Raw genomic sequence first — 144,179 nt, 5'->3', positions numbered from 1 at the left:
CTGGATGGAGGCCATTCTGAATAGTGATACCTATTCTGCCAAGTAATGCAGTGTGTATATATATAATATATATATATATACATGTCTGTGAACATGTGGGTTGCATGCCACATTGCCAGCTTCTGGTTTGCCATGGTGACACAAGAGCAGATGGCACAGCGAACCGCTACAGAATGGAGACATCACGATGCTGGCAGTACACTAGCATTGGCATTAAGGCCGAGCACCAGCTGTACTCGAAGGAGTGCAATCCCTTTTCATTTGCAATACATGTCAAAGTAAAGTTGATGGCATCCTGCACCTGCAATCCTCACAAAGTGATGGGCCACTCCAAATGCTTCTCTTTTTGAGAGAATGAAATGTATTCAACTCTCTGTAGAATACTGTGACCTTCCTTATGCAACCGTAGTCAACAAACTTGATGCTGCTGCAAATAAGGACACTTGACCTAGAGAGAGCCAAATGCATGTTGATATATTCCAGAAAGCCTGGCAGGGAAGGATAGAACCAAAGCCTAATCTTTGTGCACTTTAGATTTCAGTGAAGACATCCTTTCTGAAAGTCAGATATCTGACATACTGAGTGGAATTTTCTCATTATTTGTCAAGAGTGGTGCAGTGAACAGGCCAGAGAGAGTGGAAGCCAATGGCCCCCAAGTGTGGCTTCCTCCACTGTATTGTGAGTCTCTTGCTGAAAAAGAAAGTAAGGGGGAGGCTCTGAGCCCACGTCTCCAGCTGTTCAAATGATCAGGGACACCCCCTACCCCCGACAAGCAACCTAACCCCTCTCCTTCCCAACCCCCACCCCCACCCCGATAGAACTCTCTGCCCCCCATGGACACAGAATTCCCCCTCCCCCTCCATGTAACCCTACCCCCACACAACACCCCACCATGGAACTTCTCCAAATCTCTTCCACCTCCCTCCCCACCCCAAGGGGACAGTGCTGAGGACAGTGCCAGGCTATTGCCGTGGCACAATCCTCCCCCGTGGGGCCTGTACTCGCCTGTGTGCCTCTAGTGGGTTCTGCTCAGCAGCTACATGTTTTATTCATTCGTGGGACATGGGCATTGCTGGCTGGCTGGTATTTATTGCCCACCCCTGGTTGCCCGAGGGCATTTGAGAGTCAACCACATTGCTGCGGATCTGGAGTCACATGTAGGCCAGACCAGGTAAGGATGGCAGATTTCCTTCCATAAACGACACTAACAAATCAGATGGGCTTTTCTGGAAATTGACAATGGTTTCATGATCATCAGTAGATTCTTAATTCCAGATATGTGTTATTTCATTCAAATTCCACCACTCGCCGTGACGGGTTTCGAACCCGGATACCCAGAATATTAGCTGAGTTTCTGGATTAATCGTCTAGCGACAATACCACTAGGCCAGCATCTCCCCTACATGTCATGGAGTACCTGTTGTGATTCATATGTGGAGGGCCTGAAAGCATGTTTACCCAATTTCTTATGAGAAATTGTGTTTTGAACAGTAAATTAGCCCAGGTAATTATATCATTAAAATAATATGACAGTTCTGCTGTGCATGGCTAAAAGATGACTTCAGTTGGAGTGTTGAATTAGTTTATTTATTCGTGTCACAAGTAGGCTTACATTAACACTGCAAAGAAGTTACTGTGAAAATCTCCTTGTCAGCACACTCCGGCGCTTGTTCGGGTACACTGAGGGAAAATTTAGCATGGCCAAAGCACCGAACCAGCACGTCTTTCAGAATGTGGGAGTAAACTGGAGCACCTGGAGGAAACCCACACAGACATGGGGAGAACGTGCAGACTCCACACAGACAGTGACCCAAGCCGGGAATCGAACCCGGGTCCCTGGCGCTGTGGAATTCCAAAATCAGCGTTTCGCGTTGGTTAGCCTCCCAATTTGCCTCCTGTACACCTGTGGTGTTCCCTGTGCACCCTCAACAAAATGGCACTGAGTGCAGCTCATAAAAAAAGTGTGCATGTGGGTCATGGATGCACTTTGGTACACACTGTGCTAAGAAACTGGGCACCATGCAGCCAAGTTTTGTGGCTTCTGTTTTTTTTTTCTGTCCCTGAACCCTGATTTTATTATCCATGTTGTTACTGCTTATTTTATCCCATTGACTTGAATCTGCTAATGACCCTAATAAGCGTAACATTTTCAAATTCCTTTCGGAATTCCAGTTGCACAACACCAACTGTACTGTCCTCATCCATGAAAAAACACTCAATCAGGTTTGGTAAAACTAATTTGCCCTCAACAAATGCTGGCTCTCCTTTAGTCTGTGGAAAGCTGTAGCACAGGGCTAATGTCACTGGGTTAGTAATCCAGAGGCCAATGCTAATATTCTGCACACTGGGCCAAACCAAGGCAGCTGTTGGAAATGGAAATTCAATTGATTGAGTACTGAGATTAGCTTTCAATTCCTGATTTTTAATATTGTTGTCATTGATTGCCATCAAACCAATCTCATTCACTAAGGCTTTTTGGGTATGTGTAGGAGGTCTTCTGAAACTGTGAAGAACCTCAAATGGCTTTATTCAACAAGTATAAGGGAGAGCAGAACTTGTGGCTGTAATTACAGCTTGCTTCCGAGCTACTCTACTGAACATTGGCTCTTACAGATTCTTCTACCCATTTCTTTACGTTACAAAACATTGCTTTTACATCAGATTATGTCATATTGTTACTTTGAATTGGTTACAGTTCTGTTTTTGATTACATTATACGGTTCCATTGTCTTGTGTGCTTCAATTTTAATCATTTTCTGGACATCTCCTGTCTACCTGTTTACAATATCAAGTGTTGTGTTCGTCAAACTGATTTCGATGGGGTGTTAATTGTCCCATCTCCTGGATATTTGATTAAGTTTTCAGAGGCACAATGGTTCCTCTAAACCTTCTGGAGCCTTGATACGTGACATCAATTCTCAGATTGTTGTTGTAATCTTGGAACGATCCCACCTGGTGTGTGACTGTTTTAATGTCGTCTGAGGTGTAGTTATTTATATTTTGTCTTGTCTCCCTGCAATGAGTGTGGATGTTACAGTGCTGTCTGTTTAATCCTTTCCATACATTGCTGTCCTGCTATGGCCCACACCCCCTGGGTTTTGCCCTGCTACAGTATGGAAAACTATATTTGCCCTTACCTGGTCTGGCCCACATGTGACTCGAGGCCCACACTAATGTGGTTGACTTTTAACTGCCCTCGGTATTGGCCTAGTAATGATGTGGAGATGCCGGCGTTGGACTGGGGTGAACACAGTAAGAAGTCTCACAACACCAGGTTAAAGTCCAGCAGGTTTATTTGGTAGCAAATTCCATAAGCTTTCGGAGCGCTTCTCCTTTGTCAGATGGAGTGGAAATGTGCTCTCAAACAGTGTACAGAGACACAAAATCAAGTTACAGAATACTAATTAGAATGCGAATCCCTACAGCCAGCCAGGGCACAGACCAGCTGCGAAACTCTGCCAAGCAGACGAGACAAAGGAACTACACCATCTACATGCACACCAAGAACAGGAAACTTGAGAAACTCGGCATCACCACCAGCAGCAACCAAGCCTCCCCCGGTACCACAGTAGAAAACAGTACCACTGCAGGAAAGTCCATTGTCAACTTATCGGACTACACACTTCAGCCAGATGAAATCGAAGTTCTCAGCCGAGGGCTCAACTTTTGCCCCACTACCAAAATAGACCCCATCAGTCTTGCAGCGGACACAGAGGAATTCATCAGGCGAATGAGACTGCGGGAGTTCTTCCACAAACCCCAAGAGGCCAACAGCGAACACAATGAGACAGCCAATGAACTGGAACAGCAGACAGAGAGATCCACAGTGCAACCAAAGAGGAAAGAGTCGAATTGGACTCCTCCGGAAGGCCGCTGCCCTCGACTTGACATGTATGCCCAAGCCATCAGGAGGTGCGTCAACACCAAATTCATCAGCCGCACTCACAAGACAGCCCCGAACATCACCCAAGCACAACGCAACACCATCCACGCTCTCAAGACCAACCGCAACATTGTCATCAAACCAGCAGACAAAGGAGGAGCCATCATCATGCTGAACAGAACGGATTACTGCAAAGATGTGTACCGACAACTGAACAACGAGGAACACTACAGACAGTTACCCACAGATCCGACCAAAGAACACACCCGTCAACTCAACACTCTGATCAAAACCTTTGATCCGGACCTTCAAGACACCCTTTGTGCTCTCATCCCACGTACTCCACACGTTGGAGATCTCTACTGCCTCCCAAAGATACACAAGGCAAACACACCCGGCCGTCCCATCGTTTCAGGCAATGGAACCCTGTGCGAGAACCTCTCCGGCTATGTCGAGGGTATCTTGAAACCCATTGTACAAAGAACCCCCAGCTTTTGTCGCGACACTACGGACTTCCTACAGAAACTCAGCACACATGGAGCAGTTGAACCAGGAGCACTCCTCGTCACAATGGATGTCTCGGCACTCTACACTAGCATCCCCCATGATGATGGCATTGCTGCAACGGCGTCAGTACTCAATGCCGTCAACTGCCAGTTTCCAGATGCAATTTTACAACTCATCCGCTTCATCCTGGACCACAATATCTTCACCTTCAACAACCAGTTCTTCATCCAGACACACGGAACAGCCATGGGGACCAAATTCGCACCTCAATATGCCAACATCTTCATGCACAGGTTCGAACAAGACTCCTTCACCGCACAGGACCTTCAACCGATGCTATACACTAGATACATCGGTAATATTTTCTTCCTTTGGACTCATGGTGAGCAATCACTGAAACAACTATATGATGACATCAACAAGTTCCATCCCTCCATCAGACTCACCATGGACTACTCTCCAGAATCGGTTGCATTCTTGGACACACGCATCTCCATTAAGGACGGTCACCTCAGCATCTCACTGTACCGCAAGCCCACGGATAACCTCATGATGCTCCACTTCTCCAGCTTCCACCCTAAACACGTTAAAAAAGCCATCCCCTACGGACAAGCCCTCCGAATACACAGTATCTACTCCGATTAGGTGGATTGCAACAGACACCTCCAGATGCTGAAAGATGCCCTCATAAGGACAGGATATGGCGCTCGACTCATCGATCAACAGTTCCGACGCGCCACAGCGAAAAACCGCACCGACCTCTTTAGAAGACAAACACGGGACACGGTGGACAGAGTACCCTTCGTCGTCCAGTACTTCCCCGGAGCGGAGAAGCTACAGCATCTCCTCCGGAGCCTTCAACATGTCATTGATGAAGACGAACATCTCGCCAAGGCCATCCCCACACCCCCACTTCTTGCCTTCAAACAACCGCACAACCTCAAACAGATCATTGTCCGCAGCAAACTACCCAGCTTTCAGGAGAACAGTGACCACGACACCACACAACCCTGCCGCAGCAACCTCTGCAAGACGTGCCGGATCATCGACACGGATGCCATCATCTCACGTGAGAACACCATCTACCAGGTACACGGTACCTACTCTTGCAACTCGGCCAACGTTGTCTACCTGATACGCTGCAGGAAAGGATGTCCCGAGGCATGGTACATTGGGGAAACCATGCAGACGCTACGACAACGGATGAATGAACACCGCTCGACAATCACCAGGCAAGACTGTTCTCTTCCTGTGGGGGGCACTTCAGCAGTCACGGGCATTTAGCCTTGGATCTTCAGGTAAGTGTTCTCCAAGGCAGCCATCACGACACACGACAGCGCAGAGTCGCTGAGCAGAAACTGATAGCCAAGTTCCGCACACATGAGGACGGCCTAAACCGGGATGTTGGATTTATGACACATTATCAGTAACCCCCACAGCTTGCCCCCTGGACTTGCAGAATCTCACTAGCTGTTCTGTCTGGAGACAATACACATCTCTTTAACCTGTGTTTAATGCTCCCTCCACCCACATTGTCTGTACCTTTAAGACCTGGCTGGCTGTAGGGATTTGCATTCTAATTAGTATTCTGTAACTTGATTTTGTTTCTCTGTGCACTGTTTGAGAGGACATTTCCACTCCATCTGACGAAGGAGCAGCGCTCCGAAAGCTTATGGTATTTGCTACCAAATAAACCTGTTGGACTTTAACCTGGTGTTGTGAGACTTCTTACTGTGTTGGCCTAGTAAGCCATTCAGTTAGACTGCAGCCATTCAAGAAAGTTACTCACCCCTTCTCAAGTGCAGTTAGGGATGGGAAATGGGCATGGCCTTGATGTTCACAACCCACAAAATAATTTTTTTAAATGTTCAGGTTTCTCCCAGATTATTTGTAAAAATGATTTTCCCAAAACCAGCACAAAATTAACTAACCTGTAATTGCCAGGTTTAACCTTCTACCCTTATTTCTCAACAACGATGCATCATGATTTATTTATTGTTTTTATTTATTTTATCTCGCATTCATTTCTAGAGCGCTAGAATACAAGAGCAGGGACGTACTGCCGAGACTGTATAAGGCTCTGGTCAGTCCCCATTTGAAATATTGTGAGCAGTTTTGGGCCCCATACCTAAGGAAGGATGCGCTGGCCTTGGAGGGGTTCTGGATGAGGTTCACAAAAATGATCCCAGGAATGAAGGGTTTGTCATCTGAGGAGCCATTGAGGAGTCTGGAGCTAAGAAGGATGGGGGGGAATCGAATTGAAACTTGCAGAATACTGAAAGGCCTAGATAGAGTGGACATGGAGCAGATGTTTCCACTAGTGGGAGAGACTAGAACTCAAAGGCACAACCTCAGAGTGAAGAGACACTCCTTTAAAACTGAGATGAGGAGGAATTTCTTCAGCCAGAGTGTGGTGAATCTGTGGAACTCATTGCCACAGAGGGCTGTGGAGGCCAGGTCACTGAGTGTCGTTAAAACAGAGGTGGATAGGTTCTTGATCAATAAGGGGATCAAAGGTTATGGGGAGAAACAGGAGAATGGGGATGAGAATCGTATCAGCCATGATTGAATGGCGCAGCTGACTCGAGGGGCCAAATGGCCTAATTCTGCTCCTATATCTTATGGTCTTATGTGAAATTCTTCAGTATTGTATCTAAAGAGTTATCCACTTTAAGGAAAATTAGCTGATTAAAGTGCTGCCAGCCTCTCCTCTTTATCTATTTCTATTGCATGCATCATCCGAACAATCTTCTCACTTAGTGTAGCTTCGACAAGTCCTCTTCCTTACTAACTGCCATAGTTAAAACTTCAGTCATGCCTTCTGGTTCCACGAGTATACCTCCACATGTGTTCCTAATTGGCCCCACTGCTCCTCTGACAACCTTTTTAATGTTGATATGCCTATCGATGACCTTTGGCAGCTGACATGAAAGGAAATCTAATCTACTATTTTATTGACCTGTTACCTCAGCTTGCATTATCAAGTTGATCTGGGCTTTTTGTGCACTCAGTTTATAACATTAACGACAGAAACTATACTCGATTCCTTGAGTTTGGTATCTTCACTGACTGGGGTTTATCTGTTCTTTTTAAGCTAAATATATTTCTCTGAATCCATTCTGCTGTTTTAAAAAAATCTTAATATGATTTCCCTCCCACCATCCACCCTTAAGCCCTTCCAACATTCCCTTGTCGACCAGCAAGATGAGTTAAGGATCGCAATATGGGAAGGAAATCCAGTTATATGAGATGAGATTTTGACAAGGGCACAACTGAGATGCCAGATTTGATTTATATATCTAACAAATTGTATCCTGTTCTCCTCTGTACTGCACACCTTCCTATTTCAATAATGGAAGCATAGGGATTGTTCTAATTTATGGTGTACTTGACCTGTACCAATGCAAACAGTCAGATATTAACCAGAAATCTAGGTAGTTTCCTTCGGAAGGAATTTATCTCCTTCAGCTTCAAATATGATGTTTGTGGTGATAACAGAGACCTGGCTTAAAGAAGGGGAATCATAGAGTCCCTACAGTGCAAAAGGAGGCCACTCAGCTCATCGAGCCTGCACTGATAACAATGCCACCCTATCCCCAAAACACCACGTCTTTACCCTGCTAAACCCCGCTGACAATAAGGGTCAATTTAGCATAGCCAATCAACCTAACCTGCACATCATTGGAATGTGGGAGGAACCCAGAGGAAACCCACGCAGACACGGGGAGTAAGTGCAAACTCCACACAAATAGTCTCTGAAGGTTGGAATCGAACCCAGGTCCCTGGTGCGATGAGGCAGCAGTGCTAACCACTGCGCCACTGCGGTCTGGACATGAAATATTCCTGGACATAAGGTGTTTAGGAAAGAGGGAGAGCTGGAAGGAGTATGTTACAGTGCTGGAGAGAGAGGAAATTTCCAAGGGATCAAGGACAGAATCTATCTGGATGGAGCTCAGGAGCAAAAAGTATGCAATGACATTGCCTGTAGGCCACCAGCTCACTGGAAAGATGTAGAGGAAGGAAATTGCAGAGTTCAAAGTTAGGACAGTACTGAGCTGCAGGGGAAAGATACTCTGTGAATTGCTCCTTCAAAGGACCAGCAGAGGCCCAAATGACATCCTTCTCTGCAGTAACCACTTTATGGTTCTGCAAATATATCCACAATAAATAGAAGCACATAAAAGAAAAATACAGTGGATGCTGGAAATCTGAAATAAATCTTGTTGTTACTTTGAATCCACTTGTGGAAGAGTCAGTTACTAGGGGGCATAGGTTTAAGGTGCAAAGTTTAAAGGAGATGTACGAGGCAAGTTTTTTACACAGAGGGTGGTGGGTGCCTGGAACTCGCTGCCGGGGGAGGTAGTGGAAGCAGATACGATAGTGACTTTTAAGGGGGCCTGGACAAATAACTGAATAGGATGGGAATAGAGGGATATGATCCCCGGAAGGGTAGGGGGTTTAAGTTCAGACGGGCAGCATGGTCGGTGCAGGCTTGGAGGGCCGAAGGGCCTGTTCCCGTGCTGTAATTTTCTTTCTTCTTTGTTCTTTGTGTACAAACCATGTTCCTTCCTGTCTGTTAAAACCCACACCCCTAACAAAGTTCGGATATTACAGAGAGAAAATTGGCAGTGAGTCGGGATTTTGTTTCATCGAGAACACTGAGAAAAGGTCCCAGTGGGTCCTCGCACAGAAATTCTGGATAAACATAGCAAGCAGGTCTGGTAGAATCCGTGGAGAGAGAAACAGAGTTAATGTTTCGAGTCTGGAGGATACTTTTCTACAGAACTGAAGAGGGATGGAAATGTGATGGATTGGATAGCTAGAGCAGGGCGGTGCAGGAAGTAGAGTTTAATGGAGAAGGTCAGGGATAGGTGAGTGCTGAGGAGAGATTGGCAAAGATGCCATGGACACAAGACAAAGGGAGTGTTAATGGTAGCATTAAGGACTAAAGATGTTGCTAATAGTGGCAAACAGATAAGTTGATTGACCATGCTAAAATTGCCCTTCGTGTCCTGGGATGCGTAGGTTAGAGGGATTAATGGGTAAATATGTAGGGATATGGGGATAGGGCCTGGGTGGGATTGTGGTCGGTGCAGACTCGATGGGCCAAATGGCCTCTCTCTGTGCTGTAAGGTTTCTAAGATTTCTAAGATTTCTAAGATACAAAGCAGAATGTCTTCATGAGAGAACTAAGGTCAATGCTCAGTGAAAGAGAAACTAAAGAATAAGTGACAGATGGCCCTGTAAGGAAAGGGAGGTGGGGAGGGGGGGGGGGGGGGTGGTGTTTGCACTGTGACAAACAAAAAACGGGGTCAAAATGGAGGAGAAAGTTCACAGTCTAAAGTTGTTGAACCACGTTGAGTCCAGAAGGCTAATCAGAAATTGAGTTGCTGTTCCTCCAGTTTGCGTTGGGCTTCACTGAAACATTGCAGCAGGTCAAAGATGGTCATTTGGGCATGAGAAGAAGATGGTGAGTTGAAATGGCGAGCGACAGGGAGGTCGGGGTCATGAGCGAAGGTGTTCCGCAAAGCAGTCGCCCAGTCTGCATTTAGTCTCCCCAGTGTAGAGGAGAATAAAAAGCCCTGACAAGCTAGACTCTGTAAGCCGATTTTGCAACATACTCAGTCAAAGCTAGTAACCTCTGAAGTTTATTGGACAATCTTCAATCGCTGGCAGATGGGTTAAGCTGCACATTAAAGCTGTGATGTTACAAATGTCCACTAGGAATACTGTCCTGCCAGAGGCTCAGTCTGTTAGTTTTATGCTTTGTCAATATGTGGCACGAATAGTGAAAATACTACAGTCATCCAACCAGTAAGTTATGTGCCTGGGGTTTTGCTAATTTGTTAGCTGTTCCACTTTAGATTAGAAGCAATTCAGGGATTGTGTATGCAACTGTTTTGCTTGTTTCCTCGTCGCTTACCTATCCATCTGTTTTGTAACTGATAACTAAAGTGCAAAATCAATGTAGCGAAATCACCTCAGCGGTGAGAGAAACAAATGAAAGATTACTTAAAATTTAGGCAGGGTTGCTTTTCATAGATGGTATTAATATTTCTGCAGCGGCACCAGAACCCAGATGACAGCTATTTAATTAGATGCTTCATTTTCTTAATGGGTTGCCAGAATAATATTGTCCCAGTGGCTCTTGCAGAACTTGGTATCGTCAATTCTGTGAATAACATCAGAGAACTGCCGTTGCAGTTGTTATCTGCTGGTAATTGACATTTTGCAAATTAAGGTAGCCTTATCACTTTTTGGCAAATAGATTCTTGTATCTGTTCTGAAAACTAAAGGGAAATTATTCCCAAATTTAGAAGGGCTTCTCCTCACTCTGTCAGGGATTAAGCGTGACTGCGCAGAAAACTGAACTGTTCCCAAATATTTCATAGAATCACTACAGTGCAGAAGGACCCCCCATGGCTGACCCATTTAATCTACTCATTTTGGGACACTAAGTGGCAATTTAGCATGACCAGTCCACCTACGCTGCACAGCTTTGGACTGTGGGAAGAAACCTGATTGCCCGGAGGAAACCCACACAGACACTGGGAGAATTGGGCAAACTCCACACAGACAGTTACTCAAGGCTGGAATTGAACCCGGGTCCCTAGCATTGTGAGGCAGCAGTGCTAACCACTGTGCCATCATGCCACCCTCGTTCACAAAAACGCACAAATCGACGAAAGCCAGTACACATTCCCTGAAGGTAACATAAAAGGTTAAGGAAACGCTGAACTGGAAAGCAAAGGTGCCGAAATTATGCTTCCATTACACCGAGCCTTGCTCAGACCCCATCTGGAGTATTTCAATCAATTCTGGACAAATTAGGATATATTGACCTTGCAGTCCATAAAAGACAGATTTACCAGAATGAGACAGGGTCTTAATGAGCTAAATTATGAAGACTGGTTGCATAAACTTTGTTTGTATTTATTGATTTTTGTAAAGTTTGAGGAGTGAATTAACTGAGGTGTTTGAAATGTGCGAGTTTATCATAGGGTAGGCTAATGCAGGAAAACAATTTCCTCTGATGTCCCGAATTCAGATCATGGGGCCACAATCTTAAAACTGCAGCTTGGCTTTTCAGAAATGGAATCAGGGAGTACTTTTCCCACGCACAGGGTAGTGGAATTGTGGAATTCTGTTCTTACAAAACGATGAATGCTCTCAATTAATACTTTAAGGACCCTCCCACATTGATTGCTAAATGCAACAAGTGATTTGGGTCAAAGGTGTTATTGGGTGTTGGATACTATTTAGTCGGTCTTAATGAATTTCTTGTAATCATAATTAAGTCAACCATATGCATCTGTTAACCACAAGAACTATGCGTATATGTACAATAAAGGGTTTAGGTTAGGAGCTGTCTCCATGCTTGCTTGTACACACACCTCGGTCCAACACTAGATGGACCCCATGTGTGTCATGAACTCTCTTACATCACTGTGTAGGCAGTACAGTATTGAATCCCACATTAAACCTATATGTGCCTGACCCTTCTACTACAAAAGGTAGGTCAATGGTGTTGAGGTATAGATAAGTCACCATTTGATTGGCAGAACTAGCTTGGGGAGCTGAATTTTTTAAAACAGGAAGTGGGCCCAGAAGGAGTCTGGGAAGGTTTTTGGAGGGTTTAAAAGTGCTTAACTTGCAGTTTTCAGCCTCATTGTTCCACAGGACCAGGCTGAGGAGAAGGCAGTTGGTTTGTTCACTACATTTATTTATTTTAAGTTAAATTTGTGTAAAAAATCGGAGGTTTTTTTTAAAACAGGAATTGGGCCCAGCAGGAGTCTGGGAAGGTTTTTGGAGGGTTTAAAAGTAGGCCGCACTTTTGAGTGGGCAGCGTCGTTAGCGGGCAGCAGAGTGAGCAGGAGGCAGAGTGAAAGCTGTAGGGCTTTGGCTCACAGGGCTTGGGCGAGCAGGGGTGAGTTAATTCATTTTTTGCTGTTTCTACCTGGTACTGGCAAGGTATCTAGAGGGGATGGGTGTGAAGGCAGTGCAATGTTCCTCTTGCACTATGTTCGAGGTGAGGGACGACGTCAGTGTCCCTGCTGATTATACCTGTGAGAAGTGCATCCATCTGCAGCTCCTCCAAAACCGTGTAAGGGAACTGGAGCTGGAGTTGGAGGAACTTAGGATCATTAGGGATGCAGAGATGGCCATAGACAGAAGCTTCAGGGATACAGTTACTCCGCGGAATGAAAATAGATGGGTGACGGTGAGAGGGGCTGGGAAGAAGCAGTCGGTGCAGGGATCCCCTGTGGTTGTTCCCCTTAGCAATAAGTATTCCGCTTTGGATACGGTTGAGGGGGACGACATACCAGTGGTGAGCCGCAGTGAGAGGATCTCCGGCACTGAGTCCGTCCCTGTGGCTCAGGAGGGTAAGGAGGAGAGCGGGAGGGCAATAGTTATTGGGGACTCGTTAGTTAGAGGGATAGATAGGAGGTTCTGTGGCAGCAAAAGAGACTCGAGGATGGTTTGTTGCCTACCGGATGCCAGGGTCCGTGACGTCTCGGACCGTGTTTTCCGGATTCTTAAGGGGGAGGGGAAACAGTCACAAGTCGTGGTACACATTGGTACCAACGACATAGGTAAGAGAAGGGACGGGGATTTAAAACAGGAATTTCGGGAGCTCGGCTGGAAGCTGAGAGCAAAGACAAAACATGTGGTCATCTCTGGTACGCTACCGGTGCCACGTGATAGCGAGTTGAGGAACAGGGAGAGAGTGCACTTAAACAGGTGGTTGCAGGGATGGTGCAGGAGGGAGGGTTTCAGATACGTGGATAATTGGAACACGTTCTGGGGAAGGTGGGACCTCTACAAACAGGACGGGGTGCACCTGAACCAGAGGGGCACCAATATCCTGGGAGGGAAATTTGCTACGGCTCTTCAGGGGGATTTAAACTAATTTGTCAGGGGAGTGGGAAAAGGAGTTGTAGTCCAGAAGTCAGTGTTGAGGGTGGTGAGGTATTGGGGAAGGTATCAAGGTCAAGGGTGGGTACCGGTAGACAGGAAGATGGGTTGAAGTGTGTCTACTTCAATGCAAGGAGCATCCGGAACAAGGTGGATGAACTTGGGGCGTGGATTGCTACTTGGGACTACGATGTTGTGGCCATTACGGAGACGTGGGTAGAACAAGGACAGGAATGGTTGTTGGACGTTCCGGGGTATAGATGTTTCAGTAAGTGTAGGGAAGCTGGTAAAAGAGGTGGAGGAGTAGCATTGTTAATCAAGGATAGTTTAACGGCTGCGGAAAAGCACTTTGAGGGGGATATGCACACTGAGGTAATATGGGCTGCAGTTAGAAACAGGAAAGGAGCGGTCACGTTGCTAGGAGTTTACTATAGGCCCCCAAATAGTAATAGAGATGTGGAGGAAGAAATTGCTAAGCAGATTATGGATACGTGTGGGGGTCACAGGGTAGTTGTCATGGGGGACTTTAACTTTCCAAATATTGATTGGAACCTTTGTAGGTCAAATAGTTTGGATGGGGCACTTTTTGTGCAGTGTGTGCAGGAGGGTTTCCTGACACAATATGTGGATAGGCCGACAAGGGGTGAGGCCACATTGGATTTGGTACTGGGAAATGAACCGGGCCAAGTGTTAGATTTGGTTGTGGGAGAGAACTTTGGAGATAGTGACCACAATTCGGTGTCTTTTGTTATTGCAATGGAGAGGGATAGGGCCGGACGGCAGGGCAAGGCTTACAATTGGGGGAGAGGTAATTATGATGCGATTAGGCAAGAATTAGGGGGCATAAGATGGGAACAGAAACTGTCAGGGAAAGGCACTGATGAAAAGTGGAACTTTTTCAAGGAACAAATACTGGGTGTCCTTGATAGGTATGTCCCTGTCAGGCAGGGAGGAAATGGCCGAGTGAGGGAACCGTGGTTCACAAAAGAGGTGGAATGTCTTGTGAAAAGGAAGAGGGAAGCTTATGTAGGGATGAGGAAACAAGGTTCAGATGGCTCGACTGAGGGTTACAAGTTAGCAAGGAACGAGCTGAAAAAGGGGCTGAGGAGAGCTAGGAGGGGACATGAGAAGTCCTTGGCGGGTCGGATCAAGGAAAACCCCAAGGCTTTTTACTCTTATGTGAGGAATAAAAGAATGACCAGGGTGAGGTTAGGGCCGGTCAAGGACAGTGGTGGGAACTTGTGTATGGAATCAGTAGAGATAGGCGAGGTGATGAATGAATACTTTTCTTCAGTGTTCACCAAGGAGAGGGGCCATGTTTTTCAGGAAGAGAAGTGTTACAGGCTAATAGGCTGGAGGAAATAGATGTTCGGAGGGAGGATGGATTGGCAGTTTTGAATAAACTGAAGGTCGATAAGTCCCCTGGGCCTGATGAAATGTATCCTAGGATTCTTTGGGAGGCGAGGGATGAGATTGCAGAGCCTTTGGCTTTGATCTTTGGGTCCTCGCTGTCCACGGGGATGGTGCCAGAGGACTGGAGAATGGCAAATGTTGTTCCTCTGTTTAAGAAAGGGAATAGAAATGACCCTGGTAATTATAGACCGGTTAGTCTGACTTCGGTGGTTGGTAAATTGATGGAAAAGGTCCTTAGGGATGGGATTTACGACCATTTAGAAAGATGCGGATTAATCCGGGATAGTCAGCACGGATTTGTGAAGGGCAAATCGTGCCTCACAAATTTGATAGAATTTTTTGAGGAGGTAACTAGGTGTGTTGATGAAGGTAGGGCGGTTGATGTCATATACATGGATTTTAGTAAGGCGTTTGATCAGGTCCCCCATGGTCGGCTTATGATGAAAGTAAGGAGGTGTGGGATAGAGGGAAAGTTGGCCGATTGGATAGGTAACTGGCTGTCTGATCGAAGACAGAGGGTGGTGGTGGATGGAAAATTTTCGGACTGGAGGCAGGTTGCTAGCGGAGTGCCGCAGGGATCGGTGCTTGGTCCTCTGCTCTTTGTGATTTTTATTAATGACTTAGAGGAGGGGGCTGAAGGGTGGATCAGTAAATTTGCTGATGACACCAAGATTGGTGGAGTAGTGGATGAGGTGGAGGGCTGTTGTAGGCTGCAAAGAGACATAGATAGGATGCAAAGCTGGGCTGAAAAATGGCAAATGGAGTTTAACCCTGATAAATGTGAGGTGATTCATTTTGGTAGGACTAATTTAAATGTGGATTACAGGGTCAAAGGTAGGGTTCTGAAGACGGTGGAGGAACAGAGAGATCTTGGGGTCCATATCCACAGATCTCTAAAGGTTGCCACTCAAGTGGATAGAGCTGTGAAGAAGGCATATAGTGTGTTAGCTTTTATTAACAGGGGGTTGGAGTTTAAGAGCCGTGGGGTTATGCTGCAACTGTACAGGACCTTGGTGAGACCGCATTTGGAATATTGCATGCAGTTCTGGTCACCTCACTATAAGAAGGATGTGGAAGCGCTGGAAAGAGTGCAGAGGAGATTTACCAGGATGCTGCCTGGTTTGGAGTGTCGGTCTTATGAGGAAAGGTTGAGGGAGCTGGGGCTGTTCTCTCTGGAGCAGAGGAGATTGAGGGGAGACTTAATAGAGGTTTATAAAATGATGAAGGGGATAGATCGAGTGAACGTTCAAAGACTATTTCCTCGGGTGGATGGAGCTATTACGAGGGGGCATAACTATAGGGTTCATGGTGGGAGATATAGGAAGGATATCAGAGGTAGGTTCTTCACGCAGAGAGTGGTTGGGGTGTGGAATGGACTGCCTGCAGTGATAGTGGAGTCAGACACTTTAGGAACATTTAAACGGTTATTGGATAGGCACATGGAGCACACCAGGATGGTAGGGAGTGGGATAGCTTGATCTTGGTTTCAGATGAAGGTCGGCACAACATCGTGGGCCGAAGGGCCTGTTCTGTGCTGTACTGTTCTATGTTCTATGTTCTATGTTCTAATGACAACTGAATGGCCTTGTTTTTGTTATTGTATTTTCCGTGTTTTGTAATTTTATACATTTGTGGTGCTGGTCTCAACTTTAATCAGAGTATTTACAGGCAACAGATGGTGACGCAGGGTGGGATTTTCCGACCACGTTCACCCCAAAACCGGAAAATCCCACCCGAGGTCAACGGACCTTTCCATGGTCCGTTCCTCGCCTGCTATGATTCCCGTGGCGGGCGGAATGAGAAAATTCACGCAAAATCTCCATGGCAGATTCCAATGGCAACACTGAGGGTAAGTCAGGTGACTTGCTGTTTCATAAGGTCAGGAAAACCTGCAGACCATGAGGTGAAGTGATAAATGAATTTTAACACCGATAAATGTGGTGCACTTTGATAGGAAACATCACTTGTACCTAAAGAAATGAGAAACTGAATGGGCAGAAGAACCCAGGGATGTGGAGTATGAATCAGGAACACATGCAGGCCACTCGGCCCCTCGAGCCTGCTCTACCATTCAATATGATCATGGCTGATCTGATTGTAGCCTTGATTCCACATTTCCACTTGCCCTCGATAACCTTTCACCCCCTTGCTTATCACAAATCTATCCAGCTCTGCCTCAAAAGTATTCATAGAATCCTACCGTGTAGAAGGAGGCCATTTGGCCCATTGAATCTGCACCACCCACAATCCCACCCAGGCCCTATCCCCATAACCCTATGCATTTAAACTAGCTAACCACCCTGACACTAAGCGGCAATTTAGCATGGCCAATCAACCTAACCCGTACATCTTTGGACTATGGGAGGAAACCGGAACACCCAGAAGAAACCCATGCAGACACAGGGAGAATGTGCAAACTCCACACAGACAGTGACTCAAGGCGGGAATCGAACCTGGATTGCTGGTGCAGTGAGGCAGCAGCGCTAACCACTGCACCACCACCATGCCGCCCATTCCCTTCGGGAAGGAAAAAAAAAGTTCTCTTCATCTCTGTTAAATGAGTGACCCCCTTTTTTTACAAAGTGATCTCAATTCTAATTTCTCCCACGAGAGGAGGCAACCTTTCCACCTGCAACCTGACCAGACCCCTCAGATCTTGCAGGTATACAAGTAAATAAAATCATTAAAAGCAGCATGGTTGATCAGCAAAGCAATTGAAAGAAGTGGGATTGAAAGACTGGGGTATTATTGTTAGACTATTAATCCAAAAAATGGTGCTGTTATTTTGGCTCAGAATTGGTTGAATATAAAATCACTTGATCTGTATTTACACCATGTCCTTCATGGTGAAAACTGGATTGTAATAGCCCATCTACTCCCACGTAAAACTTTCAGATGCTTAAAATCTGCTGAATCACTTAGAGAGCTACAAACAGATGGCCCAGTTGTATAATCACTAGACTATTAATCTAGAAACAGAGCTAATGTTCTGGGAACCCGGGTTCAAATCCCGTCATGGCAGATGTAGAATTCGAATTCAACAAAAAAAAATCTGGAATTAAGCATCTACTGATGACCGTGAAACCATTGTCAATTGTTGGAAAAATCCATTTGGTTCACTAATGTCTTTTTGGGAAGGAAATCTGCTGTCCTTACCTGGTCTGGCCTACATGTGACTCCAGAGCCACAGCAATGTGATTGACTCTCAACTGCCCTCAAGCACCTAGGGATGGACAATAAATGCTGGCCAGCCAGTGACGCCCATGTCCCACGAATGAATTTTAAAAAATAATTTTTAAGGGAAAATTTTATTTTTAAATTTTTTAATAGAATTTAAAAGCTGCATTAAACATCTATCGCACATCACTGTTATCCTTGATTGCTTGTACATACTGTGCATAATTCTATTCTCCATACAATACAAAGCCTAGCAACATCAGAAAGTTGCAAGAATGATGCCAGAATTAAAATTACAAATTCTTGAAAAGATTGAACAGATTGGAATATTTTTCTTTTGAAGCTGAAGACTGAGATGACCTCTTGTAGAAGAATGGATTGTACAGGATAAATGTGATTCTACTTGAGAGAATCCAAAACTAAGGGCCATAGGTACAAGATAGCTGCTGAAAAATCCAATAAGGAGACTAATTTTTTTCTACTCTGTGATTATAATGTGACCTACCACAAACTGGATTAGCCATATAAATCCTGTGGCTGTAACAGTAGGTCAGAGGCTAGGAATCTTGCAGCTAGTAACTCACCAGCCTGCCAACCATCTACAAGGCACAAGTCAGGAGTGTGATGGAATAACCCCCACTTGCCTGGATGGGTGCAGCTCCAACAACACTCAGGAAGTTCGACACTTAGCAGCAAAGCAGCCCACTTGATTGATACCATTTCCACAAAAGTTCAATCCCTCCATCACTGATGAACAGTGGCAGTCATGTGTACCAGCTGCAAGGTGCACTTCAGAACTCACCATCCAAACCCAGCATCACTATCATTTAGAAGGATCAGGGTAGCGGACACGTGAACACCATCATCTGGAATTTCCCCTCCAAGCTACCCACCATTCTGAGTTTCCTTTACCTACATTAGGAATCCTGCAACTCTCTCTCTAACAGCACTGTGGGTACCTACACTTCATAGAATGCAACGACTCAAGAAGGCACCTCACCACCACCTTCTCAAGTGCAATTAGGGGTGGGCAATGAATGCTAGCCTAGCCAGTGACACCCACATCCTCCGAATGTATAAGAAGAAATGTTTTGGTAAAAATGTTTATGCTTTCACAGGGAAATTAGACTAATACAACAGAGAGAAGAGGGATTGAAAGATGTTGGCCGGAATATTACCAACCTGCCTGCCAAGGGAATCAGAGTGGTCGTGGGGTGGACCATGGAAAGGTCCGTTGACCTCGGGTGGGATTTTTCGGTTTCGGATGAGCGAGGCGATAAAATCCCCTCCAGTATGCAAGGTTGAGATGAGGGACATGACAAGGGAAGAAACTCGTGGAGTCTAAATATCAGCACAGTTTGTTGGGCTGATTGGTCCATTCCTGGCTGTATATCGATTATGTACAGTGTTGTTTCTCTGTTCATCTAACCTGTTTTCCTAAGGTCATAAAGTCTTCTTGCTTTAAGTAAACTCAGTTTGCCCACAATGCAATTAATTGCCTTTTGGTGGGGAAAATGTAAGGGAAGGGCAGGATTAGGAAAGATTGTGAGTTATCTCACTGAATTCAAAGATGATTATCATTTCACCTTCATCACCTTTTAACAAATTCTGTCTTGACTTTTTTGACACCATCTTCTTTGCTGGGCAGTCTCTATACAATATAAATAAATATAAACTGTCCCCACGGTAGCACAATGGTTAGCAGTGCTGCCTCACACCGCCAGGGACATGGCTTCTATTCCTGCCTTGGGTGACTCTCAATGTGGAGTCTGCACGTTCTCCCTGTGTCTCCGTGGGTTTCCTCTGGGTATTCTTCGTTTCCTCCTGCAGTCCAATCCTAAATTAGTTGGATTGGCCATGATGAATTGCCCTTAGTGCCCAAAGATGTGTAGGCGAGGTGGATTAGCAATGGTAAATATGTGGGATTACAGGGAAAGGCCAGGGTGGTGGGATGGGTAGGATGCTCTTTGGAGAGTCGGTACAGACTTGATGGGCTGAATGGCTTCCTTCTGCACTGTAGGGATAATGTTTCCTTGCTCTTGAATTCATGTAAACTTTGAACATATTCCTGATCTAATTATTTCCTTTCTTAGTTCGAGTAACTTGAACAAAAACTGCTCCTTTTTTTAAGTTACCAGAAGTATCCTTTTTCAAATGGATTGGTAACCTCAGACATCTCGCAATCAATCATAAGTGCGATATAATACTCATGAAAGTGCTGCATGTGTGAAGTGTTGCAATAATGCTTTAAGAAAACAGCTAGCGACTAACGGATTATCAGGAAGATGGGTGTGCTGTTTTTCACTGCATAGTCTGTCTCTCCTGTGTGACATGAGACAATGACCCTTGTAAACCATTCAATATAAAAGTCAACAATTTCCTGTTTTTTTCAGGGAAAAGTGGATAGAATTGCCAAAAACTCTGTAAAAATCCCAAGCAATTTAAAATTGGATGAGATTTACTCAGGCTGGTAATGCAGCGACCCTGCAGAACAGTGGGAGGCCGATTTGAAGGATGGTTCGATAGCTTCGTGCATCTCCCTGAGTGACAGTGCAACAATGAAAGAGGCTGCAGACTCTATTAACATTATCCATGCCATTCCATGCGGGGCTTTGAACCAAGAAAAGCTCAGCACCTTTAGCGGTGGCAGATGATCCGAGGAGGCCTGTGTGGTGTCGGGATGAGATCCCAGCCCAAGCAGCAGTCAGTCACTCACCTAAAAAACCAGTCCTTGCCCAGTAAACACTTCTGTATTAGTTTGCAGCCTGACCCCCCCTGAAAAGCATCTACAAACCTGCAGACACTGCAGAATCTGCAGACAGAAGCTTGACAACCGTTCTGCTGCATCATAGAATCTCTACAGTACAGAAGGAGGCCATTCAGCCCATCAAGTCTGCACCGACTCTCTGACAGAGTATCTTACCCAGGCCTTCTCCCCTGCCCTATCCCCATAACCATGGCTAATCCATCTAAACTACACATCTTGGGACATTAAGGGGCAATTTAGCATAGGAAATCTACCTAACCCACACATCTTTGGACTGTGGGAGGAAACTGGAGCACCCAAGGGAAACACTTGCAGACAGGGGGAGAACATGCAATCTCCACACAGACAGTGACCCGAGGCCAGAATCGAACTCGGGTCCCTGGCGCTGTGAGGCAGCAATGCTAATCACTGGGCCACCATGCTGCCCCAATATTTTTATGCTGTCAGAGATTTTAACTTTGTGATCTGTTTCATTTATTCACATAAAGTTGTGATTTATTCTGATAGTTCTACAAAGGTAATTACAACAGTTGGGTTAGAGTGAATTTGTCTTCAGTGCCAAGTAAATGGTTGTTCTATATTTTCACCTTGAGTGCCATACTGCAAGCACAAGTTTGAGATAGAGGAGTAGCTAGTCTCTGTTTGAAGGTTTAAAAAAACATGAACTATGTTTAGAGAATCATTTAATCCTACAGTGCAGTAGGAGGACATTCAGCCCATCGTGTCTGCATGGCCGCAATCCTACCCAGGCCCTATCCCCATAACCCCATGCATTTACCCTAGCTAGTCCCCCTGATACTAGGGTCAATTTAGCATGGCCAATCCATCTAACCCACATATCTTTGGAGTGTGGGAAGAAATCGGAGCACCCAGAGGAAACCCACGCAGACAAGGGGAGAATGTGCAAACTCCACACAGACAATGGCCCAAGCCGGGAATCGAATCCAGGTCTCTGGCGCTGTGAAGCAGCAGTGCTAACCACTGTGCCACCGTGCTGCCCGTTTCTTATTGTCTTTATTTTTTCAATTGTTTCTTCTGGCAGCATGGTAGCACAGTGGTTAGCACTGCTGCTTCACAGCTCCTGGGACCTGGGTTCGATTCCCGGGTTGGGTCACTGTCTGTGTGGAGTTTGCACATCCTCCTCGTGTCTGCATGGGTTTCCTCTGGGTGCTCCGGTTTCCTCCCCCAGTCCAAAGATGTGCGGGTTAGGTTGATTGACCATGCTAAAGATTGCGCCTTAAAGTCCTGAGATGCGTAGGTTAGAGGGATTAGCGGGTAAATATATGGGAGTAAGGCTGGGTGGGATTGTGGTCGGTGCAGACTCGATGGGCCAAATGGCCTCTTTCTGCACTGTAGGGTTTCTATGATTTCTATGAAAAAAAACTGGATCTTCTAATTATTATATTTATCTAAATCATGGCAATAGGACAAAGGGATGCAGGTTTGGATTTCTGGAAGGCAAAGTTAGGATTGACACCAAGCAATTCTTCAGGCAGAGTGATTAGATTTACAAGTAGTTTAATGGATGTAGAAATGATGCACTTATACAGGACACAGTTGGACTCTATTGAGTGAATTCTGAGCTTCTTCTGGATTGATGAGCAGAGATCGGCCTATTATTTCTTACCTCTTATGTATCTCATTTTATCCATTGTATAATGAGAAATGGCCTTCCGGTGGAAGGGTTCCAATTTAATGTAGTATTAACGTTTGTGTGATATTGGTTCCTGGCAGTTTCAGGCTGTGCATGTGTATAATTGTCATCACTGTGGGAGTGGACGGGACATTATTGCATTTTCTGGAAATCCATTGCATTCTCTGGATGTCTATTTGATCTATGCATTATTCTCCCATGGCGGGTTCAATGGTGCGCTAGGGGGAGAGTTTGACTGGAGCGCAATAAATCGGATTCACTCCGGTGTGAATTTCTCATGATATCTTCCGCTGGTGCCCGCCATGGCAAATTGGGAAATCTGCTAGCGACTGGCGTGAAATCGATTATCTTCCGCCCTTGCCCAATTCTCCGCGATGCCAGCGGGAAAACAATCGCGACTAGAGCAACATGGCATGCAAATGTCGGGGCTAACCTAAGCAATGTCTGGGGCTGCTTCTGGAGTTTGAAATGGAGGCCATCAGCAACCCTGGACCCTGGAACGCCACAGCAGTGGGTGGGAGAGCATCTAAAGTTGGATCTTCCAGATTCAGTGTCATGGCGGAGCTCCATCTTCCAGCCTCAGCAGGTTCCTGGAGATCCATCTTCTTTCTCTGGAAGTCCACCTTCTTTCTTCAATCATGGGTCAGTGGTGCTTGGGCGCCTTTTCAATGTAGCACACATACGACGGCAGATTATGTGCCATCAGGCCTGCCTGGTCACAGAATATGGCTCAAAAGAAACCTGGTTGCGTAATTACTGATGTCAGTGTCGGAAGATATTGCTTGATTTCCTGCCAACTTCCCAAGCGGAAAGCACTCCACATCCCCATCCCTGCCATGGGACTTAGTCCCAGATGCGGGGGGTGTTCCACCTGTAGTGTATTGAAAATTGCATTGTGCATTTTGTCCACTGAAGGCTACCATACACATATACCAACAGAGCTTGTCGAGAAGAATGAAGGAATCCCATGTTTTGACAGCATGTGCAGTTCTAATTTTAAATGCAGCTTTGTAACCTTGCTGTCTCTTCCCAGAACTTCACTTATGTGGAGAAATATTTTGTAAAGTAAATGTCAGTTAAACTGGTCAGAAAAAATGCTATTATGGAGCATCAAAGCATTTTTATCCCAGTTCTTGCTCCAATGCGAAAATGTGTCTATGATACACATAGATTGCAAAATTCAAAATGGTGGCTGAGCACCTAACTTAAGTCTACCTTTTCACACTATTCCTATATCCCTTGATTCCCTTAGCAACCGGTATTCAACTGATCTCTGACTTGTATATATATATTGTCATGAACTGAGCATCCAAGGCCCTTTGAGGTAAAGAGTTTCAAAAATTCACTTGCCTCCATGTAAAGGGATTTCTCCTCATCTCAGTCCTAAATAACCAATCACTTATCCTGAAGTGATGGCCCCTAGTTCTAGACTTTTCAGTCACAGAGATACAGTCTCTTAGCAACTCCCTTGTCAAGATTTAGAAGGTTTTTGTTTAAACACAGGTGGGATCTACAGGTTCCAGAAGCTATGGTACTCCGTGCGTGCTGGGTGGAGCAGGAGTGCTCCCCCACTGGCCCTCCTTCTGTGCAGTACCCGCATAACATGCTACATAGTGGCTAAGCATTGCTGGAGAGTCCTTGTGTCTATCATGAGGGATTTAATATCTAACCAAATATATCCTTATTCTGGGTTAATTTCATAGCCAACTCTAAATTGGAAAGAATACTTTGCTAATAATCTCTCACAGGCTCCACACTCTCATAACGTTTGTGGTTTCAAGTTTTCCTTTTAGATGCCCCGAACACAGTAAAATAAGGAAACATAGAGATTTATGAGTGTGGTATTGCTAGCTTCTGTGAAAAGGCTGCTCTAAATTGGTGCAATAACTCCCATACAATCATAGATTCCCTACAGTACAGAAGGAGGCCATTTGGCCCATTAAATCTGCTCTGACAACAATCCCACTCAGGCCCTATCCCTGTAGTCCCATGTATTTACCCTGCTAATCCCCCTGACACTAAGGGACAATTTACTATGGCCAATCAACCTAACCCGCACATCTTTAGACTGTGGGGGGAAACTGACCAGCCAGAGGAAGCCAACACAGATCCTGGGAGAATATGTAAACTCCACACTGACAGTCACCTGAGGCTGGAATTGAATCTGGGTCCCTGGTGCTGTGAGGCACAGTGCTAACCACTGTGCCACCGTGGCGCTAGGAGATCAGGGATTCCTCGAAGAATGAGCTTATGGCATCCAACCACCGTAGTCTACCATTATTAAGGAAGTCAAGTATCAGTGTAAAATATATATGGGAATGAGGGATAGTGGATGGAAGTCTTAATCACTCTGAAATCAGCAAGGTCTCTTCAAATCTTCACAAAAACAATACCTGTTGACATGGAAATTTTATATATTATATAAAATGGATGGATATGAGAGAGTTTGCTTCACATCGCAAGGATCCCCACACTTCAGTAAAGCATTCAATCTTCCCATTAGTCATTCATGGAGATTGCCTATAGTTTGCCCGAGTTCACCTGAAAATCAACCAAACCAGCACAAATTCAGAGTGCAGGTCTTGTTGAGTTTTAGAGGTGGTTCTATGATTATTAGTGCTGATTTGTAAAACCCATTGTGTTAGAAGCTGACACTCCACATAAAACTGGACATGCCTCGCATCAAAATAAAACTAGGCCCAGTTTCCACTCATTGGTATCTGTTGGCTACTGTTTGAGGAGACTTGTCAAATTCAGCTTGTGTTTTTAGGCACAAGGGCACTTTTATAAGTTTTTAAATGCTTAAAAAATTAATTTACTCAGAAACCAATCAGTGTACACCAATGAAACTAATAAATGCTACTGCATATTTTGAAAGTCATTTTTGGTGAAATACAATCCTATTCATAGGTTGAGAACTAAGAACTTCATAGAATTATCCAATCCCTACAGTGCAGAAGGAAGCCATTCAGCCTATCGAGCCTGCACTGGCAACAATCCCACACAGGCCCTATTGCCATAACCCCAGTATTTACTCTGCTAATCCCTGCCCATCTTGGGACACTAAGGGTCAATTTAGCATGGCCAATCAATCTAACCTGCACATCTTTGGACTGTGGGAGGAAACTGGAACAGCCGAAGAAACCCACATAAACACGGGGAGAATATGCAAACTCCACACAGAAAGTTACCCAAGGCCAGAATTGAACCCTGGTGCCTGGAGCAGTGAGGCAGCAACGCTAACCACTATGCTACCATACCGGCATTTATATGAATGTTGGCATGTCACTGTACAGTCCCTCATTGAAATACTTACATTTTATAAAAACTTTTTATCTCCATTAATAAACTGTGGTGTTTTTACTAATTGTGAATAACAAATTTTAAAATTATCTTTATGGGATATGGGTGTTGCTGGCTGGGCCAGCATTTGTTGCCCATTGCTAATTGCTGTTAAACTGAGTGGCTTGCCATTTCAGGAAGTATTTAAAAGTCAACCACATTGCCATGTGTCTGGAGTCACATGTAGGTCTTTTTTGGGAAGGACAGAAGATTTCCATCCCTAAAGGGCATTAGTGAACCAGATGGGTTTTTGTGACAATTGACAATGGCTTCATGGTCATCAATAGACTTTTAATTCCAGATTTCTTTTTGTGGAATTCAAATTTCACCATCTGCCATGGTGGGATTCAATCTCGGGTCCCCAGAGCATTACCCTGGACCTCTGGATCACAAGTTCAGTGACAATACCACTACATCACTGCCTCCTAGCAATGCTATTGACAATTGATTATGTAAGTTAGTTTGGAGGGAAACAAACTTGAACCGTAACTTCACTTGGTAAAGCCTGTGCCACCTAATTGTCGATTATGCCCAAAGCAGAAACTTTATCAAGTCATGTATCCATCAGCGATAATTTTGGATAGACAAACACATACTATTTTGTACTCGAGTTTCAGGAATGAGAAATGGAAAATGAACATTGTTAAAGGTGACCAGAAGTTCATGTTGAGTCAATGAATCAGAATTAGGTAAAAAAAAACTACCTTGTATTCAATCAAAGCTTTACTTGAACTGGTGAATGGTTGGGTCTGATACTTAAGAGCAACAAATCAATTCTGTTCCAGCACTAATATTTGTCACTATGGTGGATACAAATTTATTTTCTCTCAACAGGAAAAGTATAAATCGAAACCACTATCCTTTTTTTGTCACTATTGCCTGGATTATGATGTAAGGCTATTAAGATAGTGATGACTTGCACTTTCATAGAATCATAGAATCCCTACAATGCAGAAGGAGGCCATTCAGCCCATCAAGTCTGCACTAACAACAATCCCAACCAGGCCCTATCCCCATAACCCCATGTATTTACCCTGCTAATCCCCCTGACCACTAAGGGGCAATTTAGAATGGCCAATCAACCTAATCCGCACATCTTTAAATGTGGGAGGCACCCGGACGATACCCATACAGGCACGGGGAGAATGTGTAAACTTCACACAGTCACCCAAGGCCGGAATTGAACCTGGGTCCCTGGCGCTGTGAGGCAGCAGTGCTAACCACTGTGCCGGGATTTATATGAATGGTGGTATGCCACAGTACAGTCACTTTCCCAAGGTAACCAATGGATGGGCAATAAATGCTGCCCTTAGGATTGATGCTCACATTCTATGGATGAGTGAATAAATTAAATTTAAATAAATGAAACATTATTCTTTGGCCAGTAACGCCAATTGCAGCATGCTGAGACAGACATTTGACAAATATGTTTTCTGAAAGTGTTTACCTGTAACATCCAAAATCTTCAGTTCACTAACCGTGGACATTGCTAGCACCTGATGAAGGAAACATCAATGTTGGCAACAGGAATAGTAGGAAGTTGATACTGTCAGTAGGCGGAGGAAGGGGTTAATGAGGCTTTACGCTGTTCTTCAGATTTTTAATAGCAGTTGACTTTCAGCTCCCGGTTTTCTGGAGAAGCCTCCGGGGTTTCATAATGAAGTCTTCCCACCCAATGTCATCCGATCTATACAGTTTCAGATCATTTTTCATTTATTAGTGGATCTTTCCAACTCAAGAAACAGAATGCTTCAAGATCGATAAACAGTTCAAACATTTTGCTCTCAGAATCCTGGCTTGATTCCTGAAAATGTTGACGTTTCGTGATCAATGCATGGAATTGAAATGCGAGAGTACGAAAGGTCATAGCAAAAGTGCGCCATTGCCAACGAATTGATGATGTATCCGCCACTGGCTGAGCAGCAGTCGTCGGGCTGGCTTGTACTTTTGACCTGTATTTAGTTATTGGATGGTAACTAATTTCAGGCTTGACTTGAAGGCGAGCTATGTTTTTGAAGCATGACTGTATTAGATTTGGAAAGCAGTGCTTGTAAAACACGGTTCGCCCTCCAAACGTGAAGAAAACCCAACAGGTTGAAAAGGGAGCAGAATCAATCTTCTCCTGAAATGTCCGGCAAAACACAGTAAGCTGTTTTGTAATTAAATGTATTGATCTCGGCAAGACAAAATTAATGGGTTGAACAAATGTTCACGCTGTAATCGCTTTCAGTGAGCGAAAGGGAAGACGGACATTAATGTGCAATATGACTGTAAATTAAAAGATGTTGGAGATATCTGCAGGGATGTTGGTGCAATTTACGATAATGGGAGTTAAAGTAACAATGTACTTATTTCAAAGTTAATGAGTAGTGGCTTTTAAGCTGCACGGATGTATTGGACAGCAACGATTTCCCTCTGGGTAAGCTTCCTTTGCCAATGGTGAAGCAGATTGACTGAAGCAAGTTCAAACTCCAAATTTAGAAAATCATTGATTACTCTTTGTTCAGTAATGGGGGCAAACTTACAAAAATGATACATTCAGCCTCAATTACTTTTGATCTTGGCTGAGTCATGGCTCTAAACTAAGTGCACACGTGTTCCGATACAGTCCAAATTTGAAGGTCAGTGGCAAAGTGAGATATAGAAGTGGAAAGGTCTAGACTGCAGTCTGTATATTAAGCAGATATCCTTTTGGGATGCATAAGCTGTGATAGGAGTTTCTGTCAGTTGGATAGCAATAGACACTCATGAACCATTCAAAGATATTGCTTCAGAAATTGGCTACCCACTCAAAATTTCTCTTGTCCTCTTTTGGAGGTTGTAACTCAAGCATATTGCACCACGGGTGCCTCAACTATCTGATCCCTTAATTAAGTCGTCATTCTTAAAATCTCAGCCATGAGTTTCAGCTTCCGTGGTTCAATAGGTTCATATGCATTAAGACCTGGACAACTTGCAGGCTTGGGCTTTTATGTGGCAAGCAAAATTCATGGCATACAAGTACCAAGTAATGATCATCTGCAAAAAGAGAGAATCTAACCATTTCCCCTTACATTCAATGTAATTCCCATCATTGTATCACCCACTATTAACACCTTGGCAATTACAATTGATCAGAAACTGAGTGAACCAGCCATAAGGCTACAAAGGCAGGTGAGACTGGAATTATGTAGCAAGTAACTCACCTCCTGACTCCCAAAGCCTTTCTACCATTTGCAAGGCACAATTCAGGAATGTGCTGGAATACTCTTCACTTGCCGGATGAGCTGTAGCTCCAACAGTTTGCAAGAAGTTGAACAGCATCCGGAAAAAACAATCTGTTTGATTGGTACCTCAATGGAACTGCTTAGGCATTCAATCCGTCCACTGCTGATGCACAGTGGCAGCATGTATACCATCTCCAGGTGTGTTAGAGCAACTCACCAAGGCTTTGTTGTCTGCATCTATCAGCTAAAAGGACAGGGGCAGCAGAAGCATTGGAAAGCCACTGGCTCCAAACTCTCCCTCCAAGCCACATGCCAACCCAACTTGGAGCTTGTTGTTCCTTCACTGTTACTGGGTCAAAATCCATAACTTTCTTTCCAACAGCACTGTGGCTGTACCTACATGGACTACAATGATTCAAGAGGAGGCTGACAATCATCTTCTCAAGAGCAATTAGAGATGGACCATAAACACTGCCTAGCCTTTGACTTCCATATCTCAGGAATGAATAAAACTTTTTAAAAATGTTATATTAGGAACTATAATGGAAGTGGCTGATACAGCCCTTGTCTACTAGCTACATACACGCACCTAAAACTGTTGTTTCATTTCAAAATATTGCTACTCTATTGTTCCTTCCTGCATCCTTTTAAATGGTGTGGAGATGCCGGCGTTGGACTGGGGTAAACACAGTAAGAAGTTTAACAACACCAGGTTAAAGTCAAACAGGTTTATTTGGTAGCAAAAGCCACACAAGCTTTCAAAGCTCTAAGCCCCTTCTTCAGGTGAGTGGGAATTCTGTTCACAAACAGAGTTTATAAAGACACAGACTCAATTTACATGAATAATGGTTGGAATGCGAATACTAGTATTCGCATTCTAACCATTATTCATGTAAATTGAGTCTGTGTCTTTATAAACTCTGTTTGTGAACAGAATTCCCACTCACCTGAAGAAGGGGCTTAGAGCTTCGAAAGCTTGTGTGGCTTTTGCTACCAAATAAACCTGTTGGACTTTAACCTGGTGTTGTTAAACTTCTTACTCCTTTTAAATGGCACAGTGGTTAGCACTGCTGCCTCACAGCACCAGGGACCCGGGTTCAGTTCCCGGCTTGGGTTTGAGTGGAGTCTGCACGTTCTCCCCGTGTCTGCGTGGGTTTCCTTCAATTTCCTCCCACAGTCCGAAAGATGTGCTGGTTAGGTACATTGGCCATTTTAAATTCTTCCTCCGTGTACCCAACCAGGCACCAGAGTGTGGCGACTGGGGGATTTTCACAGTAATTGCATTGCAGCATTAATATAAGCCTGCTTGTGACACTAATAAATAAACTTAAAAAAAAGAACGGTTTTTATTGTATTTAATGCGCAATCTAAATTTTAAAAAAACATGCTCCAATTCTCACGTGTATTCAAGAGTTCAAGATTAATTCACAAAGTGGGAGGGTAGATTAAGTAGTTTATTAAATTCAAATAAAAGTTGGTGATATACAAATCTTGTAGAATGATTACTTAGATGGTTTCAGACTGGGCTCAATGTTCCTTCTGGATTCTGCATCAAGCCAATTTAAAAAGTTTGTAGGAGGGAATAAACGAGGAGTCTTTGAGTACGTGTCAGGCTTCAGTTAAACGGTTTTATTTCCACATGCATGAGGGAGAATCAGCCCGGACCCAGTGAAGTCCAGTCTGTATCTAGGCTGATTCCGAAGATACAAAGGCTGTACACATTACTTATACTATTCTCTGGGGTCCAGAGTATTGTGATACAGGATATCATTGATACGAATAGCTTGAATTGATTATAGTTGATCACATTAGGCGGGTCTATTGTCCTGGGTATTTCACATTAATCGGTTGTGTCCGGCTATCCTTGTCTATCTGCTTCGTGATACAAAAATGAAGTGTGGGAAAAGAAGGTTTTGATGGTGTGATAAATGTCTCATCTCCCCAGTTTCTAGGAAAAATGGCTTCTCTAGACTCAGTGAAACCTTGCTAATTAGTATCGACCCTGCATTATTCGCCAAGGCCTTGAAATGCTCTCACCTGTAAAGTAACTGTGTTGGCAGTCTGAGATGTTAATTGGGTGTGTCTGCCTGCAGCTACGGTGGACCCTGTGTTTTAACCCTTTCTTTGACATTCCTTTTCCTGCTGTTACATGCACACCCTGGATTTGCCCTAATACTAGATTCTGCCCTACTACAAAGTTGATGGAGGATTTATATATTTTCTGAAGCCAGTGTCTGCTGGGTTTCATCTTAAATGTCTGGAATGTTGCATGTGGATAGTCAAACAACGAGCGCAGGCTTGCAGGATGGATGGAGAGAGAAAAAGAAAGAGAGAGGTTGTGGGAGAGGAGAACTGAGCTCAGCAGGGGGTCGGCCAGGGGGCCAGGAAAATTAGCAGCACCCACACTGTAGACCGGGTGACTCCGCATATACATGAAATAGTCAGCGCAGACAAAGGGGGTGTTTCATTATATCTATCAACAAGACATAATTGAATGTCCTTGCTAACAACACTTAAACTGTAATAAAAGACATGATTAAATGACCATTGTCTGAATGGACATTTCATCCATCCACCACTAAAAATTATGACATTACCGATGGGACGCAATTAAACAGCTATTGTCTTGGGCCTACCTCTTTGTATCATACGTAAATAATTTACCAGTATGTGTGACTAGAAACAATTATCTTTATTAGAAGTTGTAAGACATGCCCTATAAAAAAGTTCACTGTACATAATTGTGCAGAGCAGACTGAAGAAGCCTGAGGAATTCTTCAATTTTCCTCTCTTTATCAATAAGAAGGCAAAAAAGGATCCATCACTTGCGAACATTGTATCCGAATATCTTTTTAGCTCTGACAAGTTAGTACCCACTCGGAGACCTACTGCTTGTTTTCTGGTTGGCCTGTAGAAACAGTTTTTTTGTAAACACATGAATGTGATTGGCTCATCACATAATCCCTTTTCACCAACTGATCAGTTACCTAAACATGGTCAAAGCAAGTTGATTCCAAGTCAGTGGCTTAGAGATGATTAGGTTGATGGCTGGATGGATTCCTTTCTCAGCCAGGGCCCACTGACCAAAGTTATTGCAGCTAATGTCTTGTTCCCACCCAGATGAATACACAAATGATCGTCTGGGTGCCTTGTGAATGGGGCAGGGGTTATTATCATTCAAATTCCTCTAAGGCAATTGTCTTTGTTGTGTTCTTCACAAGCAGCCTGACTTCATTTTTAATGGTTTTGGAATTGGTAAGGTGCAGTTCTGCAAATTTCCAGCCATCTTAGAAGCTGCCATTTTAAGTCACTGAAATGCAGTTGTTCAGTCTTTTTAAACTCAAGCAGGGGTTTCTGCCCAATAAATAAATAGTTATTTTTCATTTAAAGCATGGCTTTAAAACAGTGAAATGATCAAATTGTGTAACTGGGTGGGATTTAACAATCCACTTGATGACATAGCAGTGAACATGGATTGTAGTAGACAATTAAGTCATAACTAAAGACATTCTGTCCAGCCCCCTCCTGGAGAAATAAACAATCACATTCATATAGCACATGTCACAATCACAGGACACCACAAAGCACTTCACAGCCAATAAAGAATTTTGAAATATGTGCCGGAATCTACCGCCTTACCCGCCCAAGGCTTATAAGATCCCACCCAAGGTCAATGGAGGATGCCAATCTGTGAGACTCACCCGCCCTGATTCTGGAGAGGGCAAGGCGGAAAAATTGTGGTAGTAGACACTGTTACAATGTAGCTGTGTGAAATCATTGTTCTACCATTGTTGAATTCTTTACATGTTCCAAAACTCCAGGAGTGCAGTGAATCTATGGATGATAAAGTTAAAAGTTGGGAATTAACAGACCTATGTACAATCAATGCAGTCACCCAAAAAGATGTGTGTAACAGATGTGTGTACATGTTCTTTAGTCTGCAAGGAACAGGGCCCTGTGTATTACTATATGTAGCTTGTAGTACATGCAAATTTACCACATTGAGAGCCTGACTGATCTTAAATTAGTTGTTAGTGTAACTCTTAGCACACGGAGGATTATTGCGTAAATGTTGTCCAATTGTAGAACCACGTCAAGTGTGGGTGGGATTATCTGCACCACCCAATCCCTCCGCAGTGTGTTTTGTGGCAGCGGAAGCAAGGTGGCCTGCCATTGACTGGCATCGGGATCTCATGATCTTGCCACTGTCAATGGGTGAGATGGTGGCACCGTGGTTAGCACTGCTGCCTTACAGCACCAGGGACTCAGGTTCAATTCCCGGCTTGGGTCACTGTGTGGAGTCTGCACGTTCTCCCCATGCCTGCGCGAGCTTCCTCCGGGTGCTCCGGTTTCATACCACAGTCCGAAAGACGTGCTGGTTGAGTGCATTGGCCATGCTAAATTCTCCCACAGTGTACCTGAAAAGGTGCCGGAGTGTGGCGACTAGGGGATTTTCACAGTAACTTCATTGCAGTGTTAATGTAAGCCTACTTGTGATACTAATAAAATAAATCTTAAACTTGAGTTTTGCAGCCACGAACTAGTTAGGTACGGTCTGTATCTTTTCCATAGTAGATGGGACATGCTGTTTGATATGATCTGCCAGTCTTTGCAATGTACGGCCTTCATACCTGGCATGAATCTACCACATTACTCATTTGTGTGATAGGAAGAACGGGCAGGATTTTACGACCTCGCTCGGGCGAGACCGGAAATTCCCGCCCGAAGTCAACGGAGATTTCCGTTGTCGGATCCTCGCCCGCTCCGATCCCATGGCGAGTGAAGTGGTAGATTTCCGGCGAACATCTTTTGAGCTTGATGACAGCATCCTGCTCGTGGTGATTGCCACTGCTTTGTAGCGGCATAAAACAGCTGGCTTCGCATGTTACTCGATTGTTTGAAATATCTTACCCTTCCAGAGTAATCTGAGGTGGACTGGCCACTTCTCTGGGCCAAATGTGACGGCCTTAGGCAGTAAGCAATGCATTTAGTATTCATCACTAACAACTGTAATGCTAATCTTAATCTTAATTCGCACAACAGGATTCTAACGTTGAAGCCAGTGGCTGCATTTCAAACGTACTTGAATGGTTGTAAAGCACTTTGGAAATACTCTGAACTGGTTAAAGGAGTCATTATAATGTAATTTCATACAATGGGATAGGGAAACTCAAATTTTACATTATTAGATAGATATGATGAATCTTGTTAAACACCAGAATGGGAGAGGGAGTGCAGCAGTTGTGGACCTGCACAGGATTCAATGAATGTTGCAGTATATCATTGCCTGAATCAGCCTGCAAGGACATGGATAGAAGTCAGACAGAGGATTTATTTAACTTTATTTAACAAAGAATCATTTGTAATGAGTTTAGCTGAATACTGGCGAGTAATTTTAAACAACCACAAGTGACATGAAAGCTTGAGAAGGGACTCAAGCAGGGGTGTATCTGTCACTCATGCCATTTAGAACAATAGAATCCCCACAGTTCAGGTCTGCCCCGACTCTCCAAAAGAGCATCCCACCTCGGCCTTCCCCTCTGCCCTATCCGCATAGCCCTGCACATTTATCATGGCCAGGCCATCTAACCTGCACATCTTTGGACTGTGGGAGGAAATCAGAGCACCCAGAGGAAACCTACACAGATGCGGGGAGAACGTGCAAACTCCACACAGCCACCCAAGGCCGGAATTGAACCTTGGCACTGTGAGGCAGCAGTGTTCACCACTGTGCCACCATTCTGCCCAGAATATTGCTGTGGGAGAGAAGGTGATGAGGATGTTGCAGGAAGCATTATCAGCGAGATATGGCTGCATAGGGAACAGTAGCAAATGGAATCTCAGGGTTACAGCCAGAATAAAGGAAGAGCAAGAGACTATGGCAACCCTGGTCAAAAAACATGGTGAAATCCTCATTGTCACACCACCTTCTACAAAATTTATGCTATAAACAGAACATCCCACTTTTCTTTTGAACAGAATCACAGAGCATATTGTGATGTTTTGAATAGAATTACAGAACACCTCATGGTGTTTTGAAAAGGACAACAGAACATCACATGTTTTGTTTAAACAGGCTACCCGGCGACCCATTTTCAACATCCCCACGATGCATGCGCAGCTCGCGATCCTCACTTTGAAAAACATTGATCTATATTATAGTTTAGCATAATCTATTTGTTAACCCTTCATGCTACACTCTACATCTTGAGAAATGTCTGAATATGGTTTTGCCCTTTGAAGATCTACAAAATTTCACTCCATTAGATTGAGAGCCACTCAAGTTCAAACACCTTGGGACAAAATAAATGGAACTGTTTAACATACTGTGGATGCTGGAAGTTAGATTTTGTTAGTGGTCTGTACAATCAGAAATCTGACTCTTGATTTCCCCAGCATTTACAGTTCTAAAGAACAAAGAACAAAGAAAATTACAGCACAGGAACAGGCCCTTCGGCCCTCCAAGCCTGCACTGACCATGCTGCCCGACTGAACTAAAACCCTTCCGGGGTCCATATCCCTCTATTCCCACCCTATTCATGTACTTGTCAAGACGCCCCTTAAACGTGTCTACCGTAAACGCTTCCACTACCTCCCCGGGGAATGAGTTCCAGGCACCCACCACCCTCTGTGTAAAAAATATGCCTCGTACATCTCCTTTAAACCTTGCTCCTCGCACCTTAAACCTGTGCCCCCTAGTAATTGACTCTTCCACCCTGGGAAAAAGCTTCTGACTATCCACTCTGTCCATGCCTCTTATAATCTTGTAGACTTCTATCAGGTCACCCCTCAATCTCCGTCACTCCAGTGAGAACAAACCAAGTTTCTCCAACCTCTCCTCATAGCTAATGCCCTCCATACCAGGCAACATCCTGATAAATCTTCTCTGTACCCTCTTCAAAGTCTCCACATTTTTCTGGTAGTGTGGTGACCAGAATTGAGCACTATATTCCAAGTGCGGCCTAACTAAGGTTCTATAAAGCTGCAACATGACTTGCCAATTTTTAAACTCAATGCCCCGGCCGATGAAGGCAAGCATGCCATATGCCTTCTTGACTACCTTCTCCACTTGCATTGCCACTTTCAGTGACCTGTGTACCTGTACACCCAGATCCCTTTGCCTATCAATACTCTTAAGGGTTCTGCCATTTACTGTATATTTCCTATCTGTATTAGACCTTCCAAAATGCATTACCTCACATCTGTATTGCGATTTATTTCTGCTATGAAGGGGCGTCAATACAATCGTCCAAGACAGTTGGAAAAACCAGCAGCATTGTGCGCACAACATTCAGATCAAAAGGAAATGAGGTCTAATGAGCACAAAGGAAAATATGAAGCTATTCAGATTTTGGACAAAAAAGAAACTATAGAATCCCTGCAGTGCAGAAGGAGGCCATTTGGCCCATTGAGTTTACACTGACCACAATCCCACTCAGGCCCTATTCCCGTAACCCTGCTAATCCCCTAACACTCAGGTCAATTTAATGAGGTCAATCAACCTAACCAGCACATGTTTGGACTGTGGGAGGAAACCGGAACACCCAGAGGAAACCCACGCTGACACGGGGAGAACGTGCAAACTCCACACAGTGACCCGAGGCCGGAATTGAACCCGGGTTCCTGGCGCTGTGAAGGCACCAGTGCTAATCACTGTGCCACCGTGCCGTCCCTATGACAGGATAAAAATAATTGGTCTTTTAGTTGAGGTAAAATACGTCTTGACTTATCACTGAAGTTCGTGGGTGGGATTCTCCGGTTGTTCATGCCAGCGGGATTCACTGATCCTGCTGCAGTGAATGGAGATTTGGCTGAGCATCAAATTCTCTGTCCTTGCTGGTAGCGGAAGCAGCCTGTGTCTCTTAGTTATAGAGGCCCTGAACTTAGGCTGTGCAGCACAGGTTTTCTTGGGTGCTTTTTGGCCCATTAAGCAGGCAGGGAGCGCACAAATATTTCTGGCCCAATAAATATTAGGATGCCAGGCCTGTCAGCCTGTCAATTAGCCTAAAAGTCCTCCAGTGCCTCATACAATTCAATAGAAGGTACAAGTGAAAATAGAAGATAAGTAGTCCGTACAATTCTGATCCTCAAGAGGCAGCTTTGTGTCAGGAGTGTCAGAAAGTGAGCTTACTGTGATGATGTGCCTTTTAAGGAAAAAAAGTTTGGAGCGTCGTGTGACTCTTTTTACCTAATTGGGCTGGAGTGTGCAAATTCTAGGGGGGAGCATGGATTTTCCTTGCCAGTTAGGAGTCAGGAGTCATGGAGTACTCTGACTCTCTGTACATAGTTACTTACCTTAATAAACCGTTGATTTGTTAATCTACATGCTGCTTGCCCATCTTTGAAAGATGCCACATTACCCTGGAAACTTACACCCAACCCACTCATTCAACAGTGTCTTAAGAGCATATCTGGAGTTTTCCAGGTCCATTGGGAATTCTATCCCTTGCCCTTGCCCCTCCCGTATGTCTTGAAGTTAGACTACAAAATGTCAAAAGGTGAAATTCGCTAAACTAAATTTGATCAAAAAGTTTGCCAAAGTATCCTGCGAGGGTGTGAGATTTCTTTGTCAATCTTGATGTTCAACCCATTAAGCGACCTATGGCTAATTCCCTTTGATGGTGGCACAGTGGTTTGCACTACTGTCTCATAGTGCCAGGGACCTGGTTTCGATTCCTGGCTTGGGTCACTGTCTGTGCGGAGTCTACACATTCTCCCCGTGTCTGCATGTGTTTCCGCTGGGTGCTCCGGTTTCCTCCGGTTTCCTCCCACAGTCCGAAAGACTTGCTGGTTAGGTGCATTGCCCATGCTAAATTCTCCCTCAGTGCACCGGAACAGGTGCCGGAGTGTGGCGACTAGGGGATTTTCACAGTAACTTCATTGCAGTGCTAATGTCAGCCTACTTGTGATACTAACAAATAAACTTTAAAAACTGACTAATCAGGAGCCATTTTGTGCCTCCATCAACACAGCGCAATGGGCACCATGATAAAGGCAAAATACTGCGGATGCTGGAATCTGAAACAAGAACAGAAAAATGCAGGAAAATCTCAGCAGGTCTGATAGCATCTGTGGAAAGAGAATAGAGACAACGTCTTGAGTCTAAATGACCCTTGATTGCAGTGGACATTTGCACCATGATTTCCAATGACCCTGCCCTGCTCATTTTGGTATAGCCTCTCACAAATTACACCTAATTTGATGGGAGGGGATGACGCACTTGCGCATCTTATACAGTACAATGAAAGGTCCAGTTACAACAGCGACTGTACTGGATATGTCACTGGACACCAACCCAGAATTGAGAGCCAAGGGTCCAGTCTGCCTTGATGGGAATGACTAGAGTGGGCTTAGAAACCTCGGCCTTCCATTTCAGTCAGCAGCACCACCACTCAACTCCAGGCTTGCAAGTCTATTTCCAGTAAAGCTATGTTTAATGAAACCTACAAAAGGAACATTTCACAAGATGCAGGAATTTAATATTCTAAAATTAATTTGACTGGAAAAGGAAAATAATCTCATCCAAATCCTAACCCGTAGGGCAAGGAGGTGAGAGCGCAGGAATTCACACAGTGGCACAGTGGTTTGCACTTTTACCTCACAGCTCCAGGGATCTGGGTTCAATTCCCGGCTTAGGTCACTGTCTGTGTGGAGTTTGCACATTCTCCCCTTGACTGCGTGAGTTTCCTCTGGGTGCTCCAGTTTCCTCCCACAGCCCGAAAGATGCGTTGGTTAAGTTGATTGGCCATGCTAAATTGCTCCTTAGTGTCAGGGGGATTAACAGGGTAAATACATGGGGTTACAGGGATCAGGCCTGGGTGGGATTGTTGTCTGTGCAGTTTCGATGGGCTGGATGCCCTCCTTCTGCACTCGAGGGATTCTATTAGTCTATTCTTCTATGATCCTACTTGTGACGCTAATAAATAAACTTAAAACCTCAGCAAAAAAGCCTCATATACATAGACACAGCAAGTGTTCCTTTTTACTTTACCATATGCAAGACTTAAAGTTCTTCTGCAAAGTTAAAATTCAACCCATCTTGAATTCAAAACCTGTTTTGCAAGTTCCAATGCCAATATAATCACTGAAATCTCATACATAACAGATAAAAAAATGTTATTAAGAAAGATGATTCTATAATCTAACCAGAATGCTGGAATTCTCTTCGAAATGTTCTGCCAAGGGCCATTTGGCCAATCAGCTTAATGTTTCATTATTTGGATGACCTTCAATTGAACTGGCAGATAATCTCTGAGAAATGATGATAATCACTGGCCGTAACTGAAGTTTGGCCATTTGGAAGATAAGCTGGAAAAAGACCCACATTTTTCTGTTTTCTTCCTTCAGGATGAATACTAATGTAAGTCTCAATATGTTGGAGGTAAGCTGGTGTACAGAGTGATTAAATTGATATGCATCCTTGTTGCACAAAGTTCCTTTCTTCCGAAATGTGTGCAGAATAGTAAACACTGTGCTAAACTGCCTGCAAGGCTTTGTGTGGGAAGCCTGACTGTGAGTGTATATCTTCACTGATCATAATACTGATTTAGGCTGAGGTTATATTGCAGTATTAGATGAGACTTGTAGCTATGAATTAAGAAAAGCTGGTTGTAAACTGCACTCTGCCATCGGTTTATAAAGTCTTCACATACTTGCTCATAATGGGAAAGGATCTTCAATTCCAGAAACTCAGTTTCAATGTTAGTAGAGTAAGGGCGTTAGCATCCTTCTTTTTCATCACTTAATAAAGCACAAAGACTTAATAAAGCACAAATCTATATAGTGCCTGTCATAGAATCATAGAATCCCAATGGTGCAGAACGAGGCCATTTGGCTCATCGAGTATGCACCGACTCTTAACTAGCCTTATCCCCGTAATCCCACATATTTAGCCCGCTAATCCCCCTAACCTATATAATTTAGGACAATAAGGGAAAATCTAGCATGGCCAATCGACCTAACCTGCGCATCTTTCGGCTGTGGGTGGAAAAGGCCCATCCGGCCTAGTCGCCACTACCGAGTTCTCCTCATTGACATCTCAGGATCTGTACAGAGTTAGGAGAGCTGTTCCATAGACTAATCAAGTAACTAACTTGCATAGTCACGCACTCAGAATCATACATTATAGCCAAAATCCAAGACAGCTCCCTGGATATGTCGTCTCCCACCAATAAGGCAAACACAGAGGTGGCAGCACAGTGATATTCAGTTGGAAGGGAGAAACTGGCTCTTGAAAATTGCATTGTGCATGCTGCCCACTTAAAGCCATCATATACACATGTACCAGCAGAGGGCTTGTTGAAGGAGAATCAAGGGATCCTTTTTTATCAGTATGTGCAGCAGCTCTGCTGTCTCTTTTCAAGGATTTTACAATATCATTGAATCTCTACAGTGCAGAAGGAGGCCACTCAGCCCATCGAGCCTGCATCAACAGCAATCCCACCCAGGCCCTATCCCTGCAACCTCGTGCATTTATCCTACTAATCCCCCCTGACACTAAGGGTTAATTTAGCATGGCCAATCAACGTAATAACTAAACCACATATTGTTAGGGCATGAGAGGAAGCTGGAGCACCCGGAGGAAACCCACGCAGACACAGGGAGAACATGCAGACTCCATATAGACAGTCACCTGAGGACGGAATTGAACCTGGGTCCCTGGCACTGTTAGGCAATAATGCTAACCACTGTGCCACCGTGCCGCCTTTTATATCCTCAACATTCACTCTAGATCGTATGAAGTCTAATGGTTTCCAGTCAAATACAGGCAAAGAAATGCCTATGAATTAACACCTATCATTCTCCTTCAGCTGGTGATTAGTACTTCACATTGAATACCACACTGAAGAAACACTGAGGGGAGCACTGGTGCAGAATGCACTTTGGGTAGAGTACTTCTATACCAAGGAGATCTGGAAAATTCCTCTCCAATACTTGGCAGATGGAATATAATGTAGGTAAATGTAAAGTTATGGTAGGAAGAATAAAGAGCTGCATATTATTTAAATAGAGAAAGACTGCAGAAAGCTGTAGCACAGAGGGATTTGGGAGTGCATAAATCACAAATGCTAGCTTGAAAGTTCAGCAGGAATAGGGAAAGAAAAAAAAATATTGTCCTTTATTTCAAAGGAAGTGGAGTATAAAAATAGGGAAGGCTTTCTAAAACTATACAAGGCTCTGGTTAGACAATGCTTGGAATACTGCACACAGTTTTAGTTCCCTTATCTAAGGAAAGATACACTGGCATTGGAGGCTATCCAGAAAATGTTCACTGGGTTGATCCCGGGTATGGAGGGATTTTCTTTTGAGTAGGTTTGGTCTGTACACATTGGAGTTTAGAAGAATGAGAGGCAATCTTACTCAGGCATATAGGATTCTCAACTGGCTGGTGGGGTAGATGCTGAGAGATTGTTTCCACTTCTCGGGATGTCTCGGACCAGAGGGCATAAACCTCAGAGTAAAGCGTCATCCATTTAAGACAGAGATGAGGAGGAATTTCTTCTCTCAAAGGGTAGTGAATCTGTGGAATTCTTTACCGTAGAGGGCTGCAGATGCTGGTCCTTAAATAAGTTCAAGGCTGAGATAGACAGATTTTTAATCAGTGAGGAAATCAAGGGTTATGGGGATAAGGTGGGAAAGTGGAGTTGAGGATTGATCAGAGATGTTCTCGAAGAATGAAGAAAATTACAGCACAGGAATGGGCCCTTCGGCCCTCCAAGCCTGCACCGACCATGCTGTCCATCTGAACTAAAACCCCTTACCCTTCTGGGGACCATATCCCTCTATTCCCATCCTATTCGTATGTTTGTCCAGACATCCCTTAAAAATCACTATCATATCTGCTTCCATTACCTCCCCCGGCAGCGAGTTCAAGGCACCCACCACCCTCTGTGTAAAAAACCTGCCTCATACACCTCCTTTAAACCTTGCCCCTCTCACCTTAAAGCTATGCCCTCTAGTAATTGACTCTTCCACCCTGGGAAAAAGCTTCTGACTATCCACTTTGTCCATGCTCCTCACAATCTTGTAGACTTCTATCAGGTTGCCCCTCAACTTCCATCGTTCCAGTGAGAACAGACCAAGTTTCTCCAACCTCTCCTCATAGCTAATGCCCTCCATACCAGGCAGCACCTTGGTAAGTCTTTTCAGTACCCTCTCCAAAGCCTCCACATCCTTCTGGTAGTGTAGCAACCAGAATTGAACACTATATTCCACGTGCGGCCTCATTAAGGTTCTATATAGCTGCAACATGACTTGCGAGTTTTTAAACTCAATGACCCGGCCGATGAAGGCAAGCATGCCGTATGCCTTCTTGACTACCTTCTCCACCTGTGTTGCCACTTCCAGTGACCAGTGTACCTGTACACCCAGATCCCTTTGCCTATCAATACTCTTAAGGGTTCTGCCATTTACTGTATATTTCCCATCTGTATTAGACTTGCCAAAATGCATCACCTCACGTTTGTCCGGAATTGAGTTGCAGAGCAGACTCGATGGGCCAAATGATCTACTTCTGCTCCTATGCCTTATGGTCATCATGCAATAAAAACCAATCCAACAGATTACTTAGAACAAGTGTTATCTGTAAGACAAGGGCGTTGAAACAACAAGTGACAACGACACTATTGAACAATTAACTGTGCAGTTCTAAAGTCTAATTTCTAAGGTGTGCAGGAGATTCAAGTGACTGAGTGAGGACATTTTAAACATGCCTTCACTGCAGTTTCGAGTTGTACTCTCTGCAATACTAAGCTAAACTCATCACAACTAACCTCTTCAAGAGGCCTCATATCATTGACGTTTCCAGTGCAGGAGGCCATTCAGACCATTTTGTATGTGCCATCTCTCCACAAAAGTAATCCATGATAAGAAGACTGATTCCATGGCTTCTCATCAGTTGTCCCAGCTCCAAATTAGCATTTTGCCATCATTAAGATCATTTTAACTGTTCGTTTGCCTATTCTTACATCTCAGACATGGAATCAGCTGTAGCCGAATTGAAGCAAATACTTGACTTTTCACAGAAATGTATTTTATTCATTTCTCAGTCACACCTTTCCACAAACAGACCAGGCAGGAAATTCCGGTCTCTGGACAGAAATAAATGAGTAGCAGGACAGAACATATGACTACAGCGTTGTCCTGCCGCACTTTAATGCCTGTCCATAGACTGAGGAATTTCTTGACTTCTGTGTTTCTTTTTGAGGTATTCCTGAGAAATGAATAATCAGACAACTTTGCAATTTGCCATTGATCTCAATGTAGGCAACCATTGTTTTTAATGTGCCTGAAATGCCTGGGAGAATATATTTCTAGCATGATAGGAGAGCAAGGAACTTCCACGGTGTGATGTATCAACTAACCAGTTCTACAGTGAAAGATGCATTCTTTAGAAGCCATTAAGAAATTAGTCATTGTATTATACCTCCATGTATATTAAAACTGGTGAGGTTAAAGTTTATTCATCGAACCTTTATCCTCTGTTTATTTTATCCTGATGTGGAGATGATGGCGTTGGACTGGGGTAAACACAGTAAGAGGTTTAACAACACCAGGTTAAAGTCCAACAGGTTTATTTGGTAGCAAAAGCCACACAAGCTTTCGGAGCTGCAAGCCCCTTCTTCAGGTGAGTGGGAATTCTGTCCACAAACAGGGCATATAAAGACACAAACTCAATTTACAGAATAATGGTTGGAATGCGAATACTTACAGCGAATCAAGTCTTTAAGATACAAACAGTGTGAGTGGAGAGAGCATCAAGACAGGCTAAAGAGATGTGTATTGTCTCCAGACAGGACAGCCAGTGAGACTCTGCAGGTCCACGCAAGCTGTGGGGATTACAGATAGTGTGACATGAACTCAATATCCCGGTTGAGGCCGTCCTCATGTGTGCGGGACTTGGCTATCAGTTTCTGCTCAGCGACTCTGCGCCGTCGTGTGTCGTGAAGGCCGCCTTGGAGAACGCTTACCCGAATATCAGAGGCCGAATGCCCGTGACCGCTGAAGCGCTCCCCAACAGGAAGAGAACAGTCTTGCCTAGTGATTGTCGAGCGGTGTTCATTCATCCGTTGTCACAGCGTCTGCATGGTTTCCCCAATGTACCATGCCTCGGGACATCCTTTCCTGCAGCGTATCAGGTAGACAACATTGGCCGAGTTGCAAGAGTATGTACCGTGTACCTGGTGGATGGTGTTCTCACGTGAGATGATGGCATCTGTGTCGATGATCCGGCACGTCTTGCAGAGGTTGCTGTGGCAGGGTTGTGTGATGTCGTGGTCACTGTTCTCCTGAAGGCTGGGTAGTTTGCTGTGGACAATGGTTTGTTTGAGGTTGTACGGTTGTTTGAAGGCAAGAAGTGGGGGTGTGGGGATGGCCTTGGCGAGATGTTCGTTGTCATCAATGACATGTTGAAGGCTCCGGAGGAGATGCCGTAGCTTCTCCGCTCCGGGGAAGTACTGGACGACGAAGGGTACTCTGTCCACCGTGTCCCGTGTTTGTCTTCTGAGGAGGTCGGTGCGGTTTTTCGCTGTGGCGCATCAGAACTGTCGATCGATGAGTCGAGCGCCATATCCTGTTCTTATGAGGGCATCTTTCAGTGTCTGGAGGTGTCTGTTGCGATCCTCCTCATCCGAGCAGATCCTGTGTATATGGAGGGCTTGTCCATAGGGGATGGCTTCTTTAACGTGTTTAGTGTGGAAGCTGGAGAAGTGGAGCATTGTGAGATTATCTGTGGGCTTGCGGTATAGCGAGGTGCTGAGGTGACTGTCCTTAATGGAGATGCGTGTGTCCAAGAAGGCATCCGATTCCGGAGAGTAGTCCATGGTGAGTCTGATGGTGGGATGGAACTTGTTGATGTCATCATATAGTTGTTTCAGTGATTGTTCACCATGAGTCCAAAGGAAGAAAATGTCATTGATGTATCTAGTGTATAGCATCGGTTGAAGGTCCTGTGCGGTGAAGAAATCTTGTTCGAACCTGTGCATGAAGATGTTGGCATATTGAGGTGCGAATTTGGTCCCCATGGCTGTTCTGTGTGTCTGGATGAAGAACTGGTTGTTGAAGGTGAAGATATTGTGGTCCAGGATGAAGCGGATGAGTTGTAAAATTGCATCTGGAAACTGGCAGTTGTCGGCGCTGAGCACTGAGGCAGTTACAGCAATGCCATCGTCGTGGGGGATGCTGGTGTAGAGTGCTGAGACATCCATTGTGACGAGGAGTGCTCCTGGTTCAACTGCTCCATGTGTGCTGAGTTTCTGTAGGAAGTTCGTAGTGTCACGACAAAAGCTGGGGGTTCTTTGTATAATGGGTTTCAGGATGCCCTCGACATCGCCGGAGAGGTTCTCGCACAGGGTCCCATTGCCCGATACGATGGGACGGCCGGGTGTGTTTGCCTTGTGTATCTTTGGGAGGCAGTAGAGATCTCCAACGCGGGGAGTATGTGGGATGAGAGCATGGAGGGTGCTCTGAAGGTCCGGATCAAAAGTCTTGATCAGAGTGTTGAGTTGATGGGTGTGTTCTTTGGTCGGATCTGCGGGTAACTGTCTGTAGTGTTCCTCGTTGTTTAGTTGTCAGTACACGTCTTTGCAGTAATCCGTGCTGTTCAGTATGACGATGGCCCGCCCTTTGTCTGCTGGTTTGATGACAATGTTGCGGTTGGTCTTGATTTACCAGGATGTTGCCTGGTATGGAGGGCATTAGCTATGAAGAGAGGTTGGAGAAACTTGGTTTGTTCTCACTGGAGGGATGGAGGATGAGGGGTGACCTGATAGAAGTCTACAAGATTATGAGAGGCATGGACAGAGTGGATAGTCAGAAGCTCTTTCCCAGGGTGGAAGAGTCAATTACTAGGGGACATAGGTTTAAGGTGCGAGGGGCAAGGTTTAAAGGAGATGTACGAGGCAGATTTTTTACACAGAGAGTGGTGGGTGCCTGGAACTCGCTGCCGGGGGTGGTAGTGGAAGCGGATATGGTAGTGGCTTTTAAGGGGCATCTTGACAAATACATGAATAGGATGGGAATAGAGGGATATGGTCCCCGGAAGGGTAGGGAGTTTTAGTTGGGCAGCATGGTCGGTGCAGACTTGGAGGGCCAAAGGGCCTGTTCCTGTCCTGTAATTTTCATTGTTCTTTGTTCTCAGTGAGTGTTAGATCAGCCATGGTCCTTATTAAATGGTGGTCGAGCATCTCGAAGGGCTGAATGGCCTTTGCCTGTTCCTAGGTTTTATGGTCGAGACAGTATTTAACATAGAGCAGTCCAGCACAGGAACAGGCCCTTCAGCTCACGATGTTGTGCCGAACATGATACCAAATTGAATTAATCCCTTCTGCCTGCCTTTGGCCCTCTATTCCTTGCATATTCATGTACTTATCTAAAAGTCCCTTAAACTCCCCTATCATATCTGTCTCCACCACCACCCATGGCAGCGCGTTCCAGTTACCTACCACTCTGTGTAAAAAAACCTGTCCCTCACACCTCCTTTGAACTTTCCCCCTCTCTCCTTAAGGTGCATGCCCCCTACTATTAGACATTTTAACTCTGGGAAAATATTTCAGGTACAAGGGACGGAATAATGAAATTGGGATTCATACCAATTGCATTCTTCATCAGAATGTGATGAAGACTGTTTGTAAATGGTAGAAATTATATATATTATATATGTCTTATATTGGTTCCAAAATGCTGCTGCATTTTTTCGCAAAACAACTTTTCATAACCTCCCTTTTAGCTAATTCACTGGCAGCTTACAACCTGAGCTTTTGGCTATATCTGCTGTATTGTGCAAATATTTGTAAGCTAAAAGATGGTACTGTGTCAGGAAAACATTACGACAATAGACAAACATTGACTATTCATCACACTTCCTTACCTCAGAAGGCTGCAAATATTCCTGCAGGCTATTAATTCTGTACAACATCCTAATATCTCTCATTTAAGTAGAAGTGAATGAACAGAGAGAGAATAATGGTTGCTTTTCAATTTCTCTGAAATAATTAATGGGGAAAGGATCCAACAACAGAAGGCTACTTTGTTGCATAAATTGACCCTGATTGAATCAATTTCTAAGGAGGCTCAAAGCTATTAGAATTTTAAACTAATAAGGGCGTCCTTTTTTTTTCAATTATGCAAACAGTATTTTCCTCTTTGTATTTTTTGTTATTTTCTCCTTTGCCCGCGACTCATTAATTCTTCCTTGTTCTCTTCCACTTTCATCTATTTCTGGCCTGTCAACCAAGATGCAATAAACTACAAATGCTGTTCCTGAACACACTGAACACTAATTTTGAAGATGTGCATACTTTAATTCAGCTGTTCTCCTCTCTGGACAATGCATTTCTACAGCGCTGCTCTTTTCCTCATGAGACCCCAAGTCCCAAATGCAGGTCTTCAAGTGTGAGGTGGGTAAGCGGCAATAGGCTGTGCTGTCATGTCACAGTAAGAGGTCTCACAACACCAGGTTAAAGTCCAACAGGTTTATTTGGTAGCACAAGCCACAAGCTTTCGGAGCGCTGCCCCTTCATCAGGTGAGTGGGAGTTCTGTTCACAAACAGGGCATATAAGGACACAAACTCAATTTACAAAATAATGGTTGGAATGCGAGTCTTTACAGGTAATCAAGTCTTAAAGGTACAGACAATGTGAGTGGAGAGAGGGTTAAGCACAGGTTAAAGAGATGTGTATTGTCTCCAGCCAGGACAGTTAGTGAGATTTTGCAAGCCCAGGCAAGTCATGGGGGTTACAGATAGTGTGACATGAACGTAAGATCCCGGTTGAGGCCGTCCTCGTGTGCGGAACTTGGCTATCAGTCTCTGCTCAGCGACTCTGCGTTGTCGTGAAGGCCGCCTTGGAGAACGCTTACCCGAAGATCAGATGCCGAATGCCCATGACCACTGAAGTGTTCCCCAACAGGAAGAGAACACTCTTGCCTGGTGTTTGTCAAGCGGTGTTCATTCATCCGTTGTCGTAGCGTCTGCATGGTCTGCCCAATGTACCATGCCTCATCATGGCTGTCATGTCACACAGCAAGCACACACCTACACCTCCTAGTGGCACTGGATATCAATTAGGAATCATAGAATAGAATCAGAGAATCCCTTCAGTGCAGAAGGAGGCCACTTGGCCCACCGAGCCTGCACTGACAACAATCCCACCCTGGCCCTATCCCTGTTACTCCACATATTTGCCCCACTAACCCCCCTGATACCAAGGGGCAATTTAGCATGCCCAATCAACCTAACCCGCACATTTTGGACTGGGAGGAAATCAGAGCACCCGGAGGAAACCCACGCAGACAGGGGGAGAACATGCAAACTCCACACACACAGTCACCTGAGGCCAGAATTAAACCCATGTCCCTGGTGCTGTGAGAGAGCAGTGCTAACCACTGTCTAGATGCTAAGCTCTGGAATTCCCTCCTGATCTCTCTACTTCATTTTGCTGCTTTGACAATGTCAGCCCCTGGTCATCTGACTAAGTATCTCCTCATGCTGCTTGGTGTCATCTTTTGTTTTATAACATTGTCCTTGAAGCAGCTTGGGATGTTTTATTTTGTCGAAGGCTCTGCCTAACTATGCGTAGAATGCAAAGTGGCAACCAATTCGCCATTGCCCATTTTGATGCTGCCACCCTAGACAAATGTCACCCCCAATGAGGTTGAGGCTGGATTATAAGGTGAGACAGTGATAACTGCGAGCAATGTAGTGAAAGGCTCAGTGTCAGCCTCAGCTTGGGTAACAAAAAAACTGGCTTCAGGATAGAAACACAGGGCACAGTGTATTGATGTTGGAGGATAGGAGACAGTGATATTGCTCAGGGGTCGGCGCTAGGTCCACTGCTTTTTTTGATACATATCAGCTTGAATATCGCTGTAAAATTTCAAAATGTGCCAATGGTACCAAATGGAGCTGTGGCATACCGTGAGGATGATACCAGTCGACTGCAGAGGGACATAACTTGCAGGCAAATGAGGACATAGGCATAGATCTTTGAAATGGGTAGTGGAAGTAGAGATTACTGGTTACAAAAGGAAATTGGACAGGCACTTGAGAGAAATGAACTTGCAGGGCTACAAATTAGAGTGGGGAATGGAAATGACTGGATTGCTCCACAGTTAATCATAGAATCCTACAGTACAGAAGGAGGCCATTCAGCCCATCGAGTCTGCACCGACCACAACCCACCCAGGTCCTATCCCCATAACCCCATGCACTTGGCCTAGCTAGTCCCCCTGATGCTGAGGGGCAATTTAGCATGACCAATCCGCCTAACCCGCACATCTTTGGACTGTGGGCAGAAACCGGAGCGCCCGGAGGAAACCCACGCAGACACAGGGAGAATGTGCAAACTCCATGCAGCCAATGACCCAAGCCAGGAATCGAACCCACGTCCCTGGTGCTCTGAGGCAGCAGTGCTAACCACTGTGCCACCATGCCACCTGCAAGGATTCAACGGGCCTCCTGTGCTGTTATAATTCCATGAGGGAGATCGATCCACTGGTTCTAATTGTAAATATAAATGAACAGAAACGAGGCTTTGGGTTGAGATCTGGTAGGGTTGCTGCAGAGATAGCCACACAGCGATCCCAGGAGAACAAGGCACAAGGGTTATTTGTCTTTGAGACAGCAATGCAGTGCAGGGATTTGATTTTTGATTTAGATTTATTCTTGTCACATCTATTGGGCTAAAGCTAAAAGGATTGTTTCTTACGTGCTACTCAGACAAAACATACCATTCATATGGTATGTAGAGGAAGGGAAAAGAAGAGGGTGCAGGATATAGTATTACAGTCATAGCTAGAGTGTAGGGAAAGATCAGCTTAATATATGGTAGGTCCATTCAAAAGTCTGAAAGCAGCAGGGAAGAAGCTGTTGTTGAGCGTGTTGGTATGTAAAATCGGTCTTTTGTATCTTATTTTCGATAGAAGAAGGTGGAAGAGAGTATGTCCGGGGTGCATGGGTCCTTGATTATAATGGCTGCTTTGCCAAGGCAGCGGGAAGTGTAGACAGAGTCAATGGATGGGAGGCTGGTTTGTGTGATGGACTGGGCTATGTTTACAACCCTTTGTAATTTCTTGTGGTCTTAGTCAAAGCAGGAGCCATACCAAACTGTGATGCATCTGGAAAGGATGTTTTACATAGTGCATCTGCAAAAGTTGCTGAGAGTCGTAGTGGACATGCCGAATTTCCTTAGCCTCCTGAGAAAGTAGAGGCATTGGTGGATAAAGGCTAGAGAGAGACCATGCAGGGAAGTCACGGTGAAACAGAAAATTCATTTTACAACCAGCCAGGACTTTGAGGAATGTTATGTTGCCCATTATCTAACAGGAATATGCTTTGTGAAAAGTGGGCTGCAATGAGGCAGCAGATGTTATCGGGAGAGCTAATTGGTCTTTTGAGTTCTGACAGTCTGATAACTGAGTGTCGGTAGTCCCTAGTTCTGAAATGTTACTGTTATGTTCCTTTTAAACAATCAAGCATTCCTAAATTAAGGCATGTGTGGCCAGAACTTTACATTGCTTGGGTGGGTGTGCGCTCGACCTGGAAGCACATCAAATCATGGGAGAAGATGTCCTGGGCATGTGTCCTGACATCATTGTGCACTCGCACTATATTTCAATCAGTAGGTGCACACAAGAGTTGGAAGAGCCCTTGCCGATCATCAAGCAGGCAACTTAGCCTATTAATGGGGCAATTCATAGAATCATAGAATCCCTACAGTGCAGAAGGAGGCCATTCGGCCCATCGAGTCTGCACTGACCACAATCCCACCCATGCCCTTTCCCCATAACCCCATAAACCCATGCATTTACCCTGCTAACCCCACTGACACTGAGGGGCAATTTATCACGGCCAATCCACCTAACCCGCATATCTTTGGAGTGTGGGAGGAAACCGGAGCATCCGGAGGAAACCCATGTGGACACGGGGCGAATGTACAAATTCCACACAGACAGTGACCCAAGCCGGGAATCGAGGCTGGGAATTGAACCCGGGTGACTGGCGCTGTGAGGTAGCAGTGCTAACCACTGTGCCACCGTGCCGCCCGAATACCAACACATGTGACAGTAATAAATCAAATCAATATGTGAGTCGGTGCATTACAAGTAACCTTAGTGTCTCCAGTTTGGGCACGTATGCAAGATTTGATAATCTACTCAATCAGAGGTCACACATAGAGAATGTCCATTTCGGTGAGGTATCTGAAGGATGACTGGCACCCATTGAACTGGATCCCACCAAGCAATCATTACCTCCAGGAGAAGAGTTAATGGAGAAAATTGGCAAAAAAAGGAAAGTATGTGTGTGTTATGTGTTGCATGTGTGTGTTGGTTGTGTGTGTGTGTGTGTTGTATCTGTGTGTTGTATGTGTGTGTTGTGTGCACATGTGTGTGCATGTGTGTGTTGTGTGTATGTTGTTTGTGTGTGTGTATGTTATGTGTTGTGTGTATGTTGTGTGCGTGTTGATTGTGTGTTGTGTGTGAGTGGATATTGTGTGTGTTGTGTGTTGTGTGTGATGTGTGTGTTGTATGTGTTTGTGTGTGTTGTATGTGCGTACATGGGTGTGTGTTTGTTGTGTTTGTATTTTGTGTGTTGTGTGTGTGCGTGTTGTGTCTGTTGTTTTTGTGTGTTGTGTGTTGGTAGTGTGTGTGTGTTGTGTTGTGTGTGTGTGTGTTGTGTGTTGGTTGTATGTGTGTGTATGTGTGTGTATGTGTCTGTGTCTGTTGCCTCGACACTTGTGGCATAGTTTTAACATTGATATTTTTCATGGGTTTGCATCTCCCTGAAACAGCTCCACAAGGTTGTCCCCTGAGGAAGCACATGAGAAATGCCAGCCTGTACCCCCCCGCCTCCCTCCCAACTGTTCCTGGCCTCCTCCCCCCGCCGCCCCCCCGCCCGCCCCCCCTCCTCCCCGCCGCCTTGACAGTGCTCAGCCTTTCACAGAGCATGTTTCACACTGGATGGTCATTAATTGGCCAGCCAGTGTAAAATTGTGTTCCGGGGCTGACCATGGCTGGGAACGCTTTTCACATCTGCTTCCGGGTCCCGTGAGTGCCAAAACACTGGCTCCAAGAGCCATAGCGTCATACAGCACAGAAAAGGCTCTTCGGTCCATCGAGTCTGCACCAACAATAACTACCACTAAAGTTACACTAATCGCATTTTCCTGCACTTGTCTCATGTTATGATGTTTCAAGTGTTCATTAAAATACTTTTCGGCCTCCACTACCTTCCCAGGCAGTGCATTCCAGACTCTCACCACACTCTGAGTGAAAAGAAATGATTTCCCAAATCCCCTCTGAATCTCCTTAACCTAAAACTATTGCCACTTGTGATTAACCCCTCAACCAAGGGGAACATTTGCTCCCTGCTCACCCTGTCCATACCCTTCATAATCTTATACACCACAATCATGCTCCCCCTCAGCCTTCTCTGCTCTATAGAGAACAATCCAAGCCTATTCCAGTCTCTCCTTATAGCTCAAATGCTCCTTCTCAGGCAACATCCTGGTGAATCTCCACTGTACCCCTCTAATGCAATCACATCCTTCCGATCGTGAGGTGACCAGAACTGCACACAGCACTCCAGCTGCGGCCTGTTATAATCCAGGTCAGAAACTACAAGGCGTTTTATGAAGTTAGCCTCGATTATTAGTTTTGTACTTTGAATTTTGGCATGGGTGAGCATAAGGATGGGACAATTTCCCGTCCCGCTGTGCTGATTTTTCAGCACAGCAGGCCGGGAGATTTGAGAGGTGGCCGATTTGCGGGATTCGCACTGGGCGTCCGGGCCTCTGTGTATCTCCCAATCTAAGTTTTTTGGTGTCAACGGATCCACGCTAAAAATCAACATAACGGACATCGGCATGCATTTATATAACTTACCATCTAATTAGCGGGTGCATGACTAGAATCTCTGTCCCCGCTAGCATCTCCCCCCACTTTGGCGTGACGTCACGCTGGTGGGGGTTACAACTGCTGCATAAAAGTCGGGACTTGGCGTGGCAGCATTGAACAGGAGTAAGGAGGTAAGTTTTATGGAGTTGCAGCTCCTGGAGTGCAGGGGAGGTTGGAGGCAGGGCCTGGAAAATTCCTGCTTGCTGTGGGGAAGTCCCTGGAGAGCTGGAAATGCTGTCCCCAAGCCCAGGGATGTTCCTTGTAGTCTCTGTGGGGTGGGCTCCTTTACTGAGTGCTGATCAGGCTGCTTTCTGCAGTCACTGGGCTGTTCCATTGTTCTGGCTGTGGTGAGGGACTGGACTGAGTGCTGGGGTTTTAGTGGGGAGGGAGTGCACCATGTGCTGCTTTGGGGCTCATCAGTTCAGGCAGCTGGTGCTCCAAGCAGGGGTGCTCTGGCTAACATAGACATTCATACTGCATGTACGCTGCAGTGAATGGGAACCCATCTTGTGATAATTAGGAATCTGTCCCATGTGGCTGACCTGCAGCACATGCCTGGAAGGGAATGCTGTAGTTGCACTCATGGCACTGGTTCAAGGGAGCACGATGGTCATGCCCGCACACCAACCTGCATGCTCTCCCTGCCTGCTGTGTTAACAACGCCAATGGCAGGTAACCTAATCAGGTGACACATGGCACCACAGATTGTGTTGTGCTGCCAGAATCCACAAGTGGGGGTACTGGACCTAATGAGGGATGGATTTTGGGGGTGGGGGGGAGGGGTGGCTGCTAGGATAGTTGAAAACAATGAATCTCTCTCTCTCTAACCCCCGTTGTTCAGAATGGATCTGGGACTGATTGATTTTGAGCTGGCCATCGTGGTGGTGGCTGAGGAGGAGGAGGTGGCTCAGGAGGTGGAGAGCGTAGAGAGGCCACTCCAGGAGCAGCCAGTGGCAGGCCCTCAGGAAGGAGGGCCGGGGGTTGCCACTGATGGCCATGAGGTGGGAGAGCAGTCTCCCGAGAGGGTGGTCAGGAGAAGGAGGATGTGGAGGCCTAGGCGATACTGCACCGCAACATCATTTGAGGGGCTGTCGGAGGTCATGGGCCATCACCAGCTCCGACTTTCCAAGGACACGGTCTGGCACCTGTGTGAGGTGCTGGCACACCTGGCACCTGAGGGCAGGGGCCGCCACCCACTGCCAATAGAAGTTAAGGTGACGGCGACACAGAATTTCTATGCAACAGGATCGTTTCAGGCGCCCAGTGGCGACCTCTGTGGAATCTCTCTGGCCTCAGTGCGCAGATGTGTTCGCCAGGTGACAGATGCCCTGTTTGCCGGGCAGGCCAATACATCCATTTTGATGTTGGACAGGGTTAGCAGGAGCCCCGAGCTGCAGGCTTCGCCGCCATTGCCGGGATGCCCCATATGCAAGGGACAGTGGATGGGACGCACATTGCCCTGCGGTCCCCGCAAGATGAGGGGCAACCATTTATCAACAGAATCAGAGAATCCCAACGGTGCAGAAGTAGGCCATTCAGCCCATCGAGTCTGCACCGACAACAATCTCACCCAGGCCCAATGTATTTACCCTGCTAATCCCACTGACACTAATGGTCAATTTAGCACAGCCAATCCACCTAACCTGTACATCTTTGGACTGTGGGAGGAAACCGGAGCACCCGGAGGAAACCCACACAGACACGGAGAGAATGTGCAAACTCCGCACAGACAGTGACCCGAGGCTGGAATTGAACCTGGGTTTCTGTGAGACAGCAGTGCTAACCACTATGCCACCCATCAAAAGGGGTCCCAAAAGTAACCATCTGTGACTGCCCATCAAAAGGGGTCCCATTCCCTCGATGTACAAATAGTATGTGATCATCGGATGAACATCATGCAGGTCTGTGCACGCCTCCCAGGGAGTGTCCATGACAGCTATGTGCTGAGGCAGTCAGACATCCCTGGGCTCTTTGAAGACTGGCCCAGGCTGCCTAGGAGACAAGGGCTGCCCGCTGAGGTCATGGCTGATGCCGCCAGTGTGGAGGTCCGAGAACGAGGCAGAGGACTGTTATAATAAGGCCCACTCTGGACCGCTCTGCGGGTGCCCTCCAGTATAAGCCTTACACATTATTGTTGGCTGCATTCTGCACAACATCATGCAGCAGCGGGGAGACCTGCTGGAGGAGGAGGAGCAGGAGAATTGGTCCCAGGCAGAAGTGGACGACTTGCCATATGGCAAGCTGGAGGGTGGAGGGCAGGCAGCGATGGCAGGTGCCCGGCAGGGTAGGGCTGCAAGGGAGGCCCTGAAAGCAGCCCGTTTTGTGTAGCTGGTGATATCCAGTGTGGGGGCTGCCAGGGGGTGGAGTTAGACTAAAGGTCTGGTGGGTGGTGGGGAAAGTAGGGCAAGCAGCCTATAACTTTTGGCCGAGGGGCACAGCAGTCTGAGCCCTGATGCATGGGATTGGGGTACACTCAGCTCTGTGGGGGGAGAATCAGAGACTGATTAGTCATAGCTGTGAGGTGCAAAAACCAGCGTGATTTATTCCAGATTTCATGCGAATTCGAGACTTAGAATTTTTGGGGGTGAATTGCCCCCAAGATATTTCACTCCAGGTATGAAATGACCCACTTGGGAGCTTTTATCAAACAAAATTTATTTAAGAATACAGTTAACATGTATAAAGAAACTTAGCAAGAATGCTTACCAATTACAAACAAGAAAAAAAGCAACCATGATATTGTATACACCTTAATGGCTCAATATACCGTTCCAACACAACATTCTTACCAACCCATACCCCCGGTTTCAGTTTAGCACAGAAAATATGGATGCTCACGTGATTTTACAGCTCTGCAACACCTGCTGTGCATTAGTCCTTTGGATGGAGAGTTGAAACTCTGACTTCCACGTCCTGTAGCTCACAGTACACCTTGAGGTAGAGATAGAGCCACTGCTTGCCTCTAGCCAGGAAACCACCAAAGTTTTCACTCCAGAAATGCAAGAAAAACTGCTTCCAATTAGCCAGCAGAATTTCTAATACCCCCGGGAAAAACACAGAAATACTGCTTTTCAGTCTGGAGCCCAATAGCTTCGAGCGAACCAGCAGCAAAACTGAAGTAAAGAACTCTTCCTACCTGACCTGCCAACCATTCATCCCCCCAACAATTCAAAAAGGATGTAAAACTCCAGGACATTCCATTAGGCCCAGATTAAAAATAAACAAAAAGCTTATTATATGACTCTAACAACAATAAAGGATGCAGACCTCACGGTGCCAATAACAAAAAAAAGGGTTGCTTACAAACTGCAGAGGACATGATTAAAAATATACTTCTTAAAGGCACAGTAGCGTCACAGACCTAACCAATGTTCTGTACAGCTCCAATATTACCTCCTTGCTCAGCCCACATTCATACATTATTACAATTTAAAAATGTTTACAACACAGATTGTAGCAGTGAAAAAGATGTGCTGGAATCTATTTTAGAATTAGACAACAGATTGAGAGTATTAAACTTGCTGAGTAATTGTTGAGACACCACACTTAGCTCGCATTTGTACATCAACACCTTCAGGCTGAATTAAGAATTCTGCATAATTAGTGTGGTTGTGAACTGTGTAACACAGGAATTCCAGGCTCAAATCTGAACTATACTTCAGTGTGTTTTTTTTAAACACCAATTATAAAACCATTTCGGGCATGCAAGTGGAGGAAGTGCAAGCTACATAGTGCCATCTGGTTCTGTTTAAGGAGGCCTTCTGTATTAAATTATGTTTCACAAACGGTCATGTTGTTTAGTTTTTGCGTGTTATAAACAGCCACACTGCCAATTCTGATTTTATTCTTGGGAAACAGATGGCTAGGAGTCTGTCCGGAGCTTGAAGAAATACCTGGAGAAATAACTAATGGAAAGTTTGCTAACACCTTCCCAGTGAGATTCTCTGACACTGACAGATTGCTGGGCTAGTTGACTATTTAGCTTCAGTGGTCTCAGGGGTAGCTGCTTCTGGCCATTGGCACAGAGTCTATCTTGCAGGGCTGATTATCTACCGGATTTGAACTAATTAACCACCAAACTGATTTGTCTCCACATTATGTAAATTTGACTCCATCATGTGGAGATCAATGTTAATGTTTCTACTTCTTTATATATACAAAATGGTCAAATTAATTGTTCCATGTCCAGCCCTAAATGTCTAGTTTTCTATCTGTTTTGTCCAATATTCTGTAATGGTGAAATATTTTTTCCCCTTTATCAACATATGCTTCATTGTCATACAAATGCATCTCAAAATGAGAATATTTTTCAGTGAGTCCACAGGGACTTACTGGTGGCACAGTGGTTAGCACTGCTGCCTCACAGCGCCAGGGACTTGGGTCTGATTCCCAGCTTGGGTCACTGTGTGGAGTCTGCATGTTCTCCCAGTGTCTGCGTGGGTATTCTTCGGGTGCTCCGGTTTCCTCCCACGGTCCAAAGACGTGCGGGTTAGGTACATTGACCCGAACAGGCACTGGAATGTGGCGACTAGAGGAATTTAACAGTAACTTCATTGCAATGTTAATGTAAACCTTACTTGTGACTAATAAATAAACTTTACTTAAGGAATCCTGAGAAAATGATTCCATCAGCTCCCATCATTGCTTTGTATCTACATCTGTGTAAGTCCATCATCCATCCCCAACTTCATCCACCTTCAACCCAGAGGCTCATTGACTCATATCTCTAGGATTTGATGGGTTGCAGGTAAAAATAAAATGTTGTAACTGTGTTGTGTTCAGGAAGATGCTGGCAACGAATTCCAACATTCTCTGGTGGGTCTCACCATACACTGTGCCAATGGTGAACACTTCTGGCATATGCCTCCACTTAGCGAGAGCTTGACGCCAACACTTAACCAGTTGTCTGATTGTCAGACAGTTAATTTGAGGGTTGAATCAAGCCTGATGAGGCATTACTATATTATTTTGAAAAGGCAGCACAAAGTGCTGCACATGCTCAGCTCCAACTGATGAATTCGCTGGGACAGTGAGTAAATTTAAGGAGGAGTTAGACAGATTTTTAATTGATAATGGGTTGAAGGATTATGGGGAGAAGGCAGGAAAATGGGGATGAGGAGCATATCAGCCATGATCAAATGGCGGAGTGGACTCAATGGGCTGAATGGCCTAATTCTGCTCCTATATCACATGAACTTATGAACTTATGACATTCTGTGTGATTGTTTGACCGCACTTCAATCGGTGTTATTTGATGATGGCATTTAAAATGCTTAAGGGATGGTGCAGTGTAGATGGGAACAGACTTTCTAGTGCTTTGAGAGTTTGAGGTGAAGGGGTGTAATGCAAAATTAAATTTAAAGGACTTAGCACCTGGAGCATAGAGTTAAATATTAGATACTCCACTTACGGCATAAAGTTGAATATCTGTACACTGTACTGTGTACAGTTCTGGTCACCCTATTATAGAAAGGATATTATTAAATGAGAAAGAGTGCAGAAAAGATTTACTAGGATGCTACTGGGACTTGATGATTTGAGTTATAAGGAGAGGCTGGATAGACTGGGACTTTTTTCTCTGGAGCATAGGAGGCTGAGGGGTGATCTTATGGAGGTCTATAAAATAATGAGGGGCACAGATCAGCTAGATAGTCAATATTTTTTCCCAAATGTAGGGGAGTCTAAAACTAGGGGGCATAGGTTTAAGGTGAGAGGGGAGAGATACAAAAGTGTCCAGAGGGGCAATTTCTTCATACAGCGGGTGGTGAGTATCTGGATCAAGCTGCCAGAGGTAGTAGTAGAGGCGGGTACAATTTTGTCTTTTAAAAAAACATTTAGACAGTTACATGGGTAAGATGAGTATAGAGGGATATGGGCCAAATGTGGGCAATTGGGATTAGCTTAGGGGTTGAAAAAAAAGGGCGGCATGGACAAGTTGAGCCGAAGGGCCTTTTTCCATGCTGTAAACCCCTATGACTCTGTGGCTCTATCTCTGGTTAATGAATTTAGGGCAAGCTTTTCATAAGTCCACATTAACGAAACGTTGAAGACTCACTTTTCCATAAGGACTATGCAAGTACATTGCTTGGATCTGGAGTCATGGGCAATTATATAGCTTGGCATTTGTTTCCTTCACCTATGTGTGGGGCGTCTCAGTATATAGAGAAAATCTATACAATTTTATTGAGTTTTTAGAGAAATTAAGATGCAATGTAATGTAATGTGACGTAATGAGAAGTCAGTGATATCTATCTGCTTAGAAGAGGCCATTTACATTACTAATGCATACATTAACAATTCTAATCATGATTGCTTCAGAGTATCCCTAGTTGGCCATAGTGTTGTTCCCATTGTTCAAATTGTCCAAAAAGGCATATTGCATTCATAAACTAGTATTGAATTACACTGGGAGCTTTTGTTGGTCCAATCTGTATATGGTGTATATGGTGATTAATTTTTCAGTTATTTTTAAGTTGGCATCTATAGTCCAAGTATAGCTTTAGAATTTCTTATGCATTTGAAAATTCTGCTGTTTGCTGCTTCTCACTACAAATATATTTTCTGTATCTACAACACAAATTTATCACAATATTTTGCAGTGGTTAGCATTGCTGCCTCACAGCCCCAGGGACCCGGGTTCAATTCTGGCCTCGGGTGACTGTGCAGAGTTTGCACATTCTCCCCGTGTCTCCATCAGTTTCCTCCGGGTGCTTCGGTTTCCTCCCACAGTCCAAAGATGTGCGAGTTAGTTGGATTGGCCATGCTAAATTGCCTCATAGTGTTGGTGGACTAGTAGGGTAAATATATGGGGTTATGGGGATTGGGCCTGGGTGGGATTATGTTGGCGCAAACTCGATGAGCCAAATGGCTTCCTTCTGCACTGCAGGGATTCTATGATTCTATTCTATGATTCTACCTCAATGAACTCCCAAAAACACCAGGATAGAGTGGGATAATAGGTAAATAGACAGAAGGAGAAGATTGAAGTCAATGAAAAATAAATTAGAGAGTCATATAAATGTAAAACAGGTTCCCAATTTATTATGTGCCCATTATGTTCTCCTCTGAAAATCTCAGCCCACAGAGCCCACTCACACAACACTTTCATTAGCAACTGAATAAACAGAACTCCAGCCACGATTCCACCCTCTGTTTGCAAGATAATTATGGATGATAAAGGCCATCGAAGCCAGCTCATCTCATCATTCCCAGACTGACATACAAACATTCGTATTAGGAGCCATTCGGCCTCCGGAGTCTGCTCGGCCACTTGCTAACATTGCCGACATTATACCAGTGACTACAACCCAGAGGCACTTAATTAGCAGTGAGGCGATTTGGGACATTGTGAAAGGTGCTGCATAAATGTAGGTTTCATCTTTCTTCCAGGACGCTAGGCAGAGTGACAGTGGTAAGCAATGGTGAAATCGGAAGCCCAATGCTCATTCTCGAAGGTTAATTAATCACAGAGCAATCAACTGATGTTTGGAAAGTGGTCAAGAAATCATTACATTTACAAAAGACAATTCAAATGTGCAGCTAATCTATTGGAAGCAATAGTAGTGGAGTAGTGAATTTTGACATGACACTGACAGACTGCCTTAAAAAGGATCGGAGCTCTCAGCCTGATGGATCCATTGTCTTTAAGATGATCTTTCAGGTCTGTTCCTTTGGCTATTCAGTGTGCATGACAAGAAACTGTCTGAAGCACTGAGCCCGCACCACCACCGCCCCCCCCCCCCCCCCCCCCCCCCCACCACCCCCCACCCCCACTCTCCAACTAGGAGTACCATGAAGCATCTATGCCATGCATCTGGTTAGCATTGTTAATGTGTGTATTAGTCAGTATGTAGATGTCACTGCATTCTCATTACATTGCATGTTGCTCTCTCTACAAGCCCCACTAATCCTTGCTGTCAGTAAGTACAAGCAAAATGAGTCTCATAATCTTCTCCACTAGTGTGTGAGCACACATTTTTCCTGGGATTCTCAAACATCATAGCATTTCATTTCTAATTTCAAAAATGGGGATGTTCGCCGATGATTGCACAATTTTTTGTACCACTTGAAACTCCTCAGATGCTGAAGCAGTCCATGCAGCCAGACCAGGACAACTTTCAGGCTTGGGCTGATGGGCACAGTGGTTAACACTGCTACCTCACAGCGCCAGGGGCCCGGGCTCAATTCCGGCCTCGGGTGACTGTGTGGAGTTTGCACATTCTCCCTGTGATTGCGTGGGTTTCCTCCAGGTGCTCCAGTTTCTTCCCACAGTCCAAAGATGTGCAGGTTAGGTTGATTGGCCGTGTTCAATTGCCCCTTAGTGTCTCAAGATTTGTAGGTTAGGGGGATTAGTGTGGTAAATACCTGGCGTTATGGGGACAGGGTCTGGGTGGGATTGTTTTCGATGCAGGCTCGATGGGCCGAATGGCCTCCTTCTGCACTGTAGGGATTCAATGATTCTATTCTATGATAAGTGGCAAGTAACAGTTGCACCACATGAGTGCCAGACAACAACCATCTCCAACAAGAAAGAATCCAATGTCTCCCCTTGACATTCAATGGCATGACCATTGCTAAATTCCCCATTATCAACGTCCTAGTGGCTTAGCATGAATAGAAATGGAACTGAACCAACCATATAAATACTATGGCTACAAGAGCAGGTGAAGGTGGAAATTCTGCAGTGTGCAATTGACCTCCTGACTCCCCAAAGCCTGTACACTATCTATACAGTGCAAGTCAGGAGTGTGATGGAATACTGTCCACTAGCCTGGATGGGTGCAGTTCCAGCAAACACCCAAGAAGCTCAACACTATCCAGGACAAAGTAGCCCACTTAAATAGCCTTCCATCCACCACCTTCAATATTCACTCCCTTCACACTGTGTCAGCCGTGTGTACCATCGACAAGATGCATTAAAGCAACTCTCCTTAAGCAGCACCTTGCAAACCCACAACATTGACTACCTAGGGTAGCAGATCCTTCAGAATATCACCACCTGCAAGTTCCCCTCCAAGCCACAGACTATCCTGACTTGGATTTAATCACCATTCCTTCACTGTCGCTGGGTCAAAATCTTGGAACTCCCTCCCTAACAGCAATGCCAGTGTAACTACACCACATGGACTGCAGCGGTTCAGCAAGATGGCTCATCAGCACCTTCTCAAGGGCAAGTAGGGATGAAGAATAAATGCTAGCCTCATCAGCAGCAACCATATCTCATGAAGTAACAAAGATATTCTGTATTGCAGTTTGATTTATCAACAGATTTTTTAATGAACCTTAAGGAGCATAAATGACAGCTGGGAAAGGTGATTAGAAAACTATCGTTGACCTGGTGCATACTGCCAATAGAAATCTTATCATTTAAAAGCTGACATTCATGGCTGACACCTTTTCTCCACCACCCCCGCCATCCCCCCACGTAATAATAAACTGTAATGAAGGGCTAAAGCTGACCTTGAAAGATAGAATGAATGTTGAAAAGTGGAGGAGGAGAGATGATGCAGCAATTAAGTGAAGCTGAGCTTTGGTTTTAAATATGAGCTGGATTTTAGCCATGAAACTTTATGCTGTTTCATCCACTGTGCCTTATGTGCTTCATGTGTGCTTTACGAGAGGAAACTAGCTCAGAATATAAAAACAGATAGCAAAAGTTTCTACAAAAATATAAAATGAAAAAGAGTAGCGAAAGTAAACATTGGTCCTTTAGAGGACGAGAAGGGGGATGTAATAACTGGAAATGAGAAAATGGCTGAGGCATTGATTAGGTATTTTGTGTCGGTCTTCACAGTGGAAGACACCAATAACATGCCAAAAATTGATGACAGAAAGGCTATGGCAGGTGAGAACCTAGAAACTATGATTATCACGAAAGAGGTAGTGTTGGGCAAATTAATGGAGCTAAAGATAGACAAGTCTCCTGGTCCTGATGGAATGCATCCCAGGGTACTAAAAGAGATGGCGGGAGAAATAGCAAATGCACTACTGGTAATTTACCAAAATTCACTGGACTCTGGGGTGGTTCCCGCAGATTGGAAAACAGCAAATGTGACACCACTGTTTAAAAAAGGAGGTAGACAAAAGGCAGGTAACTATAGGCCGGTTAGCTTAACTTCTGTAGTAGGGAAAATGCTTGAATCTATCATCAAGGAAGAAATAGCGAGACATCTGGATATAAATTGTCCCATTGGTAAGACGCAGCATGGGTTCATGAAGGGCAGGTCATGCTTGACTAATTTGGTCCAATTCTTTGAGAACATTACATGTGCAGTGGACAATGGGTAACCTGTGGATGTGGTGTATCTGGATTTCCAGAAGGCATTTGACAAGGTGCCACACCAAAGACTGCTACACAAGATAAAGGTGCACAGTGTTACGGGTAATGTATTAGCATGGATAGAGGATTGGTTAACTAAAGAAAGCAAAGAGTGGGGGTAAATGGGTGTTTTTTTGTTTGCCGATCACTGACTAGTGGTGTGCCTCAGGGATCAGTGTTGGGACTGCAATTGTTTACGATTTACATAGATGATTTGGAGTTGTGACCAAGTGTAGTGTGTCAAAATTCGCAGATGACACTAAGATGGATGGCAGAGCAAAGTGTGCAGAAGACGCTGAAAGTCTGCAAAGGAATATAGATAATCTAAGTGAATGGGTGAGGATCTGGCAGATGGACTACAGTGTTGGTAAATGTGAGGTTATCCATTTTGGTAGGAATAACAACAAAATGGACTATCATTTAAATGGTAAAAAATTGCAGCATGCTGCTGTGCAGAGGGACAAAGAACAGTACAGCACAGGAAACAGGCCCTTCGGCCCTCCAAGCTTGTGCCGCTCATTGGTCCAACTAGACCATTCGTTTGTATCCCTCCATTCCCAGACTGCTCATGTGACTATCCAGGGAAGTCTTAAACGATGCCAGTGTGTCTGCCTCCACCACCCTACTTGGCAGCGCATTCCAGGCCCCCACCATTCTCTGTGTAAAAAACGTCCCTCTGATATCTGAGTTATACCTCGCCCCTCTCACCTTGAGCCCGTGACCCCTCGGGATCGTCACCTCCGACCTGGGAAAAAGTTTCCCACTGTTCACTCTATCTATACCCTTCAGAATTTTGTAAACGTCTATTAGGTCTCCCCTCATTCTCCGTCTTTCCAGGGAGAACAAGCCCAGTTTACCCAATCTCTCCTCATAGCTAAGACCCTCCATACCAGGCAACATCCTGGTAAACCTTCTCTGCATTCTCTCTAAAGCCTCCACGTCCTTCTGGTAGTGCGGCGACCAGAACTGGATGCAGTACTCCAAATGTGGCCTAACCAGCGTTCTATACAGCTGCAACATCAGACTTCAGCTTTTATACTCCATACCCCATCCTATAAAGGTAAGCATACCATATGCCTTCTTCACCACCTTCTCCACCTGTGCTGCCACCTTCAAGGATTTGTGGACTTGCACACCTCTGTGTTTCTATACTCTTGATGCCTCTGCCATTTATTGTATAACTCCCCCTTACATTAGTTCTTCCAAAATGCATCACTTCGCATTTATCTGGATTAAATTCCATCTGCCATTTCTCCGCACACTTTTCCAGCCTATCTATATCCTGCTGTATTGTCCGACAATGTTCATCACCATCTGCAAGTCCAGTTATCTTCGTGTCATCCGCAAACTTGCTGATAACACCAGTTACACCTTCCAAATCATTTATATATATCACAAATAGCAGAGGTCCCAGTACAGAGCCCTACGGAACACCACTGGTCACAGACCTCCTGCCGGAAAAAGACCCTTCGACTGCTACCCCCTGTCTCCTGTGGCCAAGCCAGTTCTCCACCCATCTAGCCACCTCTCCTTGTATCCCATGAGCCTTAACCTTCTTAACCAACCTGCTATGAGGGACTTTGTCAAATGCCTTACTGAAATCCATATCGACGACATCCACGGCCCTTCCTTTGTCAACCGTTTTTGTCACTTCCTCAAAAAACTCCACCAAATTTGTAAGGCACGACCTCCCTCTTACAAAACCATGCTGTCTGTCACTAATGAGATTGTTCCGTTCTAAATGCACATACATCCTGTCTCTAAGAATCCTCTCCAACAACTTCCCTACCACGGACGTCAAGCTCACTGACCTATAATTACCCGGGTTATCCCTGCTACCCATCTTAAATAACGGTAGCACATTCTCTATCCTCCAATCCTCAGGGACCTCACCTGTGTCCAATGAAGAGACAAAGATTTCCGTCAGAGGCCCAGCAATTACATCTCTTGTCTCCCTGAGCAGTCTAGGATAGATGCCATCAGGCCCTGGGGATTTGTCAGTTTTCATGTTACCTAAAAAACCTAACACTTCCTCCCTTGTAATGTAGATTCTCTCTAACGGGTCAACACCTCCCTCTGAGAAACTCCCAGTCAACAAGTCCCTCACCTTTATGAATACCGATGCAAATAATTCATTTAGGATCTCCCCTATTCCCTTGGGTTCTAAGTATAATTCCCCTCCTTTGTCCCTGAGAGGTCGGACTTTTTCCCTGACAACTCTTTTGTTCCTAACATATGAATAAAATGCCTTAGGATTCTCCTTAATCCTGTCTGCCAAGAACATTTTGTGACCTCTTTTTGCCCTTCTAACTCCCCGTTTGTGTTCTTTCCTACTCTCTCTGTATTCCTCCAGAGCTGCAACTGTTTTCAGTTGCCTGGACCTAACGTGCGCCTCTCTTTTCTTTTTGATCAGATCCTCAATTTCCCTAGTTATCCACAACTCTCGAATCCTACCTTTCCTATCCTTCCTTTTTACAGGCTCATGCCTGTCCTGCAGCCTTATCAACTGTTCCTTAAAAGACTCCCACATGCCAGACGTGGGACCTGGGTGTCCTTGTGCAGGAATCTCAAGGAGTTGGTTTGCAGGTGCAGCAGGTAATTAAGAAGGCAAATGGAATTTTGTCCTTCATTGCTGGAGAGATGGAGTTTAAAAACAGCGAGGTTATGTTGCAGCTGTATAAGGTGCTGGTGAGGCCACTCCTGGAGTACTGTGTACAGTTTTGGTCTCCTTACTTGAGAATGGATATACTGGCACTGGAGGGGGTGCAGAGGAGATTCACTGGGTTGATTCCGGAGTTGAGAGGGTTGGCTTATGAGGAGAGATTGAGTAGACTGGGGCTATGTTCTTTGGAATTCAGAAGAATGAAGGAGATCATATAGAAACATATAAGATTATGAAGGGAATAGATAAGATAGAAGCAGGGAAGTTGTTTCCAATGGCGGGTGAAACTAGAACTAGGAGGCATAGCCTCAAAATAAGGGGAAGCAGATTTAGGATTGAGTTGAGGAGGAACTTCTTCACACAAAGGGTTGTGAATCTGTGGAATTCCCTGCCCAGTGAAGCAGTTGAGGCTACCTCATTGAATGTTTTTAAGGCAAGGATAGATAAATTTTTGAACAGTAAAGGAATTAAGGGTTATGGTGAGCGGGCGGGTAAGTGGAGCTGAGTCCACAAAAAGATCAGCCATGATCTTATTGAATGGCGGAGCAGGCTCGAGGGGCCAGATGGCCTACTCCTGCTCCTAGTTCTTATGTTCTTAGGTGCCAGTTTTCCAACACCAATCCTCTGCCCAGCCAATTTCCTGGAGGCAGGATGGGAATGGGTGGGGGCGATGGTGGGGGAGGGCGAAAGGCACATCAGGGCTGCACACCCACAAGTTGCAGGTAGCCAATTAAGCCTATTTAGGCCTATTTGGAAGGCTGACTGGGATTTTCCTGGAGGTGCTCTCGTGGCAACAGGCCAGGTGCCGGTGCGCCTAGCAGACCGTAGCTGGCTGGTGTTTTTTTTTAAGTCCAGAAGTTTGGGGAAAGGGATCCTCAGGATGGAGGTCATATCGCCAACTATAACTGAAAAGACAGCCTTCTCCTGCTGCCCCAGTGTTAGAGGGCTTTCGCTTGACCCTCCAGCTCTGAGAGCCCGCCCACTGCCCAGTGTATTTAGTTAGACAGCAAGCTAGTCATCTGGTCACTGATCGTCCAATTCAGGGGAAATCACTGCCAGCTGATTGCTTTTCTCCACAGTTCAGCTTCCTGATCCCCATGTGACCCGACCATCGGCATCGCTGAAGCCCACAGGTGGTCAACTGATTACAATCACGGCCCATCCCTGGGAAAACATCAGGAACCAACCTAATACACTTTGATCTAAATGTCAATGTGCTTCTACCCTCCACCCATCCCTTCTGCCTCCAATAGCTTCCGCAGGGCTGTGAAAATCCTGGCCAGTATGTTGTGGTGAATTTATTTATTTATTAGTGTCACAAGTAGGCTTACATTAGCATTGCAATGAAGTTACTGTGAAAATCCCCGAGTCGTCACACTCCGGCACCTGTTCGGATATTTAGCATGGCCAATGCACCTAACCAGTATCTCTTTTGGACTGTGGGAGGAAACCAGAGCACCTGGAGGAAACGCACGCAGATACGGGGAGAATGTGCAAACTTCACACAGACAGTGACTGGGAATCAAACCCAGGTCCCTGGTGCTCTGAGGCAGAGTGCTAACCACTGTGCAGCAAAGTTCCATTGAACGCAGAGGGAATTTTCCAGTCTTGGGGCAAGCGCCAAGAGGTCAACAGACCTTTGCATGGTTCATGTCCCGCCCGCTACGATTCCCGTGGCGGGTGGATGGGATGGGAAAACTCCACCCAGTGTGTATCTAGCAAAGGGCTAACTTGAGGCTGAAAACATTAGAAAAATCCCATTTAACTTAGCCCAAACTGATATAAATGCAAGCTAGCAAGGACCCATGTATCTCAGTAATTATTATTGATTTCAAATTGCAACAAAGGTGTGCAAACAGCTTTACAGATGACTAATTCTTTTTTCAAGAATGATCACTTTTATTCTTAACTACAGACATGTACTTTGTTAAACAGCATAATAAGAGTAATTTAAAATCTGAAGTCATTGAAACAGATAACACAAGTAAATTTCACTTTGCTTCAATACCACTCCTGAAAGCAAAATGATCATAATGGTACATTCAAGGCGATAATAAATTATGGATATTTGCATATAGATGAAATTTAACAATTTGTACAATGTAGAATGGCTATGTTTGGAACAACATAACCAATTATTCTTATGACAATTAACAATGAGTTTCTTGGAACCAATTGATGAGTTTCTATAAACATGTAAATTCGCTTCCTTTTAAATTGAAGTCTACTTTATGTTCTTTTTTTCAATTCTTGCCAATTTTCTCCATTAACTCCATTCGGTGGCACAGTGGTTGGCACTGTTGCCTCACAGCGCTCAGGTCCCAGCATCAATTCCTGCCTCGGGTCACTGTCTGTGTGGAGTCTGCACATTCTCCCCATATCTGTGTGGGTTTCCTCCGGGTGCTCCGGTTTCCTCCCATGGTCCAAAGATGTGCGGTTTAGGTTGATTGGCCATGCTAAATTGACCCTACTGTCAGGGGATTAGCAGGGTAAATATGTGGGGTTATGGGAATAGGACCTGGGTGGGATTGTAGTCAGTACAGACTCGATGGGCCGAATGACCTTCTTCTGCACTGTACGCATTCTATGAACTCAACTCTGGGAGGCAATGATCACTTAGTGGGATCTAGTTCAATGGGTGCCAGTCATCCTTCAGATACCTCACTAAATGGACATTCTCTATGTGTGACCCCTGATTGAGCAGATTATCAAATCTTGCATGCGTGCCCAAACTGGAGACACTAAGATCAAAGTGGAATCTAGGTATTTGGAATATGAATTTCCCTCAGCCAGCCCAAAATCCAATATCTGAACTTACTGAGCCATGGAAAGAGTGAATTCATAATGCTTTCAAATGGTCTTTCTCTTATCAAAGGAATTCCGTTATTGTGCAAACGTGGATGTGCTGGCCTTGGAGAGAGTCCAGAGGAGGTTCACGAGAATGATCCTGGGAATTAAAAGTTTGATGTAAGATGATTGTTTGAGGACTCTGGGTCTGTACTCATTGGAATTTAGAAGGATGAGGGAGGGATCTCATTGAAACTTACAAAATGCTGAAAGGCCTGGATAGAGTGGACATGGGGAAGATGTTTCCATCAGTTGGAGAGACTAGGATCCGAGGGCACAGCCTCAGAATAAAGGGACAACCCTTTAATCATAGAAACCCTACAGTGCAGAAGGAGGCCATTCGGCCCATCGAGTCTGCTCCGACCACAATCCCACCCAGGCCCTATCCCCACATAAACTGAGATGAGGAACGATTTCTTCAGCCAGGGGGTGATGAATCAGGAATTCATAGCCACAGAGGGCTATGGAGGCCAAGTCATTGTATGTATTTAAAACAGAGATACATACGTTCTTAATTGGTCAGGGGATAAAAGGTTATGGGGAAAAGGTGGGAAAATGGAGTTGAGAAATTTATCAGCCATGATTGAATGGCGGAGCAGACTCAATGGGCTGAATTGCCTAATTTTGCTCCTATTATCTTATGGTCTTGTGCAGACAAGTTAGTTTCTGTGGTATCTGGAGTTACTCAATTTCAATCAAAGTGTCTCACTGCATTTTACAAGAAAAGAAACAGTTTACAGTTGTGTACAAATTGTGTGTACGCATCATCAAATTGATCCAGAGCACTCCAGAGTCAGAAAGGTATTTTTGAAGGGTGGTCATGATAGTAGCATCGAGAATCCCAATAACCAACTGCGAGCGACAAGGTCCTACAAATAGGGATGAGATAAATCACCAGATTATCTGCTTCTGATGGTGTTGGTTGAGGAATAAAAATTGGGCAAGATAGGGAGAGAACAAACCCACTTTTCTTCGAATATTGCAATTGAACCTTTTCCGACAATCCAAGGGGGTGGATAGTATAACCTCTCATCCAAAAGGTGGCACCTCCAAGAGTGCTACATACCTTCAGCACCACACTGATGCTTCAGCATAGGTTCCTGCTCAAGTCATGATTGCTTCTCCAATGATCCTGCAATACACTGTGCAGTACTGAGAGATTGCTCTGGTGATGATGCATGCTGCTATGCCATTTGTTAGGGAATCATGATAAAATGAACACTAAGAAATCCAACAATTGGGTAAATGTTCTGATGATTGCATGCGTAAAGAAGAACAAACTATTTTGAAATGGAAATTGTAAACAGGCAGTTTGACTGAGTTGATGAAACTAAGATTTTTGTAATGCTGGTTAGCCTAGCAACGCTATAAACAAATGTTCCCCTAGTTATTAACAATGTAGAATAGAGTCTAAAGAGTTAAAGTAAAGATGGTAAACATTCAGAAGAGAAGATGTGGGCAAATTTCACACTTACATTGTAAAAAGTGAATTCATGCAATGAAGAATGATTTCTGGGAAGGTTAGTTTGGATAAGGGAAGATCAAAAGGAAAAACAATACATCAGGGGGTAAGTTCACCCGATGCAAGAGAACTGTTTGAGACCACAGCCCACAACAGCAAGCTCTGTCCCCTCACAACAAGCTGAGCCTGGAGAAAGCCTGTTTGAGAAGCCAGTTGTCTCTATTCTAAGCCGGGAGCAACCCGAAAAGATATTGGTCCTGGGTATGGTAACTATTGCTGGGTTTTTCTTATAGTTTTAAAACTTATGGGATGTTTTTGTGGATGTTGAGCTCTGAGGTTAGTGTGATGGTACTGTGCCTTTAAGAAATGTATTTTTAAAATCATGTTCTCTGCTGTTTGTAAGCAGCTTTGTGTTTAACCGGCTGTCTGAATGGATGTCCTTTTACTGCTGCTTAAATGGTTTAAATGGGGGTTTGTTTATTCTTAATCTGGGACTAATGCACTCACTGGGACTTTACGACCCTATTTAAATAGTTATAGAAGATTGATTGACAGGTCAGGTGGGGCAGTTTTTTTCTCTCCCAAGACTTCTTTACTTTCAGTTTTGGCTGCTGGTTAGTTAGAAGTTGTTTGGACATCAGACTGAAAAGCAGTGTTTCTGTGCCTCTCTCCCTGGTGTTTTGGGAAGCTGTTCTGATTTCAAGTTTGACTTTGTGTGTGCCAAGAAAGCTGCAGATTCCAACAACAAAATGTGAGCATTCTTATTTCCTGTGCTAAACCTAGGACAGGTGTGTGTTTATGAGAAGGTTTCTTGTATTGGAACAGTGCATTTAGTTGTTAATGTTTATATAATATCATGGATGTTTTGTTTTCCCTTGTTTGTAATTGGTAAAAGTTATTGCTAATTTTCTTTCAATATGTTAACGGTATTCTTAAATGAACTTCGCTTCATTAAAGCTCCCTAGTGGATCATTTGAATCATATCTGGAGTGATGCCTATGCTAGCCAAATTCAAGTGCAAAACTTATGGTCTAAACTGCCTTCATAACATACCTTGGAGTTTCTGACCTGGATTATAATATTAGGAAAATAGAAGGATTTGGAACTGGGTAGATATGGCCATTAATGTAGGTAAGTGGTTTTTTTTTTTACTTTTTTGTGTGTTTTACTGTTTAATAAACCTTTATTTTTGTCTCAAGTCATCACAAAAATGTCTTGGAAAATCCTTCACTGGTCTTCACCTCTTTCCTCACGTTATTCTACGTGGCAAAATCCAGTTGAGAGTAAGCATTCCAATTTTCCCTTCTTGATATTTGGAATGCCCAAGCATTTAACACCAGTTCTGCTCTTAATATATTCAAAGCAGGAAATCTTATCTTCAAAGGGTGGAATTTTCCCGTCCCGCCCGCCATAGGAATCGTAGAGGATGGGGCAGAGAATTCAGTGGATTATGCAAAAAGCTGTTGACCTCGGGTGAGAATTTCTGGTTTTGGGGTGTGCATGGTCAGAAAATCCCACTCAAGGTCTTGTCTATGTAGCAAAGGAAGTGTCAAGGATGCTGCTGTTGGGATCAGCATGACAGGATGGGGAAAGTTTTCTGGAGTTTCTGCCTTTGATCAGCAGTTGAAAGCTCTTGAAGAATGAAGAAGGAATGGCACAGTGGTTAGCACTGTTGCCTCACAGTGCCAGGGACCCGGGTTCAATTCCCGGCTTGGGTCACTGTCTGTGTGGAGTTCGCATGTTCTCCCCGTGTCTGCATGGGTTTCCTCTGGATGCTCCGGTTTTCTCCCACAGTCCAAAGATGTGTGGGTTAGATGGATTGGTCATGCTAAATTGCCTCTTAGTGTCAGGGGGACTAGCTAGGGTAAATGCATGGGGTTATGGGATAGGGCCGGGTGGAATTGTGGTTGGTGCAGATTCAATGGACCGAATGGCCTCCTTCTGCACTGTAGGATTCTATGATTCTGTGATATTTCCATGAAGATACCTAACAGGATAGGATCTGGTTCAGCTGTCATTCACTCTCTCTAGTTCAATAGCCTGTTAATAATCATTGTGCAAAGTCAATTATGAGCTATAATATTTTCTGATTCTTTATCTGAATCACTCTTTGCAACATTGCTTGTGCAAATTGTGAGCTGATAATGACCCGGTAAAGGCAATGGGGAAGATGGCACCTTAATAAATGGTGGCACAACAGCTTTTCTCCACATATTAACTTTTAATGCCTGAATTCTCAGGTCCCACGAGTCGGCGAGGAACACATCCCTGCCAACTCCAGCCGCCCCAATGTCAGATTTTACTCTAACAAGCATTGATTAGCATAAGGCTACTCTTACACCCCGGGAAGAAACCCTGGCTTGGAGAGCTGCTGGCCAATCTGATTGGCTGGCCACTCTTCAGCCCTTCCAGGTACAGTGTTACAGTGGCCAGAAGGGGCATTTCAGGGAGCTTCCTCTCACTAAGTCCTGGGAAGCGGAGGACAAGTTAAGGGGCAGGGGTCCCAGTGCAAGAAAGTTGGGGAACATCTGGGGGCATCGAGAGAGGGACAATTGGGGTCTGGTGTAATGACTTCAATGAGGCACATGAAGTTGGCCTTTAAGAGTATAAACTCCCCGACTTAAGTCATAATTGCTTGCCCAGTCAAGGAGCCTCATCTGTATATAAAACTGGGAGTGTCAGGGCTAGTGGCACTCCAGATTCTGACTGTGTACCAGAAGCATACTGAGTGGAATTGAGTCTGAAAATGAAGGGAACCTGGTGAGGGGACACTGGCCTCTGAGGAGTTATTTCATGGTACCAGGTTGGGGTGGCCAGGAACCATGCCGCTTCCCTCTTGCACTGCCCAGGCACTATTCAGATACCATGGTGAAGTGCCTGGACAGTGCCAGTGGGCACTGCTAAGAGGTGTGTTCCATTTGGAGGTGTAGTGGGGGTGGTGTTGTTTAGGTGGGTGTTCCTTGGGGATGTTCTGTGGGGTGGGGTTTGGCTGAGAAGTTGCTATTTTTTATTTTATTATATTGGGTGCCCTTTGTAAAGAGCGACCTGATCTTTCACAAGCTAAGTTGCTGTCAGGGCCAGCCTGTCCTGTTAACATGATGTCATGGGATCCACCCTTTAGCTTTTCTTTCAATGACCCTAAAAATATGGTGGAGAAAGTGGCCCTTAGAGTCAGCAGCTCCCTCACTGTTTCTCCCGCCCACTGAACCACTCTGCCTAAAAATGAAGAAATTTCGCCTTCAGTTCCAGAGAAAGAAAAGCTGAAAAACTGAGGAAGAAAACCACATTTTTAAAATCACTCAAAGTAATTTACTACATGCAGGAATGTGATTGAAGAATATAAACAGTGCCCTCTCTGGCAGAGGTTGGTATTCGATGAATATGGCCTTACCAGCCCTAACTTTTCATGGTGTGTTTAATGCAATTAAGATGCAAATCCAGAAACGGTGGTATAGTGGCTAGGATTGCTGCCTCACAGCGCCAGGGACCTGGGTTTGATTCCCAGCTTAGGTCACTGTCTGTGCGGAGTCTGCATGTTCTCCCCGTGTCTGCATAAGTTTCCTTCGGGTACTCCGGCTTCCTCCCAAAGTCCAAAAGATGTGCTGGTTAGGTTCATTGGCCATGCTAAATTCTCCCTCAGTGTACCCGAACAGATGCCAGAGTGTGGTGAGTTTAGCTTTAGCCAAGAAGGGAGTTAGCGTCCAGATTTAATGGGCGAATGAGGTACTATTATGTTAGGAGGTACAATGCAGTTGGCTGAGGTACTGACAGAGATTTATACTGATGTGTATATACTAAATGAAATTAATTTTAAACTAATGAAGGGCGGGGAATCTGATAAAACTTGTTCTGTTTTTTTACTGATAACCTCAGAACTTGTCCGAGAGGTCCGGGAATTCCATATCTGTGACCATCGAGATAATTTCTCCCATTGATCACTGGTCTTTAATAAATTTTTACCTTTTGTACTGTGACATTGGTTTCCTGAGTCTAATTGCCACCTCATCGAAAACCCTGCTAACAGGTAGGAAAATGGATGTGACTGTTAGTGGGAAGAAAATGGCACGGTGTCAGAGTGGTTAGCACTGCTGCCTCACAGCACCAGGCACCCGGGTTCGATTCCCTGCTTGGGTCACTGTCTGTGCGGAGTCTCGACATTCTCCCCGTGTCTGTATGGATTTCCTCTGGGTGCTCCGGTTTCCTCCCACAGTCCGAAAGACGTTAGGTGCATTGGCCATGCTAAATTCTCCCTCAGCGTACCCGAACAGGCGCCAGACTAGGGGATTTTCACAGTAACTTCATTGCAGTGTTAATGTACAACTACTTGTGACTAATAAATAAACTGTAAATGGCAGAGTATTATAAATGGATAATCAAGTTATAGAGATTTGTTACTTTAATAAGTCCTTGGAGGTTGACGTCCCTTCACCAGAATTCCTTTATTTACAAGATCCAACAACACTATACAGAGTGCTTTCAGTATGCAGTCTACATCCGGAGTGCCAGAGGAACTGACACTCCTTTTTAAGTACAGAGCATGGGCTTCCCTGATTGGACCATCAATTTGACCCTTATTCAGGGAGTTCATATTCAAGCAGGCCAATCTCAATTGCCTGATTAATATCGTTACAGTTACTCATATCATCGCTCTTAATTCATTGAATTTGCTGGCCTTTTTATCCATGAATAACAGCGTCTGTCATTAATGCACCATTCATCTTCCAGTAAAATTTGACCAAATATTTCTTTGCTTATAAACAAGTGGTCACTTTAATTTAATATTTGCTGCAGGGAAGGAGAGGCGTGGAAGAGTAAATTAGCCTCTTTTTGGCTCCGGGACCTGAATTTGAATCTTGCCCAAACTAATGATACTTTTACAACTTTATTTTGCCAGTATTATCATTCCATGAGAGAGGAGCTTGGACAGTCTCAAGGAACTTCCCAGTGGGCCCGTTCACAGTACAGAAATGCGATAACTTATGCTCAAATTGGAACTAAATTGCCGATCGCATTCAGAGACCATTAGGATGGTTTACGTAGCATGTAATAGTGCAGTAAAGCTGCTCTTCGGAGATTTTTGGATCTGGTCATGCTCTCAAAGTCTGGTGGAAGAAGCGTCACTCTACATCTTAACGATCCAACCATCGACCCAGGAAGGCTTGACGCTGACATTCAACACAAGACAGGGGAAAAAAGAGCTTCAGGGTGGGATTCTCCAGCCATGCTCGCCCCAAAACTAGAGAATCCCGCCTGAGGTGGACTTTTGCATGGTCAGACCCCCCCCCCCCTCTCTGCCTGTTACAATTTATGTCGGGCGGAGCGGGAGAATTCCTCCGTCAATTTCTGGCAACCTTTTTTGTTGAGATAAATCACGACAAATGCCGAGCGTTGAAGATCGTAAAGAACAGCCATTTAGAGCGGAAATAAATATTAATGACAATTGAAATAAAATTCCACGATTTGGGAAGTGAAAAGTAAACCAATGAATTTAATGAACCCCTTAGTAATATTGCGCAGTGCAAATTGAAGGCATTGATTTCTTTTGCTTTATGCTGATCAGTGAGATAGTTATTGGGAGACTATACTGCAGTGAAGCAGTTGTCTCTTTTTCAGCTTAGCAACACTCCAGCAGTATGTGTGAGTTTCTGAGTCTGTATAGGATCTGAGCATGTCATTGCATTAGAATTATGTGACAAGACTTTTGCTTTGGGGTTGGGACCCCAGTGTTGGAATCATTTCTGCATCCTGACCCCAGCATGTAAGCCCAACATAATTTTTGTTGAGTCAGGCAAGTTATTGCCACTGCACATGCTTGCCGTCCAATTAAGCATAGCAGCTGAGTTGCTAATTGGAGGGTCTCAGCAGTGAGAAGGCTGCAGACTGTCGATGCAGGTAGGGGTGAGAGAACAATTCAAGATGGAGGTTTCCTCACAGTATTTTTTAAATCCTTAGAATCATAGAATCCCTACAGTGCAGTAGGAAGACATTTGACCCAACGAGTCTGCACCGACTCTCCGACAGAGCATCTTACCCAGGCCCTATCCCTGTAGCCCACATATTTACCCCGCTAATTCCTCTAACCTGTACATCTTGGGACACTAAGGGGCAATTTTGCATGGCCAATCAACCTAACTTGCATATATTTGGACGATGGGAGGAAATCGGAACACCTGAAGGAAACCCACACAGACACGGGGAGAACGAGCAAACTCCACACAGACAGTCATCCGTGGCCGGAATTGAACCCGGGTCCCTGGCGCTGTGAGGCAGCAGTGCTAACCACTGTGCCACCGTGCCGCCCCAAGAACTAAAAGAAGCGTCTAAATACACCACAGATTAAATTCCAATTTGGCATTTAAAAAAAATTCCTGCATGGGATCTGGGTGTCACTGGCTGGGCCTGGGTTTATTGAACTTAAGGGGACATGGCATTTAAGAGTCAGTGTAGGCCAGACCAGGTAGGGACAGCGGATTTCCTTCCATATTGATGTTCATAAGGAGGAGGTGTTAGCAATTCTGGAAAGGGTAAAAATAGATAAGTCTCCTGGGCCGGATGGGATTTATCCTAGGATTCTCTGGGAGGCTAGAGAGGAGATTGCAGAGCCTTTGGCTTTGATCTTTGTGTCATCATTGTCTACAGGAACAGTGCCAGAAGACTGGAGGATAGCAAATGTTGTCCCCTTGTTCAAGAAGGGGAGTAGGGACAACCCTGGTAATTATAGACCGGTGAGCCTTACTTCTGTTGTGGGCAAAGTATTGGAAAGGATTATAAGAGATAGAATTTATAATCACCTGGAAAGGAATAATTTGATTAGGGATAGTCAGCACGGTTTTGTGAAGGGTAGGTCGTGCCTCACAAATCTTATTGAGTTCTTTGAGAAGGTGATCAAAGAGGTGGATGAGGGTAAAGCGGTTGATGTGGTGTATATGGATTTCGGCAGAGCGTTTGATAAGGTTCCCCATGGTAAGCTTTTGCAGAAAATACGGACACATGGGATTGAGCATGATTTAGTGGTTTGGATCAGGAATTGGCTAGCTGGAAGAAAACAGAGGGTGGTGGTTGATGGGAAATAATCATTCTGGAGTTCAGTTACTAGTGGTGTACCGCAAAGATCTGTTTTGTGGCCACTGCTGTTTGTCATTTTTATTAATGACCTGGATGAGGGCGTGGAAGGATGGATTAGTAAATTTGCGGATGACACTAAAGTCGGTGGAGTTGTAGACAGTGCGGAGGGAAGTGGCAGGCTACAGAGGGACATAGATAAGCTGCAGAGCTGGGCTGAGAGGTGGCAAATGGAGTTTAATGTGGAAAAGTGTGAGGTGATTCACTTTGGAAGGAGTAAGAGGAATACAGAGTACTGGGCTAATGGTAAGATACTTGGTAGTGTGGATGAACAGAGGGATCTGGGTGTCCATGTGCATAGATTCCTGAAAGTTGGCACCCAGGTTGATAGGGTTGTTAAGAAGGCGTACGGTGTGTCAGCTTTTATTGGTAGAGGGATTGAGTTTCGGAGCCAGGAGGTCATGTTGCAACTGTACTAAACTCTGGTGTGGCCGCATTTGGAGCATTGCGTACGGTTCTGGTTGCCGTATTATGGGAAAGATGTGGAAGTGTTGGAAAGGGTGCAGAGGAGATTTACCAGGATGTTGCCTGGTATGGTGGGAAAATCATATGAGGAAAGGCTGAGGGGCTTGTGGTTGTTTTCGTTGGCGAGAAGAAGGTTAAGAGGTGACTTAATAGAGGCATACAAGATGATCAGAGGATTAGATAGGGTGGATAGTGAGAGCCTTTTTCCTCAGATGGTGATGGCTAGCACGAGGGGACGTAGCTTTAAATTGAGGGATGAGAGATATAGGACAGATGTTAGAGGTAGGTTCTTTACTCAGAGAGTAGTAAGGGCATAGAATGCCCTGCCTGCAGCAGTAGTGGACTCGTCAACGTTAAAAGCATTCAAATGGTTATTGGATAAACATATGGATGATATTGGAATCGTGTAGATTAGAGGGGCTTTAGATTGGTTCCACTGGTCGGCGCAACATCGAGGGCCGAAGGGCCTGTACCGCGCTGTAATGTTCTATGTTCTATAAAGGGCATTAGGATTTTACAATGGCCACAACTGAAGATCACCTGTATGGAGGGGAACCACGCCTCCCTCCACAGAATGTTATGTTGCAGGTATTACCAGTTACCTGCATTGGCAATGAGGGAGGGGTGCATCGGGAGCACTGGCCCCCAGTCTGTCACTGAGAGACCACCCCCATTTGTTCGCTGTATTTTTGCCACTGCAGGGGGCTCATGTTGCCGACTGCAACATTCCGGTGAACACGGGAGAGTTTTCATAGATCTCTTAATGGCCTCAATTGGCTACTCGTTGCTTGGGGATGAGTAGCCACCTCACGCCTCACCTGGCCTCCTTACAAATGGCCTGGAGGCTGGATCATGCTGGCTAACTGGCACACTAGCTGGTGGCAGGAATTCCCAGATACATGTCTCACCTCTGTTCCACCTTCCAGCGGTTTCCAAAATTCATCCTCTGAATTTAAACATGTACAAGAACCTCACAGTGCCATTGTGCTTTCATCGTCTCTTGCTTTTAACCTGGTGATGGCAGTTTTATGCAGTATTAAAGTGAATCCCTTTAATTGTGCAAAGTGCATCAACTATTTAAAGTGGATTACAGTTTTCCTCAGTACTGTTTTTGAAAAGAACAAGTTTTCATGAGAAGACAAGCTACACTGTCATTATTCCAGCATCAGGAACAGTGTTCATGAAAGCTAACACATTCTGATCCATTAAGGGTGGCATGCTGGTCCAGTGGTTAGCACCGCTGCCTCACAGCTCCAGGGACCCAGGTTCGATTCTGGCCATGGGTGACTGTGTGGAGTTTGCATGTTCTCCCTGCGTCTGCGTGGGTTTCCTCCGGGTGCTCCCACAGTCCAAAGATATGCAGGTTGGGTGGATTGGCCATGCTAAATTGCCCCTTAGTGTCCCAAGATATGTAGGTTAAATGGATTAGCCATGGTGAATATGTGGGGTTTCGGGGATAGGGTGGGAGAGAGGGCCTGGGTAAGATACTCTGTCAGAGAGTCAGTGCAGTCTCGATGGGCCGAATGGCCTGCAGGGATTCTATGATTCTATGTGTGCTGTTCTATGTATTAAATTGTTGTCTATATCACATGTGTGGTAATTTCCTTTCATCTCTCTCCTCCGCCCAGAATATGCTGCAAGCCAAGGTCACATGGATATTTGTTGCCAATGTCTCCAGTAATTATGGCGTGAGTCAGTCATGAAGAGACGTGTAAGAATGAGGAGAATCTCTAGGAGTTGCCCCTTCTTTGTAGAGAAGTTCCTCACCCGATTCCTAACTCTGTAGATTATGTAAGTAGTCTCACAACATCAGGTTAAAGTCCAACAGGTTTATTTGGTAGCATGAGCTTTCGGAACGCTGCTCCTTCATCAGGTGAGTGCAGGATTTGTTTCACAAACAGGGCACATATATAGACACAAACTCAATACAAGATAATGGTTGGAATGTCAGTCTTAACAGGAAATGTTAACATCATGACCTGGTGTTGTGAGACTACTTACTGTGCCTACCCCAGTCCAATGCTGGCAACTCCACATCATCAATAGATTATCACAGCTCAGATCAGGATTTCAAATTAATGGAGCATATAATTGGATAGGCCTTAAAACCAGGCCAGCAACCTGAGCCAGATCAAGACCAGAGAAAGAGGGGTGGGGTTCCTTAAAATGAGAGAGGGGCAGTTCAGTGATATGTGAGGAAGCATTTTCCCCCAAATGTTGGCAGGAGAGGGCACTTAGGAAACTGTTTCCCCAAAATAGCTGTTAATGTTGGATTAGGGCTAAAGATTTTTTGAAACAGTGTCCTTTTTTCTCAAGGATATTATGGGTGGGCAGGCAGGCTTACATGCACAGGAAGACCATCTCAGAGCATCTATTTCATTACAAGCATTATGTTATATTATCTGTAGATATCTTTAAAGAGCTAGGAACGATTTATCTAGAAACTAATTGTTATGTGTAAGTGTTCCAGGGGGTCACATTTCATGGCTGCATTCGAGTCTGATATGATTAGTAACAGACCTTTTGCGTGAGGCAGCTGAAGAGCTCTGATCTTTCCAAGCTAAAAGTGTGGTTATTATCACATCTGGGAGTCAAAAGACAACAAGAACACATAGCACATTAATCACTGAATAATCCAAGTTCCAAACATCTTTAACGTGCTTCACACAAAGCAACAATATATATTTCTTCAGGTCTGGCCCCACCTGTAAGGAGAGAAAAGAGCTGACGTTTCGAGTCCAGATGACTCTTTGTCAAAGCTTTGACAAAGGGTCATCCGGACTCGAAACGTCAGCTCCTTTCCCTCCTTACAGATGCTGCCAGACCTGCTGAGGTTTTCCAGCATTTTCTCTTTTGCTTTCTGATTCCAGCATCCGCATTAATTTGCCTTTAACATATATTTCTTACAACCTTTGACAAAACAAGAGATACCAGTGCTTGCCTTCAGTGGTAGAGCCTGATCTGAGGGTTTAGATGTAGGTTAACAACTACCAGAACGTCAGTGCTTTGGATTGTGATACTTTTGGACTCTTTGAGTGGGTTGTGGTCTTGTAATTATTCCCCGCTGTTTCCTCACCTGTAAGTAATTAAAAATGTTAAATTACAGAGAGAAATCAAATTGTGCAATTCATCAATTAGCTATTCAGGTACAACATGTGTGGTGATAGATTGAATTATAAGGTACGTGAATGAACAATTCATGTCTTAAAACAACTATAATATATATTCATCTGGACTCGAAACGTCAGCTCTTTTCTCTCCTTACAGATGCGGCCAAACCTGAAGAAATATATATTGTTGCTTTGTGTGAAGCACGTTAAAAATGTTTGGAACTTGGATTATTCAGTGATTAATGTGCTATGTGTTCTTGTTGTCTTTTGATTCCCAGATGTGATAATAACATGTATATGAAAAACAAAGGTATGTTTTTATGATAAATCTTCTTCAATCACTGGTTACTCTTATAGAGTACTGTGTGCAATGTGGACACCACACAGATATCAAGGGGGAACAGTGATGCAAAGAAAATTTACCAGAATGTGAGCAGGGATGATGGACTTCAGTTACTCGGAGACACTAGAGGAATCTGGATTTCTCTCCTTGGCGCAACAAAGGCTATGGAGAAATTTAGCAGAAGTTTTCACGTATGCGGGATTTCAATATAGTAGATAGGGAGTAATTGTTTCCACTGATGGGAGGGACAATAACTGGAGGGCACAGAGGCAAAATAATTGGCAAACGATCTGGGTGAAATGAAGAATCGAAATAATACAGCGAGTTGTGATTTGGAATGAACTACCTGAAGGGTGGGAGAAGTAGGTTCTGTAGGAAAGGAATTGAATGGGAGAAACATACAGGACTCGAAAAGAGGAGAGGTAGAATCATTGTAGAACTCTTTCAAAGTGGCATGATTGGCTGCATGGCCTCCCATTATGCTGAATGTTTCAATGACATTTGTTTCATTCGCTGGAGATAATGGGATCTGTGAACTGGCGTCTAAATTCTACACAACAAAATCGTACTCTCAGTGATGGACAGTTAGGCTGTGGGTCTGTAATTCCAACAAAGAACAAAGAAAAGTACAGCATAGGAACAGGCCCTTCAGGCTGTACTCCAAGCCTGCGCCGATCATGATGCCTGTCTAATCTAAAACACGTTGCACTTACAGAGCCCGTATCCTTCCATTCCCATCCTATTCATGTTTTCCTCTAGTTGCCCCTTAAATGCCACTATCGTACCTGCTCCCCGGGAGGCGCGTTCCAGACATTCACCACCCTCTGTGTAAAAAAACTTGCCTCGCACATCTCCTCTAAACTTTTCCCCACGCACCTTAAACCTATGTCCCCTAGTACTTGACTTTTCTATCCGAGGAAAGAATATCTGACCATCCACTCTGTCCATGCCACTCATAATCTTGTAAACCTTCATCAGGTCACCCCTCAACCTCTGTCATTCCAGTGAGAACAAACCGAGTTTAGCCAACCTCTCTTCATAGCTAATACCTTCCAGACCAGGCAACATCCTGGTACACCTCTCCTGTACCTTCTCCAATGTGACAAACTAGCCTTTTACAAAATGTGGGAGCTAGATAACTGCTGTTCAGTCTCCCAGAATTCAAGCAAAACTCATGTCAGTGTTTAAAGCAGCTTCCAATCCAGATGTATCAATATAGAATTTAGGCCCTCTGCACTGCAGTGGATAATTTCTGCTCCCAATTTGCCCTGAGTATTGTTTCTGCTGAAGAGTTGATGTTTAATTTCTTTCTCTACCTTTCTGCACCCTGACAGTTCATAGGTCAGGCCTTTGTCTGTTTCTGTAGTTAATTATTCCTGGAATAGGTCACTAGTCTGTGGCCAGGGACTTGTTGCTTGAGGGTCATTACACCAGATCAAGCACAGCCACACGCGCATACGATTTTGCACGGCCAATGCACCTCACCCATACATCTTTGGACTGTGGGAGAGAACTGGAGCACCCGGAGGAAACCCGCGCAGACACGGGGATAATGTGCAAATTCCACACAAACAGTCACCCTCGGCCGGAATCGAACCCGGGCCCCTGGTGTTGTGAAGCAGCAGTGCTAACCACTGTGCCACCGTGACGCCCATACTCTTTCATTTCAGTCAGTTCATCAGCTGATGTGGTTTACTCACAGAGTGGTTAAACTGCACAGTTTTGAGTTTGGATTTGTGTAAACTTTATAGGGTAACTCAAGTACAGCATCACCCATTGGTGCAGTCAAAAATCAGAGTGAGAGTGGAGGGCCGGTCCTCTGGGGTGGTTGGATAGGGTTTTTTCTGCACATGCAATGCTGGAAGTCCACAGCCAGCAGCTGGCCCCGCTCTGAGCCACTGCTTGCTGAGATATTGGGTCGATTTTTTTTGCCCTCATGTGGGGCCATGTGCAGAGGTGGGTGAGCAGTACTGTTCATGCCTTGGTCATCGTACCTGTTTGCCATCCCCATTCTGACCAGCGATTGCGCTCAGGAGGGCGGAAGGCAGGACTCGGCAACTGACCTGATTAAGATAATTGGCCAGTTGACCTGGTTAACGAGCTTGCCAGTTTTTCAAGGACCAGTTTGGAAATCTTTGTGTGACGCATGTTTTATGGAATGAATCAGGAGTATTCTGAGTGAAAGGAGTCGGCAACGTGGACTGGAGTCAGTCATGACGACGGCATCTGATTAGGTGGACCTCTTATGCATCAAGAGGGGCACTCATGTATTGGCACGCAGTTCATTTGACTACAGTCAAGCATGAGATCGTTTGCAATATATGTTCTGGTCAACTTGGATCGAGTATACCCCTTGTCTAGGGGCCATGAATTGAATTGAATTGGTTTTTGGAGCAAGCTAGGAGATAGATTATGACTTGCCCCTTTCTGTCTGTGCATTGGCATAGTAACCCTGAGAAAAAAATAAATAAATATAAAACATTGGCGCACATTTACAAGCGGGTAGACAAAGGCCAGACAGGTGAAGGGGATCAACAGTTGTGCCCATGTGACCATAAAAGAATGAATGTGAGCAGCCAATGAGACTCATCAACAGGAAGGGCTTACACTCCCTAAACGTTCGCTAATCTGCAAATACAACAACAGTTTTCTACAATAAAAACAAATGCTTGGAAAACGTGGCAGGTCTGGCAGCACCTGTGGAGAGAGAAACAGAGTTAACATATCGAGTCTGTATTAATTTCTTGGGTTCATATCTTGCATTGCTAGTCTAAATAGAGCCATGTTTGAGACATCTGAGGCCCAGTATCTGTGCCCAGCTGCACAGGCCTCTGTCTCTCCTTCATGTCTGAGAGGAATTGTCCACAGTTGTCTCCGTGACCACCTCACTAGAGTTATGCTCCTTACCCAGTGCCACATTTTCTAACCCCAAATGAGGTCCCATTGATGATAATTGCGCTAGTGGAGGTGGTGTTTGAATAAAGTGACTGTGTGCGGGTTCTACTGGCTTGGTTTCTTCAGGAAACCCCCAGTGATGCTGCTGCACTGTTAAGGATCCCAACCCCTCACCCCCCACCCCCCTCCCTACAACTGACCCTGTTGGAAACATGGGAAGAAGAGCATGGGAACTTGCCTCTAATAGTAGAAGACTCTGCAGTGCTGAGGCGTTCCAATAGTTGAGACTTTAGCATGCTGTCAGACAGAAGGAATGTACTCCTTTAACTACGGAATGCAACATCTTTTCACCGTCTCTTCCAGATATTCCCAACTTCTCATCAGTCATGCAGCGTCACCCTGGCAATTCCGTTGCTGCGACTGAGGAGGGCGTGTTGACCCACTTCTCTATGCACCCCCTTTTCCCAAGCCTTTTACTCCCTCTTCTACTGTGAGAGGGAGCAATAAGGCAACACCCACCTCGCTCACCAATGCCAGCTGCGTGTATCAGTGCCTGATCATCAACAGCACTCATGCTTTGGGCCTTGCTGATGGGTCAGTAATTATCCTGAGCTCCATTGCTTCAATGTCAGGTACCCTTGGGATTCTCAGCTGGTGTGTCAGCTGGTGGCTGCAGAGTTGTTACACTGGCATCTGGGTATTGGGTTGCATTCGCCCCACCAGAGCGAAGGAAGTCATCAAACCATTTGTGGCACTGCACCTGGGTCTCCCGGAAAATACTATGAATACTGAAGATTTCTGTCAACACCAACCAGGCCTACCTAGTTTGGTTGAGTTGCCTTATCCTGTCACCACCCCCCCTCCCCCCGCCAGGAAGAAGACTCTCTCGCCCCTCCCTCTTACAGCTTCCACCATAACTTCAATGACTGGGCCAGAAATCTGTGGAGTTCACCCAGGCCAATCCCACTCTCACAATGCACCCCATTTGCACCAGTGTGCCTCAAGCTGGCACTACCCAGGAACTGCCTGGGCATCAAGTGGGCACTATTTGGGCAGTGCTTGCTTGATTTCCAGGCAGTGCGCAGTTGGTGCCTGGGTAGGGCAAGGTAATGCTAGCGGTTGCCAGGACAGTACCCGGGCATGGCCTGCCGGCCGACGGGCCTGATAATGATATGTAAATTTATTATAATGATGTTCCCAATGTTCAGCATCTGGAAACGTGACCTGACAGGGGGAGGGCACAATTCTGTTGTCATAAAATGCGACTTTGAGCTTTTTTTCTGTGCCTTCCACTGAAGCTGCCCAACCCGAACTGGAGCACAAAATCCAGGCCCTGGTCTCTGAGCCAGGTGTCTTATAAATCTTAAGGTGCACAACACTTTTACATTAGATAGTCCTTGCCTCTTTGAGTTCCTCCAGTGTTGACAGGATTGTAATTTTCACTATCCAAATTAGCCACATCTTCCAAGTATCGTTCATTTTCTGAGACCCTCGTTGAAGAAAAGGGCTGGGGCCTGGGTTTTCCTCCAGTTCTTCAACCCTTCTCAACATGTTTTCTCCACCTTAAAGTGAAGCAATGAAAACCTTCACACTCTTGACACAATAACAAATACTTGCGACAGATCCGCAGCCATTTCCAGCAGCAGGTTTTTTTCCAGCTAATTTTGTCCTGCTGCTTTTTCACACTATGGGGCTATTTCTTTGAGAATTGCAACTGTGTTGGATGTAGCTGCAAAATACAGATGTGGGTGGGGGGTGGAAGGTCCTTCATAAACTTTGCGGAGAATGATACAGGCTACAGTTGTCATCTGGAGAGAAAGACAGGAACATATTTGCCCTTGACAGCTCATTAGTGATTGGGGCGCTTGTGCGAATGCTCGCGCTAACATTTGGACTCAGTAAACTGATTTACGTCCATCAATCTGACTCCAGCACCTGACATTACTAACAGTTAGCAAATTAGGGAAGGGAAATTGGTGCAGCAATCCCTTTGAAACAAACAGCAATGAAGGAGGACTTATATAACTGTAGGCAGGTGATAGTTAGAAAAGAGGAGATGGCATCTCACAAGAGTCGGTGCTGACAGATTTTACATTATGCACCGTGACAAGGACAGAGATTCAAACTAATCCTGAACCTGAAGCGAGTTGAGCTTAAGGGAGAAGGATTTTAATCAGCACATGCCTTGTGTGTCTCGTTGTCTCAATAATCCTCCATAAGCAAACATGACAGCATTTAGCTCAGTGTGATTAGCATTCAACCCTTTCCCTCTGAAGTTTTTTTTTACCAAAAGGAATGACATTATTTAGACTCTTGATTTTGCCGACTGTAATGGTTAGCACTGCTGCCTCACTGCGCCAGGGACCCGGGTTCAATTCCAGCCTCGGGTCACTGTCTGTGTGGAGTTTGCACATTCTCCCCGCGTCTGCATGGGTTTCCTCCGGGTACTCCGGTTTCCTCCCACTGTCCAAAGATGTGCAGATTAGGTTGCTTGGCCATGTCAGTGTCAGGGGGACTAGCAAGCTAAATATGTGGGGTTACGGGTATAGGGTCTGGGTGGGATTGTTGTTGGTGCAGGCTCGATGGGCCAAAATGGCCTCCTCCTGCACAGTAAATTCTATTGCCGTAATTTTACCGCCTCGCCCGCCCGAGGCTCATAAGATCTCGCCCGAGGCCGGAGAATGCCGCTTTGCGAGCCTTGCCCAACCCGATCCTGGAGCCGTCGAGGCGGTAAAATTCCGGCCTATATCTTTTTCCTCATGCATCATCTGATTTCATATTGATTGAGAGGGCAACTGAAGTTCAGCACTACTTTTTTCACTGTTTTACTTTCTTTTTCGCTATGCATGTTTTTTTTAAATGTAGGCTAGCATGTTGCAGAGAGTGTGTGTAAATCCTGCTCTGATTTCTGCCATTTCATGAGCAAGATTTTCATGTTTGAGGTTGGGAACGCAATGCTGGAACCATTCCTGAGTCCTGATCCTGCATCGGGATAGAGGGATGTAGTCACAGCCTGACATTTTGCCCGAGATGGGTGGGTTTTGGTGGCCAACGACAGCAGCGGGAGCAGGATAGAGGCAGGGTCTGTAAAGTGCAGGCCCAAGATAAAGGCATGATGACAGCCATTGTTGTCTTCCATAGCAATGGAACCTGAGATCAACAGGTGGAGAGGCAGAGGCCTGGCATGAGTGCCAGGGCTCTTCCTCAGATTTCTGACCAAGTCTATTCAAGAAGCTCAACACCATTCAGGACAAAGCAGCCCACTTGATTGCTACTCCCTCTACACACATTCATTCCCTCCACCACCGATTAACAGTGACAGCAGTGTGTACCATCCACAAAATGCACTGCAGGAACTCACCAAGTTTCCTTCGGCAGCACCTTCCAGATCCATGACCATTACCATGGCCAAGGACAGCAGATACCTGGGAACACCACTGCCTGGACATGCTCCTCCAAGCCACTCACCATCCTGATTTGGAAATATATTGCCATTTCTTCACTGTCACTGGGTCAAAATCTTGGAACTCGCTCCCTAACAGCACTGTGGGTGTACCCACACCTCAGGGACTGCACTGGTTCAAGAAGACAGCTCACCACCACCTTCTCAACAGCAACTAGGGATGGCAATTAATGTTGGCTTGGCCAGTAATGCCCACATCCTCCGAATGAATTTTTAAAAAGTTGTCCCTCCATAAAACCTCCCAACTCCTTGTTACTTCCATTACGTCAATCACGCAAATATAATGCAACCTCTGTTCACTTCCTAGTATCATTCTCTGGCCAGATGTCCCTGTCCCTTTAAAATCTTACCTCCTTCTGTATCCACCCCCAGAAAAAAAAAGTATCTCCACATTCACTTACAACTACACTTTTAAAATTTCAACTGTCTTACCCATGGTCCTCTGATAATACAATCTACATAGAGCTATTCACCTGCTCAACACAGTGAAGCACGATCAATTACGATACGAGGACTCCAGTGAGTGAGTGAAATAACAGGCTTTTAATCGCAAAGAACTGGAGCACACCCTTGTAGCTAACCTGGCCCAGACTGAGGCAAGGAGGAGGAACCATCACCTTTATACCTCGCTGAGGTGGAAAGGGAGGAGTCTCAGGTGGAAAGGGAGGAGTCTCGGGCCAGGTGCAGCAGGGGTGTGTCCAGGCTTACAACATGTAATTACAGTGGGTCACCACATTCACCCCCTCTTTAAAAAAAAGAGTCCGGCGGGGGTGGGTGGAACAATATATACAGAGGCATGAAGATATATACACAAGAGTCACGAAACTGAGGTAAGGCGTCGTCCCCTCACAGGTTCAACCTGTCGGGCGGCTTGATCAGTCGCTGTGACCGCCGCAGTACCAGTTGAGGTGTTGTTTCCGATGGCAGGGTGGAACCGCTCGAGTCCGCCGTCGTCCCTTCTGGTCGGGTCCTGTGTGGTGACTCCGGGGGCTCAGGCGAGCTGCGTACAAAGGGCAAAGATGTAAGTGGACCTGGTGCTACCTGAACAACAGAGAAGTCTAGGGATGTGGGGTGGGGGGTCATAGTGAGCTCCGGGGCACCCGCAGGTGCCAGTTCCCGGATAGAGACCGTGTCCTCCCGCCCATCGTGGTATGCCACATAGGCATATTGGGGGTTGGCGTGGAGGAGCTGGACCTTTTCAACCAGGGGGTCCGACTTGTGGGGTCGTACATGCCTCCGGAGCAGAACGGGGCCTGGGTACGCCAGCCACGACGGTAGTGAGATTCCCGAGGAGGACTTCCTAGGGAAAGCAAACATCCGCTCATGAGGGTGGCATTGGTAACCGTACACAGGAGGGACCTAATTGAGTGCAGTGCATCTTGCCAGCAGGTGACTGGAAGGCCTTTAGACCGTAGCACTAGTAAAACGGCCTTCCAGACTGTCGTGTTCTCCCTCTACCTGCCCGTTACCCCTGGGGTTATAGCTGGTAGTCCTACTCGAGGCTATGCCCTTAGAGAGCAGGTACTGACGCAGCTCATCACTCATGAAGGAAGATCCCCGGTCGCTGTGGATGTAGTTAGGGTAGCCGAACAGGGTGAAGAGGCCGTGCAGGGCCTTGACGACCGTGGTTGAGGTCATATCCGAGCGGGGAATGGCAAAAGGGAATCGGGAGTGCTCATCTATAACGTTGAGGAAATAGATGTTGTGGTCAGAAGAAGGAAGGGGCCCTTTGAAATCAATGCTGAGGCGTTCAAAGGGGCGGGTGGCTTTTATGAGGTATGCCCTGTCCGGCCGATAGAAGTGCGGCTTACACTCTGCGCAGACCGGGCAGTGTCTGGTTCTAGACCGGACGTCCTCAACAGAATAGGGCAGGTTACGGGCCTTAATAAAGTGGTAGAGCCTGGTGACTCCCGGGTGACAGAGGTCATTGTGGAGAGTCTGTTGTTGGTTCACCTGTGCGCTGGCCCATGTTCCGCGAGACAGAGCGTCCGGAGGCTCATTGAGCTTCCCGGGCCGGTATAAGATATCATAATTGTAGTTGGAGAGCTCAATCCTCCACCTCAGTATCTTATCATTCTTAATCTTGCCCCTCCCGCGCGTTGTTGAACATAAAAGCCACCGAACATTGGTCCGTGAGCAAGGTGAACCGTCGGCCAGCTAGGTAGTGGCGCCAGTGTTGCACTGCTTAGACAATGGCCTGAACCTCCTTCTCGACAGAGGAGTGTCGAATTTCTGAGCCTTGGAGGGTTCGTGAGAAGAAGGCTACAGGTCTGCCCGCCTGGTTAAGGGTGGCGGCCAGGGCGAAGTCAGGCGCATCACTCTCCACCTGAAAGGGGATTGACTCGTCCACAGCGTGCATCGTGGCCTTCGCGATGTCCGCTTTGATGCGGTCGAAGGCCGAGCGGGCCTCTCCCAACAGGGGAAAAAGGGTGGATTTGATAAGCGGACGGGCCTTATCTGCGTAATTAGGGACCCACTGGGCATAGTATGAGAAGAAGCCCAGGCATCTCCTCAGTGCTTTAAGATTGGTGGGAAGGGGAAGTTCCATGAGGGGGTGCATGCGGTCAGGTTCGGGGCCGATGACCCCATTCGCCACTACATACCCCAGGATGGCGAGGCGGTGAGTGTGGAAGACACACTTCTCCTTATTGTAGGTCAGATTTAGGAGAGCGGCCGTGCAAAGGAATTTATTGAGGTTTGCGTTGTGGTCCTGCTGACCATGACCGCAGATGGTGACGTTATTCAGGTACAGGAAGGTGGCCCGCAGCCCGTTCTGGTCCACCATTTGGTCCATTTCATGCTGGAAGACCGAGACCCCATTGGTGACGCCGAAGGGAACCCTAAGAAAGTGGTAGAGGCGGCCATCCGCCTCGAAAGCCGTATATTTGCGGTTCTCCGGGCGGATGGGAAGCTGGTGGTAGGCCGATTTGAGGTCAATTGTGGAGAACACCCGGTATTGCGCAATCCGATTGACCATGTCAGATATGCGCGGAAGGGGATACGCATCCAGCTGCGTGTACCGGTTGATGGTCTGACTGTAATCGATGACCATCCGATGTTTCTCCCCAGTTTTGACCACTACCACCAGCGCTCTCCAGGGGCTGGTGCTAGCCTCAATGATCCCTTCCTTCAGGAGCCGCTGGACCTCGGACCTAATGAAGGTCCTGTCCCCTGCACTGTACCATCTGCTCTTGGTGGCAATTGGCTTACACTCGGGGGTGAGGTGTTCGAATAGCAAGGGAGGGGTGACTTGAAGGGTTGAAAGGCTGCAAGTGGTGCGCGGTGGGCAGTCTAGGAACTGTGGGTTGCAGATGGAGATCGGGGGAAGAGGCCCGTTGTACTGCAATGTGACACTCCTAAGATGGGTCAGGAAATCGAGCCCTCGGAGTTTGGGAGCGCAGAGGTGTGGCAGCACCAGGAGCTTAAAATTTTCGTCCTCGGTCCCCCGAACCGTAAGGGTCACCACACAATACCCGGGGACATCCACCGAGCGGGACTTTGAGGCCAAGGAAATGGTTTGTTTGACTGGCCGCACAGAAAGGGCGTAGCAGCGCACTGTGTCGGGGTGGATGAAACTCTCCGTACTCCCGCAGTCAAACAAACAATTTCCCACGTGGCCGTTTACCTGGATGTCCATCATGGACCTGGCAAGTTAATGCGGACGAGACTGGTCTCGCTGGACTGCTGCCACCGTGGATCCCGGAGAATGATCGACCGGCGTCCAAAATGGCGGCTCCCTTGTCCTGCACGTGGCCGACGGCGTCCAAAATGGCGGCTCCCTTGACTCACACGTGGCCGATGGCATCCAACATGGCGGCTCCCTTGACTCACACGCGGCTGATGGCGTTCAAATTTGCGGTTCCCTCGGGTCGCACGCTGCGCTGTTTGGTTTCGAGGACGACTTTGTCCTGCAGACATTAGCGTAGTGGCCTTTCTTTCCGCACCCAGAGCAGAACACTTCCCTTTCTGGGCAGCGTTGTCGGGGGTGCTTCCCCAGACCGCAAAAATGGCACTTCGGACCTGCAACAGCCGCAGCAGTTGAGTCGTTGGTGGGGCGCTGTGTGGCATAAGTCTGTGGCCCTCCTAGGTACTGGGGTGGTAGTGGTCGTGAGGCCCACGATGTCACCGCGTGGACGGTTGCGTATGCCTCGAGGTTACGGGAGGCCACTTCTGGGGATTCAGCGAGTGTCACAGTTTTTGGTAGATCTAGCCCACCTTGCTCTAGCAGTCGCTGCCGAATGTAGTTGGATGCGATGCCCGTAACGTAGGCATCGCGGATTAAGTCCTCCGTGTACTGCACGGCGGATAGCCTTGCAGTTACAGGCCCTGCCGAGTACCCGTAGTTCGCGGAGAAACTGCGCTTGATTCTCCCGGCCGCTGTCTTCGGGTAGCCAGAAGGTGTCTGGCGTAGACTTCATTTGTCCGTTTACTGTACTGGCTCTTTAGGAGCTCTAGCGCGTCCCTGTACGTCTCTGCGTCACGGATGGTGGCATAAACCACGTCGCTTACCCGGGCGTGGAGCACGTGCAGCTTGTCTGAATCGGACTGGACGGCAGCGGAGGCTTCGAGGAAGGCTTCAAAGCACTTCAGCCAGTGATCGAAGCTGTTGGCAGCTCCCACAGCTTGCGGATCCAGGTTTCATTTATCGGGCTTTAGAAGTTGCTCCATTCTGTTTTTTTTTCTTTGCAATTAAAATTGATGCACTATCAATTACGATACGAGGACTCCAGCGAGTGAGTGAAATAACAGGCTTTTAATCGCAAAGAACTGGAGCACACCCTTGTAGCTAACCTGGCCCAGACTGAGGCAAGGAGGAGGAACCATCACCTTTATACCTCGCTCAGGTGGAAAGGGAAGAGTCTCAGGTGGAAAGGGAGGATTCTCGGGCCAGGTGCAGCATGGGTGTGTCCAGGCATACAACATGTAATTACAGTGGGTCACCACACACAGCCACCTTTCAAAAGAAAGGGTGCTATATAAATGCATTTCAAATGACCACTGAACATCTCAAAGTACTTTGATTTAGCAGCCAACTCGGTATTTTTGAAGTGCTATTGCTGTTATAATGTAAGAAACACAGTCGCTGATTCGCATATTGCTTAGCCCACACACAAGGTGATTAAGACCAGGTTTGACCCCGAGGTGAGTTTCCACCAAATCCTTTAGACTTGACAATTTCACCACACTTCTGGCTAGCCTCTCATGTAACACCCTCTGCCACCTCTGTAGTCCTAAATCACATCACATGGGGTGGCACAGTGGCAAACACTGCTGCCTTACAGCACCAGGGACCCGGGTTCGATGCCCGGCTTGAGTCACTTGTCTGTGCAGAGTCTGCACATTCTCCCCGTGTCTGTGTGAGTTCCCTCCAGGTGCTGGTTAGGTGCGTTAGCCATGCTAAATTCTCCCTCAGTGTACCCGAACAGGCACCAGAATGTGGCGATGAGGGGATTTTCACAGTAACTTCATTACAGTGTTAATGTAGGCTTATTTGTGAAACAAATAAATAAACTTCAAAAAATCAATTTCCAGTAACCATCATTCCTGTGTGAATGACTCCCCACTGAGGAAAATCTCAATTTCAAAATTCTCGACTTTATTTTCTGTAATCTCCTCTAACCCCACAACCTTCCAGGATATGGTCATTCCTCCAACTTTGGCCTATTGTGCATCCTTAATTTCAATTGCTTCACCATATTGGTGGCCATGCCTTCAGTTGCCAAGACTCTGAACTCTGAAATTCCCTCCCGTAAATCTCTGCACCTCTGTACCTCGCTTTCCTCCCTTAAAATATGCATCATTGACCAAACCTCTGCTCAGCTGACAAAATGTTTGTGTGTCGAGTTTTGTCAGATAACGCTCCTGTGAACTGCCTTGGGTTGTTTTAACATATTAAAGGTGTTATCTAAAGTTTAAATTTCATTTATTTATAATGAACAAAGAGTTGTTCATTATAAATATTGTTCATTTATGTCACAAGTCGGCTTACAATAACACTGCAATGAAGATACTGTGAAAATCCCTTAGTCGCCGCACTCTGGCGCCTGTTCAGGTACATTGAGGGAGAATTTAGCATGGCCAAAGCACCTAACCGGCACGTCTTTCAGACTGTGGGAGGAAACCAGAACACCCGGAGGAAACCCATCCTGACACGGGGATAACATGCAGATACTGCACAGACAGTCACCCAAGCCAGGAATCGAACCCAGGTCCCTGACGCTGTGAGACAACAGTGCTAACCACTGTGCCACCGTACCTACATGCAACTTTTTGGTTTTATCGTTGTATCTGCCACATTACTGACACCATTGTCATGGGTGTTATTAATGGGAGGCAAGTGTACAAGGGATGTTTCATTCAGCAATATGAAATGTGACTATTGCAAACATCAATAGCATTTTCAACACAATCCTCATGCCTTGCTTATAATACTGATGAATGCATATCAGTAAATGAAAGGAAGGCAAATAGTTTTGCAATACTGCTTCAGTAACTGACAATGTATAATTCATTTCGGCACTTCAGAAAAAGAACCTAAATTTTGCCGAAAGCAGCAAGTATAATCTATCACTGCTTTTTTTGCTGAGGGGAAATCCAATTAACATTGTCGCTGACAATGAACTGGCATCATACAAGAGTGCACAGATGATGAATGTTGGTTAGGGGCTTCAACCGGCAGCAAGTGGAGAATCAATAGTTGAAAGAAAATTGAGAAATACCTTCTTTGCTCCCTGAAGCTCTGTGGGGAGAGAGGGTGTTAAGCCCTGAGTGTGTGATTTGCATTTTCAGACTAATGTGAATATCAAAGAGAACGGTAATCATTTATCGTTGTTTTACCAGAAGCTTAACCCAACAATGGATGCTATAACATATCAAAGGCAACAGTGCTGTGTCTCAGGAGTGTTCATAAGATATAGGAGCAGAATTAGGCCATTCGGCCCATCGGGTCTGCTCTGCCCTCCTCATCCCCATTTTCCTGCCTTCTCCCCATAACCCTTCGACCCATTACTAATTAAAAATCTGTCTAACTCCTCCTTAAATTTACTCACTGTCCCAGCATCCACCGCACTTTGGGGTAGCGAATTGCACAGATTCAGAACCCTTTGGGAGAAGCAGTTTCTCCGCAACTCTGTTTTAAATTTGCTACTCGTTATCCTAAGACTATGACCTCTTGTCCTAGAATGCCCCACAAGAGGAAGCATCCGCTCAATGTCTACTTTATCCATACCTTTTATCATCTTGTATACCTCAACTTGATCTCCCCCTCATTCTTCTAAATTCCAGACAGTATAGGCCTAAACTGTTCAATCTCTCTTCATACGACAAACCCCTCATCTCTGGAATCAATCTAGTGAATCTTCTCTGAACTGCCTCCAATGCCACTACATCTTTCCTCAAATAAGGAGACCAAAACTGTGCACAATACTCCAGGTGCGGCCTCACCAATGTCTTGTATAGTTGTTGGAGGTAGCTGGGAAATAATTATTTAACCATATAATCTGTTCAACTTTTGGTCATTTAGATGTTGGTCTCAATGTTGAAAGAAGATTATTGTAGTATGCAATAGATTTACTGTCTCTAACGTCAGTCTGGATTGCGTGTTCTGTTGTAGTGCATATTCTGATGCACTGTGTGTTATTTAGGAGAATGTTTAGTAATATTACTGGATTAGAAATCGTGAGGCCTACATTTAGGTGCTGGAGATTTGGGTTCAAATCCCACACAGAAGCTGGGGAAATTTAAATTTCTGGAATAAAATGTTTGTTTCATTTATAATCATAACTACTTTTTATATATTTTTTTAAAATTCTGGTTCAAAAATAATATTCTTCATGGAATCATGGAATCCCTACAGCGCAGAAGGAGGCCATTCAGCCCGTCAAATCTGCAGCCACCCACTTTTCATCTTACCCAGGTCCTATCCCCATAACCCCACGTATTTACCCCACTAATCCCCCAACCTACACATTGTGAGACACTAAGGGAGAATTTAGCATGGCCAATCCACCCAACCTGCAGATCTTTGGACTGTGGAAGGAAACTGGAGCACCCGGAGGAAACCCACGCAGACACGGGGAGAACGTGCAAACTCCACACAATCACCCAAGGCCAGAATTGAACCGGGGTCTCTGGCGCTGTGAGGCAGCAGTACTAACCACTGTGCCACTGTGCTGTCCAGAAGGCAGAACACTACCTTTAAAAGGGGCCCCGGACATTCTCTCTTCCGTTGGGAAAAATGATACAAAAGTCTGAGATCATGTAACAACCGACTCATAAACAGCTTCTTCCCTGCTGCCATTAGACTTTTGAATGGACCTATCGTGCATTAAACTGATATTTCTCTGCACCCTAGCTATGACTGTAACGCTACATTCTGCATTCTCATTTCCTTCTCCATGAACGGTATGCTTTGTCTGCATAGCACACAAAAAACAATATTTTTCACTGTATACTAATACATGTGACAATAATAAATCAAATCAAATTTTTAAAAAATTCAAATGCAATTGGGGAAGGGCAGTAAATGCTGATCTTGCCAGAGGTGCCCTTATTTCATGGAACAATTTAAAAAGATGTTTGTTTGGAAACATCCAATCACAGTATGTGACCCTTCCAGGGTCACTACCAGTCAGAAGACATATCACTATGATCAGCAAATACTGGCTATATCCACAAAGCTGGCCACAAACTACAGACACCAGGGGGAAAAGAATAACAAAAACAATTGCCATAAAGGCTCTTTAAAACCAAAGAGACAGGAAAGGAGAAGGAAAGCAGTGCCGCTGAAGTGACCTTGCAATCGTTCATAAATATTTTAAAAATAACCATCAGCTTCAACTGAGCCACCAGCAGCAAGAGATCCAATGGAATGAATTGCCTATATCAAGTGGGTTAAAATAACATTCCCATTTTAATATTGTAATGAAATTATTTTGGGCAGGAAGTATCACTGGAAGCCAAGATGTCATGCAAACAGCAGAAGGCCAGCAGCATAGCTGTTTTATCCAGATCATAGAATCATAGAATCCTACAGTGCAAGGGAGGCTTTTCAGCCCGTCATGTCAACACCAACTCTCTGATAAAGCATCCCACCCAGTCCCTATCTCTGTAACCCCAGGTGTTCACAGCGCTAATCCACATCTTCGGACACTTAGCACAGCCAATGAACCAAACCTGCTGATGCGCTACTCAAACACGAGGCTTGAAGCTCAGTAAATGAAAGGCTTTTATTTACTGTAACGAAGCTACCAGAACTTATATACACTATCCCAGACTGAAGGGGTCCCGGCCAGAGCAGGGACTCTTATACCTCTCCCAGGAGGCGGAGCCCGACTGGGATGTGCCACAACACTACAGTACAAAGGTGTAACAACCCCACCCTAACCCCAACAGCAACAATAGCACAACCCAACAGTAACATATGTACATCCTTGTAGTACTGGCCAGCCCCTGGCTCAGTACTATCCAGTGGGAACCAACGATGGTTCACCACATTCACCCCTCCTTTGAAAACAAAGGCCGGCGGGGTACAAAAAACAGAATAAAGTGTCAGCAGTCTATAAGTTCAGACGGTCAGGGGGACTGTACCGTCGTTGTGACCTCCTCAATACCGGCGGTGACACCGGAGTAGGCACTTGCGGTGGCGTTCTCCCCAAGGCGGCGTCCAGCTGTTCTTCCACGGACTCACAGGCCGGTTGACCCTGAGGTGACGGTAGTCCATGGGATCCTGACACGCCCTGCGGTGGCGACCATCTTCTGGGCTCAGGCAAGCTGTACATGGGAGTAAAATGGTTAAGCAATGGTCCCGATGCTGCCCGCGCCGTGTCCGGGGAAGAAACAAGAGATAAAGGGTTTGTTACAGGGGGTATGGGAGCGACAGGAGTTGCTACGTCCCCTGCTGGCGCCAGGTCTCGGATTGAGACCGTGTCCTCTCGCCCGTCAGGGTATGCCACATAGGCATACTGAGGGTTGGCGTGGAGGAGATGGACCTGTTCGACCAACGGGTCGGACTTGCGGGCCCTTAGATGTCGCCGCAGGAGGACGGGTCCTGAGTACGTCAACCAAGACGGTAAAGAGGTCCCCGAGGAAGACTTCCGAGGGAATGAGAACATCCTCTCGTGGGGAGTAGCATTGATTGCCGTACACAGGAGGGAGCGAATAGAATGGAGCGCATTTTTGCCAACGGGAGACTGGAAGACCTTTTGACTTCAACGCCAGTAAGACAGCCTTCCAGACTGTAGCATTCTCGCGTTCCACCTGTCCATTACCCCAAGGGTTGTAGCTCGTGGTCCTACTAGAGGCAATCCCGTATGAGAGCAGGAATTGCCTCAAGTCATCGCTCATGAACGACGAGCCCCTGTCGCTATGGATGTAGCCGGGGTACCCGAACAGGGTAAAGAGATCACGGAATGCCTTGATAACCGTGGCAGCGGATGTATCAGAGCAGGGAGCAACAAAAGGGAACCAAGAGTACTCGTCAATGATATTGAGGAAGTACACATTCCGATCTGTTGAGGGAAGGGGGCCCTTAAAATCGACACTCAGTCTCTCGAAGGGACGAGTGGCCTTGACTAAATGTGCCCGGTCAGGTCGGTAAAAGTGCGGTTTGCATTCCGCGCAAACCCGACAGCTCCTTGTTACTGACCTGACGTCCTCCACCGAGTAAGGCAGGTTGCGGGCTTTTATAAAGTGGCAGAGCCGAGTGACCCCAGGATGGCACAGGTCATTATGGAGGGCGTGCAAACTGTCCTCCTGTATACTAGCGCATGTTCCACGCGAGAGGGCATCCGAGGGCTCATTGAGTTTCCCTGGACGGTACATGATGTCGTAGTTATAGGTGGAGAGTTCAATTCTCCACCGCAAGATCTTGTCATTCTTGATCTTGCCCCTCTGCGTGTTGTTAAACATGAACGCCACGGACTGCTGGTCCGTGATCAGGGTGAACCGTTTTCCCGCCAAGTAATGGCGCCAGTGCCTGACGGCTTCCACAATGGCCTGGGCCTCCTTTTCCACCGCTGAATGCCGAATTTCGGGGCCTTGGAGGGTGCGGGAAAAAAATGCGACGGGCCTGCCCGCCTGGTTAAGTGTGGTGGCCAGGGCGAAATCAGATGCATCGCTCTCCACCTGAAAGGGGATGGACTCGTCTACAGCGTGCATTGTAGCTTTCGCGATGTCAGCTTTCAATTTATCGAAGGCCAATCGGGCCTCTGGCATTAAGGGAAAAGTCGTGGACTTAATGAGCGGACGGGCTTTATCCGCGTAGTTGGGAACCCACTGCGCATAATAAGAGAAGAAGCCTAAGCATCTTCTCAGTGCTTTTGCACTAGTAGGTAAAGGAAGTTCAGCAAGGGGGTGCATACAGTCTGGATCAGGGCCAATGACCCCATTTTCCACCACGTATCCTAGGATGGCTAAACGGCGCATACGAAACACACACTTCTCCCTGTTGTAGGTCAAGTTCAGGCGAGATGCAGTGCGTAGGAAGTTCAGGAGATTCGTGTCGTGGTCCTGCTGGTCATGGCCGCAGATGGTGACTTTATCCAGATACGGGAAGGTAGCCCGCAGCCCGTTCTGGTCCACCATTCGGTCCATAGCACGCTGGAAGACCGAGACCCCATTGGTGACACCAAAGGGAACCCTAAGAAAGTGATACAAGCGACCATCCGCCTCAAAAGCCGTGTATTATCGGTCCTCTGGGCGAATGGGGAGTTGGTGGTAGGCAGACTTGAGGTCTATGGTGGAGAACACCCAGTACTGCGCAATCTGATTGACCATATCAGATATGCGCGGGAGAGGATACGCATCCAGCTGCGTATATCGGTTAATGGTCTGACTGTAGTCAATGACCATCCGGGGTTTGTTCCCGCTCTTGACCACCACGACCTGCGCTCTCCACGGACTAGCACTGGGTTGTATGATCCTTTCTTTGAGGAGCCGCTGAACCTCAGATCTAATGAAGATCCGATCCTCAGTGCTGTAACGCCTACTTTTAGTTGCGATGGGCTTGCAGCCTGGCACAAGATTCTGGAACAAGGAGGGTGTGGTGATCTTCAGCGTCGAGAGGCTGCAGGCGGGGCGCGTTGGGCAATTTGGAGGCTGCTGCTGTTTTCCCACTGCCAGTGAAGGGAGTGGCCCACCGTACTGTAGGATTACACTCCTCAAGTGGACCATGAAGTTTAGTCCGAGAAGTATTGGCGCGCAAAGATACGGCAACACAAGGAGCTTGAAACGCTCGTAAACTGTGCCTTGCACCTTCAAGGTTACCACGCAACTCCCTAGCACGGCAACAGACCGGGACCTTGATGCCATAGAGATTGTCTGTTTGACAGGTTGAATCTGGAGTCCACACCGCTTCACAGTGTCTGGGTGGATAAAGCTCTCAGTGCTCCCGCTGTCAAACAGACAATAAATCACGTGGTCATTTACCTGGATATGCATCATAGATTTGTCAAGTCTATGAGGCTTGGCCTGGTCCAGGATGATCGACGCCACCGTTGGTTCATGAGCGCCACTGCAGGCAGCTGAAATCGATGAGGAGGACCCCTGCTGGTCGTTCGTGGTCAGTGTCGACCAACATGGCCGCCCCCATGAGTCGCACGTGGGTGAGGGCGCCAAACTCAGCGACCCCTGGTGGCCATACTCCTCCGACTCTGTCGACCGTAATGGCGTCGTCCTGGTCTCGCACGTGGACGAACCCCGCAATGACTTCCACGACGAAGACCCGAGCTCTGAAGAATCGCAGGTCGCACTGCCGTTCCTGGGTTTAGATCGGCACACTTTTGAATAATGTCCTTTTTTACCGCATGCGGTGCACAACACAGCTTTAGTGGGACACTTTTGCCGAGTATGCTTCGCTCCTCCACAGAAATAGCACCGCGGGCCGCCCGGGGCTGCTGCCGTCGTCTGGCCTGAGTGGGAGCACGCCATTACGCAGCATTTCGATCCCGAGGGACGAGGAGGGACTAGCGACTGCTCCTGCCACGTTGTCTCCACATGGTCCTCCGGATATAATACTAAGCTTTTGGAGGCCGTCTAGAGCATCTCTGCTAACTCGATGGCCTGGGTAAGATTAAGGTTACCCTTCTCCAACAGTTTAAGTCGAATGTACGACGATCCGACCCCGGCCACAAACGCATCTCGGGTGAGGTCATACATGCTCTGCTCAGCCAACACAGCTTTGCAGTCACAGCCCTGGCCAGCTGTAGGAGCTCGTTCGCATATTCCTCCATCGTTTCGCCAGACTGCCATCGTCGAGTGGCCAGGAGGTAACGAGCGTGTATTTCATTAGGTGGTTTGATATAGCTCTTCTTCAGAAGCTCGAGGGCCTTAGTATAATCGGTGGCCGCACGGATCGCGAGGTAGACAGTGTCGCTTACCCTCGCATGGAGGACCCGGAGTCTGTCATCATCTGTGATGACCGCTGCGGAGGCTGCCAGGTAGTCTTCGAAACACTTCAGCCAGTGGTCGAAGATGTTAGAAGCGCCCACCGCACGTGGATCTAGCGTAAGGCGTTCCGGCTTCAGAATTTGCACCATACTCTTTTTTTTTCCGACGAGAGTTTAACGACAGTAAATAAAATTGATGCGCTACTCAAACACGGGGCTTGAAGCTCAGTAAATGAAAGGCTTTTATTTACTGTAACGAAGCTACCAGAACTTATATACACTATCCCAGACTGAAGGGGTCCCGGCCAGAGCAAGGACTCTTATACCTCTCCCAGGAGGCGGAGCCCGACTGGGATGTTCCACAACACTACAGTACAAAGGTGTAACAACCCCACCCTAACCCCAACAGCAACAATAGCACAACCCAACAGTAACATATGTACATCCTTGTAGTACTGGCCAGCCCCTGGCTCAGTACTATCCAGTGGGAACCAACGATGGTTCACCACACCTGCACATCTTTGGACTGTGGGAGCAACCCCTTTGAGTGAAGGAATTTCTCCTAACCTCAATCCTAAATGGCCTACTCTTTATCCTGACTCTGATCCTTTGTTCGAGACACCTCAGCCAGGGGAAACATCATCCCTGTATCCAGCCCTGTCAAAATGTTATTCATTTCGATGAGATCCCCTCTCATTCTTCCGAATTCCATTGCACACAGGCCTCAATGACCCAATCCTACCTCTTACGCCAATCTTGCCGTAATCAGTCTGTGAACCTTTTCTGCACTCGCCCTATGGTAAGTATATCTTTTCTTAGGTAAATTGTAGACAAGGGAGAAATTGCGGCTTCAATATTGTCAAGGACAGAGGTCAAATCCACTTCTTTTGTGTCAGATTATAGTCTTCACTTCATGGTATCATCCGTTTAGCTTGATCTGTTGCAGCAATGGCATCTATCATCAGTAACTGCAAGTGTTTAAAAATCTAAAGGAATGTATACTACATTAAGCACCTTCAGGGAAATGAATGTACTGGCTGCACACAAATTGTCTGGGTTCAATCAGGTTTGATAAAAGTTCCATTTTATCACACATCTTTCTTGTCAGGAAGCAGATCTGCTGACGGAGTCCTTGGGGAGCATTGCTTTACATTAAATGGAAAGCTTAGTTTCCATGGTTCTCTCTCAGCTAATTGCAGAAATTTCTATCTCAAGTCGTTTCAGACATTAATTTGTCAGATAACCGAAGTATCTACAGTTTATCCACAATCATTAGATTCAGTGACAGTTGAGGTAATTGCCGGGCTTTGAGCAAGTTTGGTTCAGCTTATTCTGGATGCAGTGTCAAAGATGGGATAAGATTTTGATCTACAAAGAAAGTCTTTGAACTCCATACCGAACTGTATTTAAAAATAAATGTCACAACACTCATCAGCAGTGACGTTTGTGATATATTTCCACTTTACTTTGTATACTATGGGTTATTTAATGCAATGTATGGTGCCTTTAGCAATAATATCATTGTCATGGATCATTAGCAGAGCTTAACTAGTGGCAGAAAAGCAAGGAGTCCAGCCAGAAAATGGAAGATGCTTCCACAGACCAATCATTCAGACAGAATGAATCTTGCGGCAGACTGCAATAAATGATCTTCCAATTTAAGTGGCATTTAGCCCACATCAATCACCTCCCAAATGTTTTTTTTATTCATTCGTGGGACATGGGCATCGCTGGCTGGTCAGCATTTATTGCCCATCCCTAGTTGCCCTTGAGGAGGTGGTGGTGAGCTCCCTTCTTGAATCGCTGCAGTCCATGTGCTGTGATTTGACCCACAATGCCGTTAGGGAGGAAATTCCAGGATTTTGACCCAGCGACTGTGAAGGAACGGCGATATATTTCCAAGCCAGGATGGTGAGTGACTTAGAGGGGAACTTGCAGGTGGTGGTTTTCCCCTGTATCTGCTGTCCTTGTCCTTCTAGATGGAAGTGGTCGTGGGTTTGGATGATGCTGTCTAAGGATCTTTGGTGAATTGCTGCAGTGCATGTCACAAATGGGGCGGCACGGTGCCACAGTGGTTAGCACTGCTGCCTCACAGCTCCAGGGACCTGGGTTCAATTCCAGCCTTGGGTGATTGTGTGGAGTTTGTACGTTCTCCCTGTGTCTGTGTGGGTTTCTTCCGGATCCCACAGTTCAAAGATGTGCAGGTTAGGTGGATTGGCCATACTAAATTGCCCCTTACTGTCCCAAGATGTGTGGGTTAGATGGATTAGCCATGGGAAATGTATGGTGTTATGGCGATAGGGCAGGGAAGGGGGCCCGGGTAAGATGTTAGAGAGTTCGTGCAGATGCAAGGGGTCAAATGGCTTTTTCAACACCTTAGAGATTCGATGATTCTGTGATGAAGGGCCCACTTTTCTTTGCAGGATTTTCAAAAACACTTTGAAGGATCACACAGTTGTGAAGTGTGGTGATTGTCTCTTTAAGGTCACTTTGAAATGGAGCTGTTCAGCTTTGTCAACCTCCTTCAGCCATTACTCCCACAGGCACAGGTTAGCCCTAAGGGTAATTCAGCAAGTTTTTAACAGCCACAGACACTGAATCGTATCTCTTTGAACACATTATGCATTTGGCAGATAATGCATCCATATCATGAAAATGAGCTCTGCCTCCTGCCCAGTAAAGCGCAAGGTTACCTATAAGTAAGTTTACATTGTTACCAAGAGTTTCAGTTTAAAGCCCATGCACTGGCCAATAGATTGAGGCACTGCTGAGGTCATGATCTGGCAGTCCCACCAATGTTTATGGGATGGGATTATTGGCTTCAATAATCACCTGTACGTTGCCTCATTAACAGGCCATGATGACAGCTGACAACCTATTTGAAGACCTCTGAAGATGGTTAACATTTGTCAGAGCAGTGCTGTAATATCAAGCAACTAACAGTTTGATTGTTCAATCATCTCTGTTACTTGTTGGTTAACCTGCAGCTCGTTAAATTCTTTAATGTACCAGTATAGGGAAAAAAAAAGATAAAGATCAGAAACGAGGAATGGATTTGCCAGTAATAATGATGTAAAAATTGTCAGCTTTCACCATCTTATTCCTCTGAAACTAATAGCACTTTCTGGAGTCTGTACAATGTGAGCATGCAAAGGTTGCTATCAGTAACCCCTACTCCTTTATCTCCTCTCAGCTCACCATCTCAGGTCCTAAACACCCTTTCAGGTGAAGCAACCCTTCACATAATCCCCCTTCAATCTGGTCTATTGCATTCGCTGTTCCCAATGCAGTCTACTCTACATCGGAGAGACCAAATGTAGACTGGGTGAGCGCTTTGCTGAACATCTGCGGTCCGTCCGCAAGCAGGACCCAGACCTTCCTGTCGCTTGCCACTTCAACGCACCACCCTGCTCTCCTGTCCACATGTCCGTCCTTGGCCTTTTACAATATTCTAGTGAACCCCAACACAAACTGGAGGAACAGCACCTCATCTTCCGACTGGGCACTTACAGCCTTCCGGACTGAACATTGAGTTGAACAACTTTAGAGCATGAACTCTCCCCTCCCCCTTCACCCCACTTCCATTTATTTTATTTCATTTCATCTCATTCATCCATTTTATCATCCTTCTTTCTCACTTCTATTTTTCCATGTTTCCATTCCAGCTCTTCTTTCCACAGTCCTTGCCCCCTTCAGGGCAACTGCCACATTCTTCAGGCAGTCCTTTAGCAATCTTTACCTCTGTTCAGCCATTCTCGTACTCTGATCACTTAATGGACTCTCTTAGCACCTTCTCAGCCTTCTGTATCCTCAATTACATTTCCTTTTTCCCATTCCACCCTCCGCCACAACTCCCCACAACCCCAATACTATAAATCTCTGCTGATTCTCTTTGCTCTCAGCTCTGACGAAAGGTCATCTAGACTCAAAACGTTGGCTGTATTCTCTCCCCAAGATGCTGTCAGACCTACTGAGACTTTCCATCATTTTCTGTTCAGGCAAGGGGACAGCTTCAGCGATAAAAGGTCATTGAATTTTTGTAAGCAGTTTTCTTCAAGGTCAGCTAAGCACAAAGTCTAGGTAACAAAGTTAGATTCTGGAACATGCATGATATTACCTCTATTAGATGGGAAGAATTAATTTTTAAAAATTAGGCTTTCAATTAGCCTAATTAGGTGCAATGTTCCTATTGCAGAATCTAGATCTGCCATTTATTAAACCAATCTGACAATCAACCATTGAATGGCTCCCTGGACTAGATAATGAATCAGTACTTCTTCAAGACTTAGGGCGGGACTTTCCTTCTTCTCCTCAGCATGTTTCGTGGTGGTGAGAGTTGGCGCATCACCTACAGACAAGTGGGATCTTATGGTCTGGCCATTGTCAATGGGGTTTCCAATTGAACACACCCCTCATTGCTGGGAAGCCCATGGAAAGGGTGTGCCATTGGCACGACCATAAGGTCACATCAGCGTGAACGGCAGCAAGACTTTGATGTTCGATTCCAACTGAGAAATATCAGGTATCTAATTTTCATTCTTTCTGAGGAACTGCAGTGAACCCTTTAGTTCAGTCCATAAGACCAATTGAATTCAACAATTATATACAACCTTTCTGGTTGATTTACCTTTTTAATCATTGTTAATAAAATGGAATTTGCAAGTTGCAATATATTTAAAGAATATCATTGACATGGTGTGCCATTATGTCAAGATATGTGAATCAATTTAGACTGGCGTTCAGTACTTTTGATGCCCACAGTTCATCAAAGGAGTCAGATTTTAACTTGTAATTCCTGTCGCGTTGAGGTTCCGCTATCAACGGAAAGTACAGGCAGTGCCAAACTCCGAAAAAGAATGGCACCAGATTGATATGCAAGTTCTCTGCATTTTTTTTGTGGATCCTTCCTGAAGTGCACTCAATTTTCAAGCATCCATTTGAAATGAAAGGGAAGTTTATAATCCCAAACTGACTCTGCCTCACAATAATTCATTATAGTCAGATGGGCCTCGAACAGTGTTGAAAGGAACTTCATTTCCTTAGACTGGTAAATCAATAACCTTTAATCTGCTTGTTCCTGAAGAGATAAAACAGATTCACTGACATTTATTTATGACGCAAATGTCAAGGTAGTTGTGCTCACTAAATTAGGCATTTATGCTCCCAGCAGGGAGGGTGCAGTCGGAGGGGTTGGATGATAAAAATCATAAATCTCAGCCCCATATGCAAGACATAGTAAGTTTAATTTTTTTTTATGAAGTAACTTGGATGACAAGTCAAGATAAAAGGTCTAAAGTACAGGATCAAGGCTGAGAAGAGCAGTTGCAATGAATAGATCAGTAAGTCGCGAGTAATGAAATAGCTCCAAGCTTTATTCTTAAATGCATGTCAATTGTAAAAGAAAAGGATCAAGAATGGAAAGAAATGCCACTGTTTTAAGATGCAGAGAAGGAATAAATTAAAATTAGATACAGCGTGATGAGTCTTCATTTTAACTCTTAAGGCCAAACAACATAAGTTCAATATTGCATTTAGCGAACGTTGCTATTGATTTTATTTTAGAGATCAGGACATTTGCGAGTGAGAGAGAAAGGAAAAATAGAGACTGGAGGGAGAGAATACTGGATATGTCAAACATTTTGGGGCAAATTTTCCCATTGTGGCCACCACAGGAATCATAGTGGGTGAGGGGCGGATCATGCAAAGGTCTATTGACCTCAGGTGGGATTTTCCGGTTTTGCGGCGAGCACAGCCGGAAAATCCCACCCTTTGTTTTATTTATATTTGCTCAGTAACTGCCAGTCATGCCTCAGTTGGTAGTGATCTGATCTCTTGACTTTCATTTGATTTATTATTGTCACATGCATTGGAATACAGTGTAAAGTATTGTTTCTTGTGCTGCACAGACAAAACATACCGTTCATAGAGTACATAGGTGAGAGGGAAAGGATAGGACGCAGAATAAAATGTTGCAGGGTGAAGAGAAAGATCCGATTAATATATGATAGGACCATTCCAACGTCTGACGGCAGAAGGGAAGAAGCTGTTCTTCAGTCAATTGGTATATGTTTTCAGACATTTATATCTTATTCCCAATGGAAGAAGGTGGAGGAGAGTATGTCCGGGGTGTGTGGGGTCCTTGGTTATACTGGCTGCTTTCCCAAGGCAGCGGGAATTATAGATGGAGTAAATGGATGGGAGGCTGGTTTGCGTGATGGACTGGTGGACTACATTCACAACCCTTTGTAGTTTCATGGGGTCTTGGTCAGAGCAGGAGCCGTACCAAGCTCTGATACATCCAGAAAGGATGCTTTCTATGATGCATCTGTAAAGTTTGGTGAGAGTCGTATGGACAGACTGAATTTCCTTAGACTTCTGAGAAAGTAGAGGTGTTGGTGGACTTTCTTAACTATAGCATCAGCATGGAGAGACCAGGCTTGAGTTGAAGGCTGTGGAATCAAATCCTGAACTAGAGTCTTGAATACTCTCTGCTGATGCTCGAGTGCAGTGCTGAGGAAATGCCACACTGGTGAATGTGCTCATTTTCAGATGAATGATTTTAAACCAACGTCCTGTCAACTCGCTCTCTCAGGTGGACATAAAGGATCTATCAAAGCAGTATTTTGAAGAAGAGCAGGGGAGTTATCCCTGGTACCCTGGCCAACATTTATCCCTCAATCAGCTTCACAAAGAACAGATTATTTGCTCAGTATCGCATTGTTGTGTGAGAGAGCTCGTTGTGTGCAAAATTAGCCGCCACATTCACAAGAATGGTTACAGTAAAAGCATTTAATTATAAAATGTTTTAGTTCTGAGGTCAGATAAGGCAGTATATCAATACAAGTTTCTTTTTAGGAGGGTAGTAGACTGGGAGGGTAGTAGACATGAGTTGCCTCACATTCTTGGCGCACCATAACATTCAAGGCTATGGGCCAAATGTTACTAACAGGGATTAGGTGGGGAGTTAAGTTTCACTCATGTGTCAGTGCAGACATGACGGGCTGAGGGGCCTCTTCTACTCTGCACGGTTCTATGATTCAGTGATTCTGGATACCAGAAGATCCTTCTCAGGTATGGGAACAGTATTCAAAACTTTAAGCAAATAGAAATTATTGGAAAGTAACTTTCTATTTTTGAGTGGAGGGAGTAATTCATTGTGTGTGAATTGTTGTTCTTTTGGTGGTCAACTTGCATGAGGAACACATACTGAGCATTGTAGTAATTATGACAATGGCAAGTTATACTCCTGATAGCCAATTGAGAATGGAAAAGTCCAAAGCCAGTCTTTCATTGGAATACATCTACTGAGAGTTAAACATTAGAAGTATATATCTCCTGACTTCACTCTACTCCTGTGTCCATAAGTTTATTTTTATATGTGCTCAAATAACCATGAAATCAGTGTCCTCCACGTCGATGTACTTAACCTCATTTAAACACTTAGTATACTACTTTCTGCATTCACCTCTTTGTTCGTTCATGAATTCATGAGTAAACTTCCGAAGACAGGTTCTTGGCATATTGTTTGTCGATGCTTAAAGCTGAGCTATTTTCCTTGACAGCTTTGTGTCAGTAGTGGTCCAGGCCCTGAGAGGGGAAGGCGGAGGAGGCAGACCCCAAATCTACTTCAGCCGGAATGGGAGTTGAACCCATGCGGCCGGTGTTATTATAAACTAGACACTAGCCAACTGGCTCCATTCCCACCTTATCCTTTACCAAAAACAAAGAGATGGGCATGATAGTCTAATTGCTTCACTCCTAATCTGAATTCTTGGATTTAGAATGGAGACAACACAAGATAAAATCTTGCTCGAGGGATTTGGAGAATTGGAATTCAGTTTACGTATCTGGAAATAAAAAGTGATAGCAGCAAAAATGATCATATGATCATATGACTCTGGGAGGAAACTGGGAGCAGCACGGTGGCACAGTGGGGTGGCACATTGGTTAGCACTGATACCTGACAGCGCCAGGGACCCTGGTTTGATTCCCGGCTTAGGTCACTGTCTGTACGGAGTTTGCAAATTCTCCGCGTGTCTGTGTGGGTTTCCTCATGGTGGTCCGGTTTCCTCCCACGGTCCAAAAATGTGCGGGTTAGGTGGATTGGCCACGCTAAATTGTCCCTTAGTGCCAGGGGGACTAGCTAGGGTAAATGCATGGGGATATGGAGGTAGGGCTGGGTGGGATTATGGTCGGTGCAGACTCGATGGGCCGAATGATCTCCTTCTGCACTGTTGGATTCTATGATTCCACGATCATGAAGTTATTGCATTTTTAAGAGCCCAACTGATTCTCTACTATCTGTTAGAGGGAGGCAAAACTACCACCCTTACTTGGTCTGGTCTATATGTGACTCCAGTCCCACAATGGTTGACACTGACATGGATTAGCAAATGATTACAAAGAATGACATCCCCAGTGGTTCAAAACAAAAGGCCCGCCATCATCTTTGGACAATAAGTTGTCGCCATAGCATCAACAACCACATGCAAAGAATTATTTGCTTAATTAATCTACCAACCAAGAGAGCAACTGTTGAAGTGAGGACCCTGAAATAACAAGATAAATCTTAAAATTTGCTGTCCACTCACCAAAGAAAAAGACTGATTTGATAGTGGATGAGAAGCTCTGGAAGAAATAAATATTATCTGGGCCATCTATCAATATCCCATACCCAAACATATGGCGAGGCATGAGAGGAGATCAAAAGACCATAAAACATAGGAGCAAAATTATGCCATTCGGCCCATCGAGTCTGCTCTGCCATTCAATCATGGCTGATATTTTTCTCATCCCCATTCTCCTGCCTTTTCCCCATAACCCCTGATCCCCTTATTAATCAAGAACCTATCCATCTCTGTCTTAAAGACACTCACTGACCTGGCCTCCACAGCCTTCTGAGGCACAGAGTTCCACAGATTCACCACTCTCTGGCTGAAGAAATTCCTCCTCACCTCTGTTTTAAAGGATCATCCTTTTAGCCTGAGATTGTGCCCTCTGGTTCTAGTTTTTCCTACTAGCGGAAACATCCTCTCCACGTCCATTCTATCCAGGCCTCGCAGTATCTGTTAAGTTTCAATAAGATCCCCCCCTCATTCTTCTAAACTCCAACGAGGCCTCAACCGTTGCTCATACGACAAGCCCTTCATTCATTGAACAGTTAAACAACATTCCTCAAAATGAAATAATCTATGTTTAACTATTTTAATGCCGCAGAGAAGACTTTGAATTAAATATTACCCTTTGCCAAAAAAAGCTGTGTTTTATTTTCAGGAGCATTTGTATGTGATTTCTGTTTTTTTCTCAAAATTGCTCAGTTCAAGTACATATTAAATTTAGAATTATTTAGAACTTAGAACACCTACAACGTAGAAGGAGGGCATTCAGCCCATCGGGTCTGCATCAGCTCTCCGATAAAGCATTTTACCCAAGCGCACCCCCTGTCCTAATCCTGTAACCCCACACATTTACCCCCCTAATCCCCTAACCGACACAATTTGGGACACTAAGGGACAATTTAGCATTGCCGATCCACCTAACCTGCACAGCTTTGGACTCTGGGTGGAAAATGGAGCACCCGGAGGAAACCCACGCAAACACGGGGAGAAGATGGAAACTCCACACAGACAGTGACCCAAGGTCGGAATTGAACACAGGTCCCCAGCGCTATGAGGCAGCAATGTTAACAACTGTGCCACCGTGCCATCCATATTGAAGTTTGCATTGCAGAAAGCAAGCAAAATAAAATAGCTGTTTCTTTTTACCGCGCACTTTTTGAAAAATTGCATTCCTACATAGTTGATGTGTTTCTGTAACTTACAAAGAGTACTGGTGTCAAGCCTTGATTCAGTGCTGGCACTCTCACCTCCTGAGTGAGAAGATAATTAATTCAAGAAAGCACATAATCTAAGCATACACTTCAGCATGGAACTGAAAAGATGCACTGTTCGATGCGTCCCATCTGCTTTTTCAGGTAGCCATAAGGGCCGAAGTAATTTTCTTTGTTCTTTGTTCTTTATTCATAAAAGATTCAATGGCAACACCTGAAGAAGAGTAGGGAATTTTGCATTGTGTTATAATCTTTAATGAACATCAATTAAATAAATTAACTGGTAATTTATCACATTGTCAGAATTGAGATGTGAAATTGACGCCCATGTTTTCCTGCATTACCACAGTGTTTATGTGTCAAAAGTGCTTCATTGGCATTGAAGCTCTTTGATTGCAGAAGGTTAAAGTTAAAGTTTATTTATTAGTCAGGCTTATATTAACACTGTAATGAAGTTACTGTTAAATTCCCCTAGTCACCACAGTCCGGCACCTGTTCGGGTCAATGCACCTAACCAGCACATCTTTCAGAATGTGGGAGGAAACCCATGCTGACATGGGGAGAATGTGCAAACTCCACACAGACAGTGACCCAAGCCAGGGATCAAACCCAGGACCCTGGTACTGTGAAGCAGCAGTGCTAACCATTGTGCTACCGTGCCACCCCGGAGCCACCCTGGCACAAAGGAGCTATATTAAAGGAAGCTACTTTTCTTCAAACGCCAAAGACTGTGAGGAGCGACATCCATCTTACAAAATTGTTTTTAATGTAACAAATTAGTAACCATTAATTGAAAGGTGTAATATATGGAATGCTAGTAACAAAATGGTACTTTCAGGTGTACTTTGATTGAGAACTAATACAAACGCTTGATTTTCTATTTTCACAGCCCCAGCTGGATCTTTGAAGATTGCAATGGTATCATCGGCAAAGGAAGAAGAATTATTAGAATTCCAATAACCATGATATCGTTCAACTGCACCAGATCCATGAAAATGCACAGTGAGCACAGTACACAGAAACTCTACCATAATTTTGAACATTTGGCAGTGCCAGTCTCAAAAACTACAAATGTTGCAATTAGATTGGGGTACATAATTATTTCGTGATTCAAAACTATTGAGGCTTCAGACATGTAATTAGGGAGTGATACTTATAATTTGTTTCACGTGCCTTTGGGGAGAAAATTGGACTACATTGAAACTGGTATTTGGAACTGATGCAGTTAGCTGTGGCACTTCGGTTAGCACAGTTGCCTCACAGTGCCAGAGACCTAGGTTCAATTCTGGCCTCAGTCACTGTCTGTGTGAAGTTTGCACATTCTCCTTGTGTCTGCGTGGGTTTCCTCTGGGTGCTCCCACACTCAGAAAGACGTGCTGGTTAGGTGGATTGGCCATGCTAAATTTCCCCTTACTATCATGGGACCTAGCAGGGTAAATGCGTGGGATTGGGGGAGAGGGCCTGGGTGGGATTGTTGTCAGTGCAGGCTCGATGGGCCAAATGGCCTCCTCCTGGACAGTAGGGATTCTATGATCTTGGAGTACATATGCATTGCAAGAATAGCATTGGAGCACAGTGATCTCCGTTGGACCTGCAGTACAATTCCACTATTGGGAGCCAACCTGAGCCATCATACAGTTTGTCATGGCTTCAAACTAGCTTTTGCTTGGCCTTACAGAGCAGTTTGTTGGTGTTGTTGGGGAAGGTTTAAACTTGAAACCAAGTTGGTTGCTTATTGGGAGCCAGGAAGTAAGATTAGAAAGGAAAAACAAGGTGCACAAAGAATTGGAATACACAGCACTAGGGTAAGAAAGAACAAGGGAGAATGCAGTAAGGTCTAAATTATGTTTACGGTGCATATGGTAATAAGGTTGATAAGCTGCAGACTTGGGTAGTCAGGTGGGAATATACTGTTGCAGAGGCAACAGAGACCTGGTTCAAAAAATGATGTATTTCTATGTCTGCTTAATACAAACTTGCCAATCTAACATTGAACTGGTAAAGTAAATGTAGGTTCAGTGTATTTAAAGATGTAGTTTAGGATTGGTCAGCTGACAGGTTTACTATAAAGATTCAACAGCTATTGTCAACAGGAAAGTATAGCTGCAGGTCCTTCATACCACATGCTGCTAGCTAAACTAAAAGCTGATCAATGTCTGCTGCTCACACGCTTTACATCCTTGTTACTTACTCATTAGAATATACTCTCTTAAAGTAATATTGCAATTTCCCTTTGTTTTCCTCCAAGATAACAAGGTAACCTGCTCAGTGTGTCTGAAGTAACCATGTTGCTACTAGATTTGCATAGACCTCAAAGTCCTGGCCTGTATTTTTATCAAAAGTCTTTGTAGTCTGAGTGGCACACTTGTCTGTGGCTTATACTGAATAATTTCCAATGGTTTGTGGGTCAGTTTCCACTATTAATTGTTTATAAATAGGTACATGTTGGACCTTGTGATAATGAATATCAGCATGAGTGCATCACGCTCTATGTTCCAATAATTAGATTGTGCATGTGATAGACTTTTCCAACCAAATGCAATTAGTTTGCTATCTTGCATAATGCATGCTCCCCATCCTTTTCGTGATACGTCAACCTCTAAGATAATCTTCTTTCTCTGATCATAGTGTTAAATAGATGAATATCCATTTACCAAATTAGGCAGCAGAAGATATTCTGAAGACACACATCAGTTCCATTGTGATACTATCGTTAAGCACAAACACTGGCCTCCACTCTTTCCTTTTCACCCTTCTCCCTGTCCAGAAGCTGGGGAAAAACCTAGCTCTTAAATACAAGCTTCAATGAGCAGACCTGATCTCAGTTCACTGTGAAGTTAGTCCTAGTTTGCTCTTAAAGGGAGCTGAATTTCTAAACATTGACACATAGTATTAGAGGACACTACGGGGGGAATTTTACCATTTTGAGTCTAAGTGCCGGATCTGGGCGTCAAATAGATCTGCGCCTGGAATCCTATTTCCAGCGCGCCCATACGCGTTTTGCCGGCTCCGGCCCAATCCGCGCTGTGTGCGGGGCTTAGCGCTGGCGGACCGATCGGAGCTCTGAACTGCACATGTGCAGTTCGAAAAAAATCTGACAGCGCGCCCGGGCGCGGAAAAAAAAGCAGAAAGCGGAGAGAGCAGCTCTCTGACATTCATTCTCTGGTAGGGGGGCGGGGGTGGAGGGGAGAGGGTGTGACCGATCATTCCTTGGCGGGGGGGGTGTGACATCTCATCCGCTGGTCAGAGGGGTTCTGTTGCCTGTCTGCAGCCGATCCCTCCTGGCACCATCACTGGTACACTACCAGCCACAGATTACTCTTCCCTGCAGGTGCGAGAGAGCGGGAGAGATGGCTGTGGCTGGTAGTGTACTAGTGATGGTGCCAGGAGGGATCGGCCGCAGACAGGCAGCGGAACCCCCCAACCAGAGGATGATACGTCACACCCCCTCTCCACCCACCCACCCCCAGAGGATGATACGTCACACCCCCTCTCCTCCGCCGCCCCCCCCCCGCCCCCCCAGGGGATGAGACGTCACACCCCCTCCCCTCCCACTACCCCCGCACACCCTCCCCAGGGGATGTGACGTCACGCCCCCTCCCCTCCCTCCCCCCCCCACCCCCCCCAGGGGATGAGATGTTACACCCCCTCCCCTCCTCCCACCCCCCTCCCGCTCCGACCAGAGGATGACCTGGGTCAGAGAGCCATTGCAGTCTCTGACCCCGCTCTTCGGAGGCTGCAGCGGCGACTTCAGACTTTTATTTTGCAGGTCGGTAACAGCGCATTTAAATCGTCAGGCCGCCCAATTCGGGCGCGGGCCGGACCTGTGCCCGAATCGGGTGTTGGTAAAGCCGCGATCTGCTCGGATTCAGGAGCAAATCGCGTTAAAGGCCCGATGCCCAACTTTACCGTGATTTCGTGCCCGTTTTCGGGCGCTAAGTTTTGGTAAAATCAGGCCCTATGTCTCATCTGGCGATGTCGGTTTAAATGAGTCGAAGACATGTTGCTCTTCCGCTATGTAACAGCTCTTGAAAAAATGATGGTCTATTGGGCATAGAAATGTATGGTGTTAAGTAGTCAAAAAATCTGAGGCATCTCAGCAAATCCTCTTTGTCCTGAAGGATCGGCTTGCCTTGTACATTTTCCCATTTGCCTGGGCCAAGAAGAATCCATAGAATCCCTACAATGCAGAAATAGGCCATCTGGCCCATCGAGTCTGCACCGACTCTCCAACAGAGCATCTTACCCAGCTCCCCACCCCTCCTCCCCACACCCTGCCAGTGCTTTGACAGGGAATGTGTGTTTGTCATTTCTCTTTGAATATATTGGGCAGGATTTACTGCACAACTTGACACGTGTTTCATGGTGGTGGGAGACTGCCTGCCATTGGCTAGAGGCTGGATCTTCTGGTTCCACCATTGTCACTGGGGTTTCCCATTGAATGCATCCCTTGCCGCTGTGAAACCCATGCTGGGGGTGCACCATCGGTGGGCCGGTGTGAACAGCCGGAAAGTTGTGGCCATGATGTTGGCAGTAACAAAAGCTTCTAGCCATTTGACTTCATCCATACATTGTGTTACGTTGACAAGGTGGAAAGTCTTTTTGTTTGCCAGTTGAAGTTTTTTCCTCTTTGCATCTTCGCCCTGGTTTGTCTTCCCACTCAGCTTGATTTATGTGCTTCTTCTGATGTGGGTTTCTGGCACACTTCCTGTTACCACTGCCAGTACATTGCACATACTTTTTGTTTAGTTGCTGGAGGATCAGCACTGGAACCAGATTTCCTGCATAACTGAGCACAATGTCCTTTTACGCTGCATCGCTTACAAAGATTTCAAAACACAGGACAACTTTGTAATCAGTGCATCAGACCAGCCTTCTCACATTAGCCGCTTGCTTTTTGCATCCTGACTACCACACCAATACTGGAAACAGCACCTCATGCTTGCAGGAATTTCTGCGCAGCCACAATCGCTACATATTTTCTGAAATCTTTTCACATGGGCTCAATATCATGATCTTACCTTTTCTCCAAAAGATCATTTAGGAGAGCTACAATTGGTGTTGAAGCTACAACCAGCTCCATTATTCGTTCAGACAACTCAGCTTCTGAGAAATCACAGTTCTCGCCCGTATCATGGCCTGCTGGCGAACTGATCGATTGATTTCTGTGGCTGTTGACTAAAAGCCATCAGCTCAAAAGGGTCTATTTTAAAGTTCACCTTTACACAAAGCTGATCCTCCAGCATGTTCCACAGCTTGGGCAAAATCCTTCTGAACCTCCTCAGACACACCCCAATTGTTGACTCTGTGCAATTTCTGGTTTCCGTCTGGTTCTGTGATGGGATGAATCTAAAAAGTGTAGCTTCATCCTTTGTCTATAAAATTTAAACGTGGATGGGACAGCTGTGGCCTTCGAATTCATGCTGGGGTGTGAGAGGAAAAAGGCACAAGTATGGCTTTGTGGTCCATCTGTCGGGGAGAGATCAAGAGGTGCGTACTCATCCCATCTACAGCCTCTATTCACCGGTTTCAGCACAGCTCCGGCTACAGTCTCAGTAGGCCTTGTCCGATGAAGACAAACACCGCCTCTTCCCTGGGAGTTAGGACATGCAGCCATGCCTGTCCCATCAGTTATCCTCTGCTCTCTCGGGTTACACACCATTGTCTCTGTAAGAGAATGTGAAGGGTGTCATTGAGTGTGGTGCAATGTGTTTGGGTGATGTGACTGTCAAGGTTGAATCAATAGTGTGTGCAAGCTGTGAGATGTGAGGCTTGTAGCAGTACTATCTTGTAAATTAACATGGAGTTGGCATGTTGCCTCTATCAGAAGCAGTGACTACAGGTTAATAATGTACTGTGATTCTTGTGCCCATTTTCAGGAACTGCTGAATTTAGCCCAATTAAAATTTGAAATATCTCCAAGGATAATTTATTTTTTGCAGGAATGAAATTCCACAGGCCCAACTGTTTCCTTTCTGGACCAGTGAGGCTGAATGACGCAAATGAATATCTGATAATTAAAAGGAACTTTATATGATTAAGCAGCACCCCTTAATTATTGCAGCTAGCCTCATTGGTAGCTAATGTGCAAATGCAATATTTGATTGAAACTCATGATGAGGCTGACATTGTGCGAGATTATAGGATCCCTACAGTGCAGAAGGACACCATTCGGCCCATCGAGCCTTTACTGACATCAATCCCACCCAAGCCCTATTCCCGTAACTGCACTTATTTACCCTGCTAATGCCCCTGACAAATAAGGGGCAATTTTGTATGGTCAATCAACCTAACCCGCACATCGTTGGATTGTGGGAAGAAACCAGAGCACCAGAGGAAACCCACACAGACATAGGAAGAATGTGCAAACTCCACACAGACAGTCACCCGAGGACGGAACTGAACGAGATCCCTGGCGCTGTGAAGCAGCAGTGCTGACCACAGTGCCACCATGCCATGCTGGCATTTTTGCAAGGCTAACGGTGTAATGGTGCAAATCACCTAGCAATTTGACAAGAAAATTGCTGCAAGGCATTTTTCTTCCAACAATAGGTGGCACCTAAACGTTTTCTAGTTAAAGGGGAGGGAAAAGTCTAACTAACAGGGCACATCAGGAGATGCATCACTGCAGCTTATTGGTCAATGCCATGTAGCAGGCAAAGTGAGCAGGCCAATGCTGGCCCGACTTCCAGCATCCAACTTCAGAGCCAGAGGCTGGGTTGGGCCCACTGAGAAGCGTTCCTTGTGGGGCACTGAATCCCTGCCAACAGAGGTTGTCTGCACAGGCAGGGTATTCGGTTGATCCTGGGGCTCCCCTCAGAACAGGAGCCAAAGTTTTTGGCAAACTGGGAGTAAAGCTGCTGCGCTATTCAAACACGAGGCTTGAAGCTCAGTAAATGAAAGGCTTTTATTTACTGTAACGAAGCTACCAGAACTTATATACACTATCCCAGACTGAAGGGGTCCCGGCCAGAGCAGGGACTCTTATACCTCTCCCAGGAGGCGGAGCCCGACTGGGATGTGCCACAACACTACAGTACAAAGGTGTAACAACCCCACCCTAACCCCAACAGCAACAATAGCACAACCCAACAGTAACATATGTACATCCTTGTAGTACTGGCCAGCCCCTGGCTCAGCACTATCCAGTGGGAACCAACGATGGTTCACCACAAAAGCCTAAGCCTGGAGCGGGGGCTGAAGAAAGCTAGAGATGGGGCCTGAATTTGGGAGTGCAGCCTGGACAAGAATGAGGAACCTGAAGCCTGTTGGAGAGAGAGAGAGAGAGAAGAGCAGGACTGCAGCCAGGAGCTGGTGCGGTAATTCACTGTGTTGCAGAATCAAGGCCACAAAGAGGGCAGAGATATGAAGCATTGGCCAGGTTTATCCTCTGTAAGTTAAGCTTTCCCTTGAGAGTTTGTACACCTTTGCTGGTGGAATGAAGGAACCTTGTTTTTTAACCTTTGTGCAGTCTATGCGCTTGAATTACATGTTACATAATTGAAGGAGATAGTCATTGACTTCAGGAAGCGAAATGGAAGACATGCCCTTGTGTACATCAATGGGGATGAAGTGGAAATGGTCAAGAGCTTCAAGTTTCCAGGTGTCCAGATCACCAAGGATCAATCCTGGTCCCTCCATGCTGATGCTATAGTTAAGAAAGTACACCAATGACTCTAGTTTCTCAGGAGGTTAAGGAAATTCGGCATGTCCACTACAACTCTCACCAATTTTTACAGATGCACCATAGAAAGCATCCTTTCCAGATATATCACAGTTTGGTATGGCTACTGCTTGGACCAAGACCGCAAGAGACTACAAAGGGTTGTGAACATAACCCAGTCCATCACACAAATCAGCGTCCCATCTATTTACTCCACCTGCACTTCCCGCTGCCTCAGAAAAGCAGCCAGCATAATCAAGGACTCCATGCATCCCAGGCCAGAATTTTACCGCCACGCCCGCCCCAGAATTGGGGCAGGCACGGCTCACAGAATGGAATTGGCTGTTGGCCTCGGATGGGACCTTACGAAGCTTGCCTGAGCGAGGTCATAAAATACCGGCCTACTCTTTTTCACCTTCCATCGGGAAAAAGATACAAAATCCTGAGATCACATACTAACCGACTGAAGAACAGCTTCTTCCCTGCTGCCATTAGACTTTAGAATGAACCTACCATATATTAAGCTGATCTTTCTCTACACCCTAGCTATGACTGTAACATTACATTCTGCACCCTCTCCTTTCATTCTCCCCTATATACTCTGTGAACAGTATGCTTTGTCTGCATAGCACGCAAGAAACAATACTTTTCACTGTATCCCAATACATGTGACAACAATAAATCAAATCAAATCAAATTATGCTCTGCAGCATTGCTTAAATTGAATTCAGTGATTAGGCAGTTCTAAGGTGCAGAGTTAAACAAGGTGCACCTCGCAAATGGGATGATCTTGATTTATTGTTTCCAAATTGAGGATGAGATCCCCGATTCTCTTTTTTAAAATCCCATTTCCAATTCAGCATCCAGTGGGCAGTGAATTATTGACAAACTTATTGACGTGGAAGTCTTGAGAGGTTTTACTAATTTGTAACATGCACACTTACCAGAAGTGACTTATTCAGTGACGAATTGATGACTTGTTTGTCTCTTCATTAATTATTACTTTATTGATTTTAAGATCAGCACTCTTAGTCATTTCTGTTACTATGAACTTCCCTGATGATTCATTGAAAGTGGGAATATAAGTGAAAATGTCTTTCCGACTTCCAATCGATTATTAATTGTAAGCAATAATTCATGGCTATCTTGCTAGTGATCATTAGCAAGTGCCTATACACAATCTTGTACTGATTTGGTGATATATTATGCACATTAGCTAAAGGTGATGTGAAATATTACTGACTCAGCTAACGAGTTGTGCTTTCCCGAATGTCTTCCCAGTGGAAGTTATGGATACAGAACATACTCAATGATACATTAACTTGCATCAATGTAGTGCCAAAAAGATTTTTAAAAATTTGTGTTATCACAAATTTGTGATTTGTGATAACACATGAGTGTTATCAGTCAAAATTTGGCACTGAGTAAAAGGAAATATTATAGTGTCATAGAATCATTAGGTATGGAAGAAGGCCATTTTCCCCATCCAGTCAATGCCCTGCTGTCTGTAGAGCAATCTGCCTCAGCACCAAGAACCCAGGTTTGATTCTGGTCTTGGGTGACTATCTGTGTGCAGTTTGTCCATTCTCCCCGTGTCTGTGTGGGTTTCCTCCGGGTGCACCGGTTTCCTCCCACACTCCAAAGATGTGCATGCTATCTGGATTGACCATGCTAAATTGCCCCTTAGTGTCCCAAGATGTGTAGGTTAAGGGGACTAGCCATGGTAAATGTGCGGGGTACAGGGTTAGGGAGGAGGGGGGGCGTGTGCGGGAGCTTGGGTAAGATGGTCGGTGCAGACTTGATGGGCCAAATGACATTCTTCTGTACTGTAGGGATTCTATGGTCCGTCCCATTCCTATCTATTCCCGTAGTGCTGGAGCTTTACTTCCTTCAGTTGCCCATCCTGCGCATTGGGATGGCTGACTAAAACCCTTAGCCATAGCGGGAGATTTTAAGCAGCATTTTAAAGGAGAAAAGAATTGTGGAAAGAGAGGAAATTCCACTATAAGCATCTTGAGCATTCTTTAGCTCGCTATCAGTTGTGAGTCTGGAGGATTTGAACGTATGAAGTATTGTGAAGAAATGGTTCAGCTAAAATGGTGCTGAGGTTTGCACTTAAGTTTCTCAAGGTTGGGCTTAGCATGCAACACTTTTTCTTCTACATGGTTTCAATTACCACTTTGTAAGTCAGAGCTCTAATATCAGGGCAGATTCTGTGTTGCTTTCCTCTTTCCATCAGCCTTGCTCCCATTTATGTGAATTTATTTCTCAATATGAACACACAGAAGGAAATGTCCAGCATAGTGATTAAATGGATAAAAATAGGTTCACATTAAGCTGGGTCTCAAGGTTATCACACTGTTACTTTATAATCTCCAATAACAGTTAAATTCTGTCTTGTTAAAGCAGGACGTGCAGAGAGTGATATGCATTCAGCAGACCAGTTATAGTGGCCACTGCATAACCAACAGATCCTTGAAGTAAAGCTGATTGATCATCTGTGCCACTGATCAATAATATCCTTTAAATATATTAAAGAAAAATGATGTGCTTTGAAAGAGCTAACAGTTTGGAATGAAGCCTGAGGCATGCTGTCCACCATTCTTCTGATTGTTATTAATATAGACTCTAAGCACCATCAATGCTGAATCTCTGCATGTGTGCAGAAAGAGGCCATTCGGCCCATCGAATCTGCACTGCCACAATCCCACCAGGCCCTATTCCCGCTAGATATTCTGAAGACACACGTCAGTTCTATTGTGATACTATCGTTTAGCACAAACACTGGCTTCCACTCTTCCCTTTTGGCCCTTCTCCCTGTCCAGAAGCATGTTCTAACTGGGGAAAACCTAGCTCTTAAATACAAGCTTCAATGAGCAGACCTGATCTCAGTTCATTGTGAAGCTCGTCCTGGTTTACTCTTAAAGGGACGTGAATTTCTAAACATTAGAATCATAGAATAGAATCCCTACAATGCAGAAGGAAGCCATTCGGCCCATCGAGTCTACATTGACCACAATTCCACCCAGGTTCTATCCCCACAACCCCACATATTTACCCTGCTAATCCTAGGGTTGATTTAGCATGGTCAATCAACCTAACTCGTACATCTTTGGACTGTAGGAGGAAACCGGAGAACCCAGAGGAAACCCACGCAGACACAGGGAGAATGTGCAAGCTCCACACAGACAGTGACCCAAGCCGGGAATCGAACCCGGGTCCTTGGTGCTGTGAGGCAGCAGTGCTAACCACCGTGCCACCGTGCCGCCCCTGAGTAATTGCACGAATGCTCGGAACCATGCACCCAGGCACAGGCGGTCACGTATGCTACTTCATAACCCTGAACAATCTGTACAAAGTTAGAGGAGCTTCCAGCAGCCTCATCAGGCTTCTTGCTTTGCCTAAACTCTGCTCTACATTGAGCTGCAGTCACCTCGACTGGCCCTCGTGCCACTTAACTCCATATTCGAGGGTCAGACCCCAACCGATTGCTGCATTCTCATCTCCCCCCAGCCTTGATACAAAGTATGGAGATGCCAGCGTTGGACTGGGGTGGGCACAGTAAGAGGACACACAACATCGGGTTAAAGTCTAACAGCTTTATTTGGAATCATGAGCTTTCGGAGCACTGCTCCTTCATCAGGTGAGACTGGCCTGATGAAGGAGCAGCACTCCGAAAGTTTGTGATTCTAAATAAACCTGTTGGACTTTAACCTGGTGTTGTGAGTCTTCTTATTGATGCAAAGTGGCATTGTGCGAATGTAGCACCATGCCACATAGTTAAAAAACACCTTTTTGCTATAACTTTCTCAATTTTGGAAAACTTTTCAAACATAAATCTTTGAAGGAGACCAAGAGAATGGGGATATGGAAGATTATGTTATGATAACAAACGAGCTTTAAAATAAAACTCCAGCCTTGCATTCTTGATTTTGCTCAGAATTGTTTCCAATCCCTTTTATTAGATTTGATATTAAAAATGCCCAGATATTTTCTGTGGATCTATTGAGCCCGAGGACACAGAAATACGATAAGAAGCAGGAAACAGATTATTATTTTATAAGGAGCTTAAAGCGAGATATTATTAATTTACGTTATCCTGCTCTCTTGCATCAATAAAAATGTTCAAATAAAACAAGCTATATTATCAAATTTTCTTTTGAAAACTAGACAATGAAAATGAGATATTGGGAAATGAAAATAACTTACCGTACAATTTAAATATGCTTTGCAGTGCATAATGCAGAACATACATTATGCAACAATCTGTTAGAAAACATAATAATTCAAATGAATTAGGCTCTGTTACTTAGTTCCAATGCGATAAAGGAATGTAGATGCCAATACGGCCATCACTTCTGTTCCTGAGTCATTATTAATTGTGAATGTTGATTGTAGAGAGAACAAACCTCCCTTAAGATATATTAATCTGGTAATATAAGAGTACTATTCTTTCTCACAGCGATGGCACCAAACCTCTCCCTTTGGACACAGAGTCTCAAACTTCAACTGTTCCTTTTTCCAAGTCCTTTTTCCAAGACACAGCCTTTAGAGACACTTTTGTCTCAGAAGCGAGCATAAAATTTAATCTGTATTTCCAGTTCCAATTTGAAGGTGAAGTCTGGCCTCAGTTATTTTTTTTTTAGCGAGTTATGTGTATAAATGAAACAGGAACGTCAAATAAAAATCACCCTTCTTCATGAGTAAAGATCAGGGACCATTGTTAACTCTGAACAACCCCACCACTCTCACCAAACTTGACAGATACATACGAAGGGATTTTCCAGCCGTGCTTGCGCCAAAACCAGAAAATCCAGCCCGAGGTCAACGGACCTTTGCATGGTTCCCCCCCCCAAGCTTAATAGCACTGGGGAGGTGATGGCCTTGTGGTATTGTCATTCGACTATTAATCAGAACTAGATTTGAATCCCACCACGGCAGGTGGTGGAATTTCAATAAAAATGATCTGGAATTAAGAATCTACTGATGACCATGAAACCATTGTCAATTGTCGGAAAAACCCATCTGGTTCACTAATGTCCTTTAGGGAAGGAGATCTGCCGTCCTTACCTGGTCTGGTCTACATGTGATTCCGCAGCAATGTGGTTGGCTGTCCTATCTGGTTGACCGCCCTCTGAAATGGCCTGGCAAATCATTCTGTTCAAGGGCAACTAGGGATGGGCAATAAATGCTGGCCAGCCAGCGCTGCCCATGTCCCACGAATGAAAAGAAAAAAAGCACACGCAGCATAAAATGCTCATGTGTGCAAAGCACCAGATGCTTATTGAAACAATTATTGTCAGGTATACGGTCAGCCATCACAAGTCCCATTATCTTATATCGAGCGTGACCGAGAGAAACTTGGAACAGAAATGTTGGGCCCCTGAAAATAATAGATTTTATCCCAATGACGATGATAGTTCTTGATCAAGTATTTGGTTCATCTTCTTCATTTTGTGGAGATGAATAAAAAATGCTTGCATCAATTTAATATTGATGGAAGTGTAACCAGCAAAATAATGCACTTCAGTGCAAAATATGCTTACATCCAGTATGCTCCATGGCCCCCCCCACCTTCACTCCAGCGGGGTCGGGCTGCCGGCTCCCCGCTGTTGTAATCCTCGCTGAAGTGAAACAGTCCTGTGATGGGGGGACAGGCCAGCGGGCCAGGAGACTTCAGTTCCGGGCCCGCTAATAAGATACTAATCTGCATTTTAATAATTTATACAGCTCCATGCCGATTTCTGGCACAGTGCTGAAGGTGCCGGAAATTCCGCGGCTGGTGATGCGCGCAGGCCATGGTGTCCAGCGGAGAGCCCACTGAACGGCCTCCGCTTGAGTCTCCCCGCCTTTAGCAGTACAGCGGGCTGGGAGAATCGCCTCCCCCTTCCCCATGTTTATTTTTAAATGACCTAATGCAGGGTCCTGGGGTTTTATGGTCCTTTTGGAATTGTTGGGTGGAGTGTGATTGACAGGTCAGGTGCTGCCCAGGGACAGTTATTTTTCCACAGGAAAGTTTTAGATTCATTTTTCTCAGAAGCAGTTTGGACTGCAGACAGACAGCAGTGTCCCTTGTTTTCCCCTCCCTCTAGAGTTGGAAATTCTGCTGTCTGTGAGTTGCTTGCTAGAAGCTGGTGGAAGCAGACAGTGTCTCTGTCTCTCTCTCTCTGTCTCTCCAGAGATATGCTGAAAGCTCCAGGACTGGGAAGCCTCAGAGATTTAATCCAACATTCAAAGGACTAATTCACAGCGGGTGTTAAAAAGTTGCAAAATCCAGTATCACGTGAGCGTACTAGTTGTTTTGTGCCAAGTCTAGGAATGGGTGTATGTTTATGGGGGATGTTTGACTTGGAACATCATTGCGAGCTGTGAAGATTTATATACTGTATCATGGTTGATTATTGTAAGTAGTAAAAGTTATGCTCATTTTCTTACATGTTAACTGTTCTTAAATAAACTTTGTTTGATAGAAGTTTCCTAGTGGGTCACTTTAATCATACCTGGAGTGAAACACCTTATGCTCACCCGTGCCAAATTCAAAGATAAAATCTTAGGGTCTAGGCTATCATCATAAAACATCTTGGAGTTTCTGGCCTGACTCATCACAGCAGTGAATGGAAATTTGGCTGAGCGTCAAGTTCTCCATCCTCGCTGGCAGCAGTGGTGGACAAGAGGGGAGAATTCCTGCCAATATCTGTGGCCAGAACAGATAATCCAATATTTCAGCTGTGGATTCACAAGTCCTGAAGAAACGTTACCACAGGTTGAGACGTCGAGTCGCTGCTTTCAGTACGTGCTATCTGACTCAAGTTATAAAGAGGAACCTTTACAGATGGGAGAGTAGATGGTGGTTCAATATCTCATGGCTGATAGCAGAATATAGGTTGCCCGCATAATCAAGGACCCCACGCACCCTGGACATTCTCTCTTCCACCTTCTTCTCATAGAATCATAGAAACCCTACAGTACAGAAAGAGGCCATTCGGCCCATCGAGTCTGCACCGACCACAATCCCACCCAGGCCCTACCCCCATATCCCTACATCTTTTACCCACTAATCCCTCTAACCTACACATCTCAGGACACGAAGAGGCAATTTAAGCATGGCCAATCAACCTAACCCGCACATCTTTGGACTGTGGGAGGAAACCGAAGCACCCGGAGGTACCCATGCAGACACGAGGAGAATGTGCAAACTCCACACAGACAGTGACCCAAGCCGGGAATCGAACCCAGGTCCCTGGAGCTGTAAAGCAGCAGTGCTAACCACTGTGCTACCGTGCCACCCTATCGGGAAAAAAGATATAAATGTCCGAGGTCACGTACCAACTGACTCAAAAACAGTTTTTTCCCTGCTGTCATCAGACTTTTGAATGGAACCACCTCGCACTAAGTTGATCTCTCTCTACACCCCAGCTATGACTGTAACACTACATTCTGCGCTCACTTCTTTCCTTCCTTATGAACGGTATGCTTTGTCTGAAGAGCACACAGGAAACAATACATTTCACTGTGTACATGTGACAATAATAAATCAAATCAAATCAATAAAGGCCAATAGCAAATCTTCCCCATGTGATCAAAATCATAGTATTTGATTTTTAATTGAATGCTCGTACTTAGTGGTGCATTCTGTGTCCTCAGGAGAAAAGATAACTCCTCTATGAAACATTTGAATTGTTTCTTAATCAAGGTGGGTAAAACATTACCTCTCAACCTTTGAGGTTTTGAAAAAAATGGTCCCCTGCTATAGTCGCAGAATGTCATGCAATTGTAAATTACAAGCTTGAAGGCACAGCTTAATGTATTTTCAATAAACGGACATTCATTCCAAGTTAATTATTTTCCCTTGGTTCAGTGCCCAGCTTTCGATCTGCCGACTAATTTAGAAATTGAACTATTATCCAAATGACTGATTAGAAGATAAATGGTCATCTTCAAAAGTAATATTTATTAAAAAAATAAAAGGTTTGGACAGAAGGGACCAGACTTTTACAAAGGTTACAGATCTTTCAAAATGACTTTTATGCATCATCTCGCTGGATCCCAAAGCTTGCCAACAATATCTTCCAGAGCAGCGTGTTCCACACGTTCCATAACCTCCGCACGCAGGTTAACTCCAACCTGTTTGCCCAATTTCTTTCCTTAATGAATTGGTTCAAGGTACCCAAAGTTTCTGCGCAGTAAGGTTAATTTTGAGAAATGAATGGCATGATCTTCCCCTGTCAATTTGCGTTTTGAATAAAGTGGCAGGAATGTGAGTGAATGAGTGATCAAGGACTGCAGGAAACAACATTGAAAGAGGGACATTGTCAGGGAGATAGAAGTGATGGAGATGATATGGTGTCATCAGGTTAGCTCGGGGCAGCACTGTGGCACAGTGGTTAGCACTGCTGCCTCGCAGCGCCAGGGACTCGGGTTCTATTCCCGGCTTGGGTCATTGTCTGTGTGCAGTTTGCACATTCTCTCTCTGTCTGCATGGGTTTCCTCCAAGTGCTCTGGTTTCCTCCCACAGTAAGAGTTTTAACAACACCAGGTTAACGTGCAACAGGTTTATTTGGCAGCAAATGCCATTAGCTTTCGGGGCGCTGCTCCTTCGTCAGATGGAGTGGATATCCGCTCTCAAACAGGGCATACAGAGACACAAAATCAAGTTACAGAATACTGATTAGAATGTGAAACTCGACAGCCAACCAGGTCTTAAACATACAGACAATGTGAGTGGAGGGAGCATTAAGTACAGGTTAAAGAGATGTGTATTGTCTCCAGACAGGACAGCCAGTGCGATTCTGCAAGTCCAGGAGGCAAGCTGTGGGGGTTACTGATAGTGTGACATAAACCCAAGATCCCGGTTTAGGCCGTCGTCATGTGTGCGCAACTTGGCTATCAGTTTCTGCTCAGCGAATCTGCGCTGTCATGTGTCGTGAAGGCTGCCTTGGAGAACGCTTACCCGAAGATCAGAGGCGAAATGCCCGTGACCGCTGAAGTGCTCCCCCACAGGAAGAGAACAGTCTTGCCTGGTGATTGTCGAGCGGTGTTCAATCATTCGTTGTCGTAGCGTCTGCATGGTTTCCCCAATGTCCCATGCCTCGGGACATCCTTTCCTGCAGCGTGTCAAGTAGACAATGTTGGCCGAGTTGCAAGAGTAGGTACAGTGTACCTGGTAGATGGTGTTCTCACGTGAGATGATGGCATCCGTGTCAATCCTCCGGCACATCTTGCAGAGGTTGCTGTGGCAGGGTGGTGTGGTGTCGTGGTCACTGTTCTCCTGAAGGCTGGGTAGTTTGCTGCGGACAATGGTCTGTTTGAGGTTGTGCGGTTGTTTGAAGGCAAGAAGTGGGGTTGTGGGGATGGCCTTGGCGAGATGTTCGTCTTCATCAATGACATGTTGAAGGCTCCAGAGGAGATGCCGTAGCTTCTCCGCTCCGGGGAAGTACTGGACGACGAAGGGTGGTACTCTGTCCACCGTGTCCCGTGTTTGTCTTCTGAGGAGGTCAGTGCGGTTTTTCGCTGTGGTGCATCGGAACTGTCGATCAATGAGTCGAGTGCCGTATCCTGTTCTTATGAGGGCATCTTTCAGCATCTGGAGGTGTCTGTTGCGATCCTCCTCATCCGAGCAGATCCTGTGTATACGGAGGGCTTGTTCGTAGGGGATGGCTTCTTGAACGTGTTTCGGGTGGAAGCTGGAGAAGAGGAGCATCGTGAGGTTATCCGTGGGCTTGCGGTGCAGTGAGGTGCTGAGGTGACCGTCCTTAATGGAGATGCGTGTGTCCAAGAATGCAACCGATTCCGGAGAGTAGTCCATGGTGAGTCTGTTGGTGGGATGGAACTTGTTGATGTCATCATCTAGTTGTTTCAGTGATTGTCCACCATGAGTCCAAAGGAAGAAAATGTCATCGATGTATCTAGTGTATAGCATTGGTTGAAGGTCCTGTGCGGGGCGAAGAAGTCTTGTTCGAACCTATGCATGAAGATGTTGGCATATTGAGGTGCGAATTTGGTGCTGGGGTGTAGATACAGGGGAAATGTTCGGGGGAAATTTTTCACACAGAGGGTGGTGGGCGAGTGGAATCGGCTGCTGTCAGTGGTGGCGGACGCAAACTCAATAGGGTCTTTTAAGAGACGCCTGATGAGTACACGGGACTTAATAGGATGGAGGGCTATAGGTAGGTTTAAAAGGTAGGGCTATGTTCGGCACAACTTGTGGGGCGGAAGGGCCTGTTTTGTGCTGTAGTTTTCTATGTTTCTCTCTGTTTCTATGTTCTATGTTTCTCTATGTTTCTAACTTCTTTGCAGTAATCCGTTCTGTTCAGTATGATGATGGCCCCTCCTTTGTCTGCTGGTTTGATGACAATGTTGCGGTTGGTCTTGAGAGCGTGGATGGCGTTGCGTTGTGCTTGTGTGATGTTCGGGGCTGTCTTGTGAGTGCGTCTGATGAATTTGGTGTTGACGCACCTCCTGATGGCTTGGGCATACATGTCAAGTCGAGGGCAGCGGCCTTCCGGAGGAGTCCAATTCGACTCTTTCCTCTTCGGTTGTACTGCGGATCTCTCTGTCGGCTGTTCAGGTTCATTGGCTGCCTCATTGTGTTCGCTGCTGGCCTCTTGGGGTTCGTGGACGAACTCCCATAGCCTCATTCAAAGGCAAACACACTCGGCCGTCCCATCGTATCGGGCAATGGGACCTTGTGCGAGAACCTCTCCGGCTATGTCGAGGGCATCCTGAAACCCATTGTACAAAGAACCCCCTGCTTTTGTCGTGACACTGTGGACTTCCTACAGAAACTCAACGCACATGGAGCAGTTGAACCAGGAGCACTCCTCGTCACAATGGATGTCTCGGCACTCTACACCAGCATCCCCCACGATGATGGCATTGCTGCAACGACCTCAGTAGTCAACGCCGACAACTGCCAGTTTCCAAATGCAATTTTACAACTCATCCGCTTCATCCTGGACCACAATGTCTTCACCTTCAACAACCAGTTCTTCATCCAGACACACGGAACAGTCATGAGGACCAAATTCGCACCTCAATATGCCAACATCTTCATGCACAGGTTCGAACAAGATTTCTTCACCGCACAGGACCTTCAACAGACAAATATTATAATAAGCAAATAAGGGGGAAAAATAATCAGCAAGAGATGCAAACTTTAAAACAAAGAGGTAACAATGAATGACCATATGCGTTTTCATAGTGCCTTTATCATGGAAAAGTGTCCTAAGCCAATTCCCTTTGTAAACCCGACTCTCTCTCCACCTTCCTGTCATTCATTATCTTTACAACCCAGTTTTCAGTCACTCCACCTAATATTTCATTAGGTCCTTTCTTTTTCTTACACCTCCCTGGTGTGTCATGGGGCATTTTCCATGTTAAAGACACTAGAGAATGTTTTAGTCATGTGCACTCATGAACTGAAGTCACCAGTTTGCCCCTGAACAGTTGCAAAACAGAATTCACCTGCTTTCCTTGTTCTTCTATCTGGCCTTGCCTCGCAATCTACCTGTGTCAGGTTGGCTACTAGTCCCTTCATGCTTTGTTTTAGCCATCCAGCTATATCTGTGTACATTGCACGTATTCTTGGACTGATCAAGTTAGACTGTAAAGTGACAATCTTCATTTGGTGAGATGGCCTTTCCTTAACCTTCACTGCCTGTCTGCTGCTGTTGCGGCCGACTGCTTTGAAAACTGAAAGTGGTAGTTGACTTCCAATATCCTTCTCGGTATTGGGGTGAGATTTTCCGGCCCTGCTCTCCCCAAAACCAGAAAATTCTGAGGCTAACAGACCTTTTCGTGGTCTGACCCCATCCCACTATGATTCCCATGATGGGCAGGATGGGAAAATTCCCCCTTGTGATGTCTAGTTTATCGAGATCAACTGAAACCCACGTAGTTGCAAGAATAACTCAGCAAAAATACGCTTTCAAGAAATATGCTCAGTTTAGTGATTCAGTAGTCTGTGCTAGAGACTGAAGTCAATGGCTTCTCTTACAGTTAGTTTTACCAAGGGTCCAGTGATAACTATAATGACTGTTTATGCGTCACTTTAATGATATTGCACAAACAGTGCATGCAAGTTACCGAAGCATCTAATGTGAATCCAAAACCTCAATTGCTTGATGATATATCCTTTAAAATAAACGCCTTACTTCTGTTCAAAATTTCAAGATTAGGCAAATAAATCACCTATCACCTGTGTGGTCACTGAGTAATATTGGTTCCAAGTCAAAGTGTTGATATTAAAATTCTCACCTTAATTTTCAAATCGCTCCTTAGTCTCAGCCCTCCCTGTCTCCATAATTTCCTCCAGCCCCATAACTCTTGAATTTATCTGTGCTCCTCAAATTCTGGCCTCTCGAGCATTCCTGATTTTATTCAATCCACCTTTGGCTGCCTTGACCCTAATCTCCGGAATTCCCTGTCTACACCTCTTGAGCTCACTTTCCTCCTTTGCACACTCCTTAAAACCTACCTCTTTAACAAAACTTCGGTCATCCGACCTGTTATTTCCTCGTGTGGCCTGATATCAAAGATTGTTCTACAATGCTTTTTGGGACACTCTATTATGTTATCTAAATGTTAAAGGGAAAGTCACATAGTCCCAGATGACCATAGGCTACTCTCCACTTTGAGGGGCAGAGCTGTCTGGTAGTCATTTAGCCTGAGGATCACCACACCTCAAGCAAGGGGCAAGGTTGAGAAGATGGAGCTTTCATGAATAACCTCAGCCAGTGCAGGAATTGATAAGTTGTTGGATTTGATTTGATCTATTATTGTCACATGTATTGATATACAGTGCAAAATATTGTTGCGTGCTATTCAGGCAAAGCAGACCATTCTGGGGAGAAGGAGAGAGTGCAGAATGTAGTGGTATAGTCATAGGTAGAACATAGAACATAGAACATTACAGCGCAGTACAGGCCTTTCGGCCCTCAATGTTGCGCCGACCAGTGAAACCAATCTAAAGCCCATCTAACCTACACTATTCCAATATCATCCATATGTTTATCCAATGACCATTTAAATACCCTTAATGTTGGCGAGTCCACTACTGCTGCAGGCAGGGCATTCCACGCCCTTACTACTCCCTGAGTGAAGAACCTACCTCTGACATCTGTCATATATCTATCACCCCTCAATTTAAAGCTATGTCCCCTCATGCGAGCTATCACCATCCGAGGAAAAAGGCTCTCACGATCCACCCTATCTAATCCTCTGATTATCTTGTATGCCTCTATTAAGTCACCTCTTAACCTTCTTCTCTCTAACGAAAACAACCTCAAGTCCCTCATCCTTTCCTCATAAGACCTTCCCACCATACCAGGCAACATCCTAGTAAATCTCCTCTGCACCCTTTCCAATGCTTCCACATCCTTCCTATAATGCGGCGACCAGAACTGTACGCAATACTCCAAGTGCAGCCGCACCAGAGTTTTGTACAGCTGCAACATGACCTCCTGGCTCTGAAACTCAATCCCTCTACCAATAAAAGCTAACACTCCGTACGCCTTCTTAACAACCCTATCAACCTGGGTGCCAACTTTCAGGGATCTATGCACATGGACACCGAGTTCTCTCTGTTCATCCACACTACCAAATATCTTACCATTAGCCCAGTACTCTGTAATCCTGTTACTCTTTCCAAAGTGAATCACCTCACACTTTTCTACATTGAATTCCATTTGCCACCTCTCAGCCCAGCTCTGCAGCTTATCTGTGTCCCTCTGTAACCTGCAACAACCTTCTGCACTGTCCACAACTCCACCGACTTTAGTGTCATCCGCAAATTTACTAACCCATCCTTCTACGCCCTCATCCAGGACATTTATAAAAATGACAAACAGCAGTGGCCCCAAAACAGATCCTTGCGGTACACCACTAGTAACTGAACTCCAGGATGAACACTTCCCATCAACCACCACCCTCTGTCTTCTTACAGCTAGCCAATTCCTGATCCAAACCGCTAAATCACCCTCAATCCCATGCGTCCGTATTTTCTGCAATAGCTTACCGTAGGGTTTAGAGAAAATCCACTCAATATAAGGTAGATCCATTCAAAAGTCCGATGGCAGCAGGGAAGAAGATGTTTTTGAGTCGGTTGGTACATGATCTCAGACTTTTGTATCTTTTTCCTGACAGAAGGTGGAAGAGAGTATGTCCGGGGTATGTGGGATCCTTAGAGTCATAGATTCATAGAGGTTTCCAGCATGGAAATAGTCCCTTTGGCCCAACTTGTCCATGCCACCCAATTTTTATCATTAAGCTAGTCCCAAATGACCGCATTTAGCTCATATCCCTCTGTACCCATCTTACCTATGTAACTGTCTATATGGCTTTTTAAAAAACAAAATTTTACGTGCCTCTACTACAGCATCTGACAACTTGTTCCAGAGACTCACCACCCTCTGTATGAAACAATTGCCCTTCTGGAACATTTTGTATCTCTCCCGTCTCACCTCAAACCTATGCCCTCTAGTTTTAGACTCTCCTACCTTTGGGAAAAGATGTTGACTGTCGAGCTGATCTACACCTCTCATTATTTTATAGATTATGTTGGCTGCTTTTCCGAGGCAGCAGGAGTGTAGACGGAGTCGATGAATGGGAGGCTGGTTTGTGTGATGGACTGGGCTACGTTCACAACCCTTTGTAGCTTCTTGCAGTCTTGATCAGAGCAGGAGCTGTGATTCATCTGGAAAGGATGCTTTCTATGGTGCTTCTGTTGAAGGTGTGAGTAAATGGAATGACTAATCTTGACGTGATAAACAGTAGGATGATGCATCACCTGTGTGCTGATCCACCAACACCTTTTAACCTCACATTTTTGGTGACAATGGTGAACATGCTGCAAGTGTTCTTTTTAAAATGTACATTATGCCATAGCAAGCAAATTTCCATATCACAATGATAAATGAATGACCTATTATGAAATGCAATGTTCTTCTTGCATCCAAGCCGTTTATCTTCATTGAACAGGTGTAAGTAAAAGCCTTCCATCCTGACAATTTTATGCATTACATGCACCATAAAGATAAAGCCTAATGGAGAACGTTGTGTTCAAATTAAGGAAAATCAGCACCTTTATTTCCCCACATTGGAAATACAATCGCACATTTCATCTGTATCAAACAAAACTGAGAAGGCAAACAGGCAGCACGGTAAATGAATGTTAGATTGATTCCACATAAAACAGTGAGGAATTAATATGTGAACTGGTTAGTTTGAAAGTGTTTTGATCCAATGAGCTGGTAACAAAACAAAACAAAAGTTGCTTATTTCAGACTAACTAGGACCGTAGCAACTTACTTCTCCCTCCCTTGGAACTTGTGAATGCTGAGTGTGCTGATACCTGCCAACCCAACCACAGCAAACCTCAATCCAACAATACAGCAGAGTTGCAGAAACAGACTGAAGAATATCAAATTTGAGACAAGTTATTAAACAATATTTTGTAAATGTCATTTCATTTCTCCTGCATGTCTTTCTTATATATATTTTTTAACATTTTACTATTATTTTTTTTATCCATTCATGGGTGTTGCTGGCTGGCCAGCATTTATTGTCCATCCCCAGTTACCAGACAACAGTTGAGAGTCAACCACATGACTGGATCTGGAGCCACATGTAGACCGGACCAGGTAAAAACACCAGATTTCCTTCCCGACAGAACATGAGTGAACCAGATGGGTTTTTCCGACAATCGACAATAGTTTCATGGTCATCAGTAGATTCTTAATTCCAGATATCCTTTTGTTGAATTCAAGTTCCACCACCTGCCGTGGTGGGATTCGAACCTGGGTCCCCAGAACATTAGCTGAGTTTCTGGATCAATAGTCTAGCGATAATACCACTCGGCCATCGCCTCCCCGTTCATTTGGTACCACAGTCCCAGAGTATTGCTGATAAAAGAGACATGCTGTTGAAGCTTCTCATTTTGCACTCATCAGGAGAGAATGCAAGAATACCAAATTTCAAAGTGAACAACAACTTATATGATGGTGCTGATTGATTGGTATATAGACTCTTAGGTTGCTAAGAAGGATGCACCAGGAAACAGTTAACTACCAATCTCAACAAACTTGCAGCCAACTCGCTAGACATGAGACTTCCATCCCTCAGTTGGAAAGTTGTCCCTCCTCAGAGGGCTGCTGCCAATCTAGCCAGTAACTCTGTAATTCCAACGGTGCCCATGGCAGTAGTGACCAGGACTGGGATGACAAGATGTTCCCAGGTTCTAAGTTTTGAAATCCCGGACAAATGGGGAGATGAAGCCCAGGCGAGTGGTGAGATGGAACTAATGGCTTGGTGAAGAAACCCTGAGGGAAAGAGCAACTGGAGGAAGTGCATATCTGTGGGGGCATCCAATGTGGAAAGGGGGCCTTTGAGAATGATGTCCCACCTTCCTACTCAAGGCTCAAACTGGGTGACCTGCTGGGCTTCTCCGCAGCCCCCAAATCCTCCAACCAGTGTCAAAATTATGTTTGGGACAGGAAGCAGCCTTTATGCAACCAATAATTGGCCACCTAAGGGGCTTAATTGGGGCCTAGGCCTTGTCCATCTCTGTAAATTGCAGAGTGGTCAGGGTAGGAGGACTTTGGGAAAGTCCCAGCGGGGGATTGCAAAATTTTGCCCATGTAAAACAATCACTTGGATGATGCGCTGACTGACAACCATTAACTTTGCAGACAGTCACCAGCATCTAACAGAACAATTAAAGTCTGTTTCTTTCCAGTAATGATTTTAAACTTAAAGCAAAAAACATACAGAGAATTTGTGCAGTATAAGGGTCTGGCATATATAGAGTTAATGTGGGATTGAGTACAATATCATCCACGCAATAGAACACATGACCCAAACCTAGGGCTCAGTTGAGTTGGCTAGAGCAGTCTGTTCCAGCAAGCCTGGAGGCAGCTCCTAACTTGTATCAACAAAGAACAAAGAACGATGCAGCACAGGAACAGGCCCTTAGGCCCATCAAGCCTGCGCCGACACATGACTTTCTAAACTAAAGACTTTTTGCTTCTATGCGGTCCATATCCCTCTATTTCCTGCCTATTCATGAATCTGTCAAAATACCTCTTAAACATGACTATTGTATCTGCTTCTATCACCTCTACTGTCAGTGCATTCCAGTCACTTACCACCCACTGTGTAACAAGCTTACCTCTCATATCTCCTTTAAACTTTCCCATTTTTACCTTAAACCTATGTCCCCCAGTACCTTAAACCTAATGTCCCTCCAAACAAGGCAACATCCTGGTAAACATTTTCTGTGCCCTCTCCAAAGCCTCCACATCATTCCAGTATCCTTTATTGAACATTTGTAAATAGTTCGAAGAGTCAATAAAGACTTACAATTTTTTTTTAATTCATTCGTGGGACATGAGTGTCACTGGCTGGCCAACATTTATTGCCCATCCCTAGCTGCTCTTGGAGGGCAGTTGAGAATCAACCACGTTGCTGTGGCTTTGGAGTCACATGTAGATGAGACTGGGTAAGGATGGCAGATTTCCTTCCCTAAAGGGCATTAGTGAACCAGATGGATTTTTCCGACAATCGACAATGGTTTCATGGTCATCAGTAGATTTTTAATTCCAGATATTATTTTATTGAAATCAAATTCCACCATCTGCTGTGGCGGGATTTAAAACCGAGTCCCCAGAACATTATCTGAGTTTCTCAATTGATAGTCTTGTGATAATACCACTAAACCATCATCTCCCCCGAAATCACCCCCTCCTAATTAACGTATATATGACTATGAAGACTTCTTCAGATCTATTGAAATTTATCCAACACCCTACAACATGGTGGCAGCTTGTGGAAATAAAACCTCACAGAAAATAGAGAGAAAAACTAAACATGCTGAAATACTGAGAAAAAATTCAGCAAAGCAGTATGACCTGAAAAGAAGCTCCAGATTCAGAGGCGCAGAGGAAAAATCATCAAGGAAATGCTTCAAAGATAGGCTTGGATGCAGAAGGCAGATGTTTAAAACTCCTCACTGCAAAAGGAGTCTCCATCGAAATTCTTGGAAATCCAGCTTTAATTCCGAGAGTGCAGAGTCAGCATCTGAGCAGGTGTGAGCAAGAATTTTTAAATTTCAGGATAAATAGTTCAGTGGTCAGCAATTTCTATTTAAATCTTCATTAGAAAAGCCAAATCCTGGAGTTGACATGCAAACACGAGGCAAGTATTCGCTCCAAAATGGGAAATAAAATTACTTCAATAATTTGGGAGAATCACGACATATGAACACAGCTGAGAACAAGCAAGGGTCAGAATACAACAAAATTCTCTACTTTCTCAGGAGACTATGAAAATTTGGCATGTCTGCTACAACTCTCACCAACTTCGACAGATGCACCGTAGAAAGCATTCTTTCTGGTTGTATCACAGCTTGGTATGGCTTGCTCTGTCCAAGACCGCAAGAAACTACAAAGGGTCAAATAATGATGCCTAGCCCATCACTCAAACCAGCCTCCCATCAATTGACTCTATCTACACTTCCCACTGCCTCGAAAAAGCAGCCAGCATAATCAAGGACCCCACGCACCCCAGATAGTAACCATACCCCCTCAACATAAATGCTCCAAATGGTAAAAGACATCACCCACACAAGCCACACAAGGGCGCCAAAGATGCAAAGAACTTTCCAGAAATCCAAAAAATAGATATTTTTGGAAATACTGACACCTTACCTGAATTGCAGGTGGCAGTGTATAGTAGATAGCTGACTGTGAATGAAGGAAAGCTATCCAATGAAGTCCAAAATACACAAACTCTGCCAAAGCAAAATTAAGTAAGTTTGGAAAAAGTCTTCAATGAACCAAACTGTTTGAGATCTGAGCAAATGTCTGAGGCATCTCAAAGGAGGAAGCAGCATCTCTGAATCATATTGTTGGTGATGCAATGCAGGAGTTAGGAAAACTCAGTTAGAAATACAGCCAGGCACAACACTGGGGAGAAAGTGCACTCAAGAAATTATGGCCTTGAAAGAACTGATGAACCGCTTGGCGGAGAAAACTCAAGAACATTCTTTTTTCAGCAGAGAGCCAAGAGGTACAAGGAAGGTAACATAGAGCCGAAGAAAATGGTTGGTAATTTTGACATTACATTTTGACATAGAGTCATAGAAGTTTACAGCATAGAAACAGGCCCTTTGGCCCAACTGGTCCATGTCGCCCTTTTGAGGATCGCAACAGACACCTCCAGACGCTGAAAGATGCCCTCATAAGAACAGGATATGGCGCTCGACTCATCGATCGACAGTTCCGACGCGCCACAGCGAAAAACCGCATCGACCTCTTCAGAAGACAAACACGGGACACGGCGGACAGAGTACCCTTCGTCGTCCAGTACTTCCCCGGAGCGGTGAAGCTATGGCATCTCCTCCAGAGCCTTCAACATGTCATTGATGAAGACGAACATTTCGCCAAGGCCATCCACACACCCCCACTGCTTGCCTTCAAACAACCGCACAACCTCAAACAGCAAACTACCCAGCCTTCAGGAGAACAGTGACCACGACACCACACAACCCTGCCACAGCAACCTCTGCAAAACGTGCCGGATCATCGACACGGATGCCATCATCTCACGTGAGAACACCATCTACCAGGTACACGGTACCTACTCTTGCAACTCGGCCAACGTTGTCTACCTGATACGCTGCAGGAAAGGATGTCCCGAGGCATGGTACATTGGGGAAACTATGCAGACGCTACGACAACGGATGAATGAACACCGCTCAACAATCACCGGGCAAGACTGTTCTCTTCCTGTGGGGGAGCACTTCAGCGGTCATGGGCATTCAGCCTCTGATCTTCGGGTAAGCGTTCTCCAAGGCAGCCTTCACAACACACTACAGCGCAGAGTCGCTGAGCAGAAACTGATAGCCAAGTTCGGCACACATGAGGATGGCCTACACCGGGATGTTGGGGTTATGTCACACTATCAGTAACCCCCACAGCTTGCCTCCTGGACTTGAAGAATCTCACTTGCTGTCCTGCCTGGAGACAATACACATCTCTTTAACCTGTGCTTAATGCTCCCTCCACTCGCATTGTATGTATCTTTAAGACCTGGTTGGCTGTAGAGATTCACGTTCTCATCAGTATTCTGTAACTTGATTTTGTGTCTCTGTGCTCTGTTTGAGAGCAGATTTCCACTCTATCTGATGAAGAAGTAGCACTCCGAAAGCTAGTGGCATTTGCTACCAAATAGACCTGTTGGACTTTAACCTGGTGTTGTTAAAACTCTTACTGTGTTTACCCCAGTCCAACGCCGGCATCTCCACATCTTGGAGGATAGCACAAAGGAATTAGACTCTGCTGAAGAAAAAACTGGTCAATGGAGGGACCAAACTTTCATGCTCAAAAGAGGTGTTCATAAAGGGAAATGAGAACTGAAGGGAACACTGGAATTTCACTCTCATGAAGCTGAACATTAGATAGAGGAATTGAAAAGCTTAAATGACAAGCCTGTCGAAGCAAATTCAACAAAGGCAGATCCTTAATTAAAACCTGATGAACTTAAAGAATCAGAAATCTCTAATGAGCAGCATGCAAAATGCCTGGAATATGACAAAGAATTGCCGGTGCATCAGAACTGTTGCTTAAAAGCAGAAGGTGGCATGGTCGCACAGTGGTTAGCACTGCTGCTTCACAGCGCCAAGGACCTGGGTTTGATTCCCGGCTTGGGTCACTGTCTGTGTGGAGTTTGCATGTTCTCCCTGTGTGTCTGTGTGTCTAAGGGTTTCTTCCAGGTGCTCTGGTTTCCTCGCACACTCTGAAAGACGTGCTGGTTAGGTGCATTGACCCGAACAGGCGCCAGACTAGGGGAATTTCACAGTAACTTCATTGCAGTGTGAATGTAAGCCTTACTTGTGACTAATAAATAAACTTTTAATTAAAAAAATTAACAACCAAAACTTGAACTTCGGCCCAATCTGAACGACATGAATGTCTAGATACACAACATGAGGGAGCGAATCCAGACATTAAAAGCAGATGAGATACATTCTACAAAACAGATTGACCATCTAACCATTGAAAAAGTACATGGAATGCTCATGAAATAAAGATTCTGTGTAGAACTGAATGCTCAGGTGAAGTTGTCAAATAACCCTGAAACCAAGACAACTCAACTCACCAGAGCAGTTGTTGAGTTGAATGCAAAGATTCATAAGCTCTAAAAATGACTAGGAAAGAAGAAAATACTCACAAATGTGGGTAAAACTGTGAAACAAATGCAAACAATAGTTCCATTTTTGAAACTTAAACTTCTACACATGCTCCGGCGATCCTGGTGAAGTGACATCAGGAAAATCAATTTTTTCAAGATAAACAGTAATCAAATCTTGAGATCAAGTGTGTATACAAGCCTGTTCATTTTTCTCCACCCACCCCCAGCCCACCCCAACAAGAACCGAGCTAGACTAACAACCACCAACAACAGCCAAACCAACCAAATGCTATTCAACATGAAAAAATGGAAGAAAAGCAAGGAAACATCTCTGGATTCAGAGGCAGGGTCTACCGCTCCTCTGACAGTAGAGCAAATGAGCTATGGAAGGAATATGACTGCAGACTACAGGAATCTCTGATTACAAGGACTCGAAGGGAGGCGATGGAGTAGCAATAATATAGCAATGATGATGTGAATGTATGATATCAATATCAATGTGAGACATAAGGTGAAGTGGAATCACTTAAAATGCATTGGCTAAAGACTTGGGGAGATATCATTTAAGGTCTGGTTAATGCAGGACTGAATACAGTACCAGCCACACACTGATACAAGAGAGCATGTGACCCGCACCCAGGCCAGTTGAGTGTTGGACACAGCAGTGTGTACAAGCAAACACAGAGAAAGCTCCCAGCTTGTACACTTAATTGCACATTTGTAAATAAGTGTCAATAAAGACGTACATTCAACCTATGTAAGACTTCTTCAGACCTAACGAACTGTAACCAACACCCTACAGTAGCTTGAATATTTTTTTTTCTTTTCAATGTTTAACTAATTAAAATGCCGATGGAAACAGATAAATAACCAAGGAACTGTGGCAATCAAAAGTTGATTCATTGTCTAATTTCTGTTTAAGTTGAATGAAAATTGATCTGAACAAGATGAAAGAAGGAAGTGACAAAATAAATCATAATCTAATCAGCAATCGCAAGCCAGTACACATCTTCAAAGTAATTTGAATAAACTTCCTTATCTGCAATGATTCTCTTCACATTCTGAGTCAATATCTGCACTGAACAAACCTTAAATGTCCAGAAAGAATTGACTGTTGCACTTTCAATCTTTCCCTTCTCAATGCTGCCTCCTTCGTCGCACCTGCAAGGAAAAGGAGCGCTGGAAGCAGGGAAGCTGCAGAGTGTACTTTAAAGTTTGATGTTTATTTATTAATGTCACAAGTAGGTTTACATTAACACTGCAATGAAATTACTGTGAAAATCCCCTAGTCGCCACACTCCGTCACCTGTTCAGGTACACTGAGGGAGAATTTAGCATGGCCAATGGACAGTCAGAAGCTTGTTCCCAGGGTGGAAGAGTCAATTACTAGGGGGCGTAGGTTTAAGGTGCGAAGGGCAAGATTTAAAGGAGATGTCCGAGGCAGGTTTTGTACACAGAGGGTGGTGGGTGCCTGGAACTCGCTGCCTGGGGAGGTAGTGGAAACAGATATGATAGTGACTTTTAACGGGCGTCTTGACAAATACAAGAATAGGATGAGGATAGAGGGATATGGTCCCCGGAGAAGTAGGGTGTTTTTGTTCAGTCGGGCAGCATGGTCGGTGCAGGCTTGGAGGGCCGAAGGGCCTGTTCCTGTGCTGTAATTTTCTTTGTTCTTTGTTCTTTGTTCAATGCATCTAACCAGCACGTCTTTTGGACTATGGGAGGAAACCGGAGAACCTGGAGGAAACCCACTCAGACACGGGGAGAACGTGCAGACTCCGCACGGACAGTGACCCAATCCAGGAATCAAATCCGGGCCCCGAACAGCAGTGCTAACCATTGTGCCAACATGCCGCCTGCACCAGGGGGCTAATGGTAAAACATTGCATAACTTTCAGATATAATGGACTAGATTTTTCTTCACCGAACCCAGTCGACACGGAGGTTGGCCACCAAAATCAGTGGCGGTGATAACCCACATGCTGGTCTGGCATCCTTGATCCTGTCAGTTTTCATGAGTGAGGGGAATTGCAGTCACTCGGATTGCAAATTGCTCACATTTGGGTAATTAATGAAATCGTCAAGAGCTCACCTTTTAACGTACCGGGATTTTCACAGGTGCAACACTGGCCAGCAGGAGTTATCATAGAATCCCTACAATGTAGCAGGAGGGCATTCAGACCATCGAGCCTGCACCAACAACAATCCCACCCAGGTCCTATCCCTGTAACCGCATATATTTACCCTGCTAATTCCCCTGACACTAAGGAGCAATTTAGCATGGCCAATCCATCTAACCGGCACATCTTTGGAGTGTAGGAGGAAGTCAGAGCACCTGGAGGAAACCTATGCAGACACGGGGAGAACATGCAGACTCCACACAGACAGTGACCCAAGCTGGGAATCGAACCCGGGTCCCTGGCGCTGTGAGGCAGCAATGCTAACCACTATGCCACCGTGCTGCCCGACTGTTGAGCCAAACAACTCCAGCCTCTGGGACAAAGGGTTGGCTGCATTGAAAAGTTGGAGGTGACTTTAAAGAAGGGGGATGTTTTGATGGAAATCAACTACACAGCAATTAAATTTAATTATAGCACAAACATTCCCTTATCCCATCCCCCATTCTATCTCCATCTCTCTGGCCTATTTCAAGATGCTGGCTCCTTGCTGTTTTATCTGTTCAGCCACAGCAATGGCTGGTAGGGTCAAACTAGGTAGAACATGGTCTGATTCCCTGGTGTCCCACCTCTGTTCCTCTCCTCTGGCCACTAAATGGCCGGCTAACTCCATTGTGACTTCCACGTCAATTTGTTCCTGACTTGGGAGAAGGTTTACAACATGGTCCCATCTCCTCAGTGAAAATTCAGTTCAAAGTCTCCTTTTCAAACGTCGTGCCTCTTACGATAATTCTTATGGGGCGGCACGGTGGCACAGTGGCTAGCTCTGCTGCCTCACAGCGCCAGGAACCCGAGTTCGATTCCTGGCTTGGGTCACGGTCTGTGCAGTCTGCATGTCCTCCCTGTGTCTGCATGGATTTCCTCTGGGTGCTCCGGTTTCCTCCCACAGTCCGAAAGATGTGCTGGTTAGGTGCATTGGCCATGCTAAATTCTCCCTCAGTGTACCCGAACAGGTGCCAGAGTGTGGTGACTAGGGGATTTTCACAGTAACTTCATTGCAGTGTTAATGTAAGACTACTTGTGACACTAATAAGTAAACTTTACTTAAAACTTTACAAGCAATCACAGAAAGATCATCAGTTTGATTGCAACTGATCAGGGAATAATAACCTTGATTGTAATATTTCAGATGAATACGTTCTGAGCTTTTCCCTTGATTACCTTCACAACAAATTTCTCAGATCTTTGCCTTCCAGAACATTTTATGTGAATTATTTGCCTCCCTTGAAGCATAATGAATATGAGTTAATGCAGTGTGGTGTTCTCTTTGATTCTTAGAACCCCTAAAGTGCAGAAAGAGCCCATTCAGCTCATCGAGCATGCACTGACAATAATCCCACGCAGGCCCTATCTCCGTAATCCCATGTATTTACCCTGCTAATCCCCCTGACACTAAGGGGCAGTTGAGCGTGGCCAATCAACCTAACTCACACATCTTTGGAGTGTGGGAGGAAACTGGAGCATCCAGAGGAAACCCATGTATGCATGGGGAGAATGTGCAAACTCGAAATTGGCAGTCTGGAACTGAACCCGGATCCCCGGCACTGTGAGGCAGCAATGCTAACCACTGTGCCACCATGCCATTTTGCACACAACCTTTTGTGAATAGTTCATAATCAGAGTATTACTTGGTCTCCAGATAGATTTGGATAAGCACACCAGTAGTAGAAGTGTAAAATTGCCATGCAAAAAGAACAAAGAACAGTACAGCACAGGAAACAGGCCCTTCGACCCTCCAAGCCTATGCTGCTCATTGATCCAACTAGACCATTCGTTTGTACCCCTCCATTCCCGGAATGCTCATGTGACTATCCAGGTAAGTCTTAAACGATGTCAGCGTGTCTGCCGCCACCACCCTACTTGGCAGCGCATTCCAGGCCCCCACCACTCTCTGTGTAAAAAACGTCCCTCTGATATCTGAGTTATACCTCGCCCCTCTCACCTTGAGCCCGTGACCCCTCATGATCATCACCTCCGACCTGGGAAAAAGCTTCCCACTGTTCACCCTATCTATACCCTTCATAATTTTGTACACCTCTATTAGGTCTCCCCTCATTCTCCATCTTTCCAGGGAGAACAAGCCCAGTTCACCCAATCTCTCCTCATAGCTAAGATTCTCCATACCAGGCAACATCCTGGTAAACCTTCTCTGCGCTCTGTCTAAAGCCTCCACGTCTTTCTGGTAATGCGGCGACCAGAACTGGATGCAGTACTCCAAATGTGGCCTAACCAGCATTCTATACAGCTGCAACATCAGACTCCAGCTTTAATACGCTGTACCCCGTCCTATAAAGGCAAGCATACCATATGCCTTCTTCACCACCTTCTCCACCTGTGCTGTCACCTTCAAGGATTTGTGGACTTGCACACCTAGGTCCCTCTGTGTTTCTATACTCTTGATGGCTCTGCCATTTATTGTATAACTCCCCCCTACATTAGTTCTTCCAAAATGCATCACTTCGCATTCATCTGGATTAAATTCCATCTGCCATTTCTC

Source organism: Mustelus asterias, chromosome 13, assembly GCF_964213995.1.
Source record: "Mustelus asterias chromosome 13, sMusAst1.hap1.1, whole genome shotgun sequence".
Taxonomy (NCBI): Eukaryota; Metazoa; Chordata; class Chondrichthyes; order Carcharhiniformes; family Triakidae; genus Mustelus; species Mustelus asterias.
Note: the sequence above shows the minus strand (reverse complement) of the source record.